We start from the raw sequence: 115,680 nt of genomic DNA, 5'->3' as shown, positions 1-115,680 counted from the left end.
CCAACTCCAGTCTCTCAACAGCCAGCTGGCACCTTTACACAGCTGGCAACTGCTTCCTCTGTTGAGTTGGTCAGCCACCACCTTATCCTGAACAGCTCCTGTATGGACTCTGAACTCTGAAGCAGGACACTATCTGGGGTAGGATAATATTAATCTCTCTCTCCACATCCCTTTCTCCATCCTATAAATAAACCTGGTTATGGTTGTTTCTCCTGTCCTGTGGTCATAAGCAAGTGGGGAGGATCCACCAACCAGGTCATCTTCCTTTCCCCTGGGTTTGCTGGGTAGATTTCATTACCATAGATAAAAAACTAATTTTATCAAACAGTTTACAGTTTTAAAAGAATTGCAATCCAAAATAAAGCTGTAAAGGTAAGGAAGAGTCCTATGATAGGCCAAACCATTGGAATTGATGTCTCATCAGTGAATTTGGGGCAGGAGAGTGGACTTTCCAAGTGATGTGGAAAGTGAAGAACCACAGGTCATAACCAAATGTTACTTAACTTGTAGCATCTGGAAGGAAGTAAAGATTGATATAATAATTGTTGGGAAAGCAGAATCAACATGACAATCATTTGGAACTGGTGTTGGATAGTGATGATACCAGAATTGCAGGTTTTCAGGCCTAGTCTCCCAGCCAGGAACAGATCCCAGGCTGCAGTGGCAGCTCTGAGTCCCAGCCACTAAACCACCACGGGTTGGTGTCTCACAAAGATGCAGCAGGAACTTTGCAGATGCTCAGGCAAGCAAACAAGAAGAGGCAGATTTGTTTAGAGAAAGAAAAAGTTTACTGAGGAGAAAAGGAACAGAAATAAAGTGGGACTCCCAGACCGTGGAACCAGGCCAGGGAGGGGCAAGGAAGCCCAAGTTGAGTCATGTCTCAGGAAATATAGACCTTCTTTCCCTCATTATTCTAAAGCTCCACCAGTCTCTTTGTGATTGGTTAGTTCTTGGTAATCTCACTCACTGCCTAAATGTCTCTATGCACAGAACTAAGTCTCTGTGTCCTTATCTTTTTTTCTTCATTGCCCTCTTTTTGGAATGTCCCTAAGGTCATAAAAAAGTCCCTAATGTCATAAGTCCTGGGGTATTTGATTAGTCCCCTTTGGAATTTGTGGCCCTTATCTCTGGAGCCTTCCTTAACTCTCCTGAAGTCCCTGCACTGTCCTTGAGGCTGCCTAATTATCCCTAACTTGCCCTAGGATTTAGTGATAGAAAGAAAAATGTTTACAGATGATTTCAGATTTATACTTTGGTGATTTTGTGCAAATGTTAGTTTGAAAATGAGCTGAAATAATGAGTTTATCTGTAGACCCTTTTAATATTTTGGTCAAATGAGTCTGAAAGGCTTAGGATGTCTTTGAATGTGATACATTCAGGGACAGTGTTTAGTAGGCAAAAGGAAAATAACTGGACTTTTGGAGTAAATTCAGAACTGGTTATAATCGAACTTCTTTTTGTAATTAAGCTGTGTTAGTTCATTAGAATATATATATTTTTCTATATTCTAAGATGCAGTTTCTTTTTAAAAAATTATTTATTTATGCATATAAGAGCTGGGGGACAGGCCAGAGATGTGGGGGGTGAGAGGATTCACCAGAGACAGAGTGGGGAACAGAACAGGCAGACTGACTCAAATACACTGCTGAGGGTATCTGAGACAATATCCCAACATCCATATATTTGATATTCATCACCATGGAAATGGTGGCAAAAAGTGAAAGGGGGGAATTGTTAGGGGGAGAGGATGTCCTGCGCTAATCCCATACAGGCTTTGTGGACCCCATCCCCACTCCAGACCAAAGCCATCAAGACATTGGGAAAGACAAATCTCGTCACCACCAAAGGGACGGTGGCAGGGACCTGAAGGTGGAGTTAAGCAGCCAGGTTTGGTATAAAAACCAAACACGTGGGCCTTGGGGTCTCTCGCTCTGTCGCTCGCCTCCTGGCTTCACGGCTCCTGGCTCGCGGCCAGCTCTCAGAGCGCCATTTGGGATTCCAGATCGGCGGATCAGGTAGGACGCATTTAAAACTTTGTCTCCCACTTTTCGCCCTGAGTTGTACATTTCCTCATTTCACCTTCCCTTGTAAATAAACCTTTTATTAACCTTTCGTGTGTGCCTGCAGTAGAGTACTGATAAGTCCTTTTAAGTATGCGGGTGAGGACCCACAGTGAGGCATCCCGTTTTGTATCGGGGCTGCCCTGTAACAAGGGGAGCAGCGGGCGAGACAGGAGAGGTCTGCTGCACCATGTGGGTTGCTCCCTGGCCAGGAATAGAACTCATGTTGCAGAGGCTGGGGATAGCTTCATAGAGCTGTGATTAACCCCTTGTGCCACCAGGGAGGTCCTCTAAGATGCAGTTCCTGCTGGTGGGGAACACCTTCATGAAATTTATCCCACCATCTACCCCACTCCTGTCTTCTCATTCTCCTTTCTGACAATTATTTCTTAGCTTATTTCATTGTTTCTACTTTGTGCCTCTATTTTCAGCTTTAACATTCTTATTCTCATTCCTCTCTCTTTTTCACATTTTCAATGACCACTTATGCAGCTAGAGCGCAGGGTAAATGGAAGTTAGCAGGTGTTTTCTGCCCTCCCACCATTAGCATCTACCATCCACACCTGTGGTCTTACACGAGGGCCTCATGGCGGCACCCGGAGTGTGTGTGAGCATGCGTAAGCGGCGCCCCTGAACCTGGAGGCTGCGCGTGTAAGGGCGGTGTGTAAGGGGACGCAGCATGGGCGGCAGAGGAGGGTGCGGTCGAAAGATGCCGGAGCTGAGAGGAAAAGACCACCGGAGAACGCCTGAGCACAGAGAGAGCAAAACCCCATGGGGGGCCTGGACGCCTGCCACTACATTTGGTGTTGGTCGGCCGCAGGTCAGGTGTAGAGCTCTCTGAGAACCTCCGGAGGGAGCTTATAGAGCTGGGTGGCCGGACTCCTCTTTGGGGGCACCTCCTGAGGCCCCCCGGCAGGTGGAGAGCACTGCACGCAGTGGGGAAGGCATTGGGTGGACAAAGGCCGGGCTGGGGATTGAGTGTGCCCTCACAGCTCTGCAAATGGAGGTGAGGAAGACGCTGGAGGCGCATGTTAACACGGAAGTCAACCAAAGTCCAGAAGCTGCGGGAAGAGCTAAAGATGCTGCCAATGCACAGGCGGTGGACAAGGTACAGGAGTTGCAGGACAAGACCTCATGTGCAGGAGACAGCCTGCGAGGAGCAGCCCTTGAACCTGGAGGCAGCAGACTTGTGGGGAAGAGCGAGGAGGTTCTCTGCAGCCAGGGAGAGGAGATGTATCAAGAAAGCCCACTTAGTTAAGGAAAAAGCTGGCACCATAGTCGGGAAGCCCTGAGTAGTTAAGCAGCTGAAGGTTGTTAAAGAAGGCAGGTGAGTTTCTGCAAATCACCTCTTGGAGTGCATTCTTCACTTTTGAATAAAGACGAAGTGATGAGGAATCCGTGGTTGAGGGACGGGGGTTGGGGGTGGGGGTGTGGAGGAACGTGGCTTGTGGTGGGGACCATAGTCGAAGAGAGGACCAGAGAGAGGCCACATGTAGAGGTCTCTATCCAGGGGTCCCCAGCACATGTGCATGTGCAAAGGGTTGGCCTTAGTGCAGGGGTCTGCGTGTCACAGCGCTGGCTATGCAGGCCGAGTGTTGGAGTGACAGCACTGAGTATCCCTGGGATTGGGCGATTACCACCCCCCTCCCCCCAAAGAGTATAGCGTGTGGCCAATCTGAGAGTGACTGTGTCATAGGGGAGAACGCAGTGTATGCCTTGTGGCTGAGCCCACAGCTGGGAAAGACCAGGAAGCCTGGAGGCTCCTAGAGTGGGATGGCGGATGCTTGAGTGAAGAGTCTTTTCACCTTCCAGTGAGCCATGCCTTCGGGCAACAGACTTGGTTGCTGATATGCTGGTGCTAATGACCTTGTTATTGTCCCTAGATTGTTTGGGTTAGTACCATTCTGTTATATTTTGTTGTATTATTATGTTGTAGTCACCTGTATTCTGTTAGCTTTGGTGGGCCATGGCTGCAGTGTTCACATTTGCCTAGGGACAGTTAAGTGTACAATTTATGGCAAAAAAAATCCCCGAAGGGGTGGATTGTAGGGGAGCTGAATATTGCTCAGGTTTCTCTGCCATTAGCCCTTGTGGCTGTCACCCGCAGCCTTCAGTGCACATGGGCCTGTGAGCGTGGGCTGGGTGCCTAAGCCTGGGGCGGGCACCTGGAGTGTGGTGTGGCTATCCTTAAAGGGCAGAACTAAGCCTGGAGGCCAAGGATATGAGGGCTGCTGCAGAGGATCATGAAGGGAAATCTGCAAAGAGTGGTAGAGCAACATAAAACATTGTGAGCCCAGAGGACTGGGGCCAGGGGACAATTGCTCCTCCTGTCAGACGTGTGATGTGGTGCTGGTGGGGGTGATGATGAGGATGGTTGAGAGTGCCAGTCACTGCTGCCGCTCCCACCTCTCCGGCCCAGTGACAAAGGATGGAGGGGTGACTGACACCGAGGATGGTTGGCAGTCCCACTACTGCAGCTCCTACCAGAGTCCAATGTGGTGGTGGAGACCATGTGCTGTGATGACGAGGCTTTGGTGGAAGCCCTCTACTGCTGCTGCTCCTGTGGTGAAATGTGATGATGGGGGTGACTGACCATTGGCTCTTGGGAGCCTCTTTGACTGCTTCTCATAATGGAGTACAGGGCGGTGTGCAGGTGGGTGAGAAGAATGATAGTTCAGAGCCCATGACCCTGTAGCCCCGCCTTCCTGTATTCCCTCAGAGGTGATGTGTGCTAGTGGCTGAGGTGATGACAGAAATGCTGTGGACCTAAGTATTGCTGCCTCTCCCTCATGTGGTGGTGGCAGGGGTGATGATGGAAATGGTGGGGAGCCCCCCTCTGCCCCCCACCCCGCCACTGCTGCCTCACCCTCCTGTCCTATGTCAGACATGATGTGTGTGGTGGTATCGTGGTATCCGGGGTGATGATGGAAATGGTGCCAAGTCCCTGCCGCTGTTGCTCCTCCCTCATGTTGTGGGTAGAAGATGAAGTGGTGAGGCCATTTGTGAAGGTGATGATCAAAATGGTGGAGCCTCCAGTGCTGCTGCCCCTCCCTCCTGTCCTCTGTCCTAATTGATGTCATATAGTGGTGGTGTCCCAATGATTAAAACAGTGTAGAGTCCTGGCTACTGCTGCTCATCCAGGATTTCCAGGTGGTGGTGGGTGTCACCGAAGACTAGCATGGTTTTCAGTCCTGCTTCTGCAGCTCCTCCTGGAGTTCAGTGTGGTGTCAGGAGTGACTGACCTAGAGGATGGTTTGCAGCCCCAGCTACTCAGCTCCTCCCAGAGTCCAATGTGGTGGTGGGGGTAACTGATGATGAGGATGTTTCTGAGCACAACTACTGCTATCCTCCTGGGGACCAATGTGGTTATGGGGGTGAGTGATGTCAAGGATGGTTGGGAGCCCCTCCTACAGTTCTCCTCCCGGAGACCAATGTGGTGGTAGGGGTGGGTGACATCAAAGATGGTTTGGTGCCCCGCCACTGCACCTCCTACTGGAGTCCAATTTGGTCATGGGGGTACCTGAACTCAAGGGTGTTTCACAGCGCGCTGACTGCTGTTTCTCCTGGAGTCCAATGTGGTTATGGTGAGTGTCATCGAGGATGGTTGGATTCCCCTCTACTGTTACAGAAATAAAATCTAGCCTTTTACCCAGGCAAGGGAAGAACAAGCGGTAGTTCAGGAATGGTGAAATCAGGAGAAGCTTTATTACTCATGCATGAGGTCCCAGACCTGGGTAGTCCTATAAGGTCTGAGCACCAGTCTAGGGACAAAAGGCTTCTTTTATACTAACCATCTTAATTGATAACATCAGTCAGCAAGCACAAAAGTTTCTGACAAAAGACAGGAATTCAAGGACCCCCTGCGAGATGGATCAGCCTGGCAGCTGTCTGGCCTTGTTAAAATGTAACCTCCTTTTAGGTAATCTCATCTAGATAGGCTTTAGAGAAGCAAAACTTGTTTACTTTTATTTTGCATTATTTACTGCATCAGACCTATGACTCTATTAGCAGGAAACAGGAAAGATTTCATTTGTTAGCAGTTCCCTTCCACTACAGCTTCTCCTGGAATCCAGTGTTGTGGGGGCTATGTTATGACGAGGATGGTTCGGAGCCCCCTCTACTGCTGTTCTTCCCAGAGGCCAATGTGATTGTTAGGATTGGCGATGACGAGGATGTATTAGGAGCCCCTGCTACTGCTGCTCCTCCTCTAGTCCAGTTTAGTTTTGGTGATGACAACGACCTGTTGGATTCCCCGGTACTCCTGTTCATCCTCTGGTCTAATGTGGTTGATGGTGATGAAGATGTATTAGAGCCCACCTACTGCTCCTCCAATCCTCGTGGTTATGAGCCACTGCTACTACTGCTCCTCCTATCATCTAGTACAGCTTTCCCTTTGGCTCAAGCTTCTGCTTTAATCTCTAACGGGTCTCCATTAACAGTTACATTACCTTAAAAAAAAAGCACTAAATGTGTTACTCTTTTCTGTAAAATCAGAAAGCAGTATATTATGTACTTTCTTTTGCTGTTTTCACAAATTCATTAACTTGAAATGGTACAAGTTTATTATCTCAGGTTTTCTTGGTCATACGTTTATAAGAATTTAGTCTCCCAAGATTAAGATTGATGTGCTGGTGGATATAGAAGATGCTTACTGTTACTCAGAAAAAAATGATGGCAGGTTGAACTGCTTTAGGGACAGTGTTATAAAGGAAATTTCAGGGATATTTTAACAAGATTGTAACATTATTCATAACAAGTTTGTAACCCATGTTACAATTCAATTCTAACAAGATTGTTCGTTATAGGCAAAGTAGGCAAGCAAACAGTGATGCTCAGTTTTCAAAAACTTGGTTTTAATGTAAGCCTATCTTTCCTTATGGAATCTGGTATAGTCTTTTTACTTTGAAAATGTCCCATGAATCTTTCTCATATCCACATGCATCATGTAAAATCTAGTCATTCTGAACGTCTTCACTGAGGCACAGGGCATGCAGAGAGCCCTTAGGGTCAGAATAGAACAGGAAAACCTCAGGAGAGTTAAGGAAGGCTCCAGAGATAAGGGCAACAAATTCCAAAGGGGACAATCAAACACTCCCAGGACTAGGGGCAACTGGACATTCCTAGACCCTAATGAAGATAAAGAAAAAAGATAAGGGCTGGGGCACAGAGACATTTAGGCAGTGAATGAGACCACCCAGAACTAACCAATCACAAAGCGACTGGTGGAGCTTTAGAGTAATCAGGGAAAGAAGGGCTATATTCCTTGAGGCATTGCTCCACTTGGGCTTCCTTGCCCTTCCCTGGCCTGGTTCCATGGCCTGGGAGTCCCACTTTATTTCTGTTCCTTTTCTCCTCAGTAAACTTTTTCTTTCTCTAAACAAATCTGCCTCTTCTTGTTTGCTTGCCTGAGCATCTGCAAAGTTCTGCTGCGGCTACATGAGACACCAACCTGTGGTGGTCTAGTGGCTGGGACTCAGCACTGCCACTGCAGCCTGGGATCTGTTCCTGGCTGGGAGACTAGGCCTGAAGATTTGCAATTCTGGTATCCTTTTGGGCTCGTCTGGGATCTCATAAGATTTAAGGTAAGTGAGCCGAGAGGTGAAAATTTTCTCTACCCTCGTCTTATGTTCTTCTTGCTAAACATTTTCTTTTTCTCAGAGCCATCCAAGAGGCCACAAAGGGCACAGGATGGTCAGTAATTGCCAAAAGGCGACTGCCTTAAAGACTCCTGTGAAAGGATAAACTGGTGACCAGACCAGATAAGGGGACTAGCCCATCTGCCAGTTGGAAAAATAAAACTCTGGTTGTCATTGTGTGAGGGACTATAGTCTCCTAAGAGCTAGGCACATACATCATCTAGAGGCTGTCTGGCAGCTGCACAGAAGGGGCTGATCTCCCAGCAGCTTAGGCCATCCCTTCCTACCCTCAGCAGAGGAGGAGTTGCCGAGACACAGTGGCGGATGAATGGTCCCAATGTGACAGTTGGGAAAGTCATTCCTCAGTAAGCACTACACAGGATCTGACCCAGAACCCCACCCTGGCCTCAGATCCCTGCTAGGATTATTTAAATGGCTCCCCTTATATTTCCTTGCTCCTGTCCTCTCCTCCCCATTCATCCCCCTCTTGCAGTGCAACTGATTTACTTCTCTGTTACCTGTGGAGCTTCAGACAGGCTATAGACATTTAACAAACTTTCTCTCTGTCCATTATTTGACTGCAAATTAATGGGCATCCATTGGCCCGGTAAAAGTGACAAGCATGAGGCTGCCATTCTTAAAGTCTCAGGTGACAGTTTTTTCAGTTGGCAAGGCTTCCTGATCCCCCACTTACTGAGTTAGGAATGTTGGGATTCTTTTGTCACTGATTCCTCGCTTTTCTCTATCATCCTTGGACTCCGAGAGTGCTCACGAAGACCAAGCTGCGGCCCTTGGAACACTGGACATCCAGGAGGTCTGATGTTGCAGACAAGGGTTCTGCTAGGCCGGCACATAGGCAAGAGTCATGGAGGCCTGACTTCTAAAAAAAGACTTACCTTTTGGTCCTCCCACTATAGGACAGACTTATTTCAGCTTCTATTGAGGCAATTTATAAGTCATAAGGTACAAAATGTTCTTATAAAAATCTAGGGACACCCCTAGGAGCTCTTCCCCTGGTGTCTGCTTTGACCCTGCCAATAGGCACAGGCAGAAAAGGTTGAGTTTCAGATTATGGCAGGGATGTATGTACAGGCAATTCCGAATGCCAGCCTCAGTTTCCCTCAGCCAATAAAAGGAAACAGTTTAAGGAAAAGGAAAGTGCTTTAATTTGTTGACAAATGAGGAGAGCAGCAGCCTCATGTCTGAAAGACAACTGTCCTGCTCTTTGGCAGAGGGCAGGGTTATTTATACAAAGGGTAAAACACAAGGGAGATGGAAAGGGTGGGCATGTCCTTTTGATGCAGGCATATGGAGATTTCAGGTGGGCACCAGTCTGCTTTGTTAACACCTGATGTTTAACTTCCTTATTATCCTCTTAGGATACCCTTCCTTTTCCTTAGAATGCAAGAAGACAAACCTTTCAAACAAGGAGGTAATTGCAAGAAATATGGGAAAGACAAACTTGTGAATGCTTATCTGAGATACCGGTCATAAAGTAAGGCATCCACTGCAACTGGCTGAAGGAGGGCTGCCTCTGGTCTCAACAGGCAGCTGCCTGGACTTTTTTCCTTCAGTGTTGAGATCATTGGCAAGTCTCTGCTGCCTTCCAGCTGTGGGGGAACTGGACTCTCCCTTTGTCTCCTGCTTTGGTTCGTTCTATAGGAAAAAAATTCTATTTCCCTGTGTTTCCTAAATCTTAAAGTCTAGATTGTTTTAAGGTAAAAACTGCTGAGTTACTTTGGATTTGCTAACAAGCTATACATGGTGCTTTTTGGTTGAGTGAAAATTTCTAAATTGCTTTTTGGGCCTGTAAAAGTTTAGTTTCTTATTTAAATCATACATGTGTTAAGCTTTTAGTATTGGGTATTAATAGTTTGTTTAAATGTGTTTACTTAAAAGAAAACTAATGCTTATACAATAAAGTAATAATTAACCTGGTCTATGCTAACAAACTTCTAGGTTTTTTATTTTAAAGATTTATTTCATACAAGAACTGAATCAGACTGGACTGAGGACACTGCTGAGTGGGGCAGCAACTGAGGACACTATTGGCGGGAAGCAGGTGAACTTTATAGTGTTGGGTATTATTACTCTTTATTAATATTCTTTACTCTTTAAATGTGTTTACTTAAAAGAAAACTAATGCTTATACAATAAAGTAATAATTAACCTGGTCTATGCTAACAAACTTCTAGGTTTTTTAATTTAAAGATTTATTTCATACAAGAACTAAATCAGACTGGACTGAGGACACTGCTGAGGGGGGCAGCGACTGAGGACACTGTTGGGGGGCAGCGGGTGAACTTTATAGTGTTGGTATTATTACTCTTTATTAATATTCTTTACTCTTTAAATGTGTTTACTTAAAAGAAAACTCATGCATATGCAATAAGGTAATAATTAACCTGGTCTATGCAAACTTCTAGGTTTTTTTTGTGGGACCCCTGCTGGTGGCCAGGGAACGAACCAGCACTGCAGAGGCTGCAGGCAGACTCCCAGCCCAGTGCTCAACCCCTGCGCCACCAGGGGAGGCCCATTTTATTTTAAAGATTTGTTTAGTTCACGCAGGAGCTGAATTGGGCCAGACAGAGGCCACTGTTGAGGGGGGCAGTGACCGGGGTGTCCAGCCTGCACTGCGGGGGCTGCGGACAGCTCCTGCTGGCTGGTGGGGAATTGAGCCCACAGTGTGGGGCCCTCTGCCATGGGCGAAAACAGGAGTAGGTCGACAGGGAATCGAGCCCGGGCCAGAATCCGCACCGCGGGGCCCTCTGGCTGAGCTGGCTTGGGATCGAGGCCGCACTGTGGGGGCTGGGGCCTGTGGGCGGCCTCTCAGCACTGCACTCAGCCTGCTGAGCCACCAGGGGAGGTCCCTATCCTCTAAGGCTTTAGGCCACCCATATAGTTTGCTGTGATGAGCCTGGACACGGGAGATGCAGTGGGCCCGGGTATCGGGCCCATCTGGCCTGCCGGGTATCGGGCCCTCTGGCCTGCCGGGTATCGGGCCCTCTGGCCTGGCCTGCCGGGTATCGGGCCCTCTGGCCTGGCCTGCCGGGTATCGGGCCCTCTGGCCTGCCGGGTATCGGGCCCTCTGGCCTGCCGGGTATCGGGCCCTCTGGCCTGGCCTGCCGGGTATCGGGCCCTCTGGCCTGGCCTGCCGGGTATCGGGCCCTCTGGCCTGCCGTATCGGCCCTCTGGCCTGCCGGGTATCGGGCCCTCTGGCCTGGCCTGCCGGGTATCGGGCCCTCTGGCCTGGCCTGCCGGGTATCGGGCCCTCTGGCCTGGCCTGCCGGGTATCGGGCCCTCTGGCCTGCCGGGTATCGGGCCCTCTGGCCTGGCCTGCCGGGTATCGGGCCCTCTGGCCTGCCGGGTATCGGGCCCTCTGGCCTGCCGGGTATCGGGCCCTCTGGCCTGCCGGGTATCGGGCCCTCTGGCCTGCCGGGTATCGGGCCCTCTGGCCTGCCGGGTATCGGGCCCTCTGGCCTGCCGGGTATCGGGCCCTCTGGCCTGCCGGGTATCGGGCCCTCTGGCCTGGCCTGCCGGGTATCGGGCCCTCTGGCCTGGCCTGCCGGGTATCGGGCCCTCTGGCCTGCCGGGTATCGGGCCCTCTGGCCTGCCGGGTATCGGGCCCTCTGGCCTGCCGGGTATCGGGCCCTCTGGCCTGCCGGGTATCGGGCCCTCTGGCCTGCCGGGTATCGGGCCCTCTGGCCTGCCGGGTATCGGGCCCTCTGGCCTGGCCTGCCGGGTATCGGGCCCTCTGGCCTGGCCTGCCGGGTATCGGGCCCTCTGGCCTGCCGGGTATCGGGCCCTCTGGGGGTGGGGGGTGTCTGCTATGGGGCCCTCTGCCGTGGGCCAAAATGTTGGGGGTGGGCCGGGGATCGAGCCCGGGCCAGGGTCTGCGCTGCAGGGCTCTGTGGCTGAGCTGGTTGGCTACGCTGGCTGCGATGGCTGGCCAGCCGGGAATCGAACCCACGGTGTGGGGGCTATGGTCAGCTTCGCGGTGCCCTGCTATGCTCAGCCTGCTGAGCCACCGGGGGGAGGCCCTCTCCCTTGGAGCTTTAGGCCACCCTTATAGTTAGCTGTGATGAGCCTGGGCATAGGAAATGCAGTGGGCGAAGGTGGGGGAGGCTGGTGGGGTAATCGAACCTGGGTCCAGATCCGCACTGTGGGGTCCCTCTGGCCTAGCCGGGAATCGGGCCTTCGGTGCTGGAGGCGGGGGCGAGTCCACGCTGTGGGGCTCAGCGGTGGCCGAAAACGGTAGAGGCGGGCCAGAATCCAACTTGCAGGGCACCCTAGCTGGCAGGCCAAGCCGGCCGGGAATCGAATCCCGGCTGTGGGCGGCTTCATGGCCAGGGATCGAGCCCACGCTGTGGGGGCTATGGGCTGCTTTGCGGTGCTGCACGCAGCCCGCTGAGCCACGGGGGGGGAGGGGAGGCGGGGAGACCCCCTACCCTGAGGGCTTTGGGTCACCCATGTGGTTCGCAGACCACAGGGCGTCCTGGCTGGCCACCTGGCTGGGAAACGAGCCCACACTGAGGGCTGTGAATGGCTTCACCACACTGCACTCAGCCCGCTGAGCCACCGGGGGGAAGGCCCCCTCCCTTAGGGCTTTAGGCCACCCTTAGAGTTAGCTGTGATGAGCCTGGGAGTAGGAAATGCAGTGGGCGAAGTTGGGGGAGGCTGGCCGGGTAATTGAACCTGGGTCCGAATCCGCACTGTGGGGGCCCTCTGGCCTAGCCGGGAATCAGGCCTTCGGTGCCGGAGGCAGGGGCGAGTCCACACTGTGGGGCTCCTCTGCTGAGGCCGAAAGCGGTAGAGGCGGGCCAGAATCTACCTTGCAGGGCGCCCTGGCTGGCAGGCCAAGCCGGCCGGGAATCGAACCTGCGCTGTGGGGGCTATGAGCGGCTTCACAGTGCTGCACGCAACCTGCTGAGCCAATGGGGGGGGGTGGGGGGAGGCCCCCTCCCCTAGGGCTTTAGGGGACCCATATAGTTCGCTGTGATTGGCCTGGACACAAGAAATACAGGGAGCCAGTCCAAACCACAGGCCAGGATGGTAGTGTGGCAGAAATAAAGTCTAGCCTTTTATCCAGGTGAGGGAAGAACAAGCAGTACTTCAGGAATGTTGAGGTCAGGAGAAGCTTTATTATACATGAGATCTCAGACCTGGGTATCCCTGTAAGGTCTGAGTACTGGTCTAGAGACAGGGTTTCTTTTATACATGACCATCTTATATTGATAACATCGGTCAGTGAGCACAAAAGTTCTTGACATCAGATATCCCAGGATGGCCTGGGAGATCAATCAGCCTGGCCCATGGTCCCACTGTGTTAGAATGTCACCTCCTTTAGATATGCTTATTAAGGAAGCAAACTTGTTATTTACACTTTGCATTATTTACTGCACCAGGCCTGTGACTCTTTAGCAGGAAACAGGAAAGATTTTATTTGCTTAGCAGTTCCCTTTCAGTAGGGCAGGCTTGACTGTCAGCTGCCTTTGACTATGATGAACCCGGTGCAGAAGAAGAACTTCTCTGAAGTCCAGAGGTGAGACAGGCTCCCCTGTTTACTGTTTATATGGATAAGCCTCAGGTAACCCTAGAAGTGGCAGACAAAAAGATCAACATTTTGGTAAATAAGGGGCCTTGCTCTGCCTTATGCCAATTCTTTGGACTGACCTACTGGTCGATTGTCCCCCTCACTAGTACTGATGGCCAGCCTGAGCCAGGACACTGCACAGCACTGCTAGCTTGCTCACAACAAGGCCATGTGTTTATACATTTTTAGTCTTGCTTTCCTAACTTCTATTAGGACAGGAAATGGAAACTAAATTCCAAACTAACAGCCTCTGTAGCCACTACTGGCTCTTCTAGCTGCTGCTACAAAAGACAGAAGTAACATGGAAGCCCTAATTCTCACTGATTCTGCCACTTTGGCTACAACACCTCCAGGTGCTTGGGACACTACAGTTCCAGGCTGAGGTATTTTTGCTACCCCTCTTAGGGTGCTATTGTTAGGGGAAAAAGGATGTCCTAAAGCTAATTCCATACAGGCTTTGTAGACTCCACCCCCCACTACAGACCAAAGCCAAAAGACACTGGGAACTCCAAATCCCATCACCACCAAAGGGAAAGTGGCTGGGACCTGAGGGTGGGGTTAAACAGCCATGTTGGTATAAAGACAGACATGTGGGCTTTGGAAGGGATCCCCCATTTTGGCTCCCAGTCAGCTCGCAGCGTTCAGTCAGCTCTGAGAGTGCCCTTGGGTTTCCAGGTTGGCGGATCGGGTAGGATGCATTAAAGACTTTATTTTCCTATTTTCTCCCTGAGTCGTACATTTCCTTAATTCCCTTTCCCTTGTAAATAAACCTTTTATTAACCTTTCATGTGTGCCTGTAGTGGAGTATTAATAAGTCCCTTTTAAGCGCGCAGGTGAGGACCCACAGCCAGGCAACCCATTTTATTTTATGTCGGGGTTGCCCTATAACACTATTAAAGGAACCTCGTATCTTCCTGATGGAACCACAATACCCCTCAAGCCAAAGTCCAACTATGTTCCTTAAATTCCCCAGTTTCAGTGGTTGTATAGCACTATAGAGTTCTGGGCTTACTCATGAGTTTGTGCCCTCCTTACTCTTAAATCCTTAAAAAGACCAACTCCTGTCCTGGCTGTTTCCCTTTTTCATTCCCTTACTAAAACTTTTTCATTTTTCTCTTGCTTGGGCCCTGCATCCTCCTCAATGCCCTCTTCAGGATCATCGCTCACCTGGAGGCCATCAAACTCCATATGGTCCTTCAGATGGAACCTACTATGAAGCCTCCACCATCCTTCTTCTGAGGTTCCTTAGATCATTGCCCTGCAGTGGAGCCCTGATTGCCTCCCCACTTCACCCACTTTCAGCAGGAAGCAGTCATTGATCAGATAGATGTCCTTTGTCCTAACAGCAGTTAGGGGCTCCATCCCCTCTGGGATGTTAATCCCTCACCAGTTTTAGTTAAGCTATTTTTCCTATGGACTAATTTCAAAGGAACTTTTGTTCCTTGCTTGTTCCTTCTCTCTCCCTCATTTATGGAGATGATGATTATAGAGTATGTTCAACCCATAAATTGACAGCAGAAAATTTCGAGACCCTTTTAAGATCAACCATTACCCTTTTCCCATTTTGTGCAATCCAGATATTCACAGGGAGGTGTGTTCCAAGCTACAAAAACTCACTTTAAAACTGGGTTTTGTAGGGCCTCCCATGTCTCAAGGGGTTAAGACGCAACCTATGCAGTGGCTATCCATAGCCACTGCAGCACAAGTTTCATCCCTGGCCATAGAGCTACCCACATGGCACGGCAGACCTCTCCTGACGTGTCCACTGTTCCCCTCAGCAGTGTATTTCAGTCGATCTGCCTGTTCTGTTCCCCACTGTTTCTGGTGAAGTTAGATATGATTTAGAGTAAGGCAATTGGTGTGCATTATAATCCTGAGATTTAGGGACATAATTATAATCTGGAGTAGGCATTCAAGGATATAAATAAAATGGAAAGAGGTGAAATCTATGAACTGTACATGAATATGCTAATATTATGCTACATAAAAGGAGCTGCCAGCCAAGATGCTACTAAGCCCCCAAAAGTGGGCTCTTGCATATTGTTAAAGATTTGGGGAACAAAACTATATCCCCATAAGGGTATATAAAAATAATATAGTTAGAAAGTAGGCCTCATTTAAACAATATAAAACACTGCGTTTTATTACATTAAGCATATGATGCTTGAAGAGAACAGAAACAGGCCCCTTGTAAAACCTGCACCAGGGAATCTGAGATAAGCAAAATCAGAGATAAAACTGGCAACAGTAAACAATTCCAGCAGACCCCTCCTGCAGAAGAGACCCCTCCCCCCCACATGTACACCAAAAAATTAAAGCAGTAGCCTAACTCTATATAAAGACCTTGCGCTCCCATTTGGGGGCACAACTCTTGGCCTGCAGAGAGTCATCACCTCATGCGCTATCAATAAAGCCTGCTTCCATCTCATACTCTTGGCCTTTCTTTTCTAACAATACTGATGGAGGATAAGAATAGAGAAACTGGAAAGGAAGCTCCATAAGACCAGAAACCTGGCTCGCACAAAGCCAAGAGCTGGAGGTGGGGGTAATGCCTAGATCACAAAGCACAAGACCCAAGCAGGTGTCAGACTGCTGAAGGGGGTGTCAGGAGCACAGACCTGAAGGTGAAGACATGGAGATTGAGAGCCATTGTAGAAATCTAGCCCCTTTCAAATTCTACAAAGTTTGTTCAAAGTTGACAACAAACAGGCCATTCCATGAAGGAATGAGCCCCTCCCAAAGAGAAAGTCTAAATCAGTGCAATTTCTGCACTTGCACAGGCACAGTCTTTCTGCCCACCTGTGACTATGCAGGTGCTTCTTTTCACCAGCTCTCTCTCTCTGCAGGGCAGCAGGCTTCCTGCCTGCCCATGACCTGTACTATACCAGGGCTTTTCTTCACTGACCTCCTTCTGCAAAGGCAGCTCTCCTCAAGGCCGCTGACCTGTGACCATGCAGGCCTGTCTCAGCAAACCTGTCTATTTCAGGGCAGCTCTTCCTGCCTACTCATGTTATGTAAGTGAGTCCTAGGGCAAGTTAGGGATAATTAGGCAGCTTCAGGGGCAGTACAGGGACTTCAGGAGAGTTAAGGAAGGCTCCACAGTTAAGGGCAACAAATTCCAAAGGGGACCAATCAAACAACCCAGCACTAGGGGCAATAGGACATTCCTGGACAAGGAAGATAAAGAAAAAGGGGCTGGGGCACAGAGACTTAGTTCTGGGCACAAAAACATTTAGGCAGTGAGACCACAGAGAACTGACCAATCACAAATAATTAGGGAAAGAAGGTATATGTTCCCTGAGGCACTTCTCCACTTCTGCTCCCATGCCCCTCCCTGGCCTGGTTCCACTGGCCTCAGAGTCCCACTTTATGTCTGTTTCCTTTGTTCTTAATAAACTTCTTTTTTCTCTGAAAAAATCTGCCTCTTCGCTTGCTTGCCTGCGTGTCAGCGAAATTCCTGCAGTGGCTTCATGAGAAGCCACCCATGGTGGTCTAGTGGCTGGGACACAGCGGTGCCCCTGCAGCCTGGGATCTGCTCCTGGCTGTGAGACTAGGCCTGAAGACCTGCAATTTTGGTATCACCACTGAAAGGGGAGTGCTGGTAAAACCTTTCCCATAGTGAACCTGAGTACCTTGTTCTCCAAACCCATCAACTGCACAAAAAAAAAAAAAAAGTATCAATACAAATGAATTTTCAGAGTAAATTGCCTCTTCAGCAATTGGCAGCTTTCCTGAAATATTTACATATACCATACAATTTGGGGAGGGAAAAGGCTTCTATAGCTTCCTCACAGTGTTCTCACCTCATTGGAAATTTATTTCTTGGTTGGTGAATAAAATTAATACTTTACCATGATGAAGAGTCTAAGGCCTAGAGCTGGAAAAATTCATTTCAGGTTAAAAAAATAAAAGATCTATCTGCATACATTTAGAGAACTTATATAAGAACTAGTGCCTTTGACAAAAACCCGGTGCTTTACTTCTAAACTTTTATTAATCACTCAAATGTTATCTTAATTTTTCATTTCAAGTAAAAGGATGGCTCTTGTAGCAAATGCAGAAACAAGGAGTCAATACATAGACACTCAGGTGATTCAGGACTCAATTCCTGACAGATTATGTCATGTTATAGCTCACAAAACAGTAGCTGGTGATGGGGGTATGGAGGATGATGTTAACAGGTGTTGATCGATTTAGGACTGGATTAAAGAACAAAGAAACTGATCACAATTTGTATGTTATTGATGGAGGATAAGAATAGAAAAACTGGAAAGAGGGCAACACAAGACCAGAAACCTGGCTCACACGATGCCAAGAGCTGGAGGTGAGGGTAAAAGGAATTAGCACAGCCATTGACCCAGTTAGAGGAGCTGAGATCCTTAGTTGTCAGTGCCTAGATCACAAAGCATAAAATCCACGCAGGCATCAGACTGTGTAGGGAGGGTCAGGAGCACAGATCCAAAGGTAAAGATGGAGATTGAGCCCATTGTAGACTCTCTAGTTCCTTTCAAATTCTTCATAGTCTACTCAGTTGGCAAACAAACCAGGAAGAAGTGAGCCCCTCCCAAAGAAACAAAGTCTGTATCAGTGGAGTTTCTGCAATGGCACAGGGCAGCAGTCCTTCTGCCCACCTGTGACTATGCAGGTGCTTCCTTTCACCAACTCTTTCCCTCGGCAGGGCAGCAGCTTCCTGCCGGCCTGCCCGTGACCTGCACAATGCCAGAGCTTCTCTTCACTGACCTCCCTCAGCAGAGGCAGCTCTCCTCAAGGCCGCCCACCTGCAACCCTGCAGGCCTCTCTCAGCAAACCTGTCTTTTTTGGGGCAGCTCTTCCTGCCCGCTTGTGTTTACGCAAGTGTCATTTACCCGCCTGTCCATTTTCCTAATAAACCTGCTCTTTTAAATATAACTAACGCCTCTGTCTCGTGGAGAAACTCGCCGTGTGCCGCAAAGAGGAGCTCTGGTGAAGTCTTTCCCAGAGTGAACCCAAGCACCAGGCTCTCCAAACCCATCAACTCCAAAAACTACATCATTCTCATATTTAATCAAATATTTCATCCAACAGTAAACTAAACCTATATTTTTCACAGAACACATGTAATAAGAACCGAAAAGAATCACAAGGAATTTTCATATGCTATCTCTAAAGGTGAAGGCACTTCTGTTCCAATTCTTCAGCCAGAACTACCAAGGAAGTCAGATTTTTATATGTGTATATTTTTTCTTGTGGTCTCTGACCACAAAAATTGATAACTCATATTTAAACTAGCAACACATTTAAGATTGCAGAAACCCTAAAATAAGGTAATTTCTCTTCTAACTCATCTGTGAGTTATCTAGATATCCATACAATTTAGTCCTCTGATGATTTGCTAATGTAGGTCAATGAGTTTTCTTTATAAGGTCTTAAAGTTCTGTATATTCATCTCTTATCTGTTTATCCTAGGGTTTTGTCCATTATTTTGAAATCTGGGAGTATGATGATGCATGTAGCATCTGTGATGGGAGAAGACAGAAGGGACTGATCAAAAATCTGGAGGGATGCATGTGTATGGGGTTTTTGTAGTAAAATATGAAATTAACAATTTTATAGCTACTACCCATACATTTATTCAAGGGTGACAAAGTTATAACAGCTCACACTTATAAATGTTTTACTATGCTAGGCTCTGTTATAACTACTTTATATATACTATTTTAATTTTCACAACTTTAAAAATACTGGAATGAAAAGACAGAGCTAAGTAATTCTCTTAAAAGTTGGAACTCAAAGTAGACCTGGGCAATAAAGAATTGCCTTATGATTACATCTCTGAAAGTACACCCCCAGACCACTGTCCATGTGCTCCACAATTCTATGGCAGAGGACTTCAAAAGTTCTTGTGTGTTTCAGTTTTGGACAGAAGGTAAGGATATGGATCTACAGTATTTCCAGAGACCACCAGAATATTGGCAGGACTAATCCCTATCTCATATGCCCCAGGGTGGCTTGACTGGTTTTGAAAATGGAAATCCTTCTGACTGATAGAAAAAGAACAGATGAACTAACAAGACCCTAAATACCTTTCACTTCCCTGCCCCTCTGAGTACAATTTTGCCACGTTCCCCATGATCCATGGAACAGAGGGCTAAAATTGACACAAACCATATTCCACTGCTCTGACCAACATCTATTCTGAGTGTCAGTAGCTGAACTATGCCGTTTGGAGTAACTGTTTTGAATACATCTCTGGATACTGGACAAGGTGAGGTCCTTCAGAGGAATGCTGATGGACTGTCTGCCTTGAGCCATAACAAGTTCCATCTCAATCTCTCAGATAATCCCCTAAGTAGAGAAAGCTGTAAGGAAATAAATCTGTTCTTGAAGAACTTACCATTACCCATCCATCCCCACCAGAAACAAGTATCTCCTGGGCATGAGCATAGCAGCTATGGGCTAGCACAATGTGTGATACCAGCCCTGAACTCGTATCTGAAACTACTCCCTCCTGAGCAATCAATCCTGGAAGCTAATCCTCTACTCCTAGTTCTCACTGTTATGACTGGCAGTAATGGCCACTTGATGACTGGGAGAGATCAGTAACTGATAAGAAAAGAGGATCAGGTATGGGGAAACACTGACTAACACTGATTTATACATTCTTAGTTGCTGAAGACTTACAGGGTTAGATCACACTACCTAGCAGTTTCAAGATAAATTACTTGGCAGAATGGGGAGGGGGGGCTAATAGAAATAAATTAAATTTGTTTCACATTCAAAAGTCTGGTGGTTGAAATAGTATTTCACTCACACTACAATACATTGTGGAAATATCAGAGGTATCAATAGAAGGAATAGTGGAAGTGATTTAGGCTGACTTTTGACCCTTTAAGGAACTTTTTGTATTGCATTCTTGAAACATGGTCATCTAGCTATGTTAAGTAATTCCATAAAGAGAGAATTCACTATTTCATAAAGAAATACTAATTTCTACATAGGCATGTCATATATTAGAGGATCTTCCTTGCATTTGCACAGAGCACTATAATTCTCAAAATGTTTTTCACCCACCTTATCTCATTGTTTCATCATTATAGTGCATGTTGAGACTTAGGGTCATCAGTAAGGACATCCATTCCAATTGTCAGAACTTGGAAATAGAAAATGTAGGCAATAAGTGAATTTTTTTTGATCTCTGCAGCACACTTCCCAAAATAAAAAAAAAAAAGATTTTCCTGTAATTATTGTGTTCTATTATATTACTCACTTATTTTTTTAAAGATTTATTTATTTAACATACGAGAACTGGGGTACAGGCCAGAGGTGTAGGGGTGAGAGGATTCACCAGAGACAGAGTGGGGAGCATAACAGGCAGACTGACTGAAATACACTGCTGAGGGGAGCAGGGGGCGAGTCAGGGGAGGTCTGCTGTGCCATGTGGGTAGCTCCCTGGCCGGGGATCAAACTTGTGCTGCAGTGGCTGTGGCGAACTTCATAGGTCACATCTTAACTCCTTGCGCCACCAGGGAGGTCCTATTTCTCACTTTTTAATAAAAGCAAAATATACAAACCTTACAATTCACTACTAAAAATCTAGTTAATTGAAGGTTCAGTTAACGGTTTTCTCAGCCATTATCAGTCCATGTTCTCTCACCATCCCTTTTTGTTCTTGATCATGTTTTAGACTTTGCTAATGGCAAAAGAGAAATGTTTCCATAGTAAATACACACACGCACACACCCTCATTCATTCATTCTTCCACCTTATCAAACTGCAAACTCTCAATTCTCAGTACTTGGCAAATGGGCACAAGGGGACATCAGATTTGAAATATCTTTGTAAGCTAGGAAAGGAGAAAAAGCAACATTAGAATAGAACATGGAAGGAGGAGAATCAGAAATGATCTGCTGTCTTGGTGATGATAACTGACAAGTTCTGGGGAAAATGTGCTAAATATTGCACCAGTCTTAACTGAGGATATTTCCCTCAAGATGCTGAAGGTCTTGACAGGTGGCGAGGAGCATCATTAAAAAATTTAAAAGCACATAGGCTAAAATACACATATGAATACTTGGAACAATAGTTTAAGTACAACATTCTAAAGGAATTTCAGCAAAAAGCCTACATAAACAGGAAAATAGAGTATATTCTCTATAAAAGGGAGAAATTCATGAATAGAATCTTGACCCCATCTATATCGCCATCATTTATTCATCTATCCAATTTATATTATTAAGTCCCTATTATGTACAAGACACAGTGTCAGTAATGTTTGAAGAGTTGTTGACCTACCAGGAAGAAATGAAAAAAGTTTCCAGAAAGATCACATAAAGACTTTGAGATGGTTATTTTCAGACCACCTCAACAAAACCAGACCAAGCACTTTGAATTTCTTCCAACAGGCATTGGGAAGCCATTCTGTACATCCTTTTGCTGTTGAGACAGATTCTGTACTCTAATGTCTTATTTTAAAAGAACCTGGTTTCGAAATGATAGACTTAAGCAGGAGACCTTTTGCATGAAAGCATGCCATTTCCTTCTAAAAATTTAATGTTACACCTTTTAAATAACATTTCCAGCGATTTCAGTAAAATGAATGTTGCCAAAAGGAACCTATAATTTGCTATTAATTAGAAAAATATGGGCCTCTAAATTCATTCTATTTGCATTCACTTTATAGTTTATTTTTTGCAGCTTACTAAATGATAGCAGTTGCAGACGGTTAAATTATTTCCATCAGATGGCTGCTATGGCTAATGTTATAGAAAAGTATAGAATGTGGTTCTTTAAAAATTGCAACATTTTCAACTTTAAAAGGTGTGTCTTTCCACTATGGCTGGCCGTTTTGATGGTAATGAGCCCAGTAGCATGTGTGTAACAAGGAATCACACTGTTGATGGTCCAGGTTGACCAGGAAAGGCTGTCAAGTTCAGTTTCCTCTTTGTATCTAGAAAGTTGTATCACAGATATTGTTTCTTCCTTTAACAGGCCCAGCAATTACAAACTTTGAAGCTAGTGTCAATGTCATTAAAAGATACTAAACCCAAGCTCCAGGCAACACTGATTTGTGACCAATCATCAGTTTGTCCAAGACTGTGTTGGTTTTAGCACTGAAAGTCCCACATCCTTGGAAGTCCCTAAATCCTTAGCAGACCAGGATGATTGATCATTTTACTCCTATATCCCAATCTTCATGAACAGCTGGTGCCAGCATTTAACAGGGGTGTGTGTGTGTGTGTGTGTGTGTGTGTGTGTGTGTGTAAATGTGTTCATGTGTGAGAGCAAAGATACAGGGGTTCCAGAAACATATGTAGATCCTCCTCCATGCATCATTAAAACTGGGCTTTAGTACAACCTTTTGTAATCTAGAATGTGTTGGTTTGTGATTATTTTTGCAGTTAAAAGCAAGTGAAAGATACTATAGATAAATGCTAACCACTAACACTATTCAAGATAATGCACCATTTTAAATGGTTTCACACATGAATAAGTCACTTTTAATGATCTCCATGTATATGAACAGCATTTATAATTGCAAAATAAGGTTGTGATAAGCATCTAAAGTTTGGTTTCCTTCCAAATGCGTGCCAATTTGATTCACATAGAGACAAACGCACAAAGATGGATTTCTTACTTTTTGGTAAACATTTGACAGATTCTTGTTAGTCCTTTTCTCTGTTCTATCTTTCCACTGGACTTGGGGGTAACAGTGGAAAATGAATGTATATAGAGCCAGGATATTCACAAATATGCTGAGAATAAAGGAGGAGAAGCATGGGTAGATCTGAGAGAACTGAGCTGTAGCCAGTTGGTGGGAGGTACAATTAATGTGTTTGCAAATGTGCATGATATGGAAGAAAGGGAAGGCAATTTGGAAAAAGCAATTTTTAATCTAAGATCTGCAGCATGTATAAGGTGAAAGCTATTTAGAGTGTACCATCATCAAACTTTGGCAATAAATTCATTGGCTAAATATATATGTTGTAGAAGGAAATAATAAGTACCTTCCAAAGTTTCTATCTTGGGCATCTGTGTGGTTCGGCCAAACCTAGGAGATGACAGGTCAGTACAGAAAGATAGTGAACTTAGATTTATTCTTTTTTTAGATTTAATTTTTAAAGACTAATTGATTACAATGACAAAAGTTATATATTGATATATAACCACCAGGTACCTACTAAAATGGTTTAAGGGTTGCCCTAAGGATTGAAGAATGGTGAGACCTATTTACCTGAGCAGTCAGGTCTATGTTCCTTAAGAGTATACAAGTTGTCTCGAGTTAAAATGAATAAATTAATGAAAACCTGCTGTCTTCACAGGTGATGGGGCTTTTTCACATACATAAACACATTTGTGTCTTAGCCTACTTTGACACATGAGTAGTACTCATGTTAAGGGGAAAAGGATATCCTAAAGCTAATTCCACACAGGCTTTGTAGACTCCACCCCCTCGCCCTCCAGACCAAAGCCAAAAGACACTGGGAACTCCAAATCCCATCACCACCAAAGGGAAGGTGGCTGGGACCTGAGGGTGGGGTTAAACAGCCAGGTGTGGTATAAAGCTAGACATGTGAGCTTTGGAGGGCATCCCCCATTTTGGCTCCCCACCAGCTCACAGCATTAAGCCAGCTCTGAGAGTGCCTTTGGGTTTCCAGGTCGGCGGATAGGGTAGGACGCATTAAAGACTTTATTTCCTTATTTTCTCCCTGAGTTGTACATGTCCTTAATTCTCTTTCCCTTGTAAATAAACCTTTTATTAACCTTTCATGTGTGTCTGTAGTGGAGTATTAATAAGTCCCTTTCAAGCGCGCGGGTGAGGACCCACAGCCAGGCAACCCATTTTATTTTATATCGGGGTTGCCCTATAACACTCAGAGTGAAGAAATTAATATTTTCTACTCTACATTTTTAGACTGTTGATCCACAAATACTTTTTGGCTAACTAGTAGCTTTAACATATCAAGGCAGATTTCTGGAAATGAATAGAAGCCTTCAGCTTACCTAGAAAATCAGAATCTGCATCTCAACAAGACGGCCTAGTGATTGGGATGTACTTTTAAATTTAAAAAGTACTGCTCTCCACCACCTTTAATGTCCTTCTTTTACATCGGTATAGGACTCTTAAGCAAATCCGAACTACCTGGAAAAATTTGAGGACTATATGATCAGAATGTTGAGGAAACTTGACAAATTACAAGGAACGGGAATGCTTAAACGATAGGATGAAGTGCAAGGAATGTTTTATTTTTCCCCTTAAAATTTCTCAAGTCTGTCATGTGAACTCAGCATTAAAAATACCACGAAATGAATAAAATGAAAGCAAAAAATAAGATACGCATTTTAGCTCACTCTAAATCAGAACCCCTAAAGGAAGAATGTATCTAAATATTTAAAGGAGAAGACTGTGGTATTGTCTGTAAATTCTGTAACACTATGGATACACAGAAAAGGAAGGGAAGAAAGAAATCTATGAGTGTTAATTTTTGTCAACTATTATGAGTCAGATGCTTCATTGTTATATTTTAGTATCTTATTTTAATGGATGTCTGCCTCTGAATCAATACAGAAGAGAGAAAGCAAATGAAATATAGTACAGAAGTTGAAAAATTAACAGCTCAGGCTGGTTTCATTAACCCTGTTGGCTTAATTTCACGGCAATTAGAACAAACACTTTAAGCTTCTCACTCCCATTCTAATGCTGGAGTCTGGTGCCTTGTCTTGAGCCCCCAATCTTTTTACCCAGTGCTAATCATATTTTTTTACCCAATTTTTATCTTTGCTTTCTGTATGTAGATGTGCGTGTTCTCTTCCATTTTATTGGTGGGCAATTTTGAGATCTTATAAATGGTCACAAGATTCGAGCAAGGATTATGTTGGCCATTATGCCTTGTCTGAGCTGGAAACTGCAAGGTGTGGGGACAGTCTGCACAGTCAAGCTTCAGAGTTTTTATTAGCCTCAGGTCTCATTTGATTTTAAACCACATGCTGATAGTGTCTTTCTCTCTGTTATATTTGCTTTCAAAAGAAGAATGTCTTCTGTATTTCAGAACTCAAAAGTGCACTGCATGAAGTAACACAGAGAAATGAATCATTGGCTACTGTTTTATTACCAAGACTCATTACATGAATAATAGGGAGTTTTATAATAAATATGCACAATGGTGTTTACAGCAAATTGGTCAGTAAGCATGTGGAACTTCCGTATTACAAACTGTCATAAATGCCATAAAAGAAGTAATTGCCTTGTAAAAATCAAATGAAAATAGAATAAGTACTGATTTTTTTTCTACCCCTTGATTAATGCTTCTGATTCTGAAATTGGATGTACAAATTTTTACATTTTTACTACAGGCTGATTGATCTAATAAAATTCATGAGATGTATCTTGTGGTGACTGACTTGTGAAAGAACTTCTCAACTCTAGGAAGTCAAACTTTGGTTTAAATTGCATATTATGTATTTTTTTCTCAGTAGTTCTTTCATAATCTAATTGCCTGAGAGGATCAGAGTTCTGACTTTGAAGATTAATGAGAAGGGAAGAAAGAAAGGAACTGATACTTAGTATTTCCTACTGTGTGCTAAGAACCTTAAATATATTTATTTAACCCTCATAGTGACATTACAAACTAAACCACAGTGATATGAACTGTTTGCTGACTTGGCTTAGCATGTTGAGTATTTTCATCTTCTCAACAATGCTATAAGGAAAGCATCATTATCTCCATTTTGTAGAGAAAAAAGATGGAATAGATTATTGAAAATGTCAATTTGACCTACTTGAGTCATAGTTTCCTATGTTAACGTATAAATCTTGACAGTATTAATATTTTGGACTGAGTAATTTCTCTTATGCAAACTATTCTATGCATTGTAGGATGCTTAATATCATCACTGGCCTTTGCTGGTATTAGATGCCCATAGGATTTTATCTACCTGGCCCCTGAGAACTGTGACAACAGATAGACAATGCCAGATATCCCCAAAGGATAAAATCACTCCTGAGTAAAAGCACTAACATGTAAAGTAAGCCATTGCAAGGAAGTGACAATCCTGGAATTGTAATGGCAATCCAAAGCACTACAAATTCCTTGATTGGAGTTTTACATATATTAGGATTATGTAATGATAATCTATTCTATACATTCTATAGAATGTATGCATCTATAAATATAATTCACAATCCATACATGGGCCTCCGAATATCTTTCACTAAAACCAAGGGAATATTGAACATTCTTTTAACTGTTCATTGATAGATACACACAAACTATATACACAGAGATTCAAAGTGAACATACACTGTTGACTTCAAACAAAATATATAACCTGATTTGCTCTTAGTTGGCTGCACTAGACTTACAGTCATCAAATATGCATGAGATTTCTTGTTACCGCCACATACCTGCCAACATTTGGCAGTAGGCAACATTATAATTTTTATCAAACTATTAAGACTAACATCTCATTATGTTTACATTATAATTTTTTCTAATTACTAATAAATTTGAGCATATTTCTATGATTTTTAATTGGATTTAATTTTAAAATTTTATTGCTAGATATACAACTCAGATCCCCCTCTTTTGCTGAAGATGAATATTATTTTCATTCTATATCACAACCACACAGAAAATTCTTTCATATGTTAAATGACTAGCTTAATTGTGAACAATCAATAGATGAGTCAGACTTTATTATATGCATTTGTGTGTGTGTTTCAGCCTATCGATTACAAATCACCCAGATTCCACAAAGAGATTTTACAACGTAAGAAAAACTTGTGATGTTGATGGAGGGGAAGGGCAGGGATGTATGGGAAGAATCCTGATGAAAATCAATGTGTAAAGTTTGTGTAGTGAAAGAGGATTTAACACAGCAGTCTACACAAAATTTACTAGTGAGAACTCATTTATAAAATAGTAGTGAGTTTGAAGTATAAAAGAGTGACTGAGTATGTGTTAAAGCATGAAGAAAGAATAAAAGTAGAATCAAAAAGACCCATTGAATGTAGAAATACTAGGAGTCTGATTTCATTAATGATAGAAGTTTACTGTTGGTTGCTGTGAATTGGGGGATGAAGGGATGAGAAAGTAACATAATCTTTGATTAAATCAAAGGAACACTGACATTATTGAAATAATTTAACTCTTCAGCAGTTGCTCCAGTGTAACATAATAAAACAGAAATAAAACTGCTGATTATCCAGGAGGAAAGATAATACCCTCAATCAATACAAAAGATGATTTCCTATGTAAAGCATCTGAGAAAATTAAAGAATTCCTACTAAAATTTTAAGGCTTGACTAAGATGGTTGAGTACACATTCTGTACATGTCAATTGTTTTCCTATTCACCGGGATAATTATTTGTGTAATGCAATGGAAAGTTAGCCTAATCAAAATATACATTACTTTTGATTAACTATAATAAGAACTAGATCAATGAAGATATTGAATATATCAGAGACCTGTTGTCAAGTATTGGTATATAGATATACTATTTTGTATTTCTCCTGATAAATACAATTAAAACCCTAGATATTATATATAAAACAAATATAAGAAAGCTAAGAAAGGTCCAGAAAAGAAGAGAGATCAGCTACAGATCTCAAGACATGATGAATCCATGCTGGTGAGTTCCCTGTGTTTTATTTTTGCCTCATATATGCTAGATTTTAAGCAAACGAAAAAATTACCCAAAAATAACAATTTGGGCAAAATCTTCAGTTATATCCTGCTCTCTTTAGCCTAAAGAACAGAAAAGGAGGGCCTCGTTGTTGGCTCAGGCAGTTGAGTACAGCACTGTGAAGCTGTCCACCAACTCTGCAGTGCTGGTTCGATCCCCACTGGCCTTGGAGATACTCACATGGCAAGCAGATCTTTCCTGCTCCCCTCAGCAGTGTATTTCAGTCAGTCTGCCTGTTCTGTTGCCCATTCTGACTTTGGTGGATCCTCTGACCCTCCCGCACATCTGGCCTGTACCCAGGTTCTTGTATAAATAAAAAAATACTAAAAAAAAGAACAGTCATTTTTAGACAATGACTGATATACTCCAGACAAGACTTAGAAAACCTTTTCCCTATTCTCACCCACACCAGTTATGACTAAGTGAGGAACTTAAATTTCTACCATTGTAAAGCTTTAGTGAGGTTCTAGCAACACACCATGTAACCTTAAAGAAGACCAAAAGGAAATAGGTCAACTGACAATAACTCCTCCCCATCATCATGGGTGACCGTGTGAGAATAATGGACTTCCTCCACACCTGCAAACTGTGATGATATCAGAGGAGGCAGAGAGAAGAGTATTTCACCATTACCCAATGGTCAGAAAGCCACCTTTTGTATAATATTGTTGGGTATCACATATGAGCTAGAACTTGTTTTCCAATCCAACAGTACTAGAGAGATTGCCCACCTACTTGAGTGCCAATGGAGGCTGAGTTGGAACCCTAGATTTGAAACTCCACCTGGAAGCAATGAGGTGGCATAGTTGCTTCCCCTGACAGAATGGTACCAGAAAAAATATAGTTAAAATATTTAAGTAACATAGAGTTACTGAAAAATAGGTCTCAGTTTCAATTCAGAATCATGTCACACCAAGATACAGGGAGGTGTCTACTACTTCAAATAAAAAAGCAGCAGTGTAAAACTATAAGGAACATGAGAATCAAAGAAACATGTCATTACTAAAAGCTAATAATTATCCTCCAATAAATGAACTCAAGGATACACAATTTTATTGATTTTGTAAATTCAAGCTACAAGGACATACAGGAATGTAATTTAATGAATGAACTCAGGAAAGCAATACATGAACAAAATAAGGAATTTAAAGATCTAGAAAACATTAAAAAGAACTAAACATTCTGGGGGTAGCAATTTAATGAATAAATGAAACTAAAAATGTGGTACAGATTATGTAGAGCTAAGCAGAGCAAATGGAAGACAGAATGAATGAGCTAGAGAATAGAAAGTTTAAAATCACCCAATCATAAAAGTATAAAGAATAAAAAAATAAAGCTTATTTGATCTAAGGAGCAACTTAAAAATATCAGAATAATAGGGGTTCCATAAGGAAAAGAGAGGGAAAAGGGGGCTGAAATTTTATTTAAAGAAATAAAAGCTGGGGACTTCATAACTTGGAGAGAGACTTGGACATCCAAGTTTACTAAGCATGCAGAACATATTCAAACAGTCAATAATCAAGCACATAAAATCCTAAAAGATCTTAGTCAGTGGATAAATGTGTATTTTGACCAATAAAGTAAACTCTTAGGCTATCAGCAGACCTCTCAGCAGGGATAAATTTATATTAAAACCAATTAAGTAAACTGTTAGACTATTATCAGATTTCTCAGCAGAAATCCCAAGACCAGGAAAAAATGTAATGACATTCAATGAAATATATTGTGAGAATACTCTTGATATCCATATCCTGTAACTATGAAGGAGGAGTAAGATCTTTCTCAGATAAAAATAAACTGAAGAAGTTCATCACCTCTGCCTTGAAAGAAATGCTGAAAGTAGTTAGTCAGGCAAAAAGAAAAGACACTAATTTGTGACTTGAAAACATATGAAAGTATACAACACACTGGTGAAGTTAAATAAATATAGAATGAGATTTAGAAAACTCTGATTCTGATTATGAGATGATATGTTGACCATTTATAGTATAAATATTAAGGGGAAAGTGTACTAAAATAACTATAGTTACTATAATTTGCAACACACATTATAAAAAGTTATGACATTAATATTAAAAATATAAAAGGGGAGGAGTAAACATGTTGAGATTTTATATTACAGTTAAGCTGCTATCTTTTAAAGTTAACTGTTTTTAAAATGGTTTATATAAAAAGCTCATAATAACCAAATATTTGCCAAATAGACTATCTACTTATTCATTTTGGATAATAAATTGGTAATATTCTTGATTTTAAACACATAAAAGGGCATACAATGAAAAGTCTCTTATGCCCAATCTAGTTCTTCTCCATGTAAGCAACCAGGATTAATAATTTTCTATATAAACTTCCAATTGTGCTATAAGGAATCATAAACATGTACTTATCATTCCAATTTTTATACAAATAGACATTCACACTTTGACCTCCCCTCTCCTACTTAATTTGTCTCACAAACAAAAATATCTAAAAGTTATATAGCACTAATCTGTGTGTGAGGTTCTTTTTAAAGCTCTTTTCAAGTATTTATAATCCTCACAACAATTCTATAAAGACCCTATCTTATCGTCTTTGTTTTTCAAATAACAAAATGATATGCAGATAGGGTAAGTTTCCTTTGTTTGCTATCTAGCTTAAAGTGCAAGCCTTCAAAAATGCCTTTTAATATCTTGATAGCACTTCATGTTAATATACAGAGATCTTTCTTCTTTTCTATAGCTACAAAGCATTACTTTACACAAATGTGTTATGTTCATTGAATTGACTGCTATTTCTATCTTTTGTTATTTATTTAAAAAACACTGCTATACACACACACACATACACAGGCTTGTAGATACCTCTCTTTGCATTAGTTTGAAATGTAAAAATAAATATGCTAGAGTTACTGGTTACAAGAGAATGAATCTTGGTAATTTAGACAAATATTTGCCAAACTGCTGTCCATTTGGGATTGCATCAAGCAATAGTCACACCAGTAAAGAAAAAAAAATACATAGTTGGAAGGACATAAAATTATATACTTGGAAGGACCAAATTAGTATTACACATTTTTTCCTCTCCTAATTGGATAACTGATGAATTTTACAAGTTGACTATTGTATTTTGTTTTCCATCAAGGCCAAAGGATATGTGAAGGATCAATTTGTGTCTTTCCTCTACATTTCCATTCCCAATGTACATCAACTCCCTTTCCCACTCATTCCTTACAGTCACACTTTCAAAATTAGGAGTTTTTTTTTTTTTTTTAATTATTCTTATTTCTCCCTTTTTTTCAGGGTCGAAGAGAATTAAATGTCTTTGAAGTCAGTGCACTTCCCTACCTCTCTGAAAGCTCATACTCATTGAAGAGATTGATATCTATTATATTAATAAGACAGTCCTTCTAAGAGAAACAAGGAACAAAGTCTCCTTTGGGCAGCAATCACAACAGGAAAGTACCTCTGAGGACATTAAACTGGAAGAAAACTCACAAACACTTGATTGTAGTTGTTTTGCATAATGAAAAAATTATAAAAGCAATGAATACAGTGTTCAAAGAGGGGAGGACCTGAGACATAGGGATTCCTGACATTACCAAGATTCCTTGACACAGCATAGTTACAAATGGACCCAGGTAGCATTGTGGAAGTGCCACACAGAATGATTCAACATCTACCTTAAAGAGTTTCTAGTGAGGACTGGTAACCAACAACTACAGGGAATTTCGCCCTATTAGACCTCAGGGCGTTTTTTGGACATTGTCAGGATTTCTGGTCCATAGTGACAAAAAGGTTTCTTTGCATTTGTTTAGTGAAATGTTGGGGGGCACTTAGAGTCATACTAAATTTTGTGAAGTTGTTTAATACCTGAAAGTTTTAAAGCGCACTAAAAAAGCAGATATTATTGCCTTTCCTCTCTTCCCTGCAAGTAGCTATTGAAATTTCCTGTACAGAAAATCGTGCATGTACATCTAATGAAGAAAACATTGTACTTAGTGTCAATTAATTATTAGGTAGGTTAAAAAGGCAAAGAAGATAAGAGTTCTCTTTGGAAATTGTATCCAGAGTTGATAATTTAAATGTTCAACACTTTAAGAATCTTATTTCCTGATTCTAAAATTGTTCCTTTTTCTGTATGATACAAATTGTTTCACTGAGCACATAAGCTTTGTCCTATGGGGACAGTGACAAAGTTAAGATCTTTCTTTGCTTCAGGATATTATTCCTTTATTACCCAAAGAGAGTCTTCACCAAGCTAGTAAAGATTTACTTGAATATGTGGGGGGAAGCACTGAATGGGTAGATATTGAACCATTTCTCTAAACCTCTCAGTAGTTAATATGATTATGAAACCCCAGGACAGGTTCCAGGGAAATTCATAGGAATTTTGTTTTCATCAACCAATAGATATTTGAGGAAGATGATTCATCTCCTCCTCTTGGTCTTGTGCCTTAGGTCTGTCTTTTAAAAGGCATACCATCTACTGAAATTGGAATTACTATTGTCCTATTCAATCTTGGTTCAATTTTATCAGTAACTGTTTAGAGCTATCTAGTGAAAATACAACTATTCATTTCTTGGAATGCATTGTAAATAGATTATTTATTTTTAGTTGGAAAAGAAAATGTAATGTGAATAAAGCACTATAAAGCAGAATTCTGTTAAAGGATATTAAGAAAACACATATTTTCAAAAACACAAATAAAAAATATGCTGATCTGTGAATAGATAAGTATTATCAAGTAATGGTCAAATGGACATAATAGAAAATCTTTACAGAACAAAAAATAACTAAAATATTTTCAAAATTGATGTCTGTGCTTTCTGTCTTTCATATTAACATTTTTCTTATATTTGTTTATTGCAGTACCAAACAAGTCATAGAACAAAGCCAAATGGAAGATGCTGTTTGATTCCAGGTAGAACCTTTGGCCAGACTGGAGCAACCATCTGACAGCCACTACAAGTATGAGTTGTTAAGTGCTTATATGTTCCTTGTCCTCTGTCTCTGGAGCACTTTTCTGAGCCTATGGGCCCTGACTTTTCTAGGAGACTGACTGTTTTGAAAACAAAACTCTGCACCCTCCTTCTGTTAAGGACACGATACAGAGTTCCTGTGCATTGAGACAGTCTAGATCACCTAAGATGATATTCTTGCTCTAATCTTTTGCCTTCATTCTACCACTTTCCTTCATCCCTTAGAGATTTTCCCTCGAAAAAACCTCTTTAATCAGTAATGTGCCACACAGGCTTTGGTTCTAGGCAACCAGTGTTGTCAAACTGTATGCTCAAGAGGACCCAAGTGTTTCAAGAAGAATTAGGTGGTGAAAGACATTGTGTATAGGAAATAGTGCATACATAAATTTGAAGCAAGGATAAAAGCAAGCTAATGCTGCCATACTTAGGGCTTTAGATGAATAGCCACTGCTCTGTTCTGATCTTTGCACCTCTTTGAAACTTAAAATGTTATGTGGAGGGAGGGCAGGATTGGGGGGTCTGATGACAGGTATGTCCGTTAAGGGGCATCTATTCCTCATTCTCTCTAGAAGACCACAGAGACCTGTGCTGGGTCTTGAGTTGGGTTGAAGCCAAATACCCAACACCAAAGCTAAATCCCCCCTTTTGTGATTCCCATGCTTCTGCTTCTACCTCTTTTATGTGTGAGTTTCAGGAACTGCAACTTGTTTCAGTCAACATTATGATATCTTAAGGCAAAAGGACCCTGTCCCCCTTTTTTTATTTTTGTGACATGCACAACTCAGAACCAATAATATCACTCTTAATCACATTTGTCCCAATTATTTTGACCCCTGTATTTGATAGTAAAACTTATGTCTGAGGGGGCCTCCCTGGTGGTGCAGCAGTTGAGCTCTGGGTTGCGAAGCTGCCCGCAGCCTCTGCAGCGCAGGTTCCATCCCCAGTTGCTCCCAGGCCACCAGAGAAAGGTCCCACATGGTGCGCAGACCTCTCCTGCCACCTGCTGCTCCCCTCAGCAGTGTACTTTGGTCCTTCTGCCTGCTCTGCTCCCCGCTGTGGTGAATTCTCTCACCCTCCCACTCTTCTGACTGTACCCAGTGCTTGTATAAATAAATTAATTAAAAAAAAAAAAAACTTATGTCTGAGACAAATCCAGAATACTGGATTTAAATATGAGATGAGAGCTGTGTGGAGATTTCTGGACCTACTAAACATAGAGCTTCCACAGGATCCAGCAATTCCACTCCTAGGTATTTACCCAAAGAACACAGAAACATCAATTCCAAAGAACACCTGCACCCCTATGTTTATAGCAGCACTGTTTACAATAGCTAAGCTTTGGAAACAGCCCAAATGCCCAAAAATAGATGACTGGATCAAGAAGATGTGGTACATATATACCATGGAATATTACTCAGCATTCAAAAAAGATAAACACATGCAATTTGCAGCAACATGGATGACGCTGGAAGGGACCATGCTCAGTGAAATAAGCCAAAAAGAAAAAGAAAAATACCGGATGGTCTCACTCATAGCAGGGATCTAGAAAACTTAAATAAGGGACCAGGAAAATAAACTATAAGAAAGTGAAAATCAAAATCAACAAAAACTATGAACCAGAGACACTTTTTGGGGGGTGGGGGGCGGGAGGGGAGGGATTGGGGTCAGAATGGGGGGATTGCAATTGTATGGGGAATATAAAAATAAAATTTATTAATTAAAAAAAATAAAAATAAAAATAAATAAATATGAGATGAGGAAATAATTGTTCAGGATCTAGACAGAAAGTTCTGCAAAGTACTTAAGAGACTCTCTGGTATCCACTGAACATACAGTAACAAAGTCTAGAATTTTCATCTTCCCTGTACCCCCATTAGTGGAACTTCATGTGTGTGACTTAGATACATCCTTTTCCTAAAACTTTCCTGCTGGCTGCTCTCTGTGGAGACTGACTAAGGTGAATTATATGAGAAACTGAACTGTGACCTTCTCCATGGATCTGAATCATAGCCACCTGTCCAGGTTGAGAACTGGCTGGGAAATTCTGTGAAAAGAGAGTTTTTTAATCATAGATTAGAACAAGTTATAAAGACTATTCTAATATTTTTAAAAGCTGGAATTAGGGGAAACAAATACTGGCCTATGTAACCAGTTTAGTTAAAGGGAAGTCTTACAACTTCCCAAACAGGCAGCACTATCCCAGAAAGGTATTTAAGGTGAGGATAGGCAGATTTACTTACTGTTTACTTAAGCAGGTTATCTTGCAGAGTCCTGGTGGGAGCAGGAGGTGCAAAGATCAGAACTGAGCAGTGGCTACTCGCCTAAAGCTCTAATCTCTATCTTTATCCTTCATTTTTATTGCAGTACATTTTAATTTTGATATTATATGATAAAAGCAGAAAAATGGCAAAATCCACAATAAATGCCAACAATAGTGACTGCTTATATTAACAAAATCCATAATAAATGCCAACAACAGTGACTGCTTATATTAACACCAACAATAGTGACTGCTTATATTAAAAAATGGAGGTATGATGATAAAGTTATTTTTGCTGGATTTTTTCATTACTGAAGACTGAAGAAGCACTCTTGATATCAGTATTTTCTATAGTCTCATGAAAGTAGCTACCTTAAGATATAAATGTCACATGTGCCAAGAACATTGCCATACAAAGACATGATCTTTATCACTATTTTTTTTTAGTTTTATTCAATTTTTTTTAATTGAAATAACATTAGTTTATAGCACTGCATACAATTTAGGGGAATAGGTTCACATCTCCTCAGATGTGTGTCACCACAAGATAGCCACCATAAAGGAACATAGTCCTTTATCCTATGTCACTGGACACCCTCGCCCCTTGGTTTTCATCTCCCTCTTCCCTCCACCTTTAGTAGCCTCAGTTATGCATTCATATTTCAAGGCTTTGCTTTGGTTTAGTTTGGTCAGTATCTTTGTTTTTTTATTCCTCCATATTCTACACATGAATAAAAAGGTGGATGGACCATTCATAAATGTGACCGAGAACTAATTATGAATCCTCTACGTATATTATGAAGTGGAAATATGGGCACAGTATTCTTTGATCACACTGAACTAAATAAGAATGTAATAAAGTAAAATATTTTTAAACACCTAGAAATCATCTTTCTAAAGTAATTTGAGAAAATAATCCAAACACAAATTGTAATATGCCTAAAAATATCAATCATGAAGCTATTCACATCAGAAACTGTGAAATAAAGGCATAAGGTTTTAATTGAAGATAAGAAAGAGGAAGGTAACAAACAAGCCAGAGAGAGTGTAGAACATATTTAATAAAGATAAAAGCAGAATGTAATCAATTAGAAATAAGAAAAATGTCAGAACTAGTAAGTAACCAGCCACTGAATCTTAAAGCCAACCAATAAACTAGTTAAAGCAAAAGTAGAAAATATGAGATGTAAGTTATCATATTTGCAAGAAATTAACATACTAACAATAATCTATGTTGTTCCACTCTCTAAAAGTGATTGAAAACCCAGGGGGAAAAAAGAGATTAAAAAATATATTATTATTCAACAAGGAGACAAATCTCAAAGACACATACTTGTTATTCAATTGTGTCCCGCTATTAGCTACAGTATAAATTATTGCTGGAGATGAATTTATACCTAAGTATTATATGAAATTGTTTTCAATATTTAACATTTTTAACCATTTTTAAAAATGTTTTCATTATTTTATTCTAACACTATTACTATCTTAATTGATCTAAATCTTTGACACAATGATTGCATTTCTTCCACATGAAAGGTATTGCTATTTCTTTCTGCAACAAGTACTTTATTCTAAAACTTGCTTGTATTTGCAAAAATACAATTTTTTATTAACTAAAAAAATGAGATTTCCAGTATGTATGAAAGTTTAACTACATGGGCTTAATATATTAATAGTTGCAGATAAGATACAGCTCAATTTTATTAAAATTCTGTACTTTTAATTTAGGACCATATCTCTATATTATCTGCACAAATTTTATGAAATTATTATCTTGTGAATAATTATTTAAAGTGGAGAGAATTAGCCAAGTATGGTCTATGATAAAGTACAGTTTGGTGTAATAAAATGCATTTAACTAGTTAAGTTTAAAAGCTTTATTATCCTTAATCTTTGATTTTAGAAATGGAAAGTAAAGCAGGAATTTCAATTTGCATAAAAATCAGTAAGAGTATGTGCATATACTCACAGAATTTTAATCTTATAAATTCTGTACTCTGCCAAGACCAACACAATCACTGAAAATTAATTTGATATCTAAAACACTAATTGTATTGCAATTAAAACCACTCATTACCTTCCTTTTTAGGAAGGAAAAATATCCAGCCCTTCTTGCCAATGTCTGAATCTGTAAGACTTTATATTATATTAGACTGACTACTCTAGAAACAATAAAATTTGAAAGAGTTTCAGCCTGAAGCAACTTGTCTTCTTAGTTGTATTTTTTTTTTTCTATTTTTTTAGATTTATTTATTTATTTATACAAGCACTGGGTACAGTCAGAAGAGGGGGAAGGTGAGAGAATTCACCAAAGCCAGAGGGGGGAGCAGAACAGGCAGAAGGACCGAAGTACACTGCTGAGGGGAGCAGCGGGCCGCAGGAGAGGTCTGTGCAGCATGTGGGATCTTCCTCCAGTGGCCCGGTGGCCCGGGAGCAGCCGGGGATCAAATGGGCACTGCAGAGGCTGCGGGCAGCTTCGCAACCCAGAGCTCAACCGCTGTGCCACCGGGGAGGCCCTTCTTAGTTGTATTTAATTTTCTCTCCTTGCTGCAGTAATATAAAGCCACCAAATAAGCCCTTAAACTTCCACAGTAAGGGAAAAGAAACATTAAGAGCCCCGATCTCCTATTGTGTTATGTTCATTGCTGAATATTTAACCTATTTCCTCACTTAGTGCTCAAAATATTCATAAGAGCAGAAGCTATTAGCCCCATTTGCAAATAAGAAATCTGTTAAAATTATATAATCTAGACTAAGAAGTATAACCCAAGTCCCCTGTGACCACATTTATATTTCCTCAGTTCTGTACATTGCATCCTCTTTTTTCCCCATGTCTTTCCTCCTTAAGACTCCCTAAGCTCAATTATGTATATGATGCAAGCAGAGTTCATGTTCCAATCTAGAACAGTGATTCTCAAGCTTCAATGTATATATGAAACACTCAGAGACCTTGTTAGAATGCAGGTTCTGATTTGTTTACACTGAATTCTGAAATTCTGCATTTTTGTCCATGCTCAGAACACTTATGCAATTTTCCAGGGGCCACACTTTGAGTAGCAAAGAACTATTTCCTTCTCTCCTCCCCAAGTGAACATTCCAGCACTCAGCAAACACCTGATTAAACATACACCATGCGTTGCTTTTCCAAACTTTGTGCTGCGCCGTTGTTAGTTGGTTAGTCTGAACTGATTCTAACTTTGCTAACATTACATGTTAAAATATCCAAGTAAGTTTTGTCTTCATTACAAGGCAAATGCATGTTATTAACAACTAGAAAATGACAAACAAACTTGAAAAATTAATCTTAAATACCTGAAAACTTCATTTAGAAACCAGATGACTGAGAAAGAGATTTTGGTATCTATCTTGTAAGAATTAAAATAAACAGGCAACTTAATAGACTATTGAAATGTTTGTGTTAATATACATCTTCCTCCCCATGAAACAATTAGAGTAAATTAACTATTTTAATTGTAAGTCTACAGCTGTGAGTCATTCTCTCTCTGAGCCTCAGTTTTCTTACTTATAACGAAGTGAGCTACGGGTCCTTTTCCAGACCACTAGTGGAGCTCACTGTGCTTTTACATCTTTGTCTCAGTGATCTGAATTGCTACACACCAACAACTCTATGCCTAGTTCTTCCCAGCTTTCATAGGAATAAGGTTAAGAAAACTCTAGGTATTCAGTCTTTGCCCTTCTCCAAGGATTTAGCCATAAAGTAATCTGCATAATATAGAAAACTGCATTTAAGCCTCCAGAGTATGAACAGGTGAGCAGATTTTCCTGTGTCTGTACTGCCTCAGCAGTTGAAGGTCAGCTATGCCTTCCACTGAAAAAAACTTGCTTGACTTTACCTGGGTTTTGCAGAAAGGCACTGAAGTTCCAGCAAGGCATGGAGCAGGTTCTCTATGGATCCCGGCAGATGGGTAAAGAACTCCTGGAGCCCTCAGTGGCTTTTTCAGGCTTTTAATGATCTTTCTATGCCATTAGAAGTGAGGCAACCAGATACAGGGCAAGCTGGCAGGCCTCCCAGCCCCCAGAGGATCTTTATTCTTTCTGGGCTCTCTGGCATATTCTTGTGACCTCCCTGCTAGTCTCTACTGCATTGTACCACCTCCAGTACTATGCTGCCACACTCTGTGATGCCTCCCTTATATGCTCAGCCTCCAGGCTCAGGTGAACCCACTTACGCATGCTCACACACACTCCAGGTGCTGCCAACAGGCCCGCGTGTAAGACCCCAGTGTCGATTGAAGATGCTAATGGCGGGACAGCAGGAAAAAACCTAACTTCTATTTACCCAACAGACATATAAAACAAGTTTCTACTTGTGCAAAAATAATATCTGAACATTCATGCACTTTTAGATTAATTTAAACAGTATTTTGCATGTAAAGATAGGCCCTGCCATTTTGTTTCCTGCTAGAAGTTCTTTTCTCTAAAGTATTATGAAAGCCCACTTAATGAAAAAGTATCATGTTCTCACATATGCTTACATGAAGCTAATAAGATCAACACCAGAAAGGATATACATTTGAGGATGAGTGGCTGGGGAACAATTAGCTGAGCTGATTTCTACCCCTTTCTGTGAGTATTGAATGACTCATATTTAAGAGGGTTCATTTAAGAGGATTTAGTATGCTGGAGTCTCATTTGAGAAAATAGGCTTTATACCTGCATCTGCCTGCCTGTCTGTCTGTCTGTCTGTCTGTCTGTCTATTTATCACCTATCTGTTTATTTAGTCTCCATCACATGGGGGACTAATACTTAAGATGCTCACCTAACAACTGAATACTAACTGTCCAGTCAGTTGCATTGATATGCCTCCTGATAGTTAAGCTGTTTTATTGTTATTAAACATTCATATTGGCACCTGTAAGTTCCTCCATAGATGTACCAATTGTCTTCCCGAATTTGGGGAATTTGAAGATAGGAATTTATCTGCTTCTTTCCCTCTATTCCTGCCTCTTTGCCTCCCTCCCTCCTTCTTTTGTAAATTTAGTGAGTTAGTATTTGTAGGGTAAGGAAAAATGTCAGGCTTTCCTGCCCTCCCGCCATCAGGATAGATGATGGATCCTTGAGGTCCTGAATGCATGCCTGATGGCGGGCACCTGGAATAGGGTGTGGGCATAGGTAGATGGGATTCACCTGGGCTAAGACTGTGCTTTTTAAGGGCGGCGTCATGGGGATGCCAGCAGCAGCAGAAGCCAAAAGAGAAGCCGAGAGAGAAGCAGAGAAGAAGAAGCAGAAGCAGAGAACACCAGAGAGCCCAGAGAGAATGAGGATTTGCTGGGGGTTGGGAGGACTGCCAGTCTCCCGGTCCCCCAGCACCCCTGCCTGCAATATGCCTGGTGAACCCCAATAAAAGACCTGCAAAAACCCACTAAGGACTCTGATTCCTCCTTTACCCGGTCTGCTGGATCAGAAAACTACACTGGTCCAGTCCTGCCCCTTTACAATTGGCGTAAGTCGGCAAGATGATCCATGCAGACGGGTATGGAGCCCTCCGAAGACCTGGAGGGACTAAGGAGTAACAGATTGTTTCCCTGTGACGACGCTGGAGGCGTCATGGCAGCACAGGAGAGGGACATGGTCCAGGAGCTACAGGACAAGACCTGGCATGAAGGAGATGCCTGAGAGAACCAGTCAAAGACACCCGAAAGGACCAGACAACGACCCCTGAGGCAGTAGAATCATCGGTGAAAAGAGGACTATGATTCGGAACTCGCCAGTGCTGATGCAGGGAGAGGACTGTTGGATTTGGACTAATGGAGTTGGACTGATGATCCCGCCAGAAGGCGGAGGAACTTGCAGGTTGATATGTTTTTGGGTCCCTGGGGGTGGAACAGTTTCGTTTGTAAACCCTAGGAGATGGGAATCTGGGGGTGGTCAGTAGGCCTTGGTGGCCAAAAGCAGCCTGTGTATGCCCAGCAGCCAGGCAGAGGAGAAAAGCCAACTGAGAAGGCAAAAGCTGGTGGTGATGCTAAGTTGAGAAGCCCTGAGTGGCTGTTAAGCAGCCTGAGTGTGCTGAAGACCTGTGAGTCTCGTAAAATCACCTGTGGGTGATGCCCTGCTCATTCCTGAGTGAGGGTGAGGAGCCAAGGAACCTGTCCTTGAGGGACGGGTGGGGAACGTGGCTTGGGGTGGAGCCCAAGCCGCATGTAGAGTTTGGATCCCTGACCCATGTGCTTGTGCAGTGGGTTGGCCTGAGTGCAGGGGTCTGCGAGTCGCATTGGTGGCTATGAAGGCCGAATGTTGGAGCAACTGCAGACAGAAACCCTGAGGGGTGGTGATTACCCCCAACAGAATAGAATCGCCAATCCCAGAGCTAGTGCATCCTGGGGGTGGATGCTGTGTGTGGTTTGTAGCCGAGACTACAGCCAAAGAAGGCCAGGAAGCCCAACGGCTCCTGGTGTGTTATAGTAGATGCCGTGAATGGTTCCCCTCCCTTGTATGAGCAGTGCCTTCGGCAGCAGATTTGGTGGCTCATCTGCTGGTACCAATAATTGTCTTTTGCACATAAATCCTGCCTGGATTTATTTGTGTTCTGTTGTATTTTGTTATATTGGGATGTATTTGCTTTGGTGGGCCATGGCTGCATTGTTTGTGTTTGCTAAGAGACAAAATTGTACATATGAAGACTATATGGCAGAAAACCCTGAGGGGGTGGACTGCAGGGTAAGGAAAAATGTCAGGCTTTCCTGCCATCAGGATAGATGATGGATCCTTGAGGTCCTGAATGCATGACTGATGGCGGGCACCTGGAATAGGGTGTGGGCATAAGTAGATGGGATTCACCTGGGCTAAGACTGTGCTTTTAAGGGCGGCATCATGGGGACGCCAGCAGCAGAAGAAGCCAAAAGAGAAGCCGAGAGAGAAGCAGAAGAAGCAGAGAACGCCAGAGAGCCCAGATAGAGTGAGGATTTGCTGGGGGTTGGAAGGACTGCCAGTCTCCCGGTCCCCCAGCACCCCTGCTTGCCATATGTCTGGTGAACCCCAATAACAGACCTGCAAAAACCCACTAAGGACTCTGATTCCTCCTTTACCCGGTCTGCTGGATCAGAAAACTGCACTGGTCCAGTCCTGCCCCTTTACAGTATTGAATCTTCTAAAATTCCTGCCAAATCTTGCCATTTTCAAAGACTAGGATTCTCTTTATTTCCTATCTAATCAGCATTACTAGAGTCAGAGTATATATGTCATGGCATAGCCTGTGTTCTTGTCAAAAAAAACAGCTTGTTTTCCCTTTGATACTGTGTAGGGTAAGTAAAATATCAGGCTTTTCCGCCCTCCCACCATTAGATTAAATGCATGCCTGATGGCGGACGTCTGGAGTAGGGCGTGGGAATATGTGGGTGGGTACAACTGGGCTAAGACTGGGCTTATAAGGGTGGCATCACGGAGACGCCAACAGAGCGAAAGGAGCAGAGAAGCAAAGGCCATGAGAGAACGTCAGGGAGCCATGAAAGAGTGAAGATTCGCAGTCCTCCCTGCCTGCCTTGCACCTGGTAAAAGCACAATAAAAGCCTGAAAAGCCACTGAGGGCTCCGACTCTTCTTCCTTTCTTGTCTGCTAGGGTCATAGAAAACCTGCAGTGTGGCCTTCCTGCTGCTACATACTGTTATGCAGACTCAGTAAGACAAACACAAGTCACAACCTCTTCTTACTGTGCTTTTCAGACCCATAAAATGTAACCTTTTGTTTCTATGAGAGAATCTCAGTCACACATTTGTCTAGGTATCTCCTCCATGTTACAGTAGAATTTGAGACTTTAATAAAGTTTCCATTGTTTTGTCTTTCTTATTACCTCAAAATCACATCTTAGGAAGTAAGTGTGAATCAGTAAGTAATCAGGAATCTCAGTTCCTGATTGTGGAAATAAATTGCCAGTGTCTTTCTAACTCCATGTCTTCTTTCTATCACCCCATTGTTCTGAATAGATGATTGCTCTGTGGGAAGAATTTATAGGGTAAAGTAAGATATATCAGGCTTTTCTGCCCTCCCGCCATTAGGTTTGATGAGGGATCCATGCGGTCCTGAATGAATGCCTGATGGCGGGCACTTGGGGTAGGGTGTGGGCATGCCTAAGTGGGTACACCTGGGCTGAGAGACTGAACTTATAAGGGCAGCGTCATGGGGACACCAGCAGAACAAACGGAAGAACCATGAGTAGAAGCAGAGAAGCAGAGAAAAAGCGAGAGAATGCCAGAGAGCCCAGAAAGAGTAAAGACTTGCTGGGGGCTGGAAGGCCTGCCAGCCTCCCTGCCCCCCAGCACTTCTGCCTGCCCTGTACCTGGTAAATCCCAATAAAAGTCTGAAAAGCCACTGAGGGCTCCAGGACTCTCCTCTCCTTTACCCCATCTGCTGGATCAGAAAACCTGCTCAGTGGCCTGTCTTGCCCTTACAGAATTGTAAATTCATCTCCCTTTATACTTTTTTTAAAAATGTGCTTCATCTATAGGTATCATTTTCAAAAATGCATTTATCTCTGCTTATATTTTCTACATACTTATTTTACTATTTAAAATGATTCTCTCCCTAGCCCTTTAAGAAATGCACTTAAGGATTTTCTTTTAGCAGTTAATGTGCTATAGAAAGCTAATGATGATTGATTACCTGACATGTGCTAACTACTCTGCTAAATTCCTTCACAGAATGTTTTATTTAATAGCCACACTGACTCTATTATTACACTTTTCACAGACTAAACACTCCTTATATTACAGGATGAAGAAGTTAAATTCCTTTCCTAAGGTCAGGTAATTAATTAATTTGAGATCCAAAATTAAAAACCTTATCTGAGGTCAAATTAATGTGACTACATATAAAAGTGCTTATCTTACTCCCTTTGTTGGGGTGCAATGTTTAAAACTTACTATACTCCAAAAATCTTCAAAATCTTAATTAGAATTTTTCACTTTTGGATTGCTGCTTTTATGACTTACAGGTACATTTTTATCAAACAGACTTTTAAAAATACCAACATCTCTAGATGCTATTTTCATCATATGAGTTCTATAGAATGCCTAAATATAGTCAAATATTTGGCATTGAAATCGGAGTTGCTTTCCCCTGACAATGGTCTAACCCCTTCTTTCATAAATGATACCTTTTAAGAATATAAGTGGTACATGTTTAGATCCTAGCCAGCTCTGAAACAATACTGTGTTGGTATTCTGGGAATCAAAGAACAAATTGTTCAGAGAAGAAATTTACAGAAAAATGCCTAGGTAGAAATGTGGGGGTAGAAAAGAAAGTGAATATATGTTTGTGTCAGTTGAGTTATCGAGAAGGATCCATCTGAACGTAAAAAGCAAAAGTCAAATAATTCAGGAAGGGATTGAGGGTAATACAATCTGTAACTCAGGGAGTACAAAGGGACAATTTCATTATCTATAATGGTTTCTCAGTAAATATGCTGTTTTCTCATGTGACAAGTGTAAAGTGATACACACCACAATCTTATGCATTGTCAAATTCTGTGTAGAGCGTAAAATGTGTACTATAGACAATAACATTGTAAACAAAATATTTTCATCAATCAACAACAAATGAGGTGTCCACTTACACATGCCCTCTTTAGAGGAACATGAAGGAACTCAGCTTAAGAGACTCTAGATTCTGTGTACCAGAGTTGGAAAATAAAGACAGATATTGCAGAGGAATAGCAAGGGGATCTATATCATGGGCCACACAATAGAAACCACCAGCTCCATCCTGCAGAATGGAGGAGGGCAATGCAAAAGGGCAGCATCCAGCTAGGGAGCTGCACATAAAAAGGTGCAAATGTGAAGATGGGTGTGAAAACTTTTCTTTGTGAAGGAAATTGAAATTTTAATTTTCTCCAAGACAAATGACTAGATAGACTTAATGCGGTCAGGGATAGGTCAAGAACACTGAAGCAATAACTGCTATTTCCTTAGAGGGGCAAATGCTGATATTATATATATCTCATCTAGGGTGACAGGATTATAGAGTAAATCAGTCTTCTTATGTTTTTAATTTTTTTTTATTTGAATAGCTTCAGGTTAGGAGTGTTTGATTTAACTTAATTTGGTTAAGTTGATTCACAACATTGAGGAAAAAATTACAAATAAGAGTCAATGCCTGAGTCATCAGAATTAAGGCCATTGGGAGAAGGGATGTGTCAGTGGGTTGATAATCACAGTATATTTTGATATGGACTCTGGTGAATTGTGGAAAGTACTCAACATTAAAAAAGCATATGTGGGGGTGGGAGGGTCTCCCTGGTGGTGCAAGGGGTTAAGATGCAACCTATGAAGCTATCCGCAACCACTGCAGCACAAGTTCCATCCCCGACCAGGGAGATACTCACATAGCACAGCAGACCTCTCCTGCCTTGCCCTCTGCTCCCCTCAGCAGTATATTTCAGTCAGTCTGCCTGTTCTGTTCCCCACTCTGTCTCTGGTGAATCCTCTCACCACCACTCCACCTCTGACCTGTACCCCAGTTCTTGTATGCATAAATAAATCTTTAAAAAAATTAGTTTTTTTAAAGCATATGTGGGGAACAGAGCAGTGGCAAATTGGGAGTAGGAGTGTGAAGTTTATAGAAAGTAATGTGGATGATGCTGTAAGTTGGGTGAATTTAGGAAGAAGTCACATGAGCAGCAAGACTGAGGAAGATACCAGTCTTAATCGAATTTGTTAATATGGGGACCATCTTTGTTGATTGTTCAGCACCAAGTTAGAAACATACCATAAGTACAAATTTAAGGTAAAGTGACATGTGCATTGATGGTTTAATAGATCCTTAAATACTAGTGTGATGAGATGATCTACCAGATTTTAGTGTTATTAGATAGTAATTCTAAGGTCTCACAGTGGTCAGGGACAGTATAAAGTTTCCAGATTTCTTGGCTCTATGTTCTCTCTAAACTAAATTAATCATTATATATCTAATTATTCTCCCTTAAACTACCTTCTGAATACTGATAATTTACCTTACATAGAGCATAGAACTTGAACCAAGAACCAGGAAATTAGTTTAAAATAAGTCATATACTATGATGAGCTGTCTGAGAAATATTAATGGGCCCAAGCCCAACAATTACAGAAGCCAGTGGTAATAAGTGTTTTATGGAAACCTGAGGATCATTGGTGAAAAATGGCCACATTAATGGTATATTTGGGATGAAATCTTAGATCTTGTTTACCCTTTAAATAATGCAATTCTTCAACAAATGCTTACTAGAGCAAAACTTGAGGGAAGACATTGTGCCAAACACTCAGGTGCAATAATGAAATAAAATGAAGGGGCTCCCTGGTGGCTCAAGGGGTTAAGACACACCTATGAAGCTATCCCCAGCCAGGGAGGTGACCCACATGGCGCAGCAGACCTCTACTGACCCGCTGCTCCCATCAGCAGTGTATTTCATTCAATCTGCCTATTCTGTTTCCCACTCTGTCTCTAGTGAGTCCTCTCATCCCCTACACCTCTAGCCTGTACCCTGGTTCTTAAGTAAATTTTAAAAAATAATGAAATGTAATAATTACTCTCAGGGAGTCATAGTCTATTAAGGAATATACACCAATAGAATCACATACAGATTGCTCTTGAAAAAAAAAAAATAGGGTTCTATGAGAGTGCACTGTAACAGAGCCTACTACAGCCTCTGGGGATGAGCAGGAATGGAGCAGAAAAAGACTAAGGGAAGCAGACAGGAGTAATAGATGGCTGCAATGGAGTCACTGCTCTCATGGACTGGCATGAAACTCCAGCAGTAGAAAGAATCACACAACAGGGGAGGAGGCTATAAGGCAGGCCAAGGTAAACTGCATTTTGAATTTATCAATATTGAAAGGAAAAAAAAGAATCACACAGTGTGAAGGAAGAAGTGATCCAGGAAAATGGCACAGTAAGTGAAGATGCCACACTTACTTCTCTACTCTGAGTCATTTCAGGGGTGACATAGACAGGTGATCTATTTGAGAGCAGGAAATTAGTGGCACCTTCATGGGAGATCTTTTCTAAAGGCATGAAGTTAGAGGACAATTCTATGAAAATATTGAACATATAAAAGTATATGTTTGCCACACATAGATACTAAGTTTGAGGTTTAAATGTGATGGATGGAGGGCCTCCCTGGTAGCACAAAGGGTTAAGACACTGACTATGAAACTATCCACAGCCACTGAAACATGAGTTTGATCCCCGGTCAGGGAGCTGACCCACTGGTGCAGCAGACCTCTCCTGTCTCACCCACTGCTCCCCTCAGCAGTGTATTTCAGTCAATCCACCTGTTCTGTTCCCCACTCTGTCTCTGGTGAATCCTCTCACCCCCCACACCTCTGACCTGTACCCTAGTTCTTGTATGCATAAATAAATAAATCTTTAAAAAAAAAGATGATGGATGGAAGAGCTGGATAAGAAGAATTATCAAACATGATGAATTGAGGTGATCAAAGAGAATGTTTTAACCAAGACAGATTTAATCAGAATCAGCAAACAAGAATAACACCAATCTGAACACCAGCAGTTCAGCTAATGATAAAATTTCTAAACCTACTTGTCGGACTGTGGGATGTTCATTTCCCTGAAAGAAGTCACCCACCCCTGACTACAAGGGAGTGTAACCCCAGTGCTATGTAAGCATGTTAAAAACCCTGCAAACTGTTTATAAACTGTACAAACTCAGTGTTTTTCACAAAATTTCTGTTGAGACTTGTCACATGGACTCTGATTAACTTCCCTTTAAAAGTCACAATATAGAAATGAATGCAATGGGACAGGAAGAAAATTATATAGAGTTAAAGATAATATATATATATATATATTTACTTTAAAATAGACTAACTTTTCTTACCTGATTCTTTTTCTCCTCCATTATATTTTAGGAGAATGTTTCAAATTTGACTTCAGTATCAATTTTTTAAAGTTCCTTCTACATTTTCTCCCTCAGAATTTCAAATATCACTTCTTGAACATCTGTTACATCGTGTTAAGCATTCCAGATGCAATCATGAATCAGTCACAATTCCTTCCATTGAGAAACATGTCTGTTGGAATAGATGTATAAACAAATTATTTTAACATAATAAGTGTGTATTACTCCTATGAGAACACATATTTACCCATCTCTCCACCCATCTGTCCATCTAGTCATTCAACATACACTTTGTGAATTCCATCTATGTCAGGACATCATCAGCAAGAGTGAATAAGACAAATACTGACCCAACCTTCAAGAAGCTGAAATTCTAATTAATTAAGGGTTTTCTTTAGTGGATGAGGAAGTGCTTTGGGTGGGCCACAGAGTGCAGATGACTTTTAAATTACTTTTTTTTAAAGATGTATTTATTTTTATACAAGAACCGGGGTACGGTCCAGATGCGTGGGAAGGTGAGAGGATTCACCAGAGACAGAGCTGGGAACAGAACAGGCAGACTGAAGAAATACACTGCTGACGGGAGCAGCGGGTGAGACAGGTGAGGTCTGCTGTGCCATGTGGGATTCTCACCAGCTGGCCAGGATTGAACCCATGCTGCAGAGGCTGCAGACAGCTTCACAGTGAAGCGCTCAACTGCCTGTGCCACCAGGGAGGCCCGACTTTTAAATTACTTAAGAAGGACAAGAAGCATTGTATTAGGTGGACAGAAAGATATATGCAACATGGGCAACAAAAAGGAAAGCATGTGGACATCATAATTGATTGAAAATTGGGAGAGGACATTGAAACAGACAAAATATAACTACAGTTGTGATTGTGGGGCATGTCTACATTATACTGGTTCTTTGTACTGTGCAATTTATTAGCAAAGGATTTAATGAAAAAACAAGATAGGAAAATATCAGTTAAAAATTGAATTTGGTTTATTTTCTGCAGAATTTCTTTCAAACTACTCTTAATATGGGAAAGCAAGTGTACATTCAAGAGGCCTGTAGCTTGCAGTACTATTTGACAAAATGATACCTTTTTTTATTCAACATTTTTCAGGACTACCCTGCTGTGGAGCACATCTTTGAAACTAATAATGGAGCAGAACATGAGACCAAGCCAGTAGCCTGCAGTTGCTGAAGGAGCTAGAAAGGTAAATTTGAGTAACAATGTGAAAGGCTTTTGAACAATACAATGTCTGCTTTACTGACCAGATGAGAGTGGAGGAAGGACACAATAGTTTTCTTTATTATTATATTTCTTTGAATTAAACGAGGCCACTTTTTAAAAATCTTTAATTGCAAAGCACTGAATATAAGTAAATGTACAGGAAATGATATAACAGGTATGCCTGTGCTTTCATTTGAAATTTATCAGCTATCAATGTTTTGACATATTTGTTTGAAATTATGTGATTATTATGAGCTACTTATGTCAATGAATAAAATTTCAAAAACAATTTTGTGTACAATTAAGAATCAAGCAGCAGAATGTATTCTATGGTACCATATATAGAGTTTAAATACTTACAGAAATCACCATATAATATTTATGGATTCCTAAATAGTAAAATATAAATACAGGAATTATAAACACTAAAAAAGAGATCACAGCTGTCTCTAGAGATAATCAAAGGGTTTTTAATTGTGTCTATAATATTTTATTCCTTAGTGAAAATAAATGTCATACCAGAAATAAGAAATAATGCTAATTTATAAAATTGGGTGATGGTTGTCTTAGGTCCAGTTGCCTGTAAACAGAATTTGAGATGGTCTTTGTGGATTGTAGAGGCAGGAAGGCACAGCGCTGGTTCTCTATGATCCAAGCAGATGGGTAAGGAGAGTAAAGGAGAGTCCTGGAGCCTTCAGTGACATTTTAAGGCTAGTTTACATTTTATGAACTATTTTGCAGGCAGGAGTGCTGGGAGGCCAGGAGACTGGCAGGCCTCCCAGGCCCCCCGCAAGCTCTTACTGTGTTCTCTGGCGTTCTCTCATGGCCTCTGCTTCTCTGCTGGTGATGCTCTCATTCTCTCTCTCTCTCTTTTTTTAAGATTTATTTATTTATGCATACAAGAGCTGGGGCACAGGCCAGAGATGCAGGGGGTGGGCTGGTGGGGGGTGCGGGGTGGTGAGAGCCTTTACCAGAGACAGAGCAGGGATAAGAACAGGCAGACTGACTGAAATACACTGCTGAGGGGAGCAGCAGGTGAGTCAGGAGAGGTCTGCTGCGCCATGGGGTTGCTCCCTGACTGGTGGGGGATTGACCTCCTGCTGCAGGGGCTGTGGGATTGCTTCATAGTGTGGTGCTTAACCCTTTGCGCCACCAGGGAGGCCCTGCTCTCATTCTCTTTTGCTCTGCTGGCGTCTCCCTGACACTGCCCTCATAAGCCCAGTCTCTCAGCCCAGGTGTACACACCTACGCATGCCCACACCCTACTCCAGGTGTCCGCCATCAGGCACACATTTAATCTAATGGCAGGAGAGCGGAAAAGCCTGATACTGTACTTACCCTGCAAGGATATTTGAAAATAATTTTTAAAATGAGTGAGTAAGGCTTGGGTAGAGAGAAAAACTGAATCCTGAACTGAATATCAGTCCCACAGGGGCACTACCTGATTCCATGAGGGGCTCTGGGGCTGAGACACTCTACAGAGATTCCCGGAACAAGGCACAGTTCTGAGCCTTCAGCTGCTACCACTTCCAGCTGTTGGATGTGTGCTTTGCCTGGGTTCTGCAGGCACATCTGTATAGTGTACCACAGCATCCTCCACCATCTATGATGAGCATGGTTCATTTTATTATTCTTTATTTCTATAGTTCACACTTTTTCCAACCTCAGGATTAAAACAACAGAAAAACACACTTTCAATTGCAAGCAACTACTCTAGCAGCCCACGACACCAATATATCAACACACATACACATGCACACATGCACACACATATATACCCCTCACAACATAAGCCTCAATTGTACACTCAAGACAAATACTTACTATTTTGCCCATTTTCTCTGTGTTTTCAGGAAACCTTAGTTGACTTTCCTGTTGGAACATAACTGGTTTCCCTGAAGTGTCAGTTCTGAAATGAGTCTACAGAAAAGTTAATGCCACTATTGTATAATAATAGTTTTTTCTTTAATCATCTAACTTTTCCTCCATTTGCCTCAATAAAAAAAAAAAAAGCTACAGTTTCACACAAAATTACGACTTTTTGTTGTTGTCAGCACCTTATGGTACTGACATATACACACTAAATCAAGGTTGGCTAACTATGGCCCAAAGGACAGATCTGAATTGTTGCCTGTTTTTGTCACACACAGATTTTCATTCATTGTATATCAATTGTGATAGCTATAACCTACAGTGGCAAAGTTAATCAGAATGACATGATCCATACAGCCAAAAATGTCTAAAATATTGACTATCCGGCTTTTTACCTAAAAGTTTGCCAACTCTGCTTTAAAAGCATTGACCACTTTTATATTTTGCTTTGAAAAAATCCATACATGGTGGACACAGCTGTGCATAAGGACTAACAGGTTTGGCTACTTGACCTTTCTTGACTGTTTTTCAGATGGGAACTAAGAATTGTACTAGCTCCAGTTGTCAGGAGCAATACTTTCTTGCATCTCTGCAAGGAAAGTCCTAACTGCAAAAATCCCTGTGGTGAAGATATTTCTTGTCCTAAATAAAATATGTTTCGTCCATGACAAGGAGCAATGTCACGGAGGTAACAGGGTTAAGATATGTCCTTACAGTTTATAGGCAATCACAAGTGACTGACCTGGGCAATGAATGGTAGTGCTTTCTATATGTTTATACACACATGTGCAAGAAATGTGCATGATGCTGCTTCCCTCTTGTGAGATCACTGCCTGCCTTCTGTAAGAACAGATCCTATTGGGATGTCACCCAGGAGTATCTTGTCTCTACCTTTTTTAAATCATCTTAAAATTGTTACATTCCAATTTTTTTTAAAGATTTATTTATTTATTTATACAAGCACTGGGTACAGTCAGAAGCGCGGGAGGGTGAGAGAATTCACCAGAGCCAGAGCGGGAAGCAGAGCAGGCAGAAGGACCGAAATACACTGCTGAGGGGAGCAGCAGGAGGCAGGGGAGGTCTGCGCACCATGTGGGACCCTCCTCTGGTGGCCTGGGAGCAGCCGGGGATTGAACCGGCACTGTAGAGGCTGTGGGCAGCTTCGCAACCCAGCGCTCAACCGCTGCGCCACTGGGGAGGCCCTACATTCCATTTTTTATTAAAGTCTAGTTTGAGAAATCTCATCAGCACACAAAAATCTATATGCAGCAAATTTTAAAAATAGATATGTTGATACACATAGGTACATATAGACATGAAAATATACATGTAAATACAGACTGAATATGGGAATAGACATGAATATACCTGTATGTATTCTTTTTTTTTTTTAAAGATTTTTATTTTATTTATACAATTGCTGGGGTACAGGCCAGAGGCGTGGGAGGGTGAGATGATTCACCAGAGACAGTGGGGAGCAGAACAGGCAGACGGACCAAAAACACTGCTGAGGGGAGCAGCAGGCGAGACAGGAGAGGTCTATCCCCCAATGTGGGCATCTCCCTGGCCAACCAGGAATCGAACCCGCGCTGCAGAGCCTGCGGACAGCTTCACAGAGGGGCGCTGAACCTGCTGCGCCACTGGGGAGGCCCTATATATATATTCTCTTGAATATTACTGGCTATATGTTTCTTCTTCCTTATTGATTTAAAAGTTTCTATGTGTCGTATGCAAGTTGTTGTTTATATGATCACTCTGAGTGAGGGGATATCTGTCTGGATTATCTAGGTATTTGTTCATAAATTGGATGGATTCATTTCCTTAATTTTCTTTCTCAGTACTGTGTGGTTTCTGATCATATCCTTTCATCAGACCTTAAGCTCAATAGCTAGAGAATGCAAACTTATTTGGTGATTTCTGAGGTCCAGAAGCTATGTTAAGGGTACAGGCAATAGGGACAACCCAGCTAACGTGTTTCCCTGTGCTGTTTTTCTGGTTGGAAGTCATGAACTGAGATGCTTTCTTTACATGACCTTTTTGCTTACCCAGGAACACAGCATTTCTTCTGGATGATTGCTGCCACGGCACGAGAGAAATTCCCCACCCTAGAACTGCTTCCTGCTGCTGAGCATGCAGTAAGAACTACCCCAAATACGGACTTTCAGTGTTATATATCAACTGTGCCAGGATGGATTTCAATTGTTGCTCTTCTACCTGCCCTTTTAGTTCTTGTTTCTCATACCAAGATTCTTTAAGAATCTCCTCTATTTAGTTTCTGACAAATTAGAGGCCTTTAACTGCGGGTTAAAGTTATCCTTTAATTTTATCTATGACATATATACATATATATTATTGTGGGGTTTTTTTAGCAAAATGTAAACCATGGGTGTTTAATTTTGTGCTCCCATTTTGAGATGATGCTTTGAAAGTCACTGGGGTTACATCACAGATATAGGAGGAAATCTCCCAATTAAAATCTTTATTATAATATGAAAATATAAACAAAGCATCTAACCATATCAATATAACAAAGCGTGTGTAGAGATGTACATATATACAGTTACACACACATGGAGATTTATAGGAAAAATGTTTAAAGACTTTGTATAATACATCTAGTGATTTTCCCTTTAATTATATGTGGAGATTAGGGAGAATAGTTTAGGAAGACCTGTGGGTTAGATGCTTTGTTTAAGCTTTCATCCTATATTATAGGTTTTCTCCTATATCACCATGTAAATCCAATAATTTTCAAAGCATTCTCTCAAGTAGGAACACAAAAGTAAATATCCACATTTTACTAAGAAATACACAGTAATAAACTAAAGAAAGAAAATGGCCCATTAGAGCCTTTCTTTAATTTCTGCTGATAATATATGGGGGCCTCCTTTTGATAATAAGTTTTTAGCAATAGTTTGAATGTATGATGGATTGGGAGAAATAAATAGAAAATATATTTTCTTGTGATTCGGCAGTCACCCTCCAGTTATTTTAACAATTCACATTTTAATGTTGTGTTCTCCATTTCATGGTGTGACAAATAACTCATTCATGTATTTATATTGATTTTAATAAATTTTATATAAAATATTTATAGCATAAACATTTTATCTTCCATAGTCTCAATATTCAGATGTTTGTGCTTTATTACGCAGTCTTTATTTTTTATTTTGTACATCTACATGATGCTGGTAAGTATCTACTTAGGAATTCAAAACATCCACACTCATCTACATTAAAACTTATTAACAAACAAAATTATTCAGACAGTTGTACATCTGAACGGTAAGTGGACATATTCTTCTGGTTTTCAGGTAAAATTTTTAAATGATAATAGTGATGATGACTATAAAATTTGACTTCTACTTCTTAAGCATTTGCCATGAGTCAGCACCATACTATATATGTTATACATATATTTTATGATACCTTTAACTTACCTTATTAGATTGTTTGTCTTCCCCATGTTCAGAGAAAATAATCAAGGTTTTGAGGTCTTACATTACTCATTCAAGGTCCCTACAGGAAAATGGCAAAATTAGATTTCAATCAAGGTCTGCTATACTCCAAAGCATAATCTCTTAACTATTATAGTACATGATTTTACTGAATTAAAATATGCTTGCATTTACCAAAGGAAACTCTCTTCCAGTTTTTCAGGGATCAATCCTCTATAAAGACCATGAAGTGTACAGTTTCTCCATGAGCCATCAATAATGTCCAAATCTGGCCATTCAAGAGTGTTCATATCTCAAATATGAGTCATATTTTATTTTATCGACATTTGTTTTAAACTCCTTTTCCCCCATTTATCAAAAAACTTTCAGAATTTTTTACTATATGATGAACTATTTGTGGCATTTGACTGTAAAATTCCAAAATACTTATCAGAAAGTATTTTTTTTAATTTAAAAATGGAAAAAAATATGTATATATATAATTCTTTTCTCAATTAAAAAGAAAATGTCCAACCTCCCATACCACAAACCAATACTACATCTTAATAAGATATTGTCCACTACGAAGTCTGAGTCTGTTTATCTCATTGGATTCATGCCACCTCAGAAGATAGCTCAACATCTCGTCTGGAATCAGCATACATACTGGGTCTGGATTTTCTTCCTTGCTGACAGGGCCTCAGCTAGAAGACTGTCTAATGATATTTAAAATGTCCAGTGCCCCAATACCGAATCCTATATAACAACACAATAGACCAAAGATCAAATATAGCAAAGGAGATATGTCAGTGGATACACAATTAGACTATAGAGTCACATTACATATGACCGTTCCCCAGAGTTGTTGTCTTGGCACAGCTGGGTACCAGCTTGCATAGAGAAGTATGTGGGGTCTCCAATAGGTCAAAATATGAATCTAGGAACTAAGAGTACAGAAATAGTCACTCAGAATAACCCAGGTAGGAAATTTGTACTTTCATTCCTATCTCAGACTCTGAGGATCTAGAACTTGCAGTGCTCAGAGGAGAAAGATTTCCACCAGGAGATATAAGTAGAGTGCCATTCACTCTATGTATTCAATTTATTTTCAGGCTTCCACCTACTTTTTTCTGGCTCTTTGTGCCAAGAGATTAGAGGCCAAGAAAGGTGTCAATAGTCTGCCAGGGTTAATTTTCCCTGATCATCAGTAGATAGTGGGGCTTATAGGCACAGGGATAAATAAATGTAATACTCAGGTGATCTATTTGGCAAACATTTGGCACTCCATTACCCACTTTTGATGGCAAATGGATATATATAGCAGTCATGCATAAAAAGAGTTCTCAGTTATAAAGTTCACTCCATTAGTTTTGCCACCAAGACCAGCCGAGGTACTAATCAAGCATATGGAGGACTATAAAAAAAACTTGTAAAAGTTAAGGTGACAAAGGGAAAGGAAGATGAGTGTTAAGGCTCCAAGGTCAACTAACTAATCTTATCCTCTAAGTTAACCAAGAAAAAAGACCACATGAAATTCTGGAGAAATCTTTCTCAGATGAGGTGTACTATTACAGAAAACAAGAGAATTGTGTGGATAGCAGGGTATGTTATCCTGTGCTGCCCAAATCTTTTCTTACATCAATAGGACACTTAATTCCCTTGACTTCTGGGATCATTGCCTGTGCATGGCTTGCAGTGGTCTCCCTCTGTGGGCACTACATTCTGCTGAAGGAAACCATTTTGCCCAAGGATACATACATGTAGTCCTGTGGTCGTTAAAACTGGTGCTCCAAAAGCAAAGCCCTGAAGCAAATGTTCCCATGATGGCTGATTTCAAGGTTGAAACAGTTTAATGACCAGCTTGCAAAATTCTTGGATCTTTAGCAACTGTCTCTCTTGAGGCAATACAAATAGATTGCAACACTCCACTGGCTCACAGGCTTACAGTCCTCTCTTTGGGACATCCTGCATCCAGTGATTAGTCAATGAAATGGTATTGGGACCAATTTGAATGTCAAATGCAGCACTGGACCATCTCTATTACACTGACAGTTTAACCTCTCAGTCTGCCCAATCTTATTTCCCTCCCATTTAGGGGTACTTCTATGGGTAATCGCTAATAAGCTTCTTCTTGAACATAAATCTTCATATCAGAGTCTGCTTTCAGAGAACTGGACCCAGGTCATATAAAAGATCCTAATTATCTTCTCTCATTAAAGGTTTTTTTTTTTTTTTTTAAACAATGAAACTTCTATTTTAGGAAGCAAAAAGTGAATAATCTATTTTCCAGATGTACCAGTAGAATTGAAGAGAGTGAATTAGAAAAACCATCAAAAGGGGAATGAAAAGTAACTCCAACATCTACGTTAGCAGAGCAATAACCATGCTCATAGGGGTGTACACTTTCTCCTTTTAAGACCCAAAATGTCACTGAAAAAAATTGCATTTCTCTTCCTATGCAGGGTTTAAAAAAATGAGGTTTAAACATTTTTGAGCCCACTTTTTGGAAAATATAAGTATCATCATCTAAAATGGAATTGGTGATCTGACCATAATGTTTACTTCACAACAATATAAGAAACAGCTATAGAACATTTATTCCAAAATTGTAAGGGAGTCAAACAAAATAAATAATTCCCCTACATTCTGTTCCCATCAACAAGAATCTAATATTACCAGTATGTTGTGAAATGCAAGATTGTTAAGTCTTTTTGAAGCATCCAGCTGACAGATAAGGATGAAAATTGTCATATGCCTGATGGCTAAACTAGAATTTCAGCTGTACAGTATTTCTAAATGTGACATTAAATAATTTCTCAGGGAAATATATTTTCTACCCATCTGCTTTGCATAGTCACCTCCTAAATTCTCATTGCTTAAAAATTCACAGGGTATTTTACCCAGAAACAAATATACTATTAAAAATAATTTTCTCAACTATCAGACAAAAGAATAATGAATATAAATAAAACTAGAAGTAAAATCTAAATCATTCTGTAGCTAAGCTCTTACTATATCACTTCCCCAGCAATATTTCTAAAGGTAGAGATGTGCTTTTTTTTTTAAGATTTATTTTTTTTTATGCATACAAGAGCTAGGGTAAAGGCCAGAGGTGTGGGGGGTGAGAGGATTCACCAGAGACAGAGTGGGGAACAGAATAGGCAGATTGACCGAAGTACACTGCTGAGAGGAGCAGCGGGCAAGACAGGAGAGGTCTGCTGTGCCATGTGGTTTGCTCCCTGGTCGGAGGGGCTCAAACTTGTGCTGCAGTGGCTGTGGACAGCTTCATAGTGCTGTGAATTAGCCCCTTGCACCACCAGTGAGGCCCAAGATGTATGTTTTAAGAAGATTCTTTCACCAAACTTGGAAAACAAACTTGGAAAGTAGCAACATAAAAGGGAAGTGCATGTCAACCTAATTTGAAAGTAATTTTGAAGTTATTACACACATCAAGATGCTTATATGAACAGCTGAGATCCTATTTTGCTGATGAGAATGAAACCTAAAACTATGGCAAGTAGGGTACAAGGAAAAAGGGAAATACCAGTTGAGACCCTATAATGTTGCAGACAAGACACTATACATACACATTACAAGTGTTAGCTCATTAATTTCACCCACATCACTACAGGCTGTTCTATCTCCATTTGATGAATTGAGAAAACAAATGCCAGTAATTTGCCAAAGTCATACAGCTGCATCTTCTTCCTGCTGTTCCTGATACATAAAGACAATTCTCAGAGGTCACTTCTTTGACAAGATTTCTCTTCTTACCTTCACTTTCTAGATCTCCCCAGACCGATAGCTTTAAACACCGTGGTATTCATTACCTATTGTTACTTAACAAATCACACTAGGGCCTCCCCTGGTGGCACAGGCAGTTGAGCACAACACTGTAAAGCTGTCAGCAGCCTCTGCAGCACGAGTTCGATCCCAGCCGGCTGTCAAGGGTCCCACGTGGCGAGGCAGACCTCTCCTGTTTCGCCTGCTGCTCCCCTTGGCAGTGTATTTTGTCAGTCTGCCTGTTCTGTTCCCCACTCTGTCTCTGGAGAATCCTTTCACCCTCCCACGCATCTGGCCTGTACCCCGGTTCTTATACAAATAAATAATTAAATCTTTAAAAAAAAAACACAAATCACACTAAATTTCATAGCCTAAAACAACAAACATTTATTAGCTCATGTGGTTTCCAGTGGTCCAAAGTTCATCAGTGACTGAGATACAAGAACTTGGCTTAAGGTCTCTCAAGGAGCTGCAGTCTGGCTGTAAGCTGAGTTATGATAGATGTTATCTGCGGTTCTGGGTAAAGCTGGAGGTTCTGCTTCCCAGATGATTTTCTCATGAAATCAATAGATCTCAAATTTTTTTCTGGATGGTGGAAGGATACTTGTAGGGTAGGTAAAAAGTATCAGGCTTTTCTGCCCTCCTGCCATTAGGATGGATGACGGAACCCTGCGGTCCTGAGTACATGCCAGATGGCGGGCACCTGGAATAGGGTGTGGGCATGCGTAGTTGGGTACACCTGAGCTAGGAGACTGGTTTATAAGGGTGGTGCAGCAGAGTGCGGTGTGGTGGTAGTGCGGTGTTGATGAGCATGTGGCTGCTAGAATCTTTCATAAACCTACCCGGAATGGGTTGGTTGCCCTACAATACTTCAGTTCCTCTGGACAAGGGCTGCTCCTCCGTGCTGTTTGAATGTCCTCACAACACGATTCATAGATTTTCCTAGAGCAAGTATTCCAGAAAACTAGGCAGTACTAGTTACACTGTTATATAACAGCCTCAGAAGTGTCATCCCATCACTTTTGCCACTTTCTGATGTTCATAAAGACCAATCAACACAATGCGTAATAAAGATCTAAAAAAAATGTGAATACCAGGAGACAGGGATAAGGTCCAAGTATAAATGAAGCTACTTGAATCTAATTCCTTAATTACATCTCCTCAAGTGCAATTTCCTTCTAAATCTGAAGACCTGGGAAACCAGAGATAAATATCTACCCCATTATTCTGCAACCATCCCAGGCCAGGTAGGTTCATCATCAGTTCAGGCAGCTTGAAAGAGAACCTTAGAACCCTTGGCATCATCCACACAGGTTAGGGGAAAGAAGCCAGCAGGGAGACAGCAACTTGGGTCCCCCTGTGATTCCCTACATGCTCATTCCTCTCTTAGCCATTCTCTGACTCTCTCCACTGGCCCCTACCTCATGCTCCTCCGTAGTATTTATTTGCTCAGTCTCTCAGCTCAGGTGTGCCCACCTACACACACCTACACCATACTCCAGGTTCTTGCTACTAGGCATGCGTGTAAGACCACAGGTGCCATTCACAGATGCCAATGGAAGGAGGGCAGAAAAAACCTGATAACGTCCATTTACACTACAACCATGCTTTAGAAAAAATACATACCTGGGCCTCCCCGGTGGCGCAGCGGTTGAGCGCTTGGTTGCGAAGCTGCCCCCGGCCTCTGCAGCGCCGGTTCAATCCCCGGCTGCTCCCCGGCCACCAGAGGAGGGTCCCACATGGCGCAGACCTCTCCTGCCGCCCGCTGCTCCCCTCAGCAGTGTACTTCGCTTCTGCCTGCTCTGCTCCTCGCTCTGGTGAATTCTCTCACCCTCCCGCGCTTCTGACTGTACCCAGTGCATGTATAAACAAGCAAACAAACAAACAAATAAATAAATAAAAGAAAAAATACATACCTACACAATTCTTTGAGATAAGCTTTTCTCTACCTCGGTTTTATCCTGAGTCAACTGAGGAATAATACCCTTAATTTTCTTAGAAGCACTAGGCTTTATTTATTTTTTTTTTGAAGATTTATTTTTATTTATTTATACAAGCACTGGGTACAGTCAGAAGCGCGGGAGGGTGAGAGAACTCACCAGAGCCAGAGCAGGGAGCAAAGCAGGCAGAAGGACCAAAGTACACTGCTGAGGGGAGCAGCGGGCAGCAGGAGAGGTCTGCGCGCCATGTGGGACCCTCCTCCGGTGGCGGGAGCAGCCCGGAATCAAACCAGCGCTGCAGAGGCTGCTAGCAGCTTAGCAATCCAGCGCTCAACCGCTGCACCACCGGGGAGGCCCAGCACTAGGCTTTATTAAGAGTATCTCTGAGTGGGCCTCCCTGGTGGTGCAAGGGGTTTAGCACCACACTATCTTGCAATCCACAGCCTCTGCAGCATGAATTCAATCCCCGGCCGGCCAGGGAGCAACCCACATTGGGAAGCAGTCCTCTCCTGTCTCGCCCGCTGCTCCCCTCAGCAGTGTGTTTCAGTTGGTCTGCCTGTTCTGTTCCCCATTTCTTTCTCTGGTGGATCCTCTCACCCCCTGTAGGGTAAGGTAAAAAGTATCAGGCTTTTCTGCTCTCCCACCATTAGGATAGATGACGGAACCCTGTGGTCCCAAATGCATGCCTGATGGCGAGCACCTGGAGTAGGGTGTGGGCATAGGTATTTATGGGATTCACCTGGGCTAAGACTGGGCTTTTAAGGGTGGCGTCACGGGGACGCCAGAAGAAGCCGAGAGAAGAAGAATGAATAAGAGGAGAAGAAGAACTAGAATAGAAGCAGAGAAAAAGAAGCAGCAGCAGAACCAAGCAGAGAAGCAGAGAGAATGTGAGAGAAAGCCAAAGAGCCCAGAAAGAGTGAAGACTTGCTGGGAGACCTGCCAACCTCCTGGACCCCAAGCACTCCTACCTGTCATGTACCTGGTAAATCCCAATAAAAACCTGAAAAGCCACTGAGGGCTCCAGGACTCCTCCTTTACCCCATCTGCTGGATCAGAAAACCTGCTCAGTGGCCTGTCCTGCCCCTACACTCCCTTACCCCCACATCCCTGGCCTGTACCCCAGCTCTTGTATGCATAAATAAATAAATCTTAAAAAAAAAAAAGAGTACCTCTGAGTGAAAATTATTGCCCCTAGGGGACCTGTTATCTAACAAAATGGTATTCTGATGCACCACTTTTGATTTATGGGAGGTCTGGAAACAGTGGTCAGAAACTCTTTACAAATTTCAAGCCTGTTGAGTAAGGTGTGGTGAACGCATGCTCATTGTTCCCTTTTCCCCCTAAAACATCCCCTCCTTTTACAAACTTTTATCAGCTTGTTTTTGCAGAGTCAGCAGAACCTGACAAACAGAAACTGGTGGAAGCAGGTTCTAACAAGTTATCAAGTGCCCCATGCTAGGGTGCATGCCAACCCTCCGGTAACATGACTAGGGCATGCCCGAAAAACAGCCAGATTCCCTGGGAACACATGCTAAGCTAAGCACCTGCCTGAAAATGAACAAATGACCTATAAAGAGACATGAGCAATTGATGCACCAGTGCAATAGGAACCCAAGCCTTCCCTCTCCCTGACCCTGACCTCATCTCCCCACATTCCACTCATCCTCTAAAGCCCCAAGCCTCATCATGGGGAAGGAGGTGGATGTGAGCTGCTTTTCCCACTTGGATTTTGCTTGACTACTACATCAAAATAAAAGCTTTTTCTCCTGCCATAGAACAGGTTGTCTGTTTGCCGTGGGCAGTGAACGCACTTTAGAAGCGGTTACAGTTTTAACAAAAGATTTTACTGTTATATCTTAGGTATTTTCTTTGGTTCAGTGTCCTGGGTTTGATCACTATTTAGGAGTCATTTCTTAGTTTTAGCATCATTTTTCCACTCCCAGAGAATCTGAAAATTTTCAACATTATTAAGCTCTAGCTCCTTCATGTTTAAAACCCTTTTATTTTATCTCTATCATTTCACATTTTACTATAAGTAGCAAGATAAAAACAACCAAAAAACAACTCTGACTGGAAATCTTCTTAACTACATTACCCAGTTAATCAAGTATATCTTCTACTTTCCCTGTTATGTAGGGAATGGAGTTGTTAAACATTCAACCATTCCATAAAATGACCTCCTTTCCTCCACTTCCATCAATCACAGTCTCCTCAAGGGCCAGGATATTTCTACAAACTTCCAAAAATACCCTGACATCAGCGATCATTTTTTACTTTCCACAACCTTCTTTACTGTCAATCTCATCCAGTCTTTATCATCGTATGCAAATGGAATCAAAGGAAAAAGAAATACTTTTTCTTCTTTTTGCTCCCATCAACAAGGACCTAAATTCTCTCCATGACATCATGCAACCAAAGAATGACTAATCCCAGACTTAGAGTTTTGGGGGAGACATTGATTTTGGTATTTTGGGGACCTATGAGCATCTGAATAAGAGCCCAGCAAGTTCTGATGGGGAGGGGATCAAAAATTTTTACTCAGACTTTTTCCTTTTGCTTTGTTAAAGTCCCTCTTGAGCTCTTTATCAACTACTACTTGGCATTTTGAATGGGAAGGTGTCACCATTCATCAAATTAAAATGCACATACAAATGCAGTTTAATGTGCAATGTACACTAAAAAGCCTCCCTCAGAAATTATATGACCCAGCTTTACAATGTAATTTTAGCATTAAGACATTTTATCACAATAGAATTACCAACTCTAATTTGTTTATTTCTTTTTTCCCTATCAATTAGTCTTCTCCAAGACCAGCAAGTACTTTTTTCTTTTATTAATGACACAATGGGAAAATAATTACTCAGATGGGCACAGTTTGGGCCTGTGAATTTTCAACAAATAGAGTAAATGGAGCAGAAAATGCTTCTTAAGTCCCCATACTAAACTCTGTATGGAGCAGAGACAAAGAACTTCCCAGGGGGTTCTTCATGTAACTGTAGCCTGATAAGGACCCCTTGTAAGAGGTGACTGTCTACATTTTATGACTAAACTATCAAAGAGGTAAAAATAATCCTTACTACAAAGAACGCTGTCTTCTTTCAGCTCCTGTTACACATTTCCTTTTCCATATGATTCAAATCGCATATTATTATCTACAGAGGTGCATTCACTTCTAAGGATACATACAAATGTATCTATAGACATACTCCAAATCTTAACATCTTAGAACATCATTGATTACCTCCCTGTGTCCTTGGATCAGGACATGTGAGAGCATCTTAGATGAATGGTTTTGCCTCAGGGTCTCCACAGGGTGGAATCAAGCTGTGGATCAGGCCTAACTTCACCTGGACTAGAGGGCTTCCTTCAAAGTTCATGCAAGTGATTGCAGGCAGCCTCAGTTCCTCACTGGCTGTTAGTAAACACTTAAATTCTTTGCCATGCAGGTCTCTCCATCAGGCTACTTACAAACATGGCAGCTTGCCTCTCCCTGAGTAAGTGCGTGATATCAAAGATAAGCAAGACTTGAGCAATTGTCGCTTTATAAATTAATCTCACAAGTGACATGTCATCACTTGTGTCATATGTATCCTTAGAAGTGACTCACTAAGCCCAGTCCATTCAAGTTGACTAAACCTCCATTTCTTGAATGGAGAAGAATCAATAATCTGTGTTAATATACTTATAATCACCTCAACCAGATTATCACCCAATTCAGGTCATCCCTGGCCCAGATATGGCATCAGTTCTAACAAGAGGACCTGCTTGCCAAGCCCTTCTCCAGTGACTGGCACTTACTGGAAGACATTAACCTTCTCCTGGCTACACCATCCTTACAAAATTTCCTGCATACTCCCTTTCTGAAGCAACAGAAAATTCAAAGATGGAAAATGGAATTCTAGAATTTAACTTGTAGTCGTTTAATGGTGGTTTTGGCAGTTATTGCTAGAGCCAAACTTTTTAGTTAGAATACTGCTCTGCCACTCACTTGCCGTGCCACTTTGAATATGGATTCAAACCTTACCTTCTTTAAATTTCTCATCTGCAAAATGCATATAACACTTACCCAGTAGGTCATCTGAGATAATTAAATACGTTATATATAAAATGCTTGGAATATTGCAGGCAGATAGTAAATCTTCATTAAATCTATCATTATCTCTACTAACATTATTTTAAGTGGAGTCATATCTGCATGTTAGTCTCAATCATAGTTTATAAAATGGGCATTCATTCCACAAACATAAGAACTTGGTAATATCAGACTGTGTTTTAAGCATTGGAGACTGAATCGTGAACAAAATGGAAATTGTGACTTTGGAGAGTTTTTATTTTTCTAAGTTTTGCCCACATCATTCACAGTCCTTTCTAAACTTTACAAAGATGAAATGAGTACCAAGACAATGGGGAAGTCTAAAGTGAAAATTAAAGGTAGAGAGAGGGCCTGCTTGAGGGAGTATGTATTAATTATCAGAAGTGTATTCTATTATTCTGCTCTACATTTTCCAATAACAAAGTAGAACAAGTCTTGACTTTTCTGGTAACTTGCTATGTCAATTTGGGCAAGTCTTTCCTTCTTTCTCCGGGTACTTCCTATTTGCAAAATGAAGGTGATGGGGGCTGTGCTACATTTATTTTTGTTTGCTTGTGTTAAGAAGTCTCCAGAAGATTGGAATTCCTCAGAGATATATTAGGATTCTGCACACATTTTATTGGAAATTTACCTTATATATAAGCATTTTTTAAAAAAAAAAACCTTCAATAAAAACCACATACAAGCAAATGAACTGTACCAGACTTAAGTATATTCTATATTGATTTAGATTTTCCCCAGTAATTTAGTTACTATTAAAAATTTTCTTACATCTGAATTTACAAAGTAAATACTAAGTTTTACTTTGATCTGTGTTACATATTATAATTCTGTGGAATAATTCAATGAAAATTAGATTTTCATAAAATGACTTTGAAATTCATTTGTGTACATAATAATGACTACAATTTTGAGTCATTATTGTTTGCCAATCAATGGGTTTCTGGATCAATTCCAATGTGGGTATGTATGGAGGCTTATTCACAATCACAAGCAATTCTTGGACACCTGCAGAGTGTCAGAGAATTCAACTTAATTCTGGCACTATCTACTCAGAACAGCATCAGAGTCCACAAGTTAAGAATTCAGTCAAAGTTCAGCTATTATCTGTGACTCACTGACAATATAAATCAGATCCCCAGAAACCCCTTTTCAGGTTCAATTAATTTACTAGAGCTGCTGTCAGAAATGAGAGAAATATTTTATTTACTAGATCACTGTCTTGTTTATTATAAAAGGATGTTATTCACGAATAGTCAGATGGAAGAAACATAAGGGCAAGGTGTGGGGAAAGATCATGGAAGCGCCAAGTGTACCCTGCTCTCTGAAAATGCACATGTTCACCTATGCCAAAACACTGCAGGCCCAGTCTTCTTGGTTTCTTATGAAGGTGTCATTACATGAGCCATTATACTTGATTAAATCATTGACTGTTGGAGATGGAATCAACCTTTAGTCCCTCTCCTGGGGGTCAGAGGGTAAGACAGAGTCACAACCCTCTAATCACATTGTTGGTTCTCCTGGCAATCAACCCCCATCCTTTCAGGCTTCCCAAGTGACTTCATTCACACAACAAAAGGCTCCTGCATAGCTCAACACTTCAATAACTGTGAATCAGGAACTATGGATGAAGAACAAATATATATTTGAGAAATGTAAACTGGTCATCTGAATGAGCAAATACACACTTCTTATAAATCGCAATATTGCAGTGAAAATCTGCCTGAAGTATTTCACTTAAATTTAAAAGCAATGCCATTGTATTATAATGCATATCTTCTAGAGAAACTGAGACTAGAAAGATTAAGGGGCCTCCCTCGTGGCTTAGGGGTTAAGTCTCAGCTCTGTCAAGCTATTGCCAGCACCTGTAGCATGAGTTCCATTCCAGGCCAGGGAGCTAACCCACACCTGTCTCGCCTGCTGCTCCCCTCAGTAGTGTATTTCAGTAGATCTGCCTATTCTGCTTCCCACTCTGTCTCTGGTGAATCCTCTCACCCCCCACACCTCTGGCCTATACCCCAGTTTTTGAATGCATAAACAAATTTTTTTTAATGAAAGATTAAGCAACTACCTAAGGTTATGACAAAGTTAGGATTTAAACTGAGGTCTCTAAATGTGTGCTTTTACTACTGCACTAGAATTATTTTTTAGAATGCCTGATTAAGGTAACCAGAGAGTCTACATTTTCCATTCTATTGCATGGAAAACCCGCTATTAGTATTGAAGTCTGAGTGATGGATAAATAACTTCTGATGAACCATGTCAAATATATTGCTGTGATTCCAAACAACTATCTATTCACTGCTTCAGTTTCAAATAATTAGATGCACAACTACATTGTCTATATGTTTGTCATTGTCCTTTTTTGTCCTCCATCAACCTAATTCCCTGTTTATATCCTGTTTCTAATTTAGTGGTTGTACTTTCAAACCCCTTGCATGCAGTTTCATCCCACTGGTGATCATTTGCACTGGAACCAAAATAACATTTATCTTTTTTTAAAAAAGATTTATTTATTTATGCATACAAGAGCTGGGGTACAGGCCAGAGGTGTGGGGGGTGAGAGGATTCACCAGAGACAGAGTGGGGAACAGATCAAGCAGATTGACCAAAGTACACTACTGAGGGGAGCAGTGGGCGAGTCAGGAGAGGTCTACTACACTATGTGGGTTGCTCCCTGGCTAGCCAGGAATCAAACTCCATGCTGCAGTGGCTGTGGATTGCTTCATAGGTTACGTCTTAACACTTGTGCCACCAGGGAGGCCCCTATTTTTTTTTAATTTATTTATTTGTGCATACAAGAACTGGGGTGTAAGCCAGAGGTGCAGGGGGTGAAAGGATTCACCAGAGAGAGAGAGTAGGGAGCAGAACAGGAAGATCTACTGAAATACACTGCTGAGGGGATCATTGGGTAAGGCAGGAGAGGTCTGCTGAGCCATGTGGTGGGACTAAAGCAGAGAATAACATGCCATTCTCCGGGGTAATGTTTACAATAGTTCATTCTATTTCTACATTTCTAGGCTTCCTATTCAAGGTTTTTTATACCCTAGCCCCAGTCTACATTTCCAGAAAATGTTATCAATATATTCTTTGCACCTCAAATTCAAGTTATGCTTTAAAAGTTTTACACATAATTCTGAAATTATCATTTTGCATCCGATAGTGCATAGAAGAGTGTCTGTCTTGGCATAAGCATCAATAAAAGCTTTTGAAGAAAACTGTCTATGATTATGTCCAGTCATTGCTAACAATTGAATACCAATTCTTATTTTAACATTTAACACATTGAACCAGAATAGAAAATACATAATGCTATAGTAAATTTTAGTCAGTGACCTCAAATCTCTTTGCAACTTCATTTCATTGACATATAATAAGTAAACATTCTATAAATCAGGAGACCTAAAAGAATTTGGTAAGTATTTCTAAGTCCAAGGTTTAAACTGTGAATTAATGACTAGAAATCTGAAGGAAGTGGCTTCCTAAATTGTAAATGCCACATTTCTTGTTTTTTCCAGCTTCATCTGCCTATGGTTGAGCAGCACAATTAATAGCTACTATTTTTGTAAAGTACATGAAAAGTAATATTTTGTCTAGCTCTGTGGGTGGCATTAAGCTAGCAAAACACTCTACTTGGCATTATTCTGACACCAGTCAATGAAGCTATCAGGCAAATGAAACTGCTTTTATGAGAAGCAGCACAGTAATTGAAAATTGTCATCCTTTTTTTTCCCCCCAGGAAAACCTGAAACTTTCATTTCAACATTTTTTTATATCACCAGGAAGAAATGAATATTTATAAAACAAGAAAAAAGGACATGATCAGGGTGTCATATTTCTCAGCGAATTATATGCAATGAATAAAGATAGTAAGACAATAATTCAAATTTAAATCCAAGTTGCTAAAGTAGCATTCATTGTATACGCATATATTCAGTTCTAGAGGCCAAGTGTGTGTATGCTGTGATGTCAGAATCAACACACCCTGACATATGTGAGTGTGGGAGGGTAAGGATGTCACTACAGTGAACAGATAGTGTTCTCTTTACATTAGAATCCAGTCATTAACCTGTTAGGAATGATGACTGAATGATCCAGGTCTGAGGTCTAGACCAATGGGCTAGAATCATCAGTTGGTTGAGGATAACCCTAGACTACAAAACAGGATCAACTTTATCCGCAAAGTGTCGAACGCAGAGCTCTAGATCAAGGTGATAAACTTTGCATACAAGTTTAATTTGTATCCCCGGTCGGCCATGGAGCTAACCCACATGGTGCAGCAGACCTCTCCTCTCTCACCCACTGCTCCCCTTAACAGTGTATTACAGTCAATCCACCTATTCTTCTCCCCACTCTGTCTCTGGTAAATCCTCTCACCTCCACGCACCTCTGGCCTGTACCAGAGTTCTTGCATGTATAAATAAACAAATCTAAAAAAAACCCAAAACATTAAAAAAAAAGAGAGAGAGAAAGTATCACTGGAAGACCAAAAATTTAACCTGAAGTGATTTCCAAATCTTCTGCACTCTGCCAATTTGCCAGTTTCATGGTTCCACCTAATTGCATATGGTCTAAAGCAGGTAAAGGAACACAAGCAATCTTTGATAAACTCTGCTGTTTCTACCATGGTGTTGTCAACCCAGGAAAAATAATGAAACTGTAGTACAATCAGTAGAAAATCATGTGTTCTGGAGTAGGAATCGTGATTTGGGCACAGGAGCAAGGTGCAGGTCTCGGGTGTACACCGCCAGGAACTGGGCATCAGGGAATTTTAAAGGATCAGGGAGGAAGATGGTCTGAAGTTAAGTAATTTGCTATGAAATTTTGGACTGGTTCCTGTGGTTATACATCTGTCCATGATTGGTGGGCAAGAAGTCTTCTGACACAAGGTTGAAGTGTGGGTGTCTGCTTTCAAATCAGCAGATGTCTCTGTTCCTCACAGTCACTGAATTGCTGAGTCAGCCTGTTTAATTTTCACTTAGACAAGTGTTAGCATGGCAGTTTAGAGAAAAGACTGCCCATGTGACGCAAAGCAAGTTCACAGTGTGTTGAAATATACTATGACCAGAATATGACAGAACAACTAAGAGAGCAGATTCTGGAGTGAGAATGACTGATCCAAATCCTGCCATCATCACAACTTATACCATCACCTCAATGCCTGCCTCACATACAAAAGAGGAATAAGATACCTATCTCATGATATTAGGTGAAAATGAGTCAATATAAATAAGTGGTTATGATAGGGTCCATCATTTAATAAGTACTCAGTAGCATAAATATGACACTTTTTGTATATGTGGCATTTTAGACTTTCTGTATTGTCCTGTCATGTTGTTCTTTTCATAATGATTTATGAGTATTATATTCTTATATAGATGAACAAAACAGAAATTTTAAATAAATCCCTTATTTATCAGTTGACTGGGGTAGAGGAATGCCAGATAAGTGTTGATTTCAATAAAAGATCAAGGAGTCTCTTGAGAAATTTTACATAACAGTACAGAAAGCCAGGCATGATGAATCTGATACCATAACTAAGACTGACACAAGGATTCTGAATATAGCACAATAATTGTCATCAGCTTTGCCTCTCATTAATCTCCCCCATATTCATGTACTGACTTTGCATAGGGGGAATTTTTACTTGAATATTAAAACACTAATTTTCTCAACATTCAATGTTGGATGTTGTACAATGTTAATGCCTATTTCCTAATATAATACACACAAAGTAGGGCATCAGTTCACAAAACAACATACCCCAGCCTTGATCCCCTCAGAGCTCCCTATCTCCAGAGAAGGCATTGCCTGCACACACACACATACACACACTCACACACACACACTCACACACTGAGTAAAAAATAAAGTACCATATAAAAACAAAGTATTTTGAATTTTATGGAATGCATTCTTAAATTTTAGTTACTCTTAAGACTTCGTTTAAGAGTCTCAGTCCATTAAGAAATTTTCCAATCAGGGCCTTCCCAGTGGTGCTTGGCTAAAGTTTCAGCACTACTAAGCTATAGCCAGCCACGGCTGCATGAGTGGCTGCACGAGTTCCATGCCTGGCCAGGGAGCTGACCCACATGGTGCAGCAGACCTCTCCTATCTCACCTGCTGCTCCCCTCAGCAGTGTATTTCAGTAGATCTGTCTGTTCTGTTCCCTACTCTGTCTCTGGTGAATCCTCTCACCCCGTGCCCCTCTGGCCTGTTCCCCAGATCTTGTATGCATAAATAAATAAAAATACATCTTTAAAAAAAAAAGAAAGAAAATTCCCAATCACTTATATAGGAATACCAACAAATAAAGCCCAACTTGGACTTTCACTGTGAATTTAGGGGACATTATCTATATTCCATATCTATATTCCACCTGTCTAGATCCCCTCAGTTAAATAGCAGTAACAATATTCTCTGCTTCTCTTATTCTGACTGATTATCTTTGAGATTATGTTTCACCTTTGTTGGCAGCAAACCCAACATTCCAGTATCACCAGGTTGTTCATTTCACTTTGCTAATGGACTGTCACTGCTGGGAAGACTTTGCAACTTTGAATACGAATGTAACATCTGGTTTAGTTTTAATAACATTTCCTGCTGCCATACTAATCTGATTATTTTTGTACTTAAAAAAGTTTCAGATTGTCGTTCTAATGAAAGTTGATTTCCACATTCAATGTCCTAAAAGCCATAGCTTTTCCTATTTTTTCCCTCCTATTTTTAAAGTTGGAAAGAAGCATGAACATATGTTGTGAGCATATCCTATATTATTTTCATATTGTCATAGCTTTAACTAACCTGTAACTTGCCATATTCTTCATTTATCAGGTATGAGGACTCTATGCAATAAGTAAAATATCTCTTTTTCTGTCCATCCAATGTTACATTTTAGACAATTCTGTGACATGTTATGACATTTGATTTATTTCTCATCAAGAAACTTATAATCATAGCGGAAAACATTTTGATCACTCATGAATGCTAAAAGTTTTCAACAGACAGGAATGAAAACACACACCTTGTGATATATACTGGAAAAGGGATGACTGTCAAGCTGGTATCTACATATGCAGTTCATTGGGCACATAATTCCATAGACAGATAATGAGGCCAGAATCCATTAAATATTCTTCACAACAGCAATATGTTTAAGGTGGTGAGGTTATAGTTAAAATAACATTTTTCAAAAACCTTTTTTGTGTGAAAATAACATTTTCAAAGAACTATAGGCTAGATTATGTGAACTCAAATATGTGTTAACTGAAAATTAAGTCTCAGTGATAGTTAGACAGAGTTTATTATTAGATAACCGAAGTTGAGATTCAAACCTGGGAAGCAGTTGATAGATTTAACTCTGTCAGAGTTGTTCTAACATACACAAGTTTGAATTTAGTTTACTTCGGTAGGAATAGCGAGTCATTTGTTACTGGATACAGGGTCGAAAAACTGTCACCATATAGATCCAGCCACCGGCTGCCACAAATGCAAACAAAAGGGCCATTGCAATAACAAAAAACAAGAAAAAGGAAACAACTTATTCTAAATGACAAGGTAGAGAGAGTGGGAGAACTAGCAAGGCAGAGGGAGAAAGTCCAGTTACCTGTTGAGGGTGCCAGGTAGATATGCAGATACAGGAGCCTGCAGAGTGCTTCAGAGGCCTGCAGCTGCTGAGGTGGCCTCCTGCCCTGTGTGGGACTGCCATACACAGCAGCTCTGATGAGAAAGAAAACAGTTCTTGGGCCTCCCTGTGGTGCGCCATGAGTTAAGCGTCAGCACTATGGAACAATCCGCAGCTACCACAGCAAGAGTTCGATCCCCAGCCAGGGTGGTCACCATGGTGTAGCAGACCTCTCCTGTCTTACCTACTGCTCCCCTCAACAGTGTATTTGAGTAGATCTGCCTGTTCTGCTCCCCCACTCTGCCTCTGGTGAATCCTCTCACCCCCACCCCCGCTCCTCTGGCCTACACCCTCAGCTCTTCTAAGCATAAATAATCTTAAAAAAAAAAAAAAAAAAGAAAGATGGGCCTCCCCGGTGGCGCAGCGGTTGAGTGCTGGCCTGCGAAGCTGCCTGCAGCCTCTGCAGTGCCGGTTCGAAGGCCACCAGCAAGGGTCCCACATGGTGCGCAGACCTCTCCTGCCGCCCGCTGCTCCCTTCAGCAGTGTACTTCAGTCCTTCTGCCTGCTCTGCTCCCCGCTCTGGCTCTGGTGAATTCTCTCACCCTCCCGCGCTTCTGACTGTACCCAGTGCTTGTATAAATAAATAAATCTTAGGGAAAAAAAAAAAAGAGGAAAGAATCTCACATATTTCTGTCAAAAAAAAAAAAAGAAAGAAAGAAAACAGTTATTGTGCATCACTCCTTTTTAAAAACTCCTAAAATGGCTGCTCAGCTCTGCCCTCCTCCCAGCAGCCCCCCTGGCTCAGGACATCGGGGGCAAAGTTCAGACCACTGCACTGAGCAGAGGTCTCCCCTCCTGCTCAGGTAGTGCAGGCACTTGAGGAGGTGAAGTTTGGCCTTCCATTGTACCCCTGCTCTAAGGGCCTAAGGGGTGCAAGCTTAGCTGCAACAATGGACATTAAGAATACAATTATTCCTGATAGGAGGGGTTTCTAGTTGTAGGGTAAGTAAAAAGTATCAGGCTTTTCCACCCTCCTGCCATTAGATTAAATGCATGCCTGATGGTGGACACCTGGAGCAGGGTGTGGGCATGCATAGGTGGATACACCTGGGCTAAGACTGGGCATATAAGGGCAGCATCACAGGGACGCCAGCAGAGCGAAAGAGAACGGGAAGGAAGAACAAGCGAAACAACAGAGCAAAAGGAGCAGAGAAGCAAAGCCATAAGAGAAGGCTGGAGAGCCCAGGAAGAGTGAAGACTTGCTGGGGCCTGGGAGGCCTGCCAGCCTCCCGGCACCACCCCACCCCCGACACCCCCCTCCTCAGCCCCGGCACCCCTGCCTGCTGTGTACCTGGTAAACTCAAAAGCCTGAAAAAGCCACTGAGGGTTCCAGGACTCCTCCTTACCCCCGTCTGCTCTGGTCATAGAGCTCCTGCCCCTGTGCCTATCCTGCCGCTACACTAGTTCTAAGTTGTTTTCCTTACCGAAATCTACACTGATGCTTGAGAGAAGCAGTGCAGGATTTAATTTTTTCCTTGCTAATGAATGCACTGAATAGATACAAGGCTGAGTACCCATTAAGTGTTCTGTTGTTTTGTTTTTTAATTTCAAAGACTGACTTTGCCTTCAGGCAGCAAATTCCTGCTTACAGAATGGAGCCTAGGACAATGGCTTTATTCTCTTACCTGCTAGACCAGGGGTGGAGTCCCCAGAAAACTTTACAATAATATGTTTACAGATGTTTAAGCACAAAACTTCTTTTCCTCTAGGAGTTGTATTTAATTGGAAAAAATTAAAATATTTATTAAAAAATTTTGGGCCTCCCTCATGGTGCAAGGGGTTAAGCACAGCACTGTGAAGCTATCTGCATCCCTTGTAGCATGAGTTCAATCCCCAGCCAGGGAAGTACCCACATGGCGCAGCAGACCACTCCTGTTTCTCCTGCTGCTCCCCTCTGCAGTGTATTTCAATCTGCCTGTTCTATTCCCCACTCTGTCTCTAGTGAATCCTCTTATCCCCTGTACCTTTGGCCTGTACATGAGTTCTTGTATGCATAAATAAATCTTCAAAAAAAAAAAAAAATTTAAAGTGAAGTCGAGTTATTGTTAAATGGAATAAAATTTTTAATGATAGTTAAGCAAAGAGTTTATTAGATAATCAAAATAAGGCCTAGAATGTAGGGTGACAGATTCATTTTTTTAAAGATTTATTTATTTATTTATACAAGCACTGGGTACAGTCAGAAGCGCAGGAGTGTGAGAGAATTCACTAGAGCCAGAGGGGAGAGCAGAGCAGGTAGACTGACGAAGTACACTGCTGAGGGGAGCAGTGGGCGGCAGGAGAGGTCTGCGTGCTATGTCGGACCCTCACCTGGTGGCCTGGGATCGAACTGGCGCTGCAGAGGCTGCAGCCTCACAACCCAGCGCTCAACCGCTGCGCCACCGGGGAAGCCTGTAGTATGACAGATTTTATTCTGCCAGAATTATTTCACCAAATACAAATCTAAATCTAGTTTACAGAGCCAGAAATAGTGAGGTATCTGATGAAGGTACCTACTTTTGATAAGAGGGTTTTCAATTTCCAAATTGTCCTGATCTGAAGACACACTAATGCTAGAAGAAAGCAAGGTAGGATCCAATCTAATCCCTGCTGAAGGGATGAAAAGTTACTAACACTTTTTCTATTTGCAAAGACTGAAAAATAGATTTTTGCATAAAAGATGGAGTCTGTGAAGATGGCATGTACCTGCCAGACCAGGGCAGTGTCATCAGAAAATCTTACATCAGGTTCACATGACAAAACAACAATGAAAGTTTATGGCAGCCTCCCCGGTGGCGCAGCGTTTGAGCGCTGGGTTGTGAAGCTGTCCGCAGCCTCTGCAGCACCAGTTCGATCCCCAGCCGCGGGGCAAGGGTCCCACATGGCACGCGGACCTCTCCTGTAGCCCACTGCTCCCCTCAGCAGTGTACCTCGTTAGTCTGCCTGCTCTGCTCTCCCCTCTGGCTCTGGTGAATTCTCTCACCCTCCCGCACTTCTGACTGTACCCAGTGCTTGTATAAATAAATAAATATATCTTTAAAAAAAAAAAAAGTTTATGGCAAGGTAGACTTTCTCAAAAGGCATTTCTGTAATTTTCTACCCATGAGCTTAATATAGTAACTCCAAATCTCTGAAGGAAAGTAGCCAAACATGGAATATGACTTGGTAGAAATAGAAAATCAGGGATTCAATTAACTTTTATTATCTATCTATAGATGATGATGATGATGATGATGATGATGTGTGGGTGTGTGTGTACATACACATACATTAAGAAGCTCTCTTGGTAATCTTAATTTCTCTCCTTTGTCAAAGAAATGCACATGATTCAAAACCTTTTTAAAAGTCTATTTTTGATTTTCAAACCTGTCTTGAATTCTGGGGATATTTATTAGAATGTATTTGTCTTAATTTCTTCAAATATGTTACATATAAACTTTAAAAACTGTGTCAGAAATTGCAAAAAAACTTCTTTGAAATGAAAATGTTTTGTGTACTTAATATTTTATACTCCTATGCAAATTGGCTACATTTCATTTTTTTCAGTGGTTTAGATGAACAGAAAAATTGAGAAGATAGTACAGAGAGACCTTTAGATACCCTTACCTGATTTCTTTTATCGTTAGCATTTGACATTAAATATAATTAATCAAACACAAATTAATGTCTTATAATAACATTAAATGTATGATTTACTTGATACAAGTAATAAACTGATACATTATTAATTTAAACCCCTATTTTATTCAGATTTTCTTAGTATTTATCTACTGTCCTTTTTCATTTCCCCATGCAACTATCATATTGCTTTTTTTTTTAAAGATTTATTTATTTAATTATTTATACAAGCACCAGATATAGTCAGAAGTGCAGGAGGGTGAGAAAATTCACCAGAGTGGGGAACAGAACAGGCAGACTGAGGAAACACACTGCTGAGGGGAGCAGCGGGCGCGGCAGAAGAGGTCTGTCGCGCCATGTGGGACCCTCGCAGGAGGTCAGGAATACAACTGGCACTGCAGAGGCTGTGGGTGGGCAGCCTTGCAACCCAGCGCTCAACTGCAGAGCCACCAGGGGAGGCCCTATCACATTACTTTCTTAGGCTCCTCTGGATTGTGACAGTTTCTCTGCTTTTCCATGTTTTTGGTGACACCTTGAAAATTTTGAGAAATACTGATGCGGTTTTTTATAGAATCTCCCTCTACTGGGAATTTTCTGAAGCTTTTCTCATGACTAGTTGGTTATAGTTTATTGTGAATAAGGGCACAGAGGTTGAGTGCCACTTTCTTCACATCATATCAGGAGAATATACTATCAATATGACATATTGATATTGATGTTAACCTTGAACAACTTACTTGAAATAATGTTTGTAAGATTTCTCCATGGTAAAGTAACTCCTCCCCACCAGCACTTTACAACACTGTACCCTGGAAAAATGTCACTACGCATAGCCACATGAAGGAATGGGGAGATACTCTGCATGCAGACAGTGCAGTACCTATGTGAATTATTTGGAATTTTATGTGCATCAAAGCTAATTCCAAATTTGTTTTTCCTACAAATATTTCTTCATTTCATTGTACCATAATACTGTTTTATATCATCAACACAGAAACCAATTGTCTATCTTCGATTCAGAAATACAGCCCTTCATTTTCAATACTATAAACAGTAATGTCAGACATTTCATAATTAACAGAATGAAATTCCAAACTGTCATTCCAAACTGTCATACTGAAAGAAAAATCAAACCACCAGAATCAACTAATTTTCTATTTGAGGCAACTATTGACAATGCTGTAAAACCGACACCTTTATTGCCAAGTTCCCATTTTGCTAAGAGAAACTATTCCTAGGAACAACCCCTGTTTGTTGGCATCTTACTAATAACGCCCCCTCAGGAGATCACCTTTATACTCTTTAATCAAAGCAGCACTGGTGATAATCTGTTTAAGTAGTGGTCTGTTAACCCTTGGGTGCTTGTTGAGAGAGGGAGGGAATACCCAGTCTATTAATCTGCCCAGTTCTTCCCTAGTAATGAAAGAGGGCATCCCTGTATTAAGTTGATTATAGAAGGAATTCATGAAGAATTTTACCATTAAATGTTGGTGACTGTTGGTATGAATTCTGGAGAGATCTGCTGTGCCATGTGGATTAGCCCCCTGGCTGGCTGGGGATCGAACTCGCGCTGCAGAGGTAGCTTTACAGTGCTGTGTTTAACCCCTTGTGCCACCAGGGGCACATTTTTATCATTTTAAACAACTACTTTTATTTCTGGCCAACTAAGCATTTTCCCCCCACATATGATATACTGAATGAATTTCACCAACATTTTATCAGATACATGAAGATCATACAGTAGTATCTTCGATCATGGAATAGACAGCTTGTAAAAAAAAAAAAAATGGCGGCAATTATGACCCCCTCCTTCTATAGACCTCTCATTGAAAGTAACTATATAACACACAAAAAGAGTCCTGGACCAACATAGAGTAAATCAATTCCTAAACATTCAAGAAAGCCCCACTAAATTCAGCAGTGCTGCTTACTTTACTGACCATTGACTCCTGAATCATAATACATGTGTATTATAAACAACAAAATTTTAGGGTTTTCTTTTACAGATTAAATTTTGTAAATATTAAAGTAGAATTGAGCATATGTTGCTGTAGATGGATATGTGGATAGATACATGTTGGACAGAAAATTATCTAAAAATATATACAGCAAATTGATTTCAGCTGTTACCCCAGAATAACATATGGATGTTTTAAATTTGTGTGTAGTCAAGTTTCAGTATATTCAGGTATGACTTATTTTTTAATGCAATGATGTCAGTGTTATAGAAATAGTTTTAACTTCTTTAATCCTTGATTCCCTTAATAATTGTCATGAATTATATTATTAATAGAGTAACCAATGTCAAACTCTATGTACACTCTCTGAAAAATTAAATTTGTCATTATTCTTTTAATATAATGCTGGATAATATTTGATGTTTTATTATTTAAGATTTAGGTTCCTGACTGTAAAGAACATTGGTCATATGTTATCACTGTTTTCAATGTCAGTGTTCTTTAGAAAGAAAATAGGAAACGTTGCATTTTTAATCTGTTTTATATCTTTGTACTTTTTTCTCTTTAGGGCAATTGTATTTCTCTTTTTGTTGCTATTTGTTTCTAAATGATTGCTGTGGATTTATCTTATTCAATTCTGCAAATGACAAGTACTTATATTTAATTGTAATCTTTACTATATTTTTCAATTATAATCTTCTGCATTTAAAATTACTTTTCCTTCCTTCTATTTCACTTAGTCTATTCCTATGGCTCTCAAATATATAAATATGGGTGACAATTTTAAGTTTAGAGAGAAGGTGAGGGGAGAAGGCCTAAAATTTGGGGCAGAAAAGTACCTTAAAATCTCTTGAACATTTAAAAATAGATAATCCAGGGAGGAGTGATCAAAAAATCTTGTAATCTTAGCAGATGGTGCTGTACAGAAGTAATAATATGGCATGGTTATTTACATCAAGAACATAACACATTAATAAAATGATCAAAGTATGCTCATTAAACAAATATATGTCAAGGACCTGATAGGTTTTAGTCCCTATAGCACCAATGAAATAGTGCCATGATAAATAAGAAGTAGCCTCATTCATCATGAAATTATTGTTTTCATAAGGAAATTAAAACTTGTATTATCACAAATTTTTGTATGAATTTGTACTACACTTATATACGAATGAAACAAACTGGAATGTCTATAAACCACATTCTAATAGGAGTTTGTATTGGCATGAACTGAAGTCCCTGCAGTCTGTCTCTGTTTAAATAGCAAAATATTTACTTCTGTCACTGATGTTTGGAAATACTATATGAAACTTTGACCTTAAAAGTTCCTGTTGTGTATATAGCTTCTCTTTGGGATACCTTCAGCAAAGGAGGGGATTTCTATGCCTTTAAGAGGGTAGATACAGAGGCAGGATGTAAAACTTCAAATCAGAAGGTCTATGTCTGCAGGATCAGAATCAAAGAGAGATTGGGTGTTGGTATAATTGCTTGTCCAAGAGATATACCCAGAGACTCCAAACTGTTAAAGGGAAACAGTTTCCCTTTAACTGAACATTTTGCAAGTTCTGAAATGGTTTGTCCATCCATGCACACCAAGGCAAATAAACCATACTCTTAGTGTGAAAGATCTTTAATTGATGTGCAGAGAGAGAGGAGAAGAAAAGAATTTCAAATAACAGACTCCTGATCAAACCCCATATCCTCAAGGGCAAATGCCCAGCCAAATAGGCTCAGCCCAAAGTGGGGTGGCTGAGGCCCAAAAGCAACAGAACAAGTCCAAGCCACATACTGGCAGGAATCACATGAAAGGGCTTAGGCAGGACCCAGAGATCTGGGACAGAAGGAAAGACCCAAAATATAAAATGTACTATATAATCCACCATGAGGTCAAACAACAGCTGCCATTGTCTCTGCCAAAATGCTAACACTGCCAGGAACAAGGACCAGGAACAGCCTCCCCATGTATTTGTCACCTACAAGTTTCCTCTGTAAGTGTCTCTACTCCAAGCGTCCCTCTTTTTCATTTGTCCCACCTCCAATATTTATTTGCTTTGGTCCTTCCTCGTTCCCAGCTGCCTCCCATTCAGAATTGTAATCTGAATGACCTGCTGGGAATTGTAATCCAAGATAGCTGCTTGTAAGTGAGGTAGGGTGTGGGGAGGGGGCAGAGGGGGGGAGGCACACATTCCTAAGACAACTGCATTACCACACTTCCCTTTTGTGGAGATGCATTTATAACATTGTGATCAGGTATAGAAAGTGATTCATAATTATGGCCCTGATTTCCATTCCTGATTTTCTTTTTTTAAAAAGATTTATTTTTATTTATTTATGCATATAAGACTTGGGGTGTAGGCCAGAGGGTGGCAGTGAGAGGATTCACCAGAGACAGAATGGGGAGCAAAAGAGGCAGATCTACTGAAATGCAGTGCTGACAGGAGCAGCAGGCAAGACAGGAGAGGTCTTCTGTGCCATGTGGGTTAACTCCCTGGCTGGGGATCAAACTCATGCTGCAGTGGCTGGTGATAGCTTGACAGCACTGAGACTTTAACCCCTGTGCCACAAGGAAGGCCCTCCACTCCTGATTTTCAAGCTGGGTTTCATCATATCATCATATGATATTGTCATATCATTCCTGGTAGTCTCTAAACACAACAAGCTTGACTCCAGGGTTCCACCTGAAAATATGGTGGTCATGGTGGTCTCTTCTTTCTGCTTCATCTTGCAAGATTATCAGGGTAGGCTTGCAAGAATGAAACAATGTGACAAAAATACCCCTACCTATTCTACCTCTTTTAAATGAGAAAGAAATATATTTTTCCTAAGTTGGCCATTGTGTTTCAGACTGCAGATGCAGAAGAGTGTTTGTTATCCTTAATGTGATCTCTCATTGTCTAAGCAGAAAAATAACTATGGAATACAGAACTGAGGTGCCAAACTCAAGATTAAATGGAGAGCTTCCAGAACCAATGGCTACTCAATACTAGGGTTTATTGCAGTTTTGGGCTAAAATTCAAGTTACACCATGATTCAGCAGAATAACAAATCAACTTACAGGTATAAAAAATACTTTCTTTGTCCTCAACCCTATAATTATTGCCCAAAGCCTTATTATTGGGAAGACTAATTGAGAACCTTACCTTCCGTCTCTTGCCAGGTTACCTAGAATTAAACTGATTTTTTTCTCAAAAGATGGTGGAATGGTTATTGGTTCTGTGCCTCAGGTAGTGTATCCACATTCAGCAATACATTCAGGTATCGCATGCTCAAGAGTTTACTCCTCTGCATATCCTTGAACCTACTTCTTACCAGCAGAAGCTGCAGTGCCAGCATCTCAGTGTGAATTGCATATCTCCACAGATTATCAGTAGAGTTTAAAACTGGTAAATACAAAAGTCACAAGGGTCCACCATCATCTAAGCTGTAAACAGTAGAAGAACTGTTAAGTAAGTTCAAAAAAGGGCTCATTGGAAAAAAAGAGCTAGTATTTATTGTTCCAAGTTCTGGGAGAGTATTTCATTTACATTTTCTCATAATAAACTCTGTTAACAACCTACTTTTTACAGATGAATAAACTGCACCTCACAGAGGATGAGTGACGTCAGTTATTTGCTGACAGGACACTGATTTAAACTAAAGTCTATTTACCTTCTAATCTTTCTGATACCTTATCTTACACTGCCAGGATTCAGGGAGAATTTACTTAGTCATGAGATTGCTTCCAAAATGAGCTGGACTGATTTAGCCAGGCTTCAGGGACCTGGAGACTTACATGGTGAGAAGATTCTTTGTGAACCATTACAAATTTTCCAAATGGCTCCCTAAGCTCTAAAGAGGTCATTTCTCAAGTACTTCTTGAACAAAAAATGTTTGGTGCTCATTGACATATTTTTAAAGATTTGAACCTAATATATAAAGCTGTGTATCATCAGCTTCTAGAGGAAAAGAAAAATGAATTACTGGTGTATTTAATAGTATATGAAACTCAAAGTACTTTGTACTCCATCTTCTTCTAAGCAGAATCCCTCAGGGTGATCTTTATACGTACGTTTGTATGCTTTCTGTCATGTGAACCTGCTAACCTGGCTGGGAAAGACTGCATAAGAAATCTACTCAGGTCAAAGAGGAGTAGAAAGGTCAGTTGTAAGGGACAGTAATAAGCAGCAATCTGCATAAGAATGTTCAGTTGGGTGTGTGCTCTTGTTACATGGCAGGGAGAGAGGCACTCCAGGCCCTGCAAACCTGCTGCTCTAAACGGATTCTGGCATCCGCTGCATCAACACAAAATATATGAGACTTTAATGGGAAGGAACTTTAATACAATTAGGAAACAATGCAGAAAAGACAAAGAATATAGTTTCTAAATCAAGCACCCAAAGTCACCTGTCCCTTCATGGGTAAAAGTCCATCCAAATGGGATTGGCCCAGAGCAAGGCCCCAAAGCCTGCCCCAAGTCAAAAGCATCTTCCAGTGGGGACCCATGAAAAGGATCAGAAACAAGCAGGCAAGTCTGGAGGGAAAAGAGCAAAATCAACATCAAGACAAAAACCACCATTGTCACCTCCCCACGGGTCTCTCACCCACATCTGTGTCACCCAGTCCATGGCCAAAAGGCAAGTGTAGTTTCTTCACGTGTCTCTTGGCTACCTGTGCCTCCTCCAGGTCTCCTTCTGGCTCCATCCTCCTTCCTTCCTCAGTCTCCTCTGCAGCTTCTTCTCTCCCTGCTCAGCTCCACCCTCCCTTGGGTGGGGCAGGAAACCTGGAACCTCCCTCTTTCCTGGGGACCACCCTATTACACTCGGACAATGAATAGTTCAAAACATGCCTTATCAGATTCTTTGGAGAGAGAGAGAGAGAGAGAAAGAGAGAGAGAGAGAGACAATGGGAAGGGAGAGAATTGGAGAAAAGGGAGAGAAATAAAGAAAAAGAGCAGAAAAAGAGATACAAGCAGAGTAAATGATTGAGAAATATTGAAACATCTAATAGTATGCCAAAATGAATGGCTAGATCAACAAAACTGCTGTTAAAGTCCTAGGATTTCTGTTTGCTGAGTCTTCCTGTGTGCTTGGCACAGTGCTATGCTTAGGCCCACATTATCAAATCCTATGACAGTTATCAGTTTGCTGGTGTTCTTGGAGTTGCTCTGGTACCTGAAAGATGAATACCCTAGCCACTGATAGAAGGCCAGACCTTGACATTACTTTTAAAAAACATTTATTTTTATTTATTTATGATTACAAGAACTGGGGTGTAGGCAAGAGATGCAGGGGGTGAGAGTATTCACCAGAGACAGAGTGGGGAGCAGAACAGGCAGATCTAATGAAATACACTGCTGAGGGGAGCAGTGAGCGAGACAGGAGAGGTCTGCTGCACCATGTGGATCAGCTCCCTGGCCAAGGATCGAGCTCATGCTGCAGTGGCTGGCAATAGCTTGATAGCACTGGGACTTTAACCCACACGCCACCAGGGAGGCCCCAGACTTTGACATTATTGAGACAGATACCTGTACTTGAAGACTTTCTAGAGCATCCTTATAAGTTCCCATCATCTGAAACAGAGAAGCAAATTTCCATACGTAGAACCTAAAATCTTCTAACATACTGGAAATTGACAAACTACAAGAAAAGTAAGTCAAAGCAGATGATGCTGAATTGGTTGTTATCATTGTTCCCTACATGAGTAATGAATCAGTTAAATCCTTCACTGTCTCAAGAAATCGCCATCTGTTCTTCAGTTGTTAATTGATGTAAGAGATGTTTCAAGAAATCTCCAACGAGAAACAGTTCTTGTGTTCACAAAAACTGGCTGGCAGATTAGTGGGTCAGCCAAGCAGATGGTGCCAGGGCAATTCGGCTTCCTGGGCAGCTGCTGTGCTACCTGGGCAAGGTGGCCATTCCCCCCACCACATGAATCTCATATTTGCCAGCACCACTCAATTTCCCATTCCTTTACATCAAATAGAGAGTTTATTCTAGAGACAGGATTTGGGAGCTGGAAAATGCATGTAGCAGAAAGCACAATATGTCCTTCGACTTCAGGAGTACACAGAGGACACAGGCAAGGGTGGAAAAGATGATTGGTGAAAGGAAACAAAACTTTATCTAGCAGCCTTGAATTTCAGATGGTAAGTGTAGAGCTACCTGCACAAAAGTATCATTAAGCCTTTTCTCCTTATGACCAGCTAGGCTTCTTCCAATAAGTGTCATGTCGGTATGGGAACTAGAGGTCAATTAAGATCCTGTGAGCCTAAGTGGGTCTATTACCATTACTTGAAGGATGCAGAGTTAAGTGTCATGAAAGCCCGGAAGACTGAGAATGTAGTAGGTGGGGGGTTCTCATCCAGGAGTAGGTTTACCAGTGAACCTGGCCTCTCTCTCAATGAACATCATCTTTTCCCTCAGAGTAAGAAATGAGGTAACCCTTTTCTTACCTGTCATGTAAAGTCTCCACTTCCCCCTCCTTAACACCCCAGCTACCAAAAAGCAGGATAAATATTCCAGGTCTGTTCCATTAGTCCTTAGAACTTACAACCATGTAAATTCCCCATATGTATGTTATTAAATTTTGGCCTTTCCTTTTACTAATGTATTTCATGTTAATTTGTTTGACTGTCCAGACTCAATAGAACCCAGAAGGGGTGGAGAGATTTCCACCTGTCCATTGGCACATTATACCTTTTTTAGGCATTTGGATAAAATAAAAACATCAGAGACTTGATTGTCATGTGTAGGAACATTTCATTTCTCAGGAAATTTTAATTCTTGAGGGCAAGTTCTGTGTGATATTTATTGCTTCTCTCTCTCTTGATAGTATGGAGTAAGTAGAGGACATTTTGGGGTTCTTTATTAATGACTCGGGAATTTCAAAAAGTCTATGCCAAAAGCGTGGTGTAATTTCAGCAATTCTTAGAATAATTTTGACCCTGGCAAAATAGGAAAGTAAATAAAGCTGGTGTAAGACTGTTTGTTGTCCCTGTTGTTCTGGGTCATTATTAATATGGGTATGAATTTTGGCATGGACATCACAGTTATTGCCTGGCATTATTGTGAGCCCTTCTTTCCTCTCCTCCTGCTTCTGTGGACATTGGTGCATGCCTACTGCATCCCAGTCATTGTTCTAGTACCTGGGGATAGAGGTGGGCAAAATCCAGAGGTGACCCTTTTCGACGAAAGCCTGAATTCTAGTGTGACCAGTCACATTACATGAATGATGATTGATATGTTTGTGTGGGATACATATTAAATTATTGATCTCACAATGAAGTGAAAACTTCAAACTAAGAAAAGTTTTCTGAAATAAGAATTATAGTTCACAGAAAACACAGAACACTGAGAATTGTCCTCTGACAACATGGAATGTTGGGATAGGAAAGTTAATCTGAGGAAATGTTACACTGGAACTGAAATCATTCAAGATAAAAAGAAGAAAAACAAGGCAAAGCTTTGTAAGAAACACCATCCCAAGGCCAGGGAAAGGAATTTCTAGAAGTCACATCAGAAAGGAGAGGGGTACATAAAAAATACAAGTACTTGAGTTGTGCAGAGTAACAGAAAGTATCAACTTTTCCTTTAGGCCTTTTCCTTTCATCTTTATTTTTCTTTCGAACATAATCATACAAAGTTCCCCCTCCCCTCAAGGGTAAATACCCAGTCAAACAGGGTTGGCCCAAAGCAGAGCCACTGAGGTCAAAAAGCTTGCCACAAGTCTAAGGCACCTTTTGGTGGGAACCCATATGAAAGAGGCAGAAGGACCCAAGTCTGGAAGGAAAGGAGCAAAACCAACATACAAGTCAAGATGAAGGCTACCATTGTCAGCCTCCCCACGGGTCACTCACCCATGTCTCTGTCTCTTTCAGGTGTCTCCCTTCATGTCTCCCAAGTCCCTGGTGCAAGTCCAAGGCCGCAAAGCAAGTGCAGCTTCTTCTTAATACGTTTTTTTTTTTTCAAATGCTATTTTTTTTTTAGATTTATTTATTTTTTATACAAGCACTGGGTACAGTCAGGAGTGCGGGAGAGTGAGAGAATTCACCAGAGCCAGAGCTGGGAACAGAACAGGGAGACTGACGAAATACACTGCTGAGGGGAGCAGCAGGCGGCAGGAGAGGTCTGCGTGCCACGTGGGACCCTCGCCAGTAGCCGAGGATCACACTGGCGCTGCAGAGGCTGCAGGCAGCTTCGCAGCCCAGCACTCAACCGCTGTGCCACCGGGGTAGGCCCCCGTTCTTCTTCATGTTTCTGCTCCATGTGCTTCCTCAAGTCTTCTCCTAGTCTTCTTTCCCCCAACCTTTGTCTCCCAAGTCCTTTTTAGCTTCCCTTTGCTGCTCAGCTCCACTCGGGCAGGGAACCTGTAGTCTCCTGTTTCTATGTGGATTACCCTGTTACACTGTGAGACAAGCCAGACACAGCCTTGTATTGCCTATTGTCCACCTGGAAAAAATCGCGCATAGATTTTTAACAGGAGTCAGACTCTTCAAACACAGTAATCAAGCACCCAGTGCCAAACGTTCAGGTTTGGAGAAAAACATACAAATCTACCATCCTTTCTCAAGAAAAATTCTTCCATGAGGGAAGCTGAATCTTCACAATCTCACATTTTGTCTTATTTTATACCCACATTAATGTGCACCCTTTTAAAATTCCTCTTTTTCTATAGGTATTTCTGTCATGCTTTTAAGCTTATTTGTTAAGTGCTGACTTTATAAAATTCACTTTGGAAATTAATGTGTGACTTGTAATACCCCCTGATGATTCTAGTTACTGAATTTTGATGGCTGGCATAAACAAATAAACTATGTATGAGGCTCTGGTATAATTGGGCTTTTCTTTTTTTTCAGTTCATCAGTGACTGAATTTTCATAAGGTTCAATTGGACTGCATCAGCTTGCGATGCAATGTTCCCACATGAGTAGGTCATAGAAACTGTGTAGTTCGTAGAATTATTATCAACTAATACAAAATACATAATTTTTTGTTGTTTGTTTATTCACTGTCTCCCACCAATAGAATTTATGGTCCCTAGGTGCAGAGTTTTTTCTGTTGTTTAATCACTGTAGCATATCTGGCATTCAGAATTGTCTTTGGCACACAGTAGGCATTTCATTCATATTTGATGAATAAATAAGCAAACAAAGTTGACATTATATGAAATGGATTTAATTTGCTCTTAGTAAATATTTAAAATGCACTTTTATATAGACATCACAGATGAAATGACAAATGCATGCTTTGTAACCAGCACTGTATAGTCATGCTTGAATGCAGGAAAATAAATTCAAATGTTTTCATATGGCAAGGCATATATAAAGGTCTGTGGTCATGAGAGCCTTAAGCAATCTGTTATAGTGATATGGCAAATACTGGTAGAGGGCTAGGGAGGGAATCCTCATTAAATATTTTATTTATTACTATAACTCTACTATCCTGTAGTCACTAGGGCAGAAGGCAGAGTTCTCATTTTCAAGGGATATCCCAATTTTCAAATCATTAATTTCATTGTAAGAACGCATATTTAGAGAGCAATATTTGAAGAGGATGAGAAGGAATTGAGCAATGTTACTCTTACACTCATCTGAATCTTGGTTCCCTCATCTAATCTGACTCAAAAAGCCCCATTCCCCTTTTATATTTTGAATTCAAGGATATGGTAGCTCAGAGAACAGAAATGGCACTGCCTCCTAATTTAATCTCAGTACCTTAGTGGGAACTCTGATCACTGTGCTTGTGTCTACAGACTTGAAATTGGATGACTCTGAAACTTAATCTTTAAAAATTCAGTCCTACAATATTTTCCTGTAAACCTTATGCTTTCCTACTTCTTTTATGCTTTCAAGGTTTCTGTAGACTAATTTCAAACAGTGCTATATTCCTTCCTGAAATACATGAAGACTTTCTAAGGCAGTATAATTGTTGAATTTTTGGAACATGGTTACTAACATTACTAAATAATATTTAACAAAGATTTTAATTAAGAGAATAGTTTAATGACATTACAAAAGTCTATAATAAAATTACAAAAATTCATTATAAATTATTTTATTTGCTATTTAGTTAGATATATATTTATTTTTTAAAAGATTTATTTTTATTATTTATTTATGCATACAAGAACTGGGGTACAGGCCAGAGGTGTGGGGGGTGAGAAGATTCACCAGAGACAGAGTGGGGAGCAAAACAGGCAGATTTAGTGAAATAGACTGCTAAGAGGAGTAGCAGGTGAGACAGGGGAGGTCTGCTGAGCTATGTGGGTTAGCTCCCTTGCCGGTGATTGAACCCAGGCCTTGGCAGTGATAGCACTGAGACTTAACCCCTAGGTCACCAGGGAGCCCCTAGATATATATTGATTTTGATATGAATCTCAAACTACAAATCAGACTGAACTCCATTTTAAATTTAATGTTATATATACATTCTTTGGGACTGCTTTTGCATATCCAATAATACAGTCCACAAGTATTTCTTCCTTCCCAACTCTCAAAAGTGTTTATTTTTATTGTCTTATTACACTATTTTTCCAAGAAAATCTTGTTTAAAGGCGGCAAAATATGCAAAGTGTATATTTTGCCTAATTTCTGAATTTAAAGTGTTTTATGTTTCAAAATTAAAGATATTTTCTAAAGAAACATTTTATTAAATTAAGAATCTTTCCTTTTATTCTAGATCTCTAGTTTTCTAAGAGTTCAAATTATGAATGAATATTGAATTTTATTAACTTGTTTTTTGTAATTAATCGGATTATGCTATTTTTTCTTCTATTCTACCAATGCAGTGAATTTTACTGATGTATTATTAAATGCTAAACCAAACTTCTTGTGCTAGAAACAACTCAACTTACTTTTCATAGATTATTTTTATATAATATATATTTGGACTAAGAATGTGATGTTACAAATATTTACAGTGGGAATTCATTCACTTCTCAATGTTGAGAAGTTTTGTTAACAAAGTTATCCTGACTTTGTAAATTAGTTAAAGGACCTTCTTATTCTTATTTAGATGAGGTTGTGTAAGATTAGCATTATTTCTTCCTTAAAACTTATTGATTAAATTACCTACATATGAAATATTGCTGCAGACAAAATTATACAGTCAACATCTTACCATATATACTATTCAGATATTACATTTCTTTTTAAGAGTGTTTGAGCATATGGGAGCAGTATGAGAGAATAGTTAGTGGTCATGAGAACATTTTATTGTTCCAACACATATTATTTAATCAGTTATGAATGAATTAATTTATGTCAAATGGCAAATGGAGTCACTAATATCAAAACACAAATCCACTTTCAGGAGGTAAAGTAGACAGAACCCAAATGAATTTATAGACACAGTGATAGGGATGGTAACCCAAAGTAAAGCTTTAGGTGGACTTCCCTGGAACCTTATCTGGACAACCAGACATACTGACCCAAGGCAGAGATCCTGAAAAATGTATAGAAATAGCAGCTGGACACCAAGCAATCTGTGGCTCATCTCTGCATGAACCTATCCATTGAGACACTGCTACTCAATCCTGGCGTCTGCAGAGAAGTACTCCACTTCTCTGAATGTTCCCTAAATACTGGATGCAGCCCATAGAGCTGAGGCATAATAAAACTTCCATACTGTACTCACCTGAACATAAGAGGTTTGAGCCCCAAAACATCTCTGCTGGAACCAGCACCCTCATCTGCTTGTATTTTGGTTCATTAAAAGTTGATTCTGATGATATTTTGTTAGTTTTGTAGGCTGAGCGGTACCCTGGGATCCTCAAACTTGCAAACACTAAATGAGTTCATCCATCACCTAAAGACAAAGCATACTCTTAAGTGGGTAAGAATTTTCATAGATTAGTGTCCATAATAGAGGGATGAAGATAAAGGATATAGTTTCCCATGAAACACCCCAAGTTATCCACTGCCCATGGGTAAATGGCCAGCTAAACAGGGTTGGCCCAAAGCTGGGCTGATCAAACTTGAAAACTTGCCACAAGTCTAAGGTACCTTCAGGTGAGGAACCATAGAAAAGTGGCAAAAGGAGCCAGGCAAGTCAAGGAAGAAAGGAACAAAATCAAAGTACAAATGAAGGTAAAGGCTGCCATTGTCAGCCTTCCCATATGTGTCCCACCCATGTATTTCTTCCATGTTCCCCAAGTCCCTGGTACTAGTCCAAAGCTGAGAAGCAACTGGGATTTCTTCACATGTCTCTTTACTCCATGTGCCTCCTCCAAGTCCTCTTCAAAGTCTCCTCCCTACTCAGGTCCACCCTTCATTACCTGGGACAAGGAACATGCAACCTCCCTTTTTTTTAAAGATTTATTTATATTTATTTATACAAACACTGGGTACAGTCAGAAGCAGGGGGGTGGGGGGGGGGCGTGTGTGTGAGAGAGAATTCACCAGAGCCAGAGCAGGGAGTAGAGCAGGCGGAAGGGCCGAAGTACACTGCTGAGGGGAGCAGCGGGCGGCAGGAGAGGTCTGCACGCCATGTGGGACTCTCCTGAGGTGGCCGGGGAGCAGCCGGGGATGGAACCGGTGCTGCAGAGGCTGTGGGCAGCTTCGCAACCCAGCGCTCAACCGCTGCGCCACCAGGGAGGCCCATGCAACCTCCCTTTTTACAGAGATTACTCTCTAATACTTTGAGAATGTTAGACTTACAGATGCATTAAGGTTGTTATTAAGTTATAGATTGCTTGTTGTACAGATTTGTATGCTCTCAACTTGCTCACCCCGTTTGTCTGGTTTCCACTTGTCATGGGTCATCAGTCATTTGTTTGTTAATTTGATAAACTGCAAATAAATCAACATTGTGGAAAAACGCAATCAGTTGTGTGTAGAATATTAATTCTGCTCCTGAGAAGGGGTGATGGATAGTTTCTGTATTCTAACTTTGGTAGTGACTATACTAATCTATGAATGTGCTAAAATTCATAGAATTGTGCAACAAACTACTCCAGTTTACGAATCTTTGTCAGAGAGGGTTTTAGATCCTTTCTGAGAGAGGTCCATTTCTGAAATACCATGCACATCTCTGGTTCTCTCAGATTTTCAAGGGGTTTGGTTATCCTGGGTTCTCAGTTTTGAAGGCTGATCATGAAATTCCTAGAATGCATCTATTCTAATTAAAATTCTCATAATATGTGTTGATTCTAAAGTTAAATTCCTTTCCACACATTCTTTTCCAGAAGTTTCCATCTGAGATTAAATTATTCTGTGTTCAGCATCCAAAGCAGAATCTGAATAATGGATCCTAGTTCGGCAGGAAGTCAGCCCCTTTCCTGGATTTGGTCTCCCTCCTCACATGGCCATGCCTGTAGGCTTAGCACAAGATTTCTTCCTTTCATAGCATAGGAAAATTTTAACTTTCTAATAATTAAATCTTCTTAAGAATACATTTTTTAGATCTTTAAGATTTTTTTAGATAAAATGAAATTTATCTTTGATAAAGTTAAAATTATATATCATTTAGATTATATTAAAGGTGATAGGCAATTTTTAATTGAATCCATGAACCGCTACAAAAATAATTTTATTAAGGTCATTATTAAGCTCCATCTGTTTTAAAATGTGAGCTTCCCTTATGAAAAAAATCTTTAAAAATGGTAACAAGAAAACCATTTTTTAAAAAGCACAAATTTAGCCACCCTATGATTTCTTCACCTTTTAAAAAACCTCTTACTAGAAACCCCAAATACTGTTTTAAAAGGAAAATGATTTAATCAATTAGATACTTGTCTCTACTCAAAAAGGTTTCTATTATAATTTAATAGACTTAAGAGTCTACAAAGATGTGAAAAATATCTGTGCTCAATTCAGTATGTAAAAAGACAAAAAGTAAAGAGATTTATCAGGAGAACATTTAGATTGTAGCACATAAATTTTCTTGATTCATCAGTTCTTTATTTTAAGTTTCCACTCAGAAAATTGCCTACAGGCAGAAACTTCATAGTAAAAAGTTTCCTTTTTGAAATTCACAGAAAAAAAAAAAAATGCTATTAGCCTGGACACATATTGACTTTTATAGTATAGGAACCCATAGCCTTATTCTCAAACTGAAACCTGAATGCATCTGCCTCCCCACAAATGTTCTGGTTTCTTTTTATTTTTTCATTTTTAATTTTTTTAAGATTTATTTATTTATGCATAAAAGAATGAGGATACAGGCCAGAGGTGCTGGGGGTGAGAGGATTCACCAGAGACAGAGTGGGAAACATAACAGGAAGTTTTGACTGAAATACATTGCTGAGGGGAGCAACGTGGGAGACAGGAGAGGTCTGCTGTGCCATGTGGGTCACCTCCCCAGCCAGGGAACAAACTTGTGCTGCAGTAGCTGCGGATTGCTTCATAGTGCTGTGTCTAAACCCCTTGTGCCACCAGGGAGGCCCCCATTTTTTTTATTAGTTTTCTTTTTATTATCAAAAGTGGTGCTTTCTAGACCATAGGTATTTCTTCAAACATTTTTTGATAATCTTGACAATAAATATTTAGTCCAAAGAAGTTTTATTCAGTGATGTGGTATAACACAAAATATTTGGGTTTTGACCCTAGTTCCTGCCAAAGAGTTTCTAAAACCTTCAGCTTTCTGAGTGAAGGGAGTATCTTTTGTTATTTTTAATGAGCTCCTCTCAGCCTTACCTGAGTTGATGATAAGAAGTGACTACTAAAGGGTGGGTCCTAGGTAGATCAAAATAGGGACTGGCCCCCCCAAAGGAACCAGTCATGTGACTAGAGGGTTGGGAAAATTAAGCTCTATCCTTGATTTCCAGAGAGAAGAATGGCAGGCTCAATCACCAATGACAAGTGATTTAACCAATCATGTCTATGTAGTGAAACCTTCTTAACCATATGTATAGGACAGGGTTTGGAGAACTTCTGGTCTGGGGACCCCATGTGGGTGCAGGAAGGAGAGTGTATCCAAAGAGGACATGGAATGCCTGTATCCCTTTTCTCCCCCACCCCCACATCATGATCTATGTACCTCTTCTATTTGGCTGTATTAACCTTTCTAATATGTTGTATTATCCCCTTTATAGTAAATTAAGTTTTATCCTTTATAATAACTAGTAATAGTATATCTCTTTCCTGAGTTCTCCAGGTTGTTCTAGTGAATTATTAAATTTGAGGAGAGGAATTTGTGGGGGTTTCTAAATTTTTACTTGGCCAAAGGCAGAACTATGGGTAGCTTAGATACCCTATTTGCACCTGGTGTCTGAATCCGGACAGTCTTGTGGGACTGATCCTTTAACTCAGGAGTGCTATACTTACTCTGGATAGCTAGTATCATAATTAAATTGAATTATTAGGTCCCCAAATCAGTGTGTGAGAATCAGAGAATTGATTGGTGGAAGAAAAATGCCCAAGCCAACAACTATAAAAAATTTCCTCAACACATGACTGAATAGTAGTATTATTCTCTTTCCAAAGGGAACAAACTATTTCTATTATTTAATTGAATGTCAGCATTTAGTTTGTTTTGTTCAAATGTTATAATATATATATATTTAAAGATTTATTTATTTATACAAGCACTGGGTACAATCAGAAGTGCAAGAGGGTGAGAGAATTCACCAGAGCCAGAGCGGAGAGCAGAATAGGCAGAAGGACTGAAGTACACTGCTGAGGGAGGGGAGCAGCGGGCGGCAGGAGAGGTCTGCATGCCAAATGTTATAATATTTTAATGTGTTGATATAAGAAGGGAAAAGTTGCATATGAGGTTTCTTTTTCTTTTTTTAAACAAAAAGGAACATTATGTCATCCCTTAATGAGAAATTAATAAAATATGCAAATGGAGTACATAACATTTAACTTATAGCCCAAAAAACTGATTTATCAAGCTGAGAATTACTAGCCATTCTTACTGGTCTTCTCTCTCCAGATCATATACATACTCTGATGTCAGAGATAATGTTTGTCATCCATCAAAGAGCCTAACATTGTCCTAGAGTATAGTAGACATTCAGTACATATTTATTGATTGATTTAATATTAGATTTATGTAATGGAAAAATGTTTTTTTTTTCTATTACTGTTTTTTTACAGAGTGTTAAATTGAACTTAGTTCCCTGACCCACACTGAACTGAAATGCTCAGGATATCATCTCCATCTTCCCAGCTCCAATTACATTTAGAACATTTTGCTAATGCTGAGTCGAGGAGAAAAACATCCCAGAGAGGTTAAGAGACCTCAGTAAAGTTACTTAACCTTCAGGAAACTCAGTTTCCTCAGCTGTCAGATGTAGTATTTCTTAATAATACCAAATTCAAGGGCCTCCCTGGTGGCGCAGCGGTTGAGCTCTGGGTTGCGAAGCTGCCCGCAGCCTCTGCAGCACCGGTTCCATCCCCGGCTACTCCCTGGCCACCAGAGGAGGGTCCTGCATGGCGCGCAGACCTCTCCTGCCGCCCGCTGCTCCCCTCAGCAGCGTACTTCGGTCCTTCTGCCTGCTCTGCACCCCGCTCTGGCTCTGGTGAATTCTCTCACCCTCCCGCGCTTCTGACTGTACCCAGTGCTTGCATAAATAAATAAACAAACAAAGAAACCAATAAATAAATCTAAAAAAATAATATCAAATCCAAGAATTCTTATTAGGGCAAAATAAGAACGCAAATATAAATCTTCTGAACTATTATAGGTATTAAATATACCTCTTTCCCCTTTGGAAAAATAAATCGTTCTTCCTACTAGAATGGAAGTACATGGATGACAGTGTAATATAATTTAAATAATAAACCCCCAAACCTTTTTTCTATTTATAGAGCATAATCACTGCTTTATTCAAATAAATAGATATATTCACAAATATTTGGCTGCTTTAGAAAGTATAAACCCCAAACAAGATTGTATTTGTAAGCTCTTCATGAGAGAAAAAAAAGCAAAGCTTATCAATATCTGGCTTTTCACTTTTATGATTATACATTGTAAAAGAAACATAAACACAAATTACAATGATGCAAATAAGAAAGTTTTCAGTGCTTTTAAATTAGGGTAGAGAATGGGGATTTGGAAGAATGAAGGTGGTACAGAAAGAACTTTTAAAGGGATGAAGTAACTATACTGGTTGGCATTCTGAAAACTTACCTTGTACTTTCTGAAATCAAATGCTTTTTGTATAGCATATCAGACACCAAGGAATAATAGTTACCTATTTGGAGTTACTAAGAATGTTGGGACCTCCCTGGTGTCCCAGGGAGACAGCACTATCAAGCTATCGACAGCATACTTGCCAGCCAGGGAGCAACCCACATAGCATAGCAGACCGCTCCTGTCTCACCTGCTGCTCCCCTCAGCAGTGCATTCCTCTAGATCAGCCTGTTCTGCTCCCCACTCTCTCTGGTGAATCCTCTCAACCCCCACACCTCTGGCCCGTTCCCCAGTTCTTGTATGCATAAATAAATTTAAAAAAAAGAATGTTAACTGTAAGTTCTATGAAGATTTACCTATAAATATTTCCTATTTAAGATTTCTAAGTTTCCAGGGAGTTTTAGAAAAATAAACTCTATAAAACAATCACAAAACTAAGAATGTTGAACATTCCAAGGTCCAACCAACCTGACAGGTTATTTTTTTTAAACATGTTAAAATGAAAAATTAAGGGAAGAATATGGAATAGAGAGATTTTGAGGCTTATAAAGACAGAAATATTAGTTCTCTGAGCCTTTATAGAGGTTTATTTAGAGGAAGGGTAAACTGTGTGTCAAAAAATATACAAATACTTTCCACATTTGCAATATATAAGCTTTAATATCTTTAGATTTGTATATGGCACTATAAGATTATCATAGTTCTAAATAAGATAAGGAACTCTGATTCTTAATTTTAGAGCAGGGCCTCCCCTGGTGGCGCAGCGGTTGAGCGCTGGGCTGCGAAGCTGCTCACAGTCTCTGCAGCGATGGTTCTATTCCCGGCCACCAGTGAGGGTCCCACCTCTCCTGCTGCACCAGCTGCTCCCCTCAGCGGTGTGTTTCATCAGTCTGCCTGTTCTGTTCACCGCTCTATCTCTGTGGTGAATTCTCGCACCCTCTCGCGCTTCTGACTGTACCTGGTGCTTGTACAAATGAATAAATAAATCTTAAAAAAAAAAAAATTAGAGCATCGTAAGCAACAATGATTTGACTCTCAAATGTAACCTGACAATATTGGCCTTTTGCATTGGGATCTAATTGAATAAATCACTTGTTATACCTGCAAGTGTGTTTTGAGATTTATTCTCCTTGAGATATACCACACTCTATCAAATGAACTTTCCACATTGCATTTATCTTCTGAAGACTATTAAGAAGCAATGACTACTTTTGCATGGGTTTTAAGATATGCATATTTTCAATTTTAAGATGATTTTTAAATTGTTTTACAAAATGGAATAGTTCTACAGTGTCAACATTAAGCCTGGTCTATTATAGCTTTTGGGTAGATAATCATTATAATACTAGGGAATTCTATTTTATTCCTACTTTAGAATTTGATTTTTAGCAAGTGCTTTTTTTGTGCATTTTGAGACAGTTATAAATTTTTCCATTTATTTTAAAACTTCCATATCTATTATTGAGGTGAACTGTATTAATTTATTTCTAAAATCAAGTCATGCTTTCACTTATTAAATAAATTAAGCCTGGTCATGTTACCCCAACATAAACAAACATCTAATTTCATGGGTCACATTATTTTATTATATTGACCACAAATATGTTACAGGTCTTATGTATAAGCCATGATGCTTACACATTTTTGTAATGTGTTAAGTAACAGAATGATAATTGCTATTGGGATCTCCAATTATTAATTTGTATTTAATTACATATCAGTGAGATATTTCTTGAGAACATGTTCCTTAACTCATTATATCCATCTGTAACTAAATATAATATTTCACCTGCTATATATATATGTATCTTACATTGATCTATTTCTTTTTTGATATATACATATTTAATAAGTTTCTGATGAGTAATACTTGCATGCATTGATAAGCTATGAAATAATTCATATATTTAATCCCTCATCAATCTATTAAAATTCATTATTTTTAAGTTAAATACTCCATTGATAGTTAACTTTATTTTTTATTCTATTTGTTTTCAGTTTCTTCACTTTACCTCTCTGCCTCCTCTCAGTGTTTCTCAGAGTTAGCTAGATGTATTCTTCACAAGATCACTATAGTTATTAGTCATATATATGTCTTGGAGAAATCTAAACATAATAAATGCTTGCAGATAGTCTTAAAAGAAAGTAAGAGTTCATCCTGTGTGCAAGGCCAATTAATCTTCACAATAATCATTTGAATGAGGTTTCATTACTATTCCCATATTAATGATATGATAAGCTATGCCATCACAGTCATGCTACAGCTCTGAGTCCATACCCACAAGCAGTCACAGTCATCAGTGTTGTGACAAGCTGACTTCAAAGGTGCAAATGTCTAATGGTGGAAGAGGGTTGTTGCTTGGCCAACAGGAATCAGTGTGCTCTGAGCTGCAGTTGGAGCTGCTTGTGTATGAAATGAGGGAGTGCTGACACCCTGGATTCATGGAATTCAGACTGTAGTCAGGGTGTTGGGCAGCCATCTTCATGTGGTCACTTTCCCCTCTAGCCTCTATGCATGGGGCATCCTGCGTGAGCAGAGAGAGGAGTAGATGTTTTATATTGAATATATTCAATAATATTTATTTGCTGATAGAAATGATTTAGTAGTAAGGCAGAAACTGGTCATTTGGTACATAGATTGGATTATGGGAGAGGAGCTGGTTTTAGATGTGAGTAGTTGCAGTTAAGTAAGACAGAGGTTTTACCAGGTGGGTAAATGTATATTGGGAGGAAAAATTATATTGGGAGTCTTACTGGGAGTATAGAAGTATCATGTCCTATGATGGGAAAAAAGACTGTGAGGTTGAAAGCATAATATTTTAAGTCCCAATAACACTGAAATATTTTCCAAGTGGGAAATGAGATTTGGTAAAATTTGAAATTAAGAGATAGTAAAAGTAAAAGAAAGAAAAATATGAGATAGTTACCAGAGAGGGGTACACAAAATCTACATTCTAGAAGTGATATCTTTATTGGCAGTGACAGGTGCAAGAAATAACTGTAAGAAAGGGTGGCTGAAATGTGATGGAGATTCAGATGATTGCAGCCAAAAAGTTCAAAAATCCATAAAGCTTAATTTCAGATTGTTACTTCTCTGAGTTAGGACTACTCCATCATTCCAGTTTCTCAGGTCAAAACCCTGGGTGGGGTTCTCCCTGGTGGCCTAGGGGCTAAGTCTCAATGCTACCACACCAAGGCCCGAATTGATCCCCTGCCAGGGAGCTAACCTACATGGGGCAGCAGACCTCTCCTGTCTTGCCTGCTGCTCCCTTCAGCAGAGTATTTCAGTAGATCTGCCTGTTCTGCTCCCCACTCTGTCTCTGATGAATCCTCTCAGCCCCTCTCCCTCACATCTCTGGCTGACACCTTAGTTCTTCAACACAAAAATAAATTAAAAAATTATTTTTAAAAAGAGAAGCAATGTAATGAAGTCTTATAACTTAAAACACACACACACACACACCACAAAATCTCTGGGTGCCATCATTTCCTCTCCATATCGCACACTACACATCATGCCAGCAATAAATCCTATCTTTTCTATCTTTGAACAATATCTTGATTTCTATGATTTCTCTTCATCTTGGTCAAAAGTACCATTATTTCTTGACTGCATTATTTCAGAAGTTCAATAGTGGATTTCCTGGCTTCGGTCTTTATTCTTTTTCATCTATTATTACTATTTTAATGAGAGTGAACATACTGAAATAGGATCTTTCAGATCATGTTATCTGTGTTTCAGTCTCCAATTTTTTTTTTTACATAATTTAGAGAAAAAGCAAATATTTTACTACGTGCACAAATTAACTGTTATAACAATAATGCTGTCTTATAGCTATGTCAAATCTCAATAACATACAGCTATGATGCTTTCTTTGTGCTCATGGCCGTGGGATGATTGATGGTGTTGATCTAGGTTCAGTTGTATTTGGCTCAGGTTGCAGGCTGCTCCAGTTCTGTTTCATCTTTGTTAATGCATGAGACATGGCAAGCCAAATATAAGAATAAGAAGTCAAACGCAAAAGTCAGTAGCCTTCCTATACACAAACAATAAATCTGAAGAAGAAGAAATCAAAAAAACCATCCCTTTTTTTATTGAAACAAAAAAAATCAAATATTTGGGAATAAATCTAACAAAAGAGGTAAAGGACCTATACAAAGAAAACTATAAAACACTGTTAAAAGAAATAGAAGAAGACACAAAGAAATGGAAAGACATCCCCTGCTCATGGATTGGAAGAATAAACATTATTAAAATGGCCATCCTCCCAAAAGCAATATACAGATTCAATGCTATTCCAATCAAAATTTCAATGTCATTCTTCAAAGAAATAGAACAATTATTGATGAAATTCATATGGAATCACAAAAAACCCCGAATAGCCAAAGCTCTACTGAAAAAAAAAGAAGGAAATGGAGGCATCACACTCCCAGACTTCAAACTCTACTACAAAGCCATAATCATCAAAACTGCATGGTATTGGAACAAGAACAGACATACAGACCAATGGAATCGAATAGAAAATCCAGAAATAAACCCACAGATTTATGGTCAACTAATCTTTGACAAAGGAGCAAAGACTATGCATTGGAGCAAAGAAAGTTTGTTCAATAAATGGTGCTGGGAAAACTGGGTCGCTACATGCAAAAGAATGAAGCTTGACCACTACCTCACACCATACACAAAAATCAACTCAAAATGGATTAAAGAACTAGACATAGGACCTGAAACCATAAAATATATAGAAGGAAACATAGGCGAAACACTACGTGATTTGCACATCAAAGACATCTTTACAGACACATCACCCAAAGCAGTGATAGTAAAGGCAAAGATAAACAGCTGGGACTACATCAAATTAAAGAGCTTCTGCACAGCAAAAGAGACAATAACAAAAACAAAGAGAAACCCCACCAACTGGGAGAACATTTTTGCACCCAACACTAATGATAAAGGACTGATCACAAAAATCTGCAAAGAGCTGATGAGACTCAACAACAACAAAGAAAAGAATCCAGTCAAAAAATGGGCAGATGAGCTAAAAAGAAACTTCTCTGAAGAGGAAATGCAAATGGCCAACAGGCATAAGAAAAAATGTTCAACATCACTTGTCATCAGGGAAATGCAAATCAAAACTACCATGAGATACCATCTTACACCAGTGAGAATGGCACATATTAAAAAAACTAGCAACAACAAATGTTGGCGAGGGTGTGGAGAAAAAGGAACTCTTCTGCACTGTTGGTGGGAGTGCAAACTGGTCCAACCACTGTGGAGAGCTGTGTGGAGATTTCTTGACCTACTAAACATAGAGCTTCCATATGATCCAGCAATTCCACTCCTAGGTATTTACCCAAAGGACACAGAAACATCAATTCCAAAGAGCACCTGCACCCCTATGTTTATAGCAGCACTGTTTACAATAGCTAAGCTTTGGAAACAACCCAAATGCCCAAAAATAGATGACTGGATCAAGAAGATGTGGTACATATATACCATGGAATATTACTCAGCATTCAAAAAAGATAAACATGCAATTTGCAGCAACATGGATGGCGCTGGAAGGGATCATGCTTAGCGAAATAAGCCAAAAAGAAAAAGAAAAATACCGGATGGTCTCACTCATAGCAGGAATCTAGAAAACTTAAATAAGGGACCAGGAAAATGAATAACTATAAGAAAGTGAAAATCAAAATCAACAAAAAACTATGAACCAGAGACACTTTTAGGGGGGCGGGGGCGGGAGGGGAGGGATTGGGGTCAGAATGGGTGGGCTGCAATTGTATGGGGAATATAAAAATAAAATTTATTATTTAAAAAAAAAAAAAGAATAAGAAGTCAAGTACATCATTCAGATGCCCTAAAAAACAGATGTTAAAAAGAGATTAGATATACAAGAGAAAACCCAATGAAGGGGGCCTACCTGGTAGTGGAAGGGGTTAAGCACCGCACTATGAAGCAATGCACAGCCTCTGCAGCATGAGTTTGATCCCTGGCCAGCCAGGGAGCAACCCACATGGCACAGCAGACCTCTCCTGTCTCACCGACTGCTCTCCTCAGCAGTGTATTTCAGTCAGTCTGCCTGTTCGTTCCCCACACTGTCTCTGGTGAATCCTCTCACCCCCCGCACCTCTGGCCTATATCCAAGTTCTTGCATGCATAAATAAATAAATCTTTAAAAAAAAATAAAGAAAGAAAACCCAGTGAAGGACAAGCAAGAGGGAACAACAGTAGACAGGAGGAACTTTCAGAAGGGAGTTGCAATGTGTATCTGACAACTGTACAAGGAGAATGGAAAGAAAGGAGAGATGGATAGGGAGAATCTCAGATTACCCTCTCAGATCAATCTCAGTTCTAAGAGACTTTCAGCTAGACCAAAGTGGAGTCCTTGAGCCAAATTCCCCATGCAAAGAGACTTTTTATATCACATAAATGGTAATGGTGCACACACAATGCTTAACAATTGATTAGCAACAGCCCAGTAGAACAAAAACCTCTGAATGAACATGAACATGGAGCTGCATCAGAGACACAGCTGTGTGGGCTGTAGGTATAATTATGCTGTCTGAGGCAGAATTTTTTGAAAAAGATTTGAGCAGCATGGTTACTTGGCTACAATGCCAATTACATTGCCAAGTCAGCAAAATTAGGGCAAGGAAATAAGTCCTCCCCACCCCTGCTGCACCACCCACCCCTGGAAACAGTGAAGAGAGAGATTTATTGAAAAATAATTGAATCAGGGCCTCCCTGGTTGCACAAGGGGTTAAGACACAACCTATGAAGCTATCTGCAGTCACTGTGGCATGGGTTCAATCCCCAGCCAGGGAGCTACCCACATGGCACAGCAGACCTCTACTGGCTCGTCCGCAGCTCCCCTTAGCAGTGTGCTTCACTATATCTGCCTGTTCTGTTCCCCAACCTGTCTCTAGTGAATCCTCTCACCACCCCCGCACCGCTGGACTGTATCCCAGCTCTTGTATGCATAAATAAATTTAAAAAAAAAAGAAAAATAATTGAATCAGTGATTCCTGTAAGTCTATAAAATCAGGCTTCTCTTTATCATTCTGACTTCATTTATTACTGCTTTCCTCTTATTAATATTTCTCAAGCCACACCAATTTTTCATTTTTGCCACAATATTCCAGGCATGCTCTGATCACAGGAATTTTTCCCAGAATGCTTTTTGTCCAGATGTCTTCAAGACTCTACCTCATTTCTTTCTGATGTTTATTCAAATGTCAGCTTGTCAGTAAGGCTTTCACTGATCATCTTTTCTAAAATTTCAGTCCCCATCAACATAAAGCATGCTCCATAAATTGCTTTCAGAGTTGATCCTAATTCCCATTTCCAAGTACAGGCTAGATCAGTCAAGGAATAAATGCACATAAAACATTATAAATTCTCAAATTTTGGTACTATAGTCTCCTAGCTGATGTAGGCAGCAGGTAATCTAATTATTCTTAGAAACTAGCACTATGAATAATTTAACAAGTGTTTGCCTTCAAGAAAATATTGAATTTAGGGTATTTTGCAAGTAATTCAATAAACAAGAACAAACAAGCAACAATAGTTACTTTTTAGGGAAAATTGTGCAGACATAAGGAAAATAGTGCCCCTTCCTCCAGACACTCTCCCACCGCCAGTGAATATAATCTAAGAAATGTGAACAGGCTGGATCTTGAATTACAGAACATGATAAAACGATTCTGGCAAGTTATGTGCAGCTACATAATACAGCAAATAAGTATTGTGATGGATAGTCTTATGTGTCAACTTGGCTAGGTAATAATACCCAGTTATTTAAATCTAGGTCTTGCTGTGAAGGTATTTTGTAAATGTGATTAGCACGTTCAATCAATCTTCTAAGTGAAGATTATACTCAGTAACCTGGTACTCCTTATCCAAACAGTAGAAAGAACATAAGGAAAAAACTGAGGTACCTTGAGAAAATAGTGTGTGTGGATATAAAATGTGTGTGTTGTACCTATAATACATACATGTATAATAACATTATAATTAAAATATCATAATAGTACATTTGCAAAATATTATAAATATCTCCATTCCAATGCTATGGGTTATGTATTTCTCTTACAAGCCTGATTGTCATGTGCACCAATTTAAATAGTTAAGGATGGTTTACCCCTCATCTCTCTTGTCAAGTAGCTCTGTATAAAATAGAAACAAGTATTTTCAGTAAAGGACAATATCAAAGACTTTCTAAAGGATGCTGGTATTATATATACTAGATATTTCACATGTCATTTAAAATTAATCCTTTCTGGGCCTCCCTGGTGGTGCAAGGCGTTAAGTACCACACTATGAAGCAAACCCCAACCTCTGCAGCACAAGTTCGATCCCTGGCTGGCCAGGGAGCTACCCACATGGCGAAGCATACCTCTCCTGTCTTGCCTGCTGCTCCCCTCAGCAGTGTATTTCAGTCAGTCCGCCTGTTCTGCTCCCCACTGTCTCTTGTGAATCCTCTCACCCCTGCATCTCTGGCCTGTACCCCAGCTCTTGTATGCATAAATAAATAAATCTTTAAAAAAAATTAATTCTTTCCAAAAATACATAATCCCATTTCATGGAGAAGTTAATAGAATTACGTCGCTAAGAGAAGGCAAAGCAATGTAAAGTAGCCATAAGTAGGAGCCATGTGATGTGGGTGTACCTGGCACCAGCTCCCCATATAGCAGGTGTGTGTTTTAGACAGCTTCAATTCTCAGAGACTCTGTTTCCTCATCTCTAAAATGAGAATGACAAGTGCTCTTGCTTGGTAGTAGTTGTGAGGATTAATTTGGTATGTGAATGCTTAGCCATGTGAAAGGGACTTTGAGGTGTGATTGTACATTTAATTTCCTAGAAATCAAGACATCATATCTCAGCTGTTACTAAGCCTCCTGCCTATTCACTTTAAAGTTTCCTCTATGTTGTTGCAGAATACACAGAGAGAGCCCTCTACCCCACAGAACAAATAAATGCTCCATCTTAATGAGCAAGACAGTTGTAAAAAGTTCAGTCCACTGCCTTCTCACGAATTGCCTTCCCCTCTGCCTTTCTAAAAGATAGGGATTAACTTCTTTGAGATTTTGACCAAATCATGGCAAGAAAAAAACTAAGATTTTTGTGAAACATTCAGTTGGGGGCCTCCCCGGTGGCGCAGCGGTAGAGCGCTGGGTTGCGAAGATGCCCGCAGCCTCTGCAGTGCCGATTTGATCCCCGGCCCTTGGGCGAGGGTCCCACATGGCGCGCAGACCTCTCCTGCCCCCGCTGCTCCCCTCAGCAGTGTACTTCGGTCCTTCTGCCTGCTCTGCTCCCCGCTCTGGCTCTGGTGAATTCTCTCACCCTCCCGCACTCCTGACTGTACCCAGTGCTTGTATAAATAAATAAATAAATCTTTAAAAAAAAAAAACAAAAACCAAAAAACATTCAGTTGGATTTATATTAGGACTTCATACAACTGACGTTGAAACAAAAGGAAACAAACCTATCATTTTTTATAATCTATTACATCTTTTTTTTTATTATCCTTCAAATGTAGTCAGATTTTATCTTTGAAATATTCAGTGGTCTCTTTTTATTTTCTTTTCTCTGATGGGGGAAGAATCCAACAATAGCTAGATTTTCACTTGTACTCTTTTTTTTCCTCTTAACATCAAACAATTGGATTTGTTGGTGAAAGGAGAGTACTTACGATTTGCAATATCATGCCTTCTGATAAATACTTCATCATCTCTAAAAAATAAGAGCACTGAAAAATGTAATAAATTCTGTGTTTGGAGGAACAATCGGACTAAAATCCTGAAATATTAACCCCAGAGAAAGGGACTGGAGAGCTAAAGCAGCCCGTCCCTCCTTACTGCTCAGGCTTCTTAGGTGCCAGGTACCTGCCTTTCTCAGAGCTTTTGGGGTCCCCACAACAGTCTCTACATTCAGCCTTCCCTTACACCTCCCACTTCTTCACATTTGAAGATGGAATATTCACTAACTCCCTTCGTGTAGCAAAGCATCATAACTTTAGTGAAGCAGACAGCTTTGTGTAGTGTTGATCTGAGTTTTAAACTAGACTTCCCAGCATGCTAGCTAATTGCCTATTTGTTATGAACACCCTACTTAATGTTTGGGGTCCTCACTTCCTCATTTGCAAAAGGAAGATAAACATGGACATGGTAGAGAGTTGTAAGAATTCAAAGAAGTTACATTGAGGAATTAAACAAATGGCATTGTGTGTGGTACAATGTTCACTATTGTATGATTAAGGTCATTATTTTTTGTGGTTGCTAATACAGTGTTTGGAGACTTATATTCTAGTGTCCAGCTGGTCTGATTTCAAATTCGGGTTCTAACTCTGTTTGAATTTAAGAAAATTTTATAATCTCTTCATGTTTTTGTTTCTGTACCCATACGGGTAGAATAACATCACTTCTCTCATACTACTTATTTGTCCGAGCCTTAAGGTGCAAAAAGAAATTTAATACAACTATGGTTATTACTTAAACTTCAAAATACTCTGTTATATTAGATATGATTATAACTAAAGCACCTTTGGTGAAAATGAGGCTCACAACAGTTAAGAAAATATCCACAGCCATTTGGCTTTTATTAAGAATTTGAATCCTATTCTTTTTCATTTTCAAGCCTGAAAAAGTTCCATGACAGAATTCAAGACAATCGTCTATAGAAAGTAGAGTCTCCTTGACATCTTTCTCTTTTTCCATACCACTCCCAACCCATCAAATTCTCTCAGTTCTATCTTCAATCAAGCCATCAAGGTCTCTTACCTGAACTACGCAAGAAGTCTTGGAATTGATTTCTCTGCTCCAAAGTCTTCTTACAAAGTTTATTCTCCGGCCTCCCTGGTGGTGCATGGGTTAAAGACAGCACTATCGAGCTATCGCCAGCCACTGCAGTTCAATCCTGGCAGACCAGGGAGCAACCCAAATGGTACAGCAGGCCTCTCCTGACTCACCACTGCTACCCTCAGCAGTGTATTTCAGTCAGTCTGCCTGTTCTGTTCCCCACTCTGTCTTGGTGAATCCTCTCACCCCCACCCCCACCTCTGGCTTACACCCCAGTTCTTGTGTGCATAAATAAATAAATCTTAAAAAGAAACAACAGAGTTTATTTGCATCACAGAAACAAGATTGGTCATTTGAGAATGGGAATATGCAGTTTAATGACCTCTAATGACTTTCAGAATAAGCAACAAAGTACTTAGTATGGACTACAAAAATTTAGTAACTTATCTCTTGTTGACTATCTAACCTTCACCTCTGAACCCTAGTTCTTCATCATTCTGTCCCAGTCACACCAACTTCCTTGCTGTTCCCCAATCATACTGAGGACTTTGAGCGCCTTTGCACTCTATTTTACCATTTGAACTGTCATGAAAATATCCTCCCAGGCTGCTCCCTTTGTTTCTTTCAAATACTGCTCAAATTTTCATGTACTGGAGAGGAATTTGCTGGTGACTATATGTAGGCAATCATCTTTTCTCCCTCTCTCTAACCATTTTTACCCCCTTCATTTCCTTACATTCTATTTAGTACCACTTGCCTCTGTCAGCTGAATTCCAGAACCAAAGTCTCTGTTTTGTTCATTTCTCATCCCTAAGAATTTACGATAGTGCCTGATACACAGTACTCATAAATATTTGTTGAGTGAATGAATGGCTGTGATAATTACCTAATTCCCTGTGTAGCAATATGAACAGGAGAAAGTTGGCACAGTAGACTTTTTCTGACTCCCCAAAGAACTACTGGAGGGAGAGAGTATCAATAAATATGTGAAATTTTCAAGGGAATGAGCAGACAGATTCCTTCTGATAATTCAGATCGTTAGTGAATTTAACTTGGTCCTTCCCAGAAATTCCCTAAAAGTATAAGAACAATGTCAATCTATCTCTACTGAAATCCCAGCCAGTAATGACAGCATAGACTCATGAATCTAATTTCCTGGTTAAAAGAACTATGAAGAACGAGAAATGTGATACATAGAATTAATGAATTTGTAATAGTTGATTAATTTAGGGTTATTCATTCTAGGCTGTAAAGAGATAAATGAAGTTGATGATGACTGGTTGCAGTAAATTTGGTAAAGTCAAACAAAAATAAATAACAAAGGGCTCTCTATTAGAGTTTTTATCTATAAGAATTTTATAAGCAATGACACAGAAAAAATATCTATCCACCAGGTGTCAATTTGAGCACATCAGAGAGCAATGTTTTATCCACCAATCACAGCTTCCCTATAATTTGCTAATCTCCTGAGATGGATGCTGAAAGCTGTATTAATCCATACTGTCAACTCAGACTCTCACCATCTGAATCTAAAATGGTTTGTGCCCCAGGATTTCTTTAGTAAAAGAAATTAAGAAATCCCTCCTATGTGGGGCCTGTGGGCTTCACAAGCATAGTTCATAAACAGTACAATACAAGCAAAATAACTTATTTTAAAAATACAAGAATTTGTGTGCATTATTCAATAGGAAATAACTGTCTTATCAAACAGATATCTCTTTTTCCCCAGAGGAACTTTTCTATCGAGAAATTCAGAAAATGGTCAAGTGAAGCCTATGTTTAACCCAGGTAACTATTTTTTTTTTTTTTCCTGGGATTGAATTTAGTTTTGGAAACTGAAGGGATCTCAGCACTATGCCTCCATGTGAGGAAATACTGATTTTGAAGTTTTACCAGTACATACAAGTTGGTATTGCCATACATCATGAAAATGATCCTAAAGTTTTAGGATTTGAGTTGTTAAGTAATTGATATAAGAATGAAGAAAATAAGTGAAGGACAAAGTAAAAGAGGTGGCAGAAAGAAATACAAGGTAGGGCCTCTCTGGTGGCGCAAGGGGTTAAGCACCGCACTATGAAGCAATCCACAGCCTCTGCATCATGAGTTTGATCCCTGGCTGGCCAGGGAGCAACCCACATGGTGCAGCAGACCTCTCCTGTCTCACCTGCTGCTCCCCTCAGCAGTGTATTTCAGTCAGTCTGCCTGTTCTGTTCTCCACTCTGTCTCTGGTGAGTCCTCTCACCCCCCGCATCTCTGGCCTGTACCCCAGCTCTTGTATGCTTAAATAAATAAATCTTTTAAAAAAAAAAGAAATAAATACAAGGTAAAAGAAAACTAAACCCCTTTCCTGCATGGATAGTCTGGCAAGGTTCTTATGAATCAGGAGACTAGTGATATTAATCCTGACTTCCATTAGAACAAACTGCGGGATTCTTTTTTTTTTTAAGATTTATTTATTTATGCATACCACAGCTGGGTTATAGGCCAGACATGTGGGGGCAGGGGGTGAGAGGATTCACCAGAGACAGAGCAGGGAACAGAACAGGCAGACTGACTGAAATGCACTGTTGAAGGGAGCAATGGGCGAGTCAGAAGAGGTCTGCCTTGCCATGTGGGTTGCTCCCTGGCAGGCTAGGGATTGAACTTGTGCTGCAGAGGCTGCGGATTGCTTCATAGTGTGGTGCTTAACCTCTTGTGCCACCAGGGAGGTCCACCCTGTGGGATTCCTAAAAAGTAAGAAACTTCAGGCTTCCCCCAGTTTCTCACCAACTGACCTGAGAGTTGGTAGAATTAACATATTTCCAGACATTCTTGGTGATTGTGATGGATAATCAGAATGATAAGCACTGCAATCACCAAGTCTTCAAAACCCAGAGAAGTTAAATGACAGACTGGAGTCATACAAAGACTAAAACCCAGTTTTACAAAACAAAAACTTGAACGAGAGAAAAAAAACAACTTTAAACTACAAAACCAAATTAGTGGTTACCAGATGGGTAAATGGGGCAAAAGGGGTCAACTGTATGATAAGGGATGAGATTGGGTTTTTAGTGGTGAACAAATGTATTATCCATAGATGTTGAATTGTAATGTACACCTAAAACCAAATAATGTTAAATGCAATGTTACTTCAATAAAAATTTGAAGAATTTTTTTAAATGACAGCTGCCATTATCTCTTTCTTTAATACAGTTGTTTTTTAAATTTATTTATTTATACAAGAGCTGGGGTACAGGCCAGAAGCATGGGAGGGTGAAAGGATTCACCAGAGACAGATCGGGGAGCAGAACAGGCAGATGGACCGAAAGCACTGCTGAGGAGAGCAGTGGGCGAGAGTGGAGAGGTCTGCCACATCATATGGGTATCTCCCTGGCTGGCCAGGAATCAAACCCATGCTGCAGAGGCTGCAGACGGCTCCACAGCGCTATGCTCAACCCACTGCACCACCGGGGAGGCCCTAAAAGAAATTTTTTTTAAAATATTTATTTATGCGTACAAGAACTGGGGAGTAGGCTAGAGGTGCTGGATAGGGGGGTGCGGGGAGTGAAAGGATTTACCAGAGACAGAGTGGGGAGCAGAACAGGCATATCTACTGAAACACACTGCTGGAGGGAGCAGTGGGCAAGACAGGAGAGGTCTCTGCACCATGTGGGTCAACTCCCTGGCTGGGGATTGAACTCATGCTGCAGTGGCTGGCTATAGCTTGATAGTGCTGAGTCTTTAAGCCCTGTGCCACCAGGGAGCCCCTAAAGTAAAATTTTAAATGAAACCCAGTCTTAATCTCTTAATGGTTCTTTTTCCTTGTTCAATGTCACCATTGCTGGCTTGAATACCATTATATGGCCAAAATTAGGGTACCACAACATTAATATTACTTCTGAAATTTAGAAAAAAGGTCTTAAGGAATAATTATTCCCGAGAACATAATTCAATCATCAGGGGCCACATTCTGAAGTCAGTAAATCACAGCATTCTAAATACAAAGATATATCGATCAAAAATCATGCTCTTGAGAACTTAAGGATATGTTATAATAACCACAACATATTATCTGCCAGGAATACTTTTTCTAACTCCTCACAATGTCAGGACTGTGTGTTGTACCTGACAGTCATGGAAGCATGGAGGAGAAAAACACAAAATAAAGGCACACTGCCAAAGGGAATAATGTTAACAGGAAGGAGGCACTTTCAGTGATGGCCCTGATCTTTATTTGAAATAAATTATAAATCCTCATTGGCATGCACCTACACAACCCCAGATCTATTTGGAAAGCCAGGTGATCCAAGTCACACTCAATCTTAAATTGTTAACTCAGAGGCATAAATGTGCTAGAAATGGATTTTCTCTGCTTGCAAAGACATAATCATAAGATATGCTTGGAGTATTAGTCAAGGTGGCAGAGAGGCAGCTCCCCCATGGTTCCCACCTAGGACTTATCTTCTTCCACTAAATACATTTTTGCTCTTTTACCATAGTAACATACGAGTTTCTTCCCCACATAGCCATGGTAATAGGAGGTTATTGTTATGTGATTTTCCTTTTATAAATTCAATCAATTTCCATGGTCTATCTATTTACAATAATACATATTTATACTCATGACAATTTAGAGTATAAGGAAATACTGTATTTTCATATTAACTACTACATAAGGTACTCAGAGGAAATTTTAATGGGGTGGTTGATGTGAGTTTTGCTCTAGAGGAATAAATATTGAAGCCAGTTAAAGTGGTACTAGTTTATCCTCTTTGAATATTTTACAAGATTTGTTTTAACCTTTCTTTACAAATGCTGACTCCAACATTTCCTTACAGATATATTTCTGAACTCCAAGAGAGTTGCACTGGTTAGCTTGCTGTGTTTATTTATGTTAAGGAAAATGTGCATTAAGCCCAAGCCCTATCAGAAAACAAAAGTATCACACAACTGAATTTAGATGTTAGTTGTCAGGAATCTAATACCATGTAAGGTATATCTTAGCAACACCTTATCATATATGTTTTCCTTGCAGGCACTCTGCACCACTTTTTATGATATTTTATATAATGGATGAGTCAGCCATCCTGAAACCAGTGTTCTCATATGTAAGTGAGAAAACCTAGAGATATTATGACTTCAAAGTTGTCCACATAATTGACTCAAGATGTTTTAATATTAAAAAGACATAGATTAAATTTGTGGCAAATGATTAATCAACAAATATCACAATTACTTATCAAAGTGCCTAATAAAATGTAATTTAAAATTGCTGCTTCCCATTGTTATCTACCTACCAAAACATTGAATATTTGGACTAGAAAAGAGGTCAGTCACTTCACTCTATGTTGATAGGCCAGTGAACATAATAACTAACCCACAATTGCACAATTATTTAATAATAAATTAATGTTGACAGCCAGTCAATGTAATGTTATGCTTAACTAACATTTTCTTAGTTTGGATATAACTCTGTATGCTGTCTCATGGTAGGCTTTAATAGAGCATATGAAAGTTTTGGGCATTTTGCTGAGGAGCAAAAAAAAAAAATTATAATTGAGGGTCTGCTATTTTCAATATTTTTCTTATTTCTTACAAGTTATAATATGTAGAATAAGCACTATTGATTATTTTCTCTCTCTTTATAGTCTCTTCCTCCTCCTAACTTTCTCATCTTCTTCATAGGCGAATGATGGAAATCTTTGATACAAATATTCTACAGTCTCATTATATGTACTAGTCGAAGAGTTCCCCAGGATTGATTATGTATCCTAAGAAGCTCAAAGTGGCACTAAAAAAGAAATACAGAAACAAGAATGCACAGCCACTAAGATCACAGATGTGAGTTTCAAATGCTACAATGCACACATGTACCTCTTTCAGCTGTGTGAATTTTTATCATTTAATCTCTTATTATTTTGGTGCCAAAAAATATAACCATCTCACAAAAGATGGGGAGTTTTCAATGGAATAATGTCAATAAAGCAATGTAAATAATATCAATAAAGCAATTATTACAGTATTGAGGATTAAGTGTGGAAAATAACTACTCAGTGTTTATATTATGTCAAATGCCATCCTGAACTGTTTTCATTCATCAGTACATTTAACCTCAGATGCCTAATTCGACATGTTTTTCCACAGTATCAAAGAGCCCCTCGTAGCTATCAAATATAGCCCTAGACTTGAAGAAATCAATGTTTCCATCATGACTCTCCCTCTGAGAAACTGTGTGAGAATGTTAGGCTCTTATTTTCATTTAGAATTAAGGAGGGAGTTCTGACACTTATTTATATCTTCAAATAATTATTTATATCTCCAAGAGGCCTGAATCTACTGCCTATCATAGGACAGGGACATAATAAACATTAAACATATTTCATTAAATCTACATACCATCAATGGTAAAAGACATCATTATTTCACATCCCATGAAAACAAAAAATTCAAGTAAATATATAACTTTTTTATCACATTGATAAGTTAGATGGTTACTTCAGAGATGTTAGTATGTGGGGAAAAAAGTGCATCTTAGCATCAACCAATGAAATGCAATAATAATCACTAGTTTCCTTTCTAGGAAATAAAGCCACATCCCATGAAAGATTTGTCCACATTCTTTAAAAGGATATTGCAATTTATTATACATTTATGTTAGAGATCAAATTAGCTATCAAATGTTTCACTCCCTCACAGCAATATTATATATCTATACCCTCGTCTTAGTTTTTTGGGAGGTCTTTCATCACACCTTGACATTGAGTTTGTCCATGGGACTTGATTACATTAGTGTAGGGTTCTTCAATGTCAGCACTAAATTGGATTTGGAGCCAGACAATATTATGTTGTGGAAAGCTTATATTTAGCAGTGTCCATAGACTCCCCACTACCCACCCATTCCAGTACCCTATCCCTCTCCCCACAAGTTTCAACAACCAAAAAAAGTCTCCAAATTTTGCAAAATATGCCTTGAGGCAGGGGATAAAATTGACCATCGGGTTAACAGTATTTTGAAGACATGCGACTTGAGTAATGGCTTAAAACTTGTTTGCAAGGTGGAATTTTTATTCTTGCACTCTGATATTAAAGTCATAGAAGACATATCTTGGGTTTTCTCTCCCTTCAACCTGCTTTCTTAAGCCTGAGCTCCACAGTGAAACCCAACCCACAGTTTGAAGCAGTCAGCCTGCCAATCCCAGCCTAAGTGAGATAATCCCATGGTTCTCATTTTCTTGGATTTTCCCTTCCTTTGGCAAGACTAAATATCTCCGATAATTTTTAGAGATAGAATATACACATATTTTCATCATCATTAAAGAAATTTTAATTCTAGGTTGGAAATCATTTTCACCTGGAAATCTGAAGGTGTTATACCATCATCTTCTCATTTCTAGTGTTCTGGGAAATATATCACATTGAGATGTCCAGTGCCACAGAGCATCCAAGTTCCCCACTCTGAAAGTTTTGAGAACTCATAATCAGGGTGCTGACATAGCATGATGATATGCCTTGGGTGTTTACATTTATTGAGCTGGGCAACTTTTGAGTTTTTTCCCAATAATCCTGAAACTTCTTATTAGTGGAAAATTATTAAGTTTTTATTATTTATTTGATCCTTCCTCCTTTTTTCTTTTTGAGAAGCTCTTGCCAGTTAGTTTGGGACACATTTTGTCTTTTTTCCTACTTTCTTTAAGATTGTATTCCTTACCTTTCAATCTTTCTGCTGTATTTCAAAATGATCTCTTTATCTATATACCTTTTTTCTTTTTCCATATTCTGTAGTTTCATGAATTCAATGTATCTTATCTCTCTAGTAATAATAGAAATTATATATGATAGAAATAGGTACACGTAAATGCTATTTTACTTGTATTTTCAGCTTTTTTGTATTATATTTTTTATTTAACCTTTATTGATTTGTCTTTAATGTTATCAATTTCTTTATATACTTTTTAAATTTTTTTAAAGATTTATTTATTTATGCATACAAGAACTGGGGTATAGGCCAAAGTTCCGGGGGTTGAGAGGATTCATCAGAGACAGAGTGGGGAACAGAACAGGCAGATTGACTGAAATATACTGTTGAGGGGAACAGCGGGCAAGTCAGGAGAGGTCTGCTGCGCCATGTAGGTTGCTCCCCTGCCAGGGATCAAACTTATGCTGCAGTGGCTACGGATAGCTTTATAGGTTGTGTCTTAACCCATTGCACCACCAGGGAGGCCCTCTTTATATGTTTATTGATTCTTGACTGTTCATATATGAATGAAGCCTTAAAAACCTCAATGGACCCTTTGTGTTGGAGGGTCTCTAGACCTTTCTCTGGTGGTAATCAGTGCTCTGGAGAGGAATCTCCTAGTCTTCTGCTTCGAGATGGAATTATCACTATAACAACTATCAACTGCTGAAAGTGGTGGCGGGTTCACCATTCACCCTGACAATTGTAACTACATCCTTTTACTTTCAGTATGGCACCACACCTCTACCCTTAATTTCTCCTGGTGTTTCCAGGATATCTGGAATTAGGATATCTCTAATTCTATTTCCTCAAAAATAGGTGTTTTTTGGGACACTCATTTGATTTGAAAGTTTCTGAGTTGTTTTCTTTACTAAGTTACTGAACAAATGAGTCTGTATGGAGGAGAAGGATGACAAGTTGTCTTCAATACCACATGGCGATTTGAGGGGTAGCTCAAAAGAGATTTGATGAGGAAGACGAGCTGAAAGTCAAAATGATCCTTCTATAGAGTTTACATATGACTCCTATTTCCCAGCCCTCAGCCTGCCCACAACTTCCCAGAATTCCTGGTGTCCAGGAACTGAGATTTTACACTGTAATCAGTGTTTCTTGTTGGCATTCATCTCTGCAAGGAGTTGCTTTCTCTACTCTGAATCTGCTAAGATTCTCCCCTCTGTTTATTTTCCAAAAATTTGTTGACAAAGCTTTGGTTTTATCCTCTTTACCCTTATGGCTCCATATCTTTCTAGCCCTTACTTGTCATTTTAACAGATCTTAAGAAAGGAGCAGAGATAAATTATTTTGCTTAATTCATCATATTTAACCAGGAGTTGGAGATAACATTTTTACAAATGACATTATAAAGATACATGGCATATTTGTAACTTTTAAGAATGACACAAAAGTGGGAGAAATAAATAATACTGAATGATCAGATCCAAACTTTCTCAGCAGGTTGAAATAGTGAAGCTGAATCTAATAAATGTAATTTAGCCAAGGTGAGTATAAATCCAGTATGTAACCACAAAAAAATCAATTACACAAGAGCAAGATATAGAAGACTGTAAAAAACTAGAAATTTAGGAAACTTAAAGTTTACTTTGCATCATCAGTGACCTGGATGTGCTTTAAAGACCAATGTGCTGTTAGAATACAACAATAATAGAAGTAGAAGTTCAATTGCACTGTGCATTTTTAGCACACTTGGATATCCTGGGTGATACAATTTAATACAGTATTGATAAACTCAAAGGTATATCTGACCCATAGGGGAACCCTGCAAAAGTAGGGATCTTTCTCAGTAACACAGATTCACCCTAGAGGGAGAAATTAAGGCAGCAGAGTAGAGGAAAATACTAGATTTTTTTGCTCATCAAATAGAAAGACATTGAAGTATTTAAATTTAGAGCTTTGTTGCAGTTTTGATATATTTATTCCCATTGGTGAGAAGACACACGAGATATATCTTTATATATCTCAGCTTCACGTATAAATAGATTCAAATTCTCTCCGTGTGACAATGAACTTGAAATAATGAAAGGATGTAGTGTGGAAGATTCTGAAGTAGTAGACATTATGTCCAAATATTCTAGATTTGGAGTAGATCTCAGGACCCCAGTAGCTCCCTGAGGCAAATATTGCTTAATCCCCCACTCCAGCCTAAAGCTCATTTATTTTCTAAATCAAAGTACTTCTGTTTAAAATGTTTGATAACCACACAGTTTAAGCAATAATCTTTTTACTATACCAATTTCCAAAGGTCATGAGAAGTTCTTTCTGTTCATAATAGAACATATCTATATATTTTGTGAAATTATGCTTCAATGTGTAGTATTCTCTGCCATTTTCCATCAGGAGAAAGGACACTTGCAATGAGTCTGCAGTGAATTAATGTCTTTTTAAATTTGTGACAAGCTTTAAAATGTTAACGTAAGATTTATGTGTTTCGAATTATATCCTGCCACTCATAGACTTACATATTTTATAGATGATTGCTTGGCTTAGT

The 115,680-nt window shown here is 40.3% G+C and overlaps 1 long non-coding RNA gene across 5 annotated transcripts; it reads right to left on the bottom strand.

Moving 5' to 3' along the window:
• Positions 1-12,827: 12,827 nt before the first annotated feature.
• On the bottom strand, positions 12,828-72,085 carry LOC119233803 (uncharacterized). 5 transcript variants are annotated; one of them, XR_005122475.2, is made up of 6 exons: positions 71,974-72,085; positions 54,555-54,633; positions 51,067-51,162; positions 48,001-48,193; positions 20,340-20,418; positions 12,828-13,289 (listed from the first exon to the last, which is right to left on the bottom strand). It is a non-coding gene; the product is annotated as an uncharacterized LOC119233803 (long non-coding RNA). The 5 variants fall into 5 exon arrangements; XR_008550110.1 differs by lacking the exon at positions 71,974-72,085 and adding an exon at positions 64,073-64,145; XR_008550111.1 differs by lacking the exon at positions 71,974-72,085 and adding an exon at positions 63,967-64,013.
• Between the last annotated feature and the right edge of the window lie 43,595 nt (positions 72,086-115,680).

Source organism: Talpa occidentalis, unplaced genomic scaffold (genome assembly GCF_014898055.3).
Source record: "Talpa occidentalis isolate TD23 unplaced genomic scaffold, MPIMG_talOcc4v2.1 talOcc4.8, whole genome shotgun sequence".
In the NCBI taxonomy this organism is placed as follows: domain Eukaryota; kingdom Metazoa; phylum Chordata; class Mammalia; order Eulipotyphla; family Talpidae; genus Talpa; species Talpa occidentalis.
This window is presented reverse-complemented; position numbering and strand designations above follow the sequence as displayed.